This window comes from Engystomops pustulosus, chromosome 8, assembly GCF_040894005.1.
Source record: "Engystomops pustulosus chromosome 8, aEngPut4.maternal, whole genome shotgun sequence".
Classification (NCBI taxonomy): domain Eukaryota; kingdom Metazoa; phylum Chordata; class Amphibia; order Anura; family Leptodactylidae; genus Engystomops; species Engystomops pustulosus.
This window is the reverse complement of record NC_092418.1, coordinates 45,828,513-45,960,465: the sequence shown is the minus strand read 5'-3', so window position 1 is coordinate 45,960,465 and position 131,953 is coordinate 45,828,513. Positions and strand designations below refer to the sequence as shown.

Below are 131,953 nucleotides of genomic sequence, written 5' to 3'. Positions count from 1 at the left end.
ACACATAGAAAGAGAGATGAGACAGATCGGAGATGACACGATGAGGTCTATTAGATGCATATTACACATGACTTTCTCCCCTCTAGTATCACAGCCATTACATACTGTCAGCTCTACAATATACCTTCCTACCTCCCTCCCTCTGCCCTGGATAAATAACTTATCTGCCTGTAGCTTGCAGCTTAACTCTCCTCACGCTGTGTTGCTTGCCGGCAGGAAGTCAGTGTCTGTGTCAGTGTGTGAGAGCTCCATCCTGGAATGCAGGGGAGGGACCCCTGCAGAGAGCAGAGGAAGAGAGAAGCTCCGTAAGGCCTCAGCCATGATGGCTGCCAACGGCAAAGCCAGAAGATACAGGGTCGGAAACCAGGGGCAGCTAAAATTGTGTACACCAGGACTGATAGAGACAGGTTGGAAATATATCTGTGAAATGGTGTATTTCTGTTTATAACATTGAATTACAGAATGTGTTACAGGCGGTCCCCTACTTAAGGACACCCGACTTACAGACAACCCATAGTTACAGACGGACCCCTCTGCCCACTGTGATCTCTGGTGAAGCTCTCTAAATGCTTTACCATAGTTCCAGACTGCAGTGATCAGCTGTAAGGTGTCTGTAATGCAGCTTTATTGATAATTCTTGGTCCAATTACAGCAAAAATTTTGAAACTCCAATTGTCACTGGGGCAAAAGAAAAAAATTTGTCTAGAACTTCAATTATAAAATATACAGTTTCGACTTACATACAAATTCAACTTAAGAACAAACCTTCAGACCCTATCTTGTATGTAACCCGGGGACTGCCTGTATTTTGTTATCCTGAGTAAATTTAAGAAACTTGTCTTTGTGGGAATACCCCCTTAAATTAGGTACTTGTAACTTGAAGCTTCTTATTTTTATTAAGGTTAAGGGTATTTTGATATACTTTTATGATATTTCCCTCATAGGTTTTTTCCCTTTCCTTATAAATCCTAAAAATAGCACTGGCAATTTATGTAAAAGGGGTTTAGAAAACTTTAGCAGGATGCATCTAAAAAGGTACAGTATTTTTGGCAAAAATGTCATTTTACGAATCTGTATCCTAGTTATCCAGGTGCTTTGGATATTTTTGTCTCATCCGTTGAAAGGCAGTCATCTTATATCCAACAGGTGGTGCTATAACATTATAACATTCTTAAACATAAGAAGAGATATAGTCTGTACACAGGAAAATGCTCTTCAATCTAGTGATGGGCACATGCCCCCTCAATCAGTGGCCATTTTTAAATGCATTGCCAAAGCTTCTGCACTGACAGCAAGGGAGACTGTTATAGTGGGGGCTATGAATATGTCACAGATCAATGGTCACTCAATGGCTAGTAAATGCAACAAGTATACCGTACATTTATTTTTCAATCAGGTTTTAGGAGAGCAGGAGGAAAAGACCGTTTTCGTATTCTAGTGTTTAACTGGGCTTTATTGTGGTTTTGGCATGTACCCCTGTGTGTCTGTATTGTGTTGCTATATCTGTACCTAGTTCTGTTTGATCAGACAGGTGTGTCTATACAAGATAAGAGCTTCATGTCCAAAATTCAGGAAGTAATTAGGTATAAACCAGATAAGACTCGGCTACCACATCTGCCTTTCCGTAAATTAAGATTACACTTTTGACTGTCCTATGATTGCAACTGGTTTACCATGCATTTAGATTAAAATATTAAACATATATATTTTTCATGGCTTAGTGTGTTAATTATTGAGAAAGTGACAAAAACAAAAGGGCAATAAGTAAAATCCATTCTGAATCCCTTTAAGGCCTCTTCCACATGGATGTATGCTCGCCCACCCGTAACCTGGGCGCTGCTCACCTCTCTCTATAGCAATACATGGTGCACGGCTCTATCTTTTTCCTGTCCATGGTAATGTATGGTGGCACCCGTGTGTGGTCCCCGTAGCGCAACCAGGCGCCATAAGCGTCTAAGGGGACATTTATTCAACCCAACAACGTCCATGTGAAAGGGGCTTAAAGGCTTCCACACATAATGCACTAATTCAGTCCAAGGACGTGTATTTTCCTCAACAGTGCAGGAGCCCAGCTGTATGTGACAGTCACGCCGCCAACAGCGTTCCCAGCTCTTCAACCCTTTAAGCGCTGCATTCAAACATGACTGTGGCATGATTCTGTCAGAGACCGGATCTGTCAGTGTGCTTTTTAGCCTATGCATTTGCCACCCAGGTGACTGTGGCTTCTGGTGAACATCTCCACACTCCGACCCTAAAACTAGGGCCGGATTAATGTTAGTGGGCGCCCCATTGAATATAGTCTAGACAGGGAACAGCAATCTCTATTTACTGCTCCCCAGCAATAATTATATACAGCTCCCCGAAATCACAATATACACCCGCAGGTGGCACCGTGACGTCGCAGCGCTGTGACGTCACATGCCGCGCCGCCAGTAGCAGGCGCACCACCATCTTTGTATACCTCCAATGATTGTCTATGGCAGAGCAGGGAACTTATAGTTTCCTTACTCTGCCAAAGACTGAAGTCGGGGGAACGTCTGCAAGACACGACCTGTGGAGCCCGGACCCAAATACACTGGGCGACCGCCCAAATCGCCCACATTTGGTGGGGTCCCTTTAAGGGCAAAGTGGTGGGGGCCCTGGGGTGCATGCCCTGGGCACCCCCCTATACTCAGGCCCTGCCTTAAACAATCAGTCAATACAATGTCTCCTAGATAACAATTAAGCAACTAAGTGCTCCACTATGTGCCCCCTGCATATGCACATAATACACTGTGACCCAACATTATTCTATAATACATAGTACCATATAATTTATCCCTCATTAAACCAGTAGCCTCAGCATACTACCCTATTATATAGGCAGCTCATGCCCTCAGTATATAGCCAGCAAATATATATCCAGCCAGCCCCCCCCCCTGTAGTATAAAGACAGCCTGCCCCCTCTGTTGTATATAGCCAGTGTGTCCCCCCTGTAGTATATAGCCATGCAAAAAAAATGTAATCATACTTACCTACCTGTGCTCCCTGAAACTATATGGTCCAGTCTGCATCCTCTCACTGTATGACCCAGGTAGTGCCGGCACCTTAGCAATGATGACGGCAGATGATGCCCCAGGATAGGAGTCGAGGGTAGCTTTACAGGCTCTGACCTACCACTTGTCCCAGCCCTGACAACAGAACAAGGTAGATCAAAACTAAACACCCTCCAAGCGTCCATAGCTACAATAAGGATAACCGGTTCATTCAGAAATAATGGGGTCTAAAAGTCACGATAACAAAACACAGTAGTAAATGGTGATTGAAACCTGTCTTGATCCAGTCCCAGAGGGTTGGTGAATGGGAAGACATCCTGAATCTAGCCACTGTCTCCCCAGCACAATGAAGAGCTACAGGGAAGGCTCACTCTGCGGTGGAATAGGAGGAGACATACTTTGGGGTTAACTTGGACTGCTTCACACATTTTGTCAAAGATTAACTGTTAGATCTGCACATATAATCCCTTATTGATAAGATAGGGCCATAGTAGGTGGAGAAAGGTGCCAGAGGTCTCAGATTAGGCCACAAGTCTGGAAAACCAGGGCAAGACTTACCCTGGCTGTAGTCAAGAATGCCAAATGGGGTACATATGTGACATACAACCCCCCAGACAAGGGGATGCTAGTTTAGATATAACAATTATATGCTCCTAATCTGTGAGTGGGCCCACCTCACTCCATCCGTAGGGCTTTCAGGAGAAGGGATGGGAAAGCAGTTATCTACAAGTTGCCTCTTGTAAATCTTCAGCATTGTGAAGCTGAAGATATGGAAGGTGTACAAACTTGGATAAAGCATAGGTACCATTTAGCTGTTTGAAAGAGCGGAGTACGCTCCCTTGCAAATGTCTCCAATGAAGAATACAACTTTGGCCCACCAATTATTGCCAGCCTTGACAGGAAGGGCAAGTAGATCAATAGAAAGTATATTTGATTTGGTGATTAGCTTGGTGCCTTCAGCATATAGGCTAACAGTCTTCACCACCTTGATCCCTTGAACTCCGGGGGGGCATCTGAGTTTCTCTGCCAATGGTTACACAATTAAGACATCTTACCTGTTTACCTATTATAAAATATCTCCTCCAAAGTCATGTCAAATTTAGAGGCTATAGAGGGAGTGTCACTTCTGACACCCATATCTTTCATATCCCATTAGGCTTGTAGTTCTGGGAGCTACAAAACTGGGGATGCAGGCAGTCGAAATCATATTTAAAAATGCATGTTCTGCTGTAACTTACAGAACCACAAGCCTGATATGATCAGAAAGATGAGATTCTCATCTTCAGTACGACACTTAGGTACTACAGTCTCTAAACTTCACTCATTTCAGACAAAATATGACTCTTCTCTGCTTATTTGCACATGACTTTGGGGATTTCATATAAAAAAGGGAATTCTAGAAAGGGCTTTTCATACCTCACCTTAGAGGGCTAGTAGTTTTATAGGGTTGTCAGGTTCCCTTGAAGCAATTCTATTGAATTCTATATCATAGAAAGTGGTTAGAAATACTGTTCTAATAAAATTGGCAAAAACAATTGCTGTTCAGAGAATAACCCAATGTTTGAATCAAAGTTTTGTGTTAAAAATCATATTATTTTTTGTATTCAATTTGATCATGGTAATTTCTATTTTTATAAATAAAATACTATAGACCAGTGGTGGCAAACCTATGGTACAGGTGCCAGAGGTGACACCCAGAGCCCTCTCTGTGGGCACCCAGGCCTTCACCCAGCACAAAGTTCACCATTCAGTACTCAAGACCTCCTCCTGCAGTCACATGCAGCCCAGGAAGTGCAGGAGGAGCAAGGAGGTGCTGACAGAGCTGGATTATCATTGTAGCCCCTTCTCCAGACCTGTGATTCATCCTGTTAAGGGGACCTTAGAGGGAAACTACAATAATAATCCAAATTTCTCCTTCTTTGTACTGTATTAGTGCCCTCAGGACACCAATACTTTTGAATGAACAGATCCCGGCACTCGCAGATTCTGATGCTTAAATTTTAATTATGAGGAAAGACATACATCAATGCAGGAACAGTAGTGGGAACGCGTTTTCGGCTCCTACTATGAGCCTTTATCAACCATGAACAGACAATAAACACATTTGAATACAAAGTGATTCCTCATATGTCCTGCCCACTGACGTCACATCCTTCCGGAATCCCGTGGTCCGAGGTGTGACGTAGTGACATCAGGTATCATTTTGGTTACGTTTCTAGGAGAAAATATAAGACAAAAATAAAGTTAATACTGATAAACAAACAGTAGTATAAATTATAACATGCTGGAAAGATCATAATCTCGGTTTAACCCCTTCGGTTCGAGTGTACCGAGTACATGTATCCAATATGCCTCTCGGCGTCGGAGAAGCATTTTGACATTGCCACCTCTCCTTGGAACTTCAACCTGTTCCAAAACTTGAAATTTAAGTTGGGAAATGGTATGTTTCCTTTGGAGAAAATGGTGAGGGATCGGTAATAGCTCATTTTTACATCTAATAGTAGATTTGTGTTTGTTGATGCGTGTTTTAACCGGTTGCATTGTTTCTCCAATGTACAAGTAACCACAAGGACACTTAATAGAATAGACAACATTTTGTGAATTACAAGTATAGTAACCTTGAATTTTAAACGCTTGTCCAGTGTGGGGGTGGTGAATAACGTCACCCTTCAGTACATTGGAGCATTCGGAGCAGGTTAGACATGGGAATGTGCCTTTTTTTTGTGTAGCTAAAAAGGTTTGTCGTGTCAGCTTTCTGTTGCCCCCCATGTCTGCACGTATCAATCTATTGTGTAGAGATGGTGCCTTTTTATTACTGATCAATGGTGGATTGTTGAATTCCGGTATGTCAGGATAAGCTGTCCTGAGAATATGCCAGTGTTTTCTGACAATGGTATCGATCTTAGTGTTAAAAGGGTGATATTGGTGGCTGAAAACAATCCTTTTGTCATTATTGGTCCGGGATGTAGTGGTGCCACTAGTGGCTGCATCACGTGTTTCTTTCAGTAAATAGGACGGATAACCTCTATAACGGAATCTGAGTTCCATTTCGTCTAGTCTATTTACTTTCATAGTTTCATCAGAGACAATCCTACACACTCGTTGAAATTGTGATTTCGGTACAGATTTTTTGGTTGAGTATGGATGATTGCTTCTATAGTGCAAAACACTATTCCTATCTGTACTCTTTCTAAATAAATCTGTACCCAATGTACCGTCTGGATTTTTGAAAACCATTGTGTCGAGAAAATTGATCTCTTCATTGCTACTCGACATGGTAAATTGCAATTCATCACGAATTGAGTTGAGGTGCAACAGGAACTGGACCAGTGTCTCATGTGGCCCCGCCCATACGCAAAAGACATCATCAATGTCATCATCCATCAACATCATCCATCAAGACATCATCATCAAGACATCATCCATCAACCGCCTCGGCTACCACCAGTGACTCTACCGCCTCCTCCACCACCGCTGACCAGATCTCAGGTACTGTACCTAGCCTGATTATTAATATTTCTTCAAAAAATTTAGACTCAGCCCAAATGAGTCTTTTACAAAAGGGGCTGTCTTTCAGCCCAGTTGGACAATATGATTCTTTTAATATGGATCTGGATTTACAAAAATTGTTTAGAAATGTCAGGCTCAAAGCCTATTTTGCTAACCAGGATAATGCATTAACTTGTGATAATATATCCACTACGGGTTTATTAAAATTGGATGATCTAGGTCTTAAGAATAAGAACTCCTTTAATGCTCCTAAACGATTCCATCCTGTAGAAACATTTGTAGATGTTGTTAAACGTGATACTACAGCTTTGACACAACATCTTAAGTTGGGTGATTTTACTGTGTCCAATAACCTCACCGGTGATGAATATAAAGCCCTTAGGTCACTGTGGTCAGACAATGATATCATTCTAAAACCGGCGGATAAAGGCGGTTCCATCGTGGTCATGGACCGAGAAGCCTATACTAAAGAAATATATCGTCAATTGTCTGACCGAGAGACCTATGAGAAGCTTACTTCCAATCCAACCTCCAGAATTAAGAATAGGCTAATGACCTTGGTGGATTTAGGTGTACAAAAGGGATTGATTGATAACAAACTAGCCAAATTTCTGATCAATCATGATCCAGTGGTACCTGTACTGTATATTCTACCTAAAGTGCACAAGACCTTGGTCAACCCGCCCGGAAGACCCATTGTGGCTTCAAACAATTCTATTCTCACACCCCCGTCTAAGGTATTAGAAAAGATACTTACTCCTTATGTGAAACAGAGTACCTCTTTCATACTGGATACCTCCTCATTCCTGAACACCATTAAAGAACTAGACAATATCACTCCGTCTGACCTATTGGTTACGATTGACGTAGTGAGTTTATATACCTCAATCAAACATACACTGGGAAGTGAGGCAGTCGAAAGAACATTATGCAATGATTCATCCATTTCAGTCGAATTGAGACAGTTTTTACTTGAAATGTTGGACATCGTGCTGTCGGAAAATTATTTCCTGATACAGGATGACTACTACTTGCAAAAGAGGGGAACGGCCATGGGATCGAATGTGGCCCCGCCCTACGCAAATTGCTATATGATAGCATTTGAAGAGGATCATGTATATAACAATGTTCTTTTTATCCAATACGCCAAACTTTGGCGTCGTTTCATTGATGATGTCTTTTGCGTATGGGCGGGGCCACATGAGACACTGGTCCAGTTCCTGTTGCACCTCAACTCAATTCGTGATGAATTGCAATTTACCATGTCGAGTAGCAATGAAGAGATCAATTTTCTCGACACAATGGTTTTCAAAAATCCAGACGGTACATTGGGTACAGATTTATTTAGAAAGAGTACAGATAGGAATAGTGTTTTGCACTATAGAAGCAATCATCCATACTCAACCAAAAAATCTGTACCGAAATCACAATTTCAACGAGTGTGTAGGATTGTCTCTGATGAAACTATGAAAGTAAATAGACTAGACGAAATGGAACTCAGATTCCGTGATAGAGGTTATCCGTCCTATTTACTGAAAGAAACACGTGATGCAGCCACTAGTGGCACCACTACATCCCGGACCAATAATGACAAAAGGATTGTTTTCAGCCACCAATATCACCCTTTTAACACTAAGATCGATACAATTGTCAGAAAACACTGGCATATTCTCAGGACAGCTTATCCTGACATACCGGAATTCAACAATCCACCATTGATCAGTAATAAAAAGGCACCATCTCTACACAATAGATTGATACGTGCAGACATGGGGGGCAACAGAAAGCTGACACGACAAACCTTTTTAGCTACACAAAAAAGAGGCACATTCCCATGTCTAACCTGCTCCGAATGCTCCAATGTACTGAAGGGTGACGTTATTCACCACCCCCACACTGGACAAGCGTTTAAAATTCAAGGTTACTATACTTGTAATTCACAAAATGTTGTCTATTCTATTAAGTGTCCTTGTGGTTACTTGTACATTGGAGAAACAATGCAACCGGTTAAAACACGCATCAACAAACACAAATCTACTATTAGATGTAAAAATTAGCTATTACCGATCCCTCACCATTTTCTCCAAAGGAAACATACCATTTCCCAACTTAAATTTCAAGTTTTGGAACAGGTTGAAGTTCCAAGGAGAGGTGGCAATGTCAAAATGCTTCTCCGACGCCGAGAGGCATATTGGATACATGTACTCGGTACACTCGAACCGAAGGGGTTAAACCGAGATTATGATCTTTCCAGCATGTTATAATTTATACTACTGTTTGTTTATCAGTATTAACTTTATTTTTGTCTTATATTTTCTCCTAGAAACGTAACCAAAATGATACCTGATGTCACTACGTCACACCTCGGACCACGGGATTCCGGAAGGATGTGACGTCAGTGGGCAGGACATATGAGGAATCACTTTGTATTTAAATGTGTCAGTGTTTATTGTCTGTTCATGGTTGATAAAGGCTCATAGTAGGAGCCGAAAACGCGTTCCCACTACTGTTCCTGCATTGATGTATATCTTTCCTCATAATTAAAATTTAAGCATCAGAATCTGCGAGTGCCGGGATCTGTTCATTCATATTTACTTGGCTTTGTCCGCACCCGGAGCACCGCTCACCCCCGGACGTGCATTCCATCTACTTACCTTGACCAATACTTTTGAAATCTGTGAGTTACTTTAAATTGGCATTGGGCACTTTGTGAAAAATATGCGCCTTTTGCTTGTCGTTTCGGCACTCAGTCCCTTAAAGGTTCGCCATCACTGCTATAGACTATAGATAACATGGACTCTAACATTGAAAATTGTTCATATAGCCCCCCATATTATTCAGTTATCTCCCTCCATATCATTAATTTAGACCCATATAATTCAGTTATACTCCCTCCATATCATTCACTTAGCCCCCTCCATGCCCCCATATCTATCATTAAGTTAACCCCAAATCAATCAATTATCCCCTTCTATATTATTCAGTTAGCCCCATACAATTCAACTATCCCCCTCCATATCATCCAGTTAGCCTACCCATATCATTCCGTTAGCCCCCCATATTTTTCTGTCATCTCCCTCCATATCATTCAGTTAGCCCCCCCCCCCCCCCAATATCATTCAGTTAGCCCCTTATAATTCAGTTATTCTCCTCCATATCATTCGGTTAACCCCCATATCATTCACTTAGCCCCCTCAAAATTATCCTTATCATTCAGTTAGCTCCAAATCATTCAATTATCCCCTCCATATAATTCAGTTATCCCCCTCCATATGATTCACTTAGCCCCCCATATCAATGACAGGAAGTGGGAAGGAGAGGAGACTGACACAGTAACACATAGGCTGCAGCTGCATCCCCTCCTCCCCCAGGACCCACCACATCACCTGCTGGGAGCCAGGTAATGTGAAATAGTTATGTAAAGTACTGAAATGATTCAGAATGCTGGCAAACACATTTTTAAAATCAGCATAGCACAGGCTATTGGATCCTGTCACCAGATAAAATCGCATTCCTGGTGACATATTTCTTTAAGTGAGGCTTTTTCCCCTTTACTGTGCAACTTTGAGAATATACAGTATATTGCCTACTACTATATAGCAAGTGTAACACATTTGGCGGAGACCACACCACATTTACAGATTTTTTTTTTCTCCAGTTTTAAAAAAGCAAAAAGACGCCCTGTATGATGAATGAGATATAAGGAACAGTATCACTACAATGATTTGAAATCCACAGCGTCCACGTAGAAGGTGTTTTATGAAGTGTATGAATATTATCAGACCATTATAAGCTCCAGGCGCATTGGTATTTAGCTTGTTTTTTAGCTGTAAAAGCATAGGAGCTCCTGCTGATAAAAGCGTAGCTCATTGCCTAGTGACAGATAAGATGTGTGCCCTGTGCAAGGGTCCAATACTGTGCACAGAGACTAAACTCTGTATTTGACATCTCTAGGATGTTGTTTTTGTTTCTGTTTCTCCTGCATCTGTGTAAATGTTTCGCTCTGTTAAGATCCAGTTCACTTTTTGCTGTACCAAGGTGTCAATTACATATCTGTCCTGTGCCCTGACCAGTTAGCTGGATGTTCGCAAAAACTGACTTGGGCTCCATGCACACAAGCAGATTTGTGCCATGAGCCGCAGGCTGGCTGGGGAAGGAGAGCGTTACTGCTACGTAGCCTTCCCCTATCCATAGGGAGCTACGTGGCTGCACCACAAATCAGGGCAGGAAAAGGGCCTGTCTTATCCTTTGAGGTGTGGCTACCAGTGGCCTATGGTGGCCTTGATCTAACTTCCATTTTTGAGGCTAATATCTAAATGGAGAGATTCACATGTATTATGTGACATTTTATAGTAGTGTTGTAGGCACATCATTTCATTATAATTTGGGTAGTGGGATTTCCAATTTTCAGTATATTGTATGGCAGTATAATCTTCCACTGCAGTACACATATTATTTAGTACATCATGGAGCTATTACTTATATACTTTATAAGACTTTATGTATTATATTTTATCAGACAATATTTAAATGTTATCACTGCTAAGAAAATATGTAGCCTTTATTTGTTACTTTGATAATAAAATTTATTTATATAGCACCTTCATATTCCGCACTGCTTTACAAATCACGGGGAACACATACAAATTAAATAAGAAAACGCAGTGTAAAAACAGAGTCGTATGGAAACAATAGGAGTAAGGACCCTGCTCACAAGATCTTACAGTCTGAGGGAGAAGGGGGTGGCCTTGCCTAAAGAGATGGGTTTTAAAGAGGACCTGTCACCCCCGAAAAATACCCCCACCAAATATGTTCCCCCTAATCCTGTCCCCAGCCCCTTTATATTTATTCAATTTGTATTACAATTTGTGCGTGCAAACATAGTTTTAATCGATCCGACCTCTTACCAAATAAGAGGTCGGATCATCGTACAGATGCCCCTGGCAGTCGGCCGTATTCATGAGGGGGCCGGCCGACACACCCCATCCACGCCCCTGTCAGTCAGGGACATGTAAGAATCGCCCTCAGCAGCGCCGAACATTAAACCGGCACTGTGAATAAGCCCCTCTGCAGCCGCTGTCAGCAGTACTTTGAGAATTGTACTATACTATGCATATTTTAATAGGTTTTCCAGAAGTTACTATTGATAACTATTAATTATCTATTCAATAAGATAATTTAAGTGTTGGAGGATAACACCTGACCCCACACTGATAAGCTTTGCCATGCCATAAAAGCAACTCCAATTATAGGGAAGCACCTTGCGTTGAGTGCATTACATTATAGTTTTGCTTATTACACTGTTAAGGATCTATTGTGTGCTACTCTTTCTCAATCAATGGTCATTTACACAAAATAGAGAAGAATCTGTTTAAAGAGAAGAAACTATTTCTCTTTAAAAACAATTCCCAGAACCATAACAAGCTTATAAAAAAAGTTCTGCTCTCTACTTCTCTCACTCAGGGTGAGAGAAAAACTTACTATCTAGCTCCAGCAGCCTCTGCCTGTGCCTGTTTCATTCTGTTCCTGGTTACTACCATTCCCTCTAGACTTCTATTTAATGTGATACCTCTGAGCTTTAATGTTTCCTTTTTCAGGAGGACGGACTTAACAGAGGTTTTAGAGTGAATGTTAATTTAGAAGATGGGAAGAGTCTGATAAATTAACAATGAAGAATGTTTTGTTGCTAAATTATGTAATCTCTGATATCCAGCACTAATTATTAATGCAGATTTTGTAGAAAAGTTAGCGAACATTTAAGTTATATGAGTCTGATTTAATTGAGGATGGTGGGTGTAAATATGATATCTACACAACTTATATTTGGTAGAAGACTTCCCTTTTTATTTGGTAGCTCTTACATTCACATTCAATTCCGGGCAGATGTATCCTCACGTGTGGCTGCATTGGAAGCAGCTGCTTGGTAAACTTTAGTCCACGTTTTTGCATCTTATCAGTGTTGTGCACAAATACAGCTTGATACTGCTGCTCTTATCATTACTTCTGCTTTGTTGTGCCAAATAAGCAGGCATATTACTAAGCATTTAGTTGAATATTCTATGTAATTTTATGGAAATGTTACATTTTGATGTGATATGACTGGTATGGAAATGTACATTTATTGTACACGCTGCTTCATGAATTGTGATAGTTTGCATAACTCTTACCGCTTTGTCGTGGCGGAGACAGGGCTATTCCTCTGTCAGTTGTGAATGGCTGAGATGGAAATAACACTTAAAAAAGGCATAGTTGCACAACTTATAACTACCCCTATAATATGGAAACATGCATCTACATTATGATTGAATGAGACCACTCTGTCCATTGCATATAGGCTACAGAAGTTAATACGGACAGACAGGGACCTCGGTAGGTCAAAAGATCTTGCACCCGGGCACCATGTTTCCCGGTCAATGGTACAGTTTTACAGCTTCTTGGCCACCATTCCTTTCGGATGCAGATAGGTTTGAGCACAATGGAGGAATAGAGAGCCATCTGTTCCCTGTTTCACTATGTAGCCTCCGTTTCTATATTAAGCCGCTCCGAGGCTTGCTTGATGCAGAGGTACCAATCAGCTCAAGATGGAGGACAGCAAGAAGCTTGCTCAGAGGTGAATATTCATTTTTTGTTGCTTTTTTCTACTATACAGTGAAGCTTTTATTATCAACCCCTTCATGAATAAGCCATTTTTAGGGCTTTAGGACCAAGCCTGATTTTTTCAATTTGCCCTGTGTCATTATAGGAGGTTAAACATTTGTAATGCTTTCAAAATACCCTGGATATGTTACATTGTTTTCTCCTCACACATTGCACTTCAAATTAGTAGAAAAAAATTGATATCTTTTGTGTTTAGTTATGAAAAAAATAAGAACTTGACAAAAATTATTCATTTTCAAAGTTCAAAATGTTTTGCTTTTCAGGCAGATAATTGGAGCACCAAAGTCATTTAATAACTAACATTTCCCAAACCCCGCATTGTATGAAAAACCAACTTTAAAAATTGTGTTAACCCTTTAGATGTTTCATAGGGGTTAAAACAAAATTAAGGTGTAATTTTTTTAGACAATACATAATTTTGGCCAAAAATGTATTAAATGACCAAAAACTCCACAGAGTTTCCCCCAATTGTTTTGGTAAACTGCTGTATGGGCAAATGGCCGGGCATAGAATAGAAGGAGTGCCATTCAGAGCAGATTTGTATTGTCAGATTTTACAGGCTATAAAATATTTTTGTAATTTGGACATATGGGGGATTATTTTTTTGTGGATGAGATCTAGATTTCAGGTACATCATTTCGGGGGATTCAATAGCTAATAATGAGATTTTATTACCGTATATATACTTGAATATAAGCCGAGTTTTTCAGCACAAAAAATGCGCTAAAAACCCCTAACTTGGCTTGTTCTCGAGTCAAGAAAAAAACAAAAAACAAAAGTCTTAAGCCCCCCGGCAGGTCCTCTTCTATCCATCGATGCTCCAGCATCGGCTCCATGACCCTGCGCGGTCCGTCGCAGGCATCATGACGTCAGGCACACTCTGACATTCTAGTATGTGCGCAGACATCGGCACACACTATGATGTCAGCGAGCGGCTGACATCATGGTGCCTGCAACTGACCATGCGAGGACACAGAGCCGATGCTGGAGCATCGATGGATAGAAGAGGACCTGCCGGGGAACGTCGGAAGGTGAATACACTTTTGGTTTTATTCCCACAGTTATTATATTGGCTGCAGGCTATAAACTGGATGGCCAGGGGCTGCAGGCTATAAACTGGGGGGCAGAGGCTAGTGGCTATATACTGAAGGGACAGGGTCTGCAGCCTATATACTGGGGGGCAGGGGCTGGCAGACTATATACTACAGGGGCTTGCAGGCTATATACCACACAGGCTGGCATGCTATATACCACAGGGGCTGGCAGGCTATATACCACAGGGGCTGGCAGGCTATATACTACAGGGGCTGGCAGGCTATATACCACAGGGGCTTGCTGGCTATATACTGGGGAGGCTGTGACCAATGCATTTCCCACCCTCGGCTTATAATCGATTAAAATAATAATGTAATTATTCTATGGGTCATCACGATTACGATGATACACCATTTATGTAGCTTTTTTGCAAAAGAAAGAACTACTGTATATACTCGTGTATAAGCCGAGTTTTTCAGCACAAAAAATTTGCTGAAAAAACTCGCCTCGGCTTATACACGAGTCAATGATAAAAAAAAAATTAATACTCACCCTCCGGTGTCCCCGATGTTAGTCGCGGCTCCCGGTGGCTCCCGATCCCTGTCGCGGCTCCCGGCGGCTCCCCGTGTCTTCTCTTCTGTCTTCTATCTTCTCTAGCCAGCAGAGTCACGTGCATGCGATTGGCCAGCCGTCGCACACTGTGATGCAGCGCTGTCGCCGCTGATGACGGCCTGCATCACAGTGTGCGACGGCCGGCGCCATCTCCCGGCCAGAGAAGAGTGAAGAAGCCGCCGGGAGACGCGATGGTGATCGGAAGCCGCCTGGAGTTGCGACGAACATCGGGGACAACGGAGGGTGAGTATTAAGTTTATTTCTTTATCTGTATACTACTAGGGGCTGCTGTATACTACTGAGGGCAGACTGTATACTGATGGGGGCAGGCTGTATACTACTGGGGACAAGCTGTATACTACTAGGGGCAGGCTGTATACTACTGGGGGCAGGCTGTATACTACTGGGGGCAGGCTGTATACTGATGGTAGCAGGCTGTATACTGATGGGGACAAGCTGTATACTACTGGGGGCAAGCTGTATACTGATGGGGGCAGGCTGTATACTATACTGATGGGGGCAGGCTGTATACTGATGGGGGCAGGCAGTATACTGCAAGGGGGCAGGCTGTATACTGCAAGGGGGCAGGCTGTATACTGATGGGGGCAGGCTGTATACTACTGGGGACAAGCTGTATACTACTGGGGGCAGGCTGTATACTACTTTGGGAAGGCTGTATACTACTGGGGGCAAGCTGTATACTACTGAGGGCAAGCTGTATACTACTGGGGGCAGGCTGTATGTTACATGGGGCTGCTGTATGCTACGTGGGGCTGGCTGTATACTACATGGGGGCTGGTGGGCGGTATACTGCATGGGGGCTGGTTGGCTTTATACTACATGGGGGCTGGTTGGCTGTTTACTACATGGTGGCAGGCTAGCTGTATACTACACAGGGCAAGCTGTATACTACTGGGGGCAGGCTGTATGTTACATGGGGCTGCTGTATGCTACGTGGGGCTGGCTGTTTACTACATGGTGGCTGGCTGGCTGTATACTACACCCTCGTCTTATACTCAAGTGAATAGTTTTTCCCAGTTTTCGGTGGTAAAATTAGGGGTCTCGGCTTATACTTGGGTCGGCTTATACTCGAGTATATACGGTAATTTTGTGAGAAATTTGCTTGTTTTTGCATCACCTTGTATTAATGGGTATAAGGCTAAATTCACACTGCTGTGAGCCCGCCGCACCGTCGGAATTAATAGGAATTAATGGCGCACGGCGCCGTAATACGGGGAGAGATAGGACATGTCCTATCTTTCCCCGGGCTACGGAGCGGTACGGTGCCGCACCATGCTCACCCAGAGCATATTTTTGTTAAGGGAACAAAGCCCCTATCTTAGAATTATAAGTTATATTAACTTATAACTCGGCGCACCGCACTTGGGCTCGGCGCACCATGTGCGCGCCGGTGCGTGTGCTGGATTCTGAAGTGCAGGAGAGCTGGTGACGTCACCGAGCTCTCTGGCACACGCGCGCCTGCGCAACTTCGCACGGCCTGTTTCCCCGTGCTAAGTCGCGCAGGCGTGTGTGTGCCGGAGAGCTCGGTGACGTCACCAGCTCTCCTGCACTTCAGAATCCGGCGCACGCACGGGTACGCGCATGGTGCGCCGAGCCCAAGTGCGGTGCGCCTAGTCATAAGTTAATATAACTTATAATTCTAAGATAGGGGCTTTGTTCCCTTAACAAAAATATGCTCTGGCACCAGCTCACCCTGAGCTGGTGCCATGTATATGTGTATAAACCTACCACTTTTAAGTGGTAGGTTTCCTTTAAAAATTGCATGTGTTTGAAAACACAATGCAAATGCATCATAGGAACACATCTTAAGTGCAAGTGTCCATAAAAGGGGTATTATTGAGAGTGGAGATCACAAATGGATTAAGCAACCATTTAGTGTGCAGCTTCCCCCTTGTGGTGACCAAAATGAGGGGCATTGTTAGAATAAATAGTGCACTATTTGTGTGGTACTAATATTTTCAGGAGAGGCTTCCTGATATTGTACTGTTACAGTATTTGAGGGCACAGAATTTTGGGTAGCCGAAGGATAACTCTCTTAGGAGACAGTGGGAAAGTGAAGAACATAAGATGTCTTTGTGATGCACTCAACAAGGACGATGCATAGCTAGAAGAGGAAACATGATGATGCTAGGCCTAATGGAGAAGATGAGGAATGAAAACAACTAGAATCTGAAGACATGTCAACTGCATTCACTGGATGGAATCGGGGTGTGCAGACTATATGTAGGTCGCCGCTGGCTACTTCAGATTTGGTACATATGCATTGGGGCCCGGACCCCAGATCTTTTATAACCCTGACAACGCCCCTGCGGTCAAAGCTATCGCCACACAGCTCATGGATGGGTCGCTAGCTGATGGAGACCAACAATCAACTACTTCTGAACTGAGCTTGTAAAAAAGCAGGACTTCATGCAGCAATTTTAACACAAAAAGTACAAATCTTAGAATTCAATATCAATGTTGAATAGCCCTAAAAACTAACTTGAGAGGATATAAATCCTGTTCTATTTATGACCTGCTTCCAAAAGTGACTCTCTGTCCTCCTTCTCATACTGTAATAAACCTGATCTACCTCACATACATCAGATAAAACACCATCAAAAGTGGACTCAAACAAAGACTGACCTCTAGATACCTGAGAGGGTGGTAAGTATGTGTCACTGGTGCCCCTGCAACCCATGTTTTGGGTCGCGGGCACACCCGTGTGCCTTCCTGTGTCCCTGGTGCCCGGCTGCAGAGTGGCTCCTCGCTCCAGCGGAAGTCTCCATGCTCCGGCGTGCACGTCCCCCTCTCCTAGGGTGTGCGCGTGCCGCCTTTCAAAGATTTAAAGAGCCAGCATGCTGATGATTGCTGCTGTCCGGCTGCCCTCCTTGTTAAATATCCGGACCCTTCCTGTGTCCCCTGCCGTATTTTGCGCTCTATGCCTAAGAGAAAGCTTCCCTGTGGTTTATCCAGTGTAATTGTTATTTCTGTTGTGACCTTTTGCTTTGCTACTGACTCTGATCCCATTCTGCCTGTCCTGAACTCCTGCCTGTTCCCGACTACGTTTCTGCTCTACGACTCTGTACTTCGCCTTGGCCACCACTGCAAGCAAAGTCTCGCCTGTGGAGTGACCTGGTGGTATCGCTCCCCAGCAAGTCCAACCCACTTTCCGCCAGGCTCTGGTGAAACCTGGGTGCCACTTACCATATTTTTCATATACAAACTCATCACTGCATCATCCATCCACATACACAATCAGCTCTGCTTCATCCATCCACATACACACACAGCTTAGCTATACACATTCAGCTCAGCTACACACACACACACAGAACCACACACACATAGAACCACACACACACAGAACCACACACACACATACTTCCCACATTCCCCTTCTTCTTACCCTGTCCCAGCATGGCAGTATGAGACCTTTGGTGATGTAAGAAGCATGTGATCAGTCACATGATTCTGACATCACTGCAGGTCCTGTACCTGTAGGAGAGAGCAGTAGGAGGCTCCTCTCTGGGAGATCGGGTGCAGCTCTATATTAGGGCATCACCCGATCTCCGATCAGGAGGGTCTGGCAGTGCTGGATCCTCCTGACCTCCGGTCTATAAGACGCAGGGACTTTTTAGAAAGATTTTTTCTTGCTAAAAAGTGTGTCTTATAGTTCAGAAAATACGGTAGATTCCGCTCCCAGGTGTCGGCTTACGTCATTACTTGCAGTGGTACATTGGATCCACGACCCCATGAATCCTGACAGTATGCCTATTTCGTTTTTTTTAAATACCTACTGATGAGAAAATCTTTTCAAAAACTAAATGTTGTTGAATGGATACCAGTATGGTAATGACTAGGTATTGCTAGAGATCTATAATGCAAAATGGAAAGAGAAAATCTAAAAATAGGAACCAGGAGAATAAGGGCACCAATACGCAAGGTGAAAGAAAATGTGTGGGCTTACTGTTGTTAAAGGAAACCTACCACTGCTCGCATGATGAAATCATGCGAGCAGACCACCCTGTAGGCTACTTAATGCTGATGCCGGCACATAGTTTAGTTAGGCTCGGCGAACTTTAGTTTTGCTAAAAAAAACGATTTTCTTACATATGTAAATGAGCCCTCCGGTGCTACCCCTACGTCATCTTCGGCTGGCGATGGCTTCCAATGTTTAATTATTCCTGTCTCCTTCATATTACCCGTCCTCCTTCAGGTGCCGAGAGCCGTGACGTCACCAAGCTCTCGGCACCTATCGCCGGCCGGCTGTGCGAGACTTAGTGCTTGCGCGATAAGTGCCGAGAGCTTGGTGACGTCACGGCTCTCGGCACCTGAAGGAGGACGGGTAATATGAAGGAGGCGGGAATAATTAAACATCGGAAGCCATCGCCAGCCGAAGATGACGTAGGGTAGCACCAGAGGGCTCATGTACATATGTAAGAAAGTCGTTTTTTTAGCAAAACTAAAGTTCGCCGAGCCTAACTACACTATGTGCTGGCATAAGCATTAAGTAGTCTACAGGGTGGTCTGCTCGCATGATTTCATCATGCGAGCAGTGGTAGGTTTCCTTTAATGATATAGTGGTTTGACCACATTTTATCAATGTCTATAGAGCTCTGCGGAGTCCTATAGTAAAAATTTCTTAGCCTTTTTAATATTTCAATATAATGCTTTTAAATACTGCAGTTTATGTCAGACTCTGATCAATGAGACTTCAAGCTACGAACAAAAAGTGATTGATCATTGGTGATCTCAAGAAACAAGCTGTAGTAAAGTAGACTTCTTCTACGTTTGTATTCAACATTTGTGTTCTTTTACTACTATTAAAGATTGAAGTACAGTATGTAACACAGGCAAGTTTCTGTGTGTGTATGTGTGTATATATTTAGTTTCCTGTAGGTTACGGCTCTATGGTTTCCTGTAAGCCTTTCTCATTTCCCTTTTATTGCTCCTCCCTTTAGAAAGATCTGAGTTAATAAACCTCCGAGTCGTGATTGCTGGCTGAGTACTACACATCATCTATCCATGAACAGGTGAAAGAGAAAGCAGGACAGCCACTCTTCAATGTATATTTATCATCACTTTACAGGGCTATAAATGCTGGCTACACACAGTAACTGATCACTGAAGGATCTGCCAAGGAGAAGGTCAGTGAAATTTCACTTTAAAGCTTATTCAGTTAATTTGAGATGAAAAATTATAGTTATTCTGTCCTTCAAGACATTGTATGGTACATGCTTGTTCACGTCATACCAGACATTTGCTTTTTTTAATATACAAATTGTAGATAGATGCACGGTGGCTGAGTGAGTAGCACATCTGCCTTGCAGCACTGGGGTCCTGGGTTCGAATCCCACCCAGGTCAACATCTGCAAAGAGTTTGTATGTTCTCTTCGTGTTTGCGTGGGTTTCCTCCGGGTACTCCGGTTTCCTCCCACACTTCAAAACATACTGTTAGGTTGTTTAGATTGTGAGCCCCATGGGGACAGGGACCAATTTGACATGCCTGTGCAGCGCTGCGTAATCTGTGTGCGCTATATAAATAAAGAATTAAAATTAGATGCAGCATAGGTTGTTCAGTCCAGCCGAGTTAGGCACTTGTGCATTACCTTTAGGATGTCACTGTGTGATGAGGTATTTGTATAACACATGTCGTCTGTGTATAGTAAAGGGTAAAAGGGCTGTGTATATTTGTGGCTTTAGTCTTAGACATGAAATCTAAATTATTTCGAACCTTAGACCTTATAAGTATAGCACTTTGTTCCTGTGTCTTTCTTCAGTAGGCAACATGAGAGTACACAGACATGTAGAATTAAAAGATTAATTTTCTGTGCAAAATCGGGTGGTTTTACTGTATAATACTTTTACAAATAAATGTCAAGATTTCAGAAGGAAACTAACCATGTCCAAAAAAATGCAGGGTGCTAGGATACTTTGTTGGTTTATAAGTAAAATAAATATGACTAGTTTTAGCATTATTCAGAAAAAAACATACTGTATTCCAATTTCTATAGCAGATTATGTTGTACTTTCAGTGTTTTTTTTTTCTTTTTCACAGCATAAAATAGAGACTTTCTGGTTTCCAAGAGGCTCATCGCCTTTTGCAACTCCTGGTGTAGAGAAGGATTTTGGACCACCAGGTCCTTTTGCATCAGCAGTTTAGTATCCTAAGTCTCTCTGTCATCTGGTAGGAGATAATTCACCCCAGGATCCTATTCACCTATTTCCTAATCGAAAGTTTATTACTATCAGAAGATAAAATTCGATAATCTTGTAATCCTCTGAAAGAAAGATAATAATGCAGGACTGAAGGACATAAGATTTAGCTTCATCCTAAATAAAGGATGCAATTGTGTAGTTGGAATGGAAGAACATTAGGGTATATACTTCCTAAAGAATGTTTTATAGATGACTGTTTTTACCTTCATGTTTAAAGAGGCCATGCTACTGCAGTTATGTTTGTGAGAATCCAGATAGAAGCAGTTTTGGAATATAATATAGGCAGTTTGGCCGGTAGTGCGGGGCCCAAGCCTTATAGGGGACCATAGCCATTGAAACCAGCCACCAAATTGTATACTGAGAAGGTCCTTCACCCATGAAATTCTTGTTCCTGCTCTCCATACACATGTACACAAGAGCCATTTCAGGACCTTTGAAGGTCCTCCAAAGGTTCTGAAATCACAGATTTAAAGCAGGCAGAAGGAACACATCCTCCATTCCCCAAGAAGCTTGATTCTATTACCCTATGTAGGAAGTGATTCAAGACTTGTAAGGGCTATAATATTCATACAACCCAGGGCCCATGGCAGTCTTAATCCGCCCCTGGAAAGAAAGTTTTTTTTTACCCCTTAATCTATAGTATATTTAATGGGCTAAACATGTCAATAAAGTTATATCTTAACATATCTCTGTAATTGATACAATTCTTTAGGTATGGTACAACACTAGATTATAAATTGTTTTATTTTGGCAGAGGTTGAAGCCACCATGTTCTCAACAGAGAAGCCCTCTGGATGCCACGCTTAGGCACAAGTGGTCTCAATAATTAGTTAATGTTAATGTTCTTATATGCTTATCATGTATACATTTTCTCTATAATATGAAACAAAAATTAGCACCCAGACTAGTTTTTGATGTATAGCCTTTAAAACACTGCTATATTTTGACTTGTTCTATTCAAATGTCTTGTGACATTGTTCTTCTTTGGTAATGCCACATTTATTTTAAGGAGGTGCAGGAATTAATGCATTTTATATTATTTCAGGTAACATTTATCTTATTTGTGGATTATTGGCTATAGTATTTGTCTGGTTGTAGTAACTTGTAGTAATAAATGTTCATTTAAGTTATTTGTTTCTGCCATTTTGACAAGGTTTCAGCCCATTGGTAATAAAACATATTTTTTCAAGAATCTGTGCGGAACCCATGAAGAATTCACACAAGTTATTTATTTGTTTCTTCACATGTAAAAATCAATAATCAAACAGATGTTGTGGATGCGTTCACATGTTGTAGTTAAAACTGCACCTCATCGTAATCAGTTTTGATGTGGTTTTAGGTGCAGTTTCTTCATTTAATAGGTAAATATATGAACCGAACTGGTAAATCAAATTTATTGAACTGCTTTGCTTTTCCACATCAAATTCACCTGTTCAGACAATGCATTTCACCTAAAACCACTTCCAAACTGATTGAGATGCAGTTCTAACTGTAACGTGCAAACACACCATAAGTTTCTAACTAAAGCCAATGGGATACTTCATTGTAGAATTTTCACAGTAATTTTAATGCAGAAAATGTTCTATAATCCTAATTTAAAATATTAATAGAACTGCATTATTTGGGGATGCGCATATGCAAAACATTTACTGCTGCAGATAGGTATTTTAGGTGTGTAATACAGCATTTGAAAAGTTTTCATGTCATGTAGACGTGGACAGTGTGGAATTTTCTCAGTATTTCCAATTCAGAGAGCGGAATTAGATGTTAAGGTAAAGTTGCCTGTAAATATAAAGTTCACAGTTTCTCCAATGCATTTTATGTGTTAAACCCAGTACTAGGTCAGAACATATTTCTCCTAATGAAACTATATCAAACTGTGTAATCAAATCTGCATATTTGCGTTAAAAATATTAATTATAGGCATCTAAAGTGGACCAGTCAGACATGTTATATTCATTATCCAATGACAATTCTGAAACATATTTTCTTAGAACTCTGTTCTTCTCTACATCAAGACATTTCCGTATCTTGACAAATAGGTGTCACCATTTCAGTTCAATAAATAAGGTGTTTACCTTTACAGTCTGACTGGCAGAATTAATAGAGCTATTCCTCTATGCATAACTTTCTATTAAAAATAACAAAGATAAAATAAAAAAACATTTCAGAATTGTTATAATATTGGAAATATATTTAAAAGCAAATAAAAAAAGACGGACTCCACTTGATGCAGGGACCTTTAATTGTATTGAAGCAGATCCTGAGTAATAGTTGATGTAGTATTTAAAGAACTTAAAGTGTAACTCTTCTTTCATAATGATTTTTACAAAATTGCTATCAAAACAAACAGAACAATACCTGTATTGTGGTGGTCTCCTTTTTAATTCCAGAGTTATGGCATTTTTCAGAAATTTTCTGCAACAACAGTGAATTGTGTGGAGGCTAACCCCCTCCTGTTTTTACGCTAAAGCGGAGTCAATTATAAGCTGCCCTTATTTTTAATTATTTGTGTTCTCTCATGGAGTAACATATAAGCAAATTCTGTGAGATTCCTACAAGTTAATTTACTGAACACTGTGCAGTGTGTGCATCCAGGACTATATAGTGACTAGCCTGACAGATTTCATCTCATAGAGGAGCATGGAATAAGTAGTAGAAACCAGCAGTGAAAATTAAGCATGAAGTGTAATCTGTGCTATGTGATCTCTAATGGTTATCTTTGCTATGAAGATAGTACAGCCGTAAAAAAAATTAATCTACATAGCATCAAATTAGAGTGGTAATTTATAAGTGTTTTTACCATAAACCTACACCAACTGACAAACACAACCTCCTTACTGGTAAACGTTGCATAAATAATGATAGTGGTAATCAGACAATGATAACATTGGGTCTGTGTTGCTGCCCACACGTGTAGTTTAGAGCTAGGTGAATGGGGGACAGCATGTGAACCACTTCCGGCAGCGCCATGTAAAGGGGAGGACCCAGGTCCATTGAAACGCCAGAGCCTGCAAAAATTGGCGCTCCATCATTGGCCCTTCTGCCAAACTTGCTTAGGCTACCACTGTAGTGCTGTTGCCTGCAACATATCCATTGATAAACTTATCTGGACTATGTTGAATATGATGTATTGGATCCCTTACATGGCTAAATGTTTTTAAAGAGATTGTGATTTTGAGAAAATTCCAGGAAAGTAACTCCAGCATCCAGACCAAAAAAGTTATTGTTAAAAGTCCACTTTTTATTGTAAGGAAAAAATTAAATACTGAACGTCACATACGTCTTAACAGTGGACTAGAATTCCTTTCCAGGAATTTTCTTGAGTACCTAAGTCTGGTTCCCACACAGCTCTTCGAGCATCGACCCTACTATGCACTGGTCTTACAGGAGGTGAGCTGTACCCTTCTACATTTCTATGGAGTGATTGTGTCTGTAGGTTGGTGTAGTTTTATGATAAAAACATTATGCGGTAAATGCAGTTGTGATCTGCCAAACACTGGCTATTTCTGAGCTTTGTTTGATTTCAATAATACATGTGTTAAATTATTAGAAAAGGGGTTAAAGAAACCATTTAAACGACAATAATTGTTCAGATTTATCCATCATCTGTATCAGTATCAGCACAGAAAACAGTACTGGAAGAAACAACTAAGAGGAATTGTCAGGCTATGTTACTGCATCCACCTCCAAGTTACTTTAAGAGCTTTAAAAAGTGTAGGCACATTTGTGTTTCGTTTAAGCATTTCTCAGCAGCTGTATATATAAAGATTATTATGTATATAGAATATTGCTTTAGCATTTCAGACCCACAAAAAGAAGCATTGTAGTATCACTTCCCTTTACTAGTGCAGAATACAGCTGACAGCTATTCATATAATAGTCACTTGACTAAAAGAGGAAGAAAAAACAAATCGAGGCAACATCCAAATTAGAAGCAGTGTATGGAAATAATAAGCTGTACGAGAAATGCTGAAATGCAAAAAAATAAATACACGTAGGACCACAAAGTCTGCACTATGTGCAGTTTGCCTGTGTAGCGTGCAGGATTCATGAATTGTGGAGCATGTTCTCTATGTATCTGGCACCCCCTGCTCTGCTCCGACAGAGTGCACCAATTTTTTTTCGGTGCACCTTTAACATACTCCGTGTTCTGTCGGACACTGCATAATAAATGTGGTGGACGGTCCGACTGTGCACCGGATCGCCCCTCTCAGTGCAGAATGTGTCGCATTTATGTTCATGTATATTTCACATATAGAAAGGGGTAAACTGTCTTACACTCTTCTGTGAAATAACATTGATTAACTTTTACCACTTTAAAGGCATGGGATGATATAACAATAGAGGATATGCACTAAGCACCTTAGGAAACGCTAACATTCACCATTTGAAGTATAGAACATTGAATGGGATAATTCACATATGTTTATTAGCATGAGACCTTAGGTGCTACTGATATGTTGTTAAAGAGGTAGCATTGACATGATATGAGGTATTGGGTTCTGTGACTGCAATCTCCATTTTCCGCTTTTCCCCCGATGTTGTGTGTCCCTCCAGTACATTGTATTTGTCCAAACAATCTTTTGTCTTAACATAATAACATAATAAAATTTTGATGCTTTTTGGTCATATTTAGATACTATGGAGCACAACATGCGATGGCGATAAATGTATGTAGACAGCTATAATTTGTCCTCCATGTTGAGGTTTTTCTAATGGTGATGATAAATGTGGCGCACGCCCCCTCTCCCCCTTGATTGACCCATTCAGTGCAGAATTTTGTGTCATGTTGGTTATAGTGCAGCGTTGACACATATGTGTTACAGATACTTTATAAATACATGTGCAAGCAGTTTGAAAAGAACGTGCGAAGTCAGTAAAAAATGGTGCAGGGGCTTTAACAAATGTGACCCAATATTTACACAGAAAAATGGGGAAAACAGGCAAGTTTCTTCTTCTTCTTCAGCTTCTAAGCTTCTTCATCTTCACCGCAGACGGTGGCTTAAAGGAAACCTACCACCACGGATGTAGCTAGGTTTACTAGTGGACAGAAATCTGACCATGGTCACACAGGTGCACAGCTTGCTATAACACACAGCTCTGAATAGTGTCTGTAATATAACAAGTCGTGCAGCTGTCTGACCATGGTCACATTTCTGCCCACTAGTAGTAAACATAGAAGCTTTCCATAGAATGACAACAAGAGTTCTAGAAATTCTTGATGAATTGATACAGAAAGTATATTGGAAAAATGTACAACTTTTTTTTTATCATAAAAACAATAACAATAATTTGCTGAAATGGGAATACCCCTTTTAAACTCCCATCAAGTCATGTGGGTGCTGTTTGCCCACAATGATTACCTTCTGCATCTCAAACTTACTGCAAGGAATATTCAGCCTGTTGCATTATCCTCATTCGTTGAGGCTACCAGTCTGGGGAGCTTCAACATATTGATCCATCTCATATATTTAGGTGAAACCTTTGTGTTGGCATCTAAGAGGAAATGAATTCTTTTTTGGGGACACGATTCTAAATTAGCCAAATGCACTAGAGTTTCAAGGCTCTACGGTGCCAACTTTGTATGAACAACATACAACAATAGAGCAATACGAACACTGTTGTCAATTATAATTTAACCCAAACTAGTTCCTACTAAAAATTATTATCATGTACACCAGGAAGGTATAAAGTATTCTCCTTAAAATGTTGGTAAACATCACAACCTGTAAAAAGTGCAGATTTAAAAAAAAACATACAAAAAGACAATGGCCCAGATACATCATTGTGTCTGCACATGTTTTGTGTCTACGTTTGCACTAAAAAGGTCTTTGGAGCTTGCACATGTATTTATGAAGTGTTTGCGCCACTTTTCTGTCGTGGCTGTACTTTACAAAACTGTGCACCTAAAGGGTCATGGTAGCGCTTAGTCTTAGTTTGTGGCATATTTATTACTGCGGTTTGCCACATTTGTGTTGCAACAGCGTGAAGCAAAGTGCAACAAGAATAAAAAGGTGCAACTGTGTCACATCCTGAAAACTGACCAGATCAACTAAGAGACTGCAGTGCTATTAGATTATCTGGTGCAACCTGCACATAAGTGAGGCAAACTACGCAAAAGCTGCCTGCACCACTTTTTATATATACCGTATATACTCGAGTATAAGCCGACCCAAGTATAAGCCGAGGCCCCTAATTTTACCACAAAAACCTGGTAAAACCTATATTTCTTTTTACTCGAGTATAATCCGAGTTTGGGGTTTCAGCACATTTTTTTGTGCTGAAAAACTAGGCTTATACTCGAGTATATAGCAGTTAGCAGCTAAACATTGTGGAGATCTCAATAATACAGTAAGTTGGAACTGTATATTTTATAATTGTAGCCCCAGCCAGAATTTTTGTGGTCTTTGTGACAATTGGATTTTAAAAATGTTGGGTTTTCATAAGAACCAGGATTAACACTAAAGCTTCATTACAGACGACTTTGGTAACTGTTATAGAGGATCATTGTAGTCTAGGGCTAAAGTACAGTAAATTCCCAAATTCCAGTTTGTAACCCGGAGTCATCTGTAAGTCGGGTGTTCTTAAGTAGGGGACTGCCTATATATAGTAACTTTATATTAAAATAAGCAAAGGCCTTTGTGGAAAATAGAAAGTATGAAATCAGGTGAACATGTGAACCACTATTCATGGACAGTTTAGGGAAGTTGTGAATCGTAAAGTTTTCCAGATAAATCTAGATTGGGACAGATTTATCAAGGCTTGTACGCCAGATTTCAGGTGTACAAGCCCTGATAAAAGTGCCCCAATGTAGATTTATAAGGCCATGATTTGCATGTATGTGAAGGGCAGATGCTGGGCATTCCTGCCTCACACTTCCACACTCACAGCCTCCTGATAAATGTGACTGGTGCCGGGTTTTTGTATGATTCTTTTGAAATCTGCACTTTGTACATGTTGTGGTGTTTACTATATATATATCTTTGTGATGTAAATGTTTATAATTTTTAGTAAGAAACTAGTTTGGGCTACATTATGATCCACAAGAGTGTTCACATAACTCATTGATGAATCATTTATTGGGTTTCAGAGTAGTGTGAGAGGTTAGGGCTGACCTAATGTAAATAGTAAAGTTATATTTTATATGCATAACATGAACTAAGCAGCGGGGATGTGCAAAAAAAAAAATGGCCAAAAAATGATAATCATCAAGTATATTATGACAATACTTCTTACTTTATTTAGATATAGTAGCACTAGCATAAAAACATTTAAAAACAAATGGCCATGTGAGCGATACCCCTGAGGAAGCCCGAGGAGGCGGAACATGTGGGGCACTATCTTCCATCCCCCCACATTTACACAGTGAAATCACTTTCATGTTATTTGGACTATATGCTTGACTGTTTATGGTATAAGATGCATTTTTTCACTTTAAAAAGGCACTTGCCACTTTATCTCTAGATTGACGTGCATTGTTTTAACAACTAGTCCTAGCAGGCTAAGATATCTTTGAATCTATTTACACCAGTGTTGGTCCATACCGGACCGTGTGGGGACTGACAGCATACTGCACATATCAGTCGTATTTATGCACTGAGTTATGGCTCACATGGCCATTTGTTTTTAAATGTTTTTTATGCTAGTGCTACTATATCTAAATAAAGTAAGAAGTATTGTGATAATATACTTGATGATTATAATTTTTTGGCTGTTTTTTTTTTGCACATCCCCGCTGTTTAGTTCATGTTACACATTTGACATTTGGGATGTGAGGCTAGTTAGTCCACACATCAGTATCTACATATTTTATATGCAGAGATGTAATGCATTTAAAATATATTATTCATATTTACATTGGGCCAGCACTGATCACTACATTTTTCTTAAAAAACTTTTATGTGCAAGTACTATAGAGATATTACAACTGCTTATTCACTGGGTGAAGGATAGCCAGTGTTGTGTCTAGTGACGACTTGAGTACATTAACCCTGCCTCACTGCTTGGTTGCGCCAGTGAAAAAATCATTGTAGTGTGAGAGGTTGTTCTTTTTTTTCATGAAGTACTATGTATCCGCTTGTCTCCTGACTCCTGGGGACAAACTGGACGGCCTTCTATTGTCACTCATAATTCCTGAACATCCATGGCAGCATATAGCAATGGATCCTTTTTTTCTTACAAGTACAGCATTGTAAAATAACAGATGTCGAATCCCCCCCCCCCTTTCTGGCGACTTCTTTCCCCAGCAATCTGCCTCCCTGCTACTCCGAAGTGTTTGGTAATTATACCATACTTTAAAACGCCTTCATGAAAGACTCCATGGGAGTAATTTTCAATAAAATCTTTCACATTTTTCTTTTGTGCCAAAAAGAAATAGTTGTTAAGTTGGATCTTAACTCTGGCCTTCCTTTGTCTGAAGCCTTCAACAATATTTGGGTGGTAGTAGATTGCTTCTCCAAAATGGCTTAAACATATTCCCTTGACTGACCTGCAGATAACAATCCTGTCCCTGTCCTTATTGAAACATTTCTTCTTCAGTATAACCAAAGATGAGGGTAGTACAGGAAATGAAATATCATATAGACAGTGGTCTACAAATGCCATAGTGTTGCCTTTCATGGTTGGTACGGCCATTGGTGTCCGCTGTTTCTACTACTGTCGCAACCTGGCCTGATTCCTCTGTTCCCCAATGTCCAGCTGGCTGGCTGGATCCTATGACCGGCAGATGTGTCAAGTCCAGAGATTTAAAGGACTAATGTTCCTTGTTCCTAACATACATCTTGCAATGCACACCACTTATTATAAAAAGACTTCCCTTTATGGGAGGTGCCTGAGCATTTTTTTTGTGTATCCATAGCTCCCAACCAACCCAGATTCGGCGGGACAGTCATGGTTTTTCACCTCTGTCCGCACGTCCTGGGTGGCTGGGAGAATGTTCCTAATCTTCCCTCACTGTCCTGCACAAATGGGGTTTTCCAGGCTCTGTGTCCTGGCCCCAATCATGCCTCTGTGCTGGTCACAATAAATTAGGTAAAGCGCCGACCTGCTAGTTCCACCTCCATCACAGATTGTGTCTAGAGCACAGCCTGGCACCTCCCCTAGAAAGCAGAGCCCTCCCTGTCCTCCCGCTGTTCACCCAGACTGTTTTAGCAATGGAGATCTGGCAAGGCAGAGGATGCTGCCAGATTTTGGGAGCTCCAGTCATTCTCCGGGAATGAATGCAAATAAAATGAGCAGCAGCCCTCAGAGATCCGCTTATCAGCAGAGCTGGTCAGCTGCTGTCTGCACTAAACTTGTTTCCCCTCCATGGAGCAGCAAGCCCTTGACCTCTCCTTGCTCCCTCCTCCTCACTGAACTTCCAGCCGGGAAGGCGGAGGAGATGCAGCAGAGCCGGGAGTGCACAGTGTACAGAGTGCTGACTGCCTAAGGAAGAAAAGAAATGCAGACCCTCCATACATGTTAAGGATGGGAAATCAGGTACTCCTGTGACTGCTGTCTGTATAGGCAAGCAGCAGCTAAATTGTTAAATACTTCACTTCCCATAGAGCCCCCTGCCAAATAGGATTCCCCAATCCCCTCAGTGCCCTGCTATTCTGCTTGGGGTTGTTATCTGTGTAAAAAAAAATGGTCCATCCTAGTGACGGTATTAAATATTCCATACCTTGCCCTGGGAAGCTGAAAAAAATTCCAAATGTGGTCAAATTGACAAACACTTGTGCATCATTTTCTTTTGGGCCCTGTTTTTACGGCTTTCACTGTGCGCTTCTAATTACGCCTCCCCGCATTGATTTTTTTAAAATATTCTTTATTGGGTTTTCTTGTATTTTAAAAACATTTTACATTTCATAATGAAGTGTCATATTCATATTAATATACACATACACACATACATTTCTTTCCATGTTCTCTTCACTTGCAGCACTGTGGGTTGATGTGTGGAAAGCCATTCTGTTAATAATATCTTTTTATCCGCCAGTATCAAAAAATCCACCAACTCCTCTTTCTGTTTATTTGACCTTCCCTCACTATTCTGGAAAATACCTCTTCACACTTTTATCTCCACATGTTTCCCAATATATATTCTATTAACCTCTATAGATTTTTCACTGCTTGACAAAACCAAAGGCAATGTATGAGATCTCATTTTAGCCTCCCACATTTTGGTTATAATCTAAAAATTTACTCTGGAAAGGGTGATTAAAAGCCCCATGTGCCCTTGTTACTTTCCTCCACTGCATTTCTCTCAACATCTCGGATATGGTAGGCTTCTGCGTATCTTTCCATCCCTTTAGCAATCTTCTTTCCTCTTCCTCTTTAGTCATTTAAGTTCTCTTATTTTCCTTCCATTTTTCTGCTATCCTTCCCTCAGAAACATCTTCTTCTTTCTGATTAATGCCCTTCCTAATTCATGCTATGGGCGGGTCCCATTCCTACCGGTTAAAAGTGACACAATCTGTTTTTGACTCCCTATCTGTAGTTCATGCAAAAAATGAGGGTCTCCTAGATTATATTCTATTTTCATCTGGTTAAATGTTTAATCTCCTCTTTTCTTTATCTACTATATTTACTACTTTGAGAATTCCTTTTTCCTCCCATTTTCTTATCCATTTTTTGGGCAGGCCAAATCTTCTTTGAAGTATTTTCCATACTACTCTTGTATCCCTCAATAATATAGAACTTTTCCCTTCCTTACTCAAATTTGCTGTTTTTTCATGCATAACTAGGCTTAACAATATGGAATCTAGTAAACTCTCCTTCGCCTCTCGGTCCACTAATACCTCTTGTCCCTTGACCACTGGTTATGTAGGTGATGTTGTACTACCTCATGTTTGGGAAAGAAAATTTCATGTCCTTATATCAACATGTTTTAATAAGAGAGGAAGATATTGAATAACATACATCAGTCTTGGAAATATCAGATTTTTCCTCCCAAATTATGATAGGGAAAGTTCCGGACAGGTAGGTAGGAAAAGAATTCTGCTGTAGTAAGGGACAGCTAGGAATTTTAAGTAATTGCCATTTTCAAGGCAGTAACTGTGTGTATGTATCACCTTACGTAACTACTGACCACATTTAAACAAGCTGCAAAAAACAATCATCCAGCTAGTATGTGTGAAGAAAGTGTTGGTGATGCATAATATATATATATGAGGAAGTAGATAAGAGAAACAAAAGGCTCAAAAAGATAACATTTGAGATTAGATAGGGCTGGACAAAAAACCCATCTTTCTGTTTTCCATTTTTTTAGTTTTTGATCTTTAATCTGTTTTTCAGTGTCTGGTTGTGCTGAGCTGAGCTAAAATACAAAGCACATCTATTATACAATGTACAGCTTTTTTTACAATACAGATCCCAACAACCAACAGCTTTTGTGCTGAAAAACTTTTTTAAAATGTTTTTTATTCATCTGTACAATGTATATGTACAAAAAAGTCTAAAACCCCCCAAAAGTAATTAAAAAAAACATATATAACCACCTACATACAAATAACATTAAAACCTTTCAAAAGAAAATGAGAACCTAAATACATTTACAAATAATTTCACTTGTTAAATATCCACTCTTTTTATAGAGAATGTGGTCCGTCAGACGCATTTTTGTTGGGTTTCACGACGATTTCCGTTTTGCGCCGAATTGTCCCGGGATTTTGGCGCATGCAATCGGATTTTGGCACATCAACTTGCACGGGACAGAAATCGGGGGGAGGGCCGTCGGACAACCTGACGGATTCGGACAACGCGAAGGATTTAACATTTAGAATTGTGTCGCAAGACACGCACTTACAAGCTCCGGGAAGAAGCAGGTGAACTCCGGCGGACCTCGGCACAGAAGCGACGGATGCAGGAACTCGGGCGCACAAGCTTAGTGAATAGCGGCAGACCCGAATCCTCGTCGGACAATGCACCACGGGATTGCGACAGGACCTGGTAAGTAAATCTGCCCCTGTATCTGACGTATAATTTACAAACTAAAGTTCCTGCTCCAGACAAGGTTGCAAATATTTTTAATTTCTGTGGATATTTATTCATATTTTTTCAACCTAGCCCACCCCCCAAACCTCCTCCAAACTAGCCCCAGCTCACAAAACTATTTCCTACTATATTTCAATGACAAATTTTTCCTCAACTCTAAAATAAGGATTAAACCAACTTTTCCACATATCCATGAAAATCATTAGACCTTTTGGTGTTTAGTTAAGCCATATCGTCCCTTAATTTTGAAGTACATAATTAATCATCCTTTTCCACATATTTATTGATGGGGGTTATTCATCCACCCACTTTTTAACTATACATTTATAGCATATATACAGGCGGTCCCCTACTTAAGAACACTCGACTTACATACGACCCCTAGTTACAAACGGACCTCTGGATATTGGTAATTTATTGTACTTTAGTCCTATGCTACAATAAACAGCTATAATAGTTATCACAGGTGTCTGTAATGAAGCTTTAGTGTTAATATTGATTCTTATGGCAACCCAACATTTTTAAAATCCAATTCTCACAGAGACCAAAAATGTTCTGGCTGGGATTACAATGATAAAATATACAGTTCCGACTTGCATACAAATTCAACTTAAGAACAAACCTACAGACCCTATCTTGTATGTAACCCGGGCACTGCCTGTATTAACTTTTCCCTAATTGCTGCATTTTTATTTCTTGAAAGAAATTTTATGCAATTGCAACACCCCTGCCGATGCAAGGCAGAGGGGTTGTTGCGAATACGTCCCACAATGTAGCTTGCAGCCTGTGTAGGGTCTGATCAACTCCACAGCAGGTCACTACATAACACAGGGGAACACTGCAGCGGTAGAGTCTGCCTGGGAAGGCAGGAGTTAAGTATTAAATGTGATGTAATATGTGTCATTTGTCAAGGCACGTTGCTACTGTTCCTGTCGGTTCCAATAAAGAACTGTAAGTTATTTTTGTTCAACGTCTGCCTCCGTCTGGTCCCTGCTACTACGGCTGTCACCATCACGGGCACCCTATCCACTACACAGGGACTCATACTCCAGACCCCAAAGGGTTGCCCCAGGGAGAACCGCTATAGCAGCCTCTCTCTCATCATTTCTTGCCAACACCACCCCGCTGAAGACCTGCCAGGCTGTAGGACAGCCCTCCGGTTCCCCATACCAAGCACCGTGACACTAGCGTGCCTAGGCCGCAACCGCCAGCCACTCCGGTACTGCGGGCCCCAGCTGTCTCCAGGCCCCAAGAAAAGGCTAGGCCCCGGTGGGGGATTTTGTACAATGTTTATCTCATTCAAAGGGAATCTGTCACCAAAGGCCTTTTTTGAATTTCCCATGTCCCTTTAGACAGTAAACATCATATACCCCAAAAGTTATTAACATTTCTATTACTTTGGTAAAAGATAAATTATATCAAAGTTTACCTGGCTCCCTGCAAACTTGTTTTCTGATTACTGGGGCAGGTGAAAAAATGAGCTGTTGCCCCACCCCTGGAAAACGCTTGTCATCCTTCACTTTCTAAAAAACCCTCCCTTTCACTGCACATGCGCAAATAGCAGTGGAGATGGGCAAACTGTCTCCACTGTATATGTGCATGTCCAGAACAAGGTGCTGACACCACAAGCGCAAGATGTTGTGTTAATGTTAATGTTGCATCCAATAACTGGCCTCGGTGATTACTTTGGATACTCTGGGATGTTATTGAAGCAGACAGTGGTGGTAATCTAGTCGTCATTTACCTACTAATATGCAAATAGATACTGGCACAAATTTAAAAAAATTTCTACATATGTTTGTATGTGTATATTGGATGGGATTTAGACATCGATACTGGTAGTCACTTAATCTAGGACAGCATAGTGTTGACCTATGATGCCCTTTCTGTGTCCTTAAAATCTTCATATTTTAATTTGTTGCAAATTTTAAAATCCATAAAAATGATTGTATGGGCATACAGACATGGGGATTACTTGTGACGCGTTTCAGACTTTCCATAATAATAGTCATTTTTACACCTGGGAAATCACCATGTCTGTATGGCCATACAATCATTTTTATGGATTTTAAAATTTGCAACAAATTAAAATATGAAGATTTTATTTATGCTGGATGGCTTGTATCTGCCATCACTGCAAATTACCCACTGAGATGATGTTTTGCCACAACGCTGGCCATACTGGATGCAATGCAACCATCCAATTACAGCCAAACATAGTGATGATCCCATGACCTGTCCAGGTGCATGTAATAACAATAAGAAATGCATTTTGCAATATTTAAAATACTGGGTATCTGCAGGAATAAGAAGCTTTAATTACTAAATTGTCTTTTCTAGAATAACACAAAATGGATAATGAAAATGACCTCTTAAAAAAAGAGGAAAATGAACTATGGGAGAACATTGAAAGCAATAGGAATATGCTGAGCCGCTACATTAATCCTGCAAAGCTAACACCTTATTTACGACAATGTAAAGTCATTGATGAACAGGATGAGGAAGAAGTTCTCAACTCAGTGCTGCTGTTATCAAGGACCACCCGCTCAGGTAAGCATTTGCTCACAAAATATTATTGTCAATTCTATGTAATTTTAGTTCCACAAAACTTAGAGCTAGATGTATTACTCCAGACAAGACGCTTAAAGGTTATAGTGTGAATTTCATTATTCAAGATTTAAACAGTGTAAAAGTGATACGTAACACAATGGGGAGCATTTATTTTTGGCACCCATTTTTTTCTTAATAAAACATTCATAAAGGGCATTTGGAGATACAATGCACTCTGTGAGTACAGCACATAAATAGTGGTCTTGCAGGACCCCACATAAAGGAGAAAGAAAATGAGAAACAATGTACAATTATACAGTATGCATACTTGGTCTCCTACCCTAGACAAATCAGTTCCACAGTAAAGAAAAAAAAAGAACACGTAGAAACATCCAGTATGTTTATAGTCATACATGTGCAAAGTGCACCTCTGCTCCTTCTTTCTATGAATAAATAACCACTTTTTGAGCGAGACGGTGTTATTCAATGTCTTGATCCAGTCACGGAGAGAGAGACTGTCTTCCTAGCATAGTACAAAGTTTTGGTAATAAAAGCTCGTTCTGCAGTATATTTGAACAAATTGGGGTCTACCAGAAGGAGGCTACCAGAAGGAGTTTAGGGTCATTAGGGACAGCCACTCCCATTTTGAATAACAGAAATTTACAAACCTTTTCCCAGAAACATCTAACCGCATGGTAGAACCATAATAGATGGAAAAAGACTCCCAAGGTCTCAGCAGATTAAGGACAGAGGTCCAGGAACCCAGGTTGAAACATACTAACTCTACTAGTAGTTAGGTATGCATGATGGAGTATATATACTTGGGACATTCTTTCTCCCAGGTTAGGGGATACCAGGTTAGGCAAAGAGAGGGCAAGATCCCAGTCCTGGTATGTCTGGTGACCAAGGTCCCTTACCCACCATACCCTCGCCAGTGCGGGTGTGAGTGGATAGTAACTTTCTGTACAACTGGGATATGAGGGCCCTTCCCGGGGCCTGCAGGAGGATTGGCACCCGATTTTGGCAGTGTTTTGCACTGTGATTATATATTGTGGTGCACAGCCTTATATTTGCCGAATCATAAGATGAGAAATGAGAGTCAGAAATGTCAAACCACATTCATGAAAGGGTTTATAAGTTGGTAGACTTGTTTTTTGTTGCTCTAATTTTGTGCCAACAAAGTGTCGGTAAACGAGAAGTGCATTCAAAAGCTATGCCCTAATTGTGTGAACAAAAAAAAGGGGCATGACTGTCGTAAAAGAAGCATAATAAATATGAGAGGTAACAGAAAAGGTGATGTGGCAGCCAGAAAACTGGTGCAGACCCAATAAATACCGCAGTAGCAGAATGTAGCAGAATGGAGACTGAAATTTGTAGCTCCGAGGACCTATAACCTGTTTCTTGCAATTGTAATAATTGAAGTTATGTTATTAATGTTCTATGTTCAGTATATTTGTAATAAAATGGCTACTGTGGCCAAAATTATCCAACACAGTAAGGCTACATTTACGCGAACGTATGCTGACATGTCCTGTCTTTTCCTGTTGTACGGAGCTGTACGGCGCCGCAGGTGTTCTGCACCGTATTGCTCTGTGCAGTCTTTGCCGTCTATGGGGGACGTATGTACGCCAGCAAGCTTGTGGCCTTACATACGTCCCCCTGACGGTCCTGTGCATGGGGCCTTACTGTGTTGTGTGATGATTGGGGTATGGGGAAGTAGGGAGAAAGGCTGGTGATGAATGACATGGATAATCTTGGCATGGGAACAATTGGCTTAAGTGGTGTAATAGGCTTGACATTGCCAGGGTCATGGTAAGTTATACACCATCTTAATCAGAAACAGTTTATAAAACTAAGTGCTAAATAAAAATGATTCCATGACTTTCATAGAGATAACATAATATGTAAATCTCATGTTTTCAATTGTAGGGCGGCTCCTGGACATTCTTCATACAAAAGGACAAAGAGGTTATATTGTATTCTTGGAAAGTCTTGAATTTTACTACCCAGAACTGTACAAGTTAGTAACTGGAAAAGAACCAACCAGGAGGTTTTCAACAATAGTTGGTGAGAGATACTTGTTATAAGAATCTGTAAATCCAAAGGTGAATGCCATGATAAGTGGTGTTGGCATGTTGGATAGTTGTGGTGTTGATTAGTAGACAAGCAAAACTGCAATATGCATACAGAGTATGCATGTTTCTGTGAGCCAAACCTTTTACTCTCCTATACTCCTAAAATCCTATGTAGGTAAATCTATACAATATTAAAGGAAGCCTACTACCTCCTAACCCACCCACAAGTAGAAATAGCATTGTATTGTGCACATCATAAGTTTTTTTTTATTGATTTACTGTCTGTCACTGAGAAACATGCAATGTATGTCTAAAGTACTTATAAAGTGTCCTAGATGATGCTTTTACTTGTGGTTCAGTTGGGAGGTGGTAAATGTTTTGATAATTCAATTCAAGTTTTAGCTAATTGCAACTCCACAGCCCTGCATGATATAGCTTTAGACCAACAATTATTGCATGTACATGGCCAGACTAACAATATTAGAAATTGGACAGTGACAAGGAAGAGCATATCTCACACACTTCCATTAGTGGTAAACCTCCATGGAACATGAAGTATGAAGTATAGTGTGCGCTTGTTTTGGATTGCACACTAAAGCCTGTGTGCCACTGAATGAGTTGATCACATATATATATACTCTCAGTCTCCAAGTAATTAGTAGCAGGAGTAGTTCTTTAATTTTTCATTGAAAAGCAGTACTTTTTATATAACTAGGGGGTAGGTAGCTTCCTCACCTAGGTACTATACTTAGCTTTCATTGGCTCATTTTAGTTGACAGCTGCCCAATGGCAGGAAAGCATATAGAGTAAATAACAAGTCCTGCATTTACTTTTCATGATGGAACTTATGGAATCTTATGGATATAGGGTATAAGATCTACTTCTTCAAGGTAATGTTGATCCTCTGAGGTTGTATAAAGATTAACTCCTCCCTGAATAACTTTATTAGAAAATCAAGGCTACAAGGCACAAGGTACTACAAGTACAATGATGTTAGATTTTTACAATGATTTAAACACGAAGTCAATGTTAGTCTATGAGAAATCTCTATGTTGTATGTAACATCCATCCATTTCTTTTAGTTGAAGAAGGGCATGAAGCTTTAACACAGTTTCTGATGAACGAAGTCATAAAATTGCAGCAACAGCTAAAGACAAAGGAGGTGCAGAAGTGCGAGCTTGTGGCTAACTCAAGACTTCTGGAGGATGAGAGAAAACAGTTGAAGCTGGTGAACTTAGAACTGATGACATTTCAGGAACGCTACAACAAAATGAAGGAGGAACGAAACAATTGCAATGATGAGTTAATCAAAGTAAAGGACGAGAATTATAATTTGGCTATGAGATTTGCTCAACTTAGTGAAGAAAAGAACATGGCGGTTATGAGAAGCCGTGACTTACAACTTGAGGTAAGTATAATTAGTTCTGTTTGAGTGGCCCAAATACCACACTCCACTCATGGAGAACCTGTTTGATGTCTTCATCAACCAGATAAAACATCTCACATCTGAAAAAGAGGAATAATTCATCCCGATTTCACATAAGCCTGTTACTCAACTTGTAGAATATCCTGAACAGTAACTGTTGCTTGGTACTAGTGGGCAGCTCAAAGAGTCACATCCTGCATTTATACATCGAGACAACCCTATGTTTCCCTGCAGTGTTTTTTTTTTTAGCAGAATTGGCAATCCATGATGTCTTTGTGAACAATCTGTGTATAGCAGAAGTGATACTTCTCATTCTGCTTTATAGTTTACAGAATCAGACACGACAGTTTTGATGACATTCCTTTAAATGCCTTTTTGGTAACCGTGTCCACAACACTACAAATGAAAATTCCATTTTATTGCTGGAAATGTTGTCATCTAAATAGATGCAGTGAGTCCACCTAATGTTGACCTAATCCTTGTGCCCATTGAGTGTTTTACCTTCTTGGTTCAACATTGCAGGAAAAAAATAATTTGGATCTCCAGTTCTACTATACTATGTTATTTGTTGTATCTTTACATTAGTATATATGTACCTAAATAAATTATATAATTTGATGAGAATGGAGAAATCACTCTCTATGTTATTAAATGGTTAATTCTTTATTGCACACTGCTATATTCTTACACCATATTTTCAATTCAATGCAGATAGACCGCCTAAAGCACCATCTGAATAAAGTAGAAGAAGAGTGCAAACTGGAAAGAAATCAATCTCTTAAATTGAAAAATGATATTGAGAATCGTCCTAAAAGGGAACAAATGATGGAACTAGAGCGTGAAAATGAAATGCTGAAGACAAAAATACAAGAGTTTCAGTCATTAATTCAGGTACTACTAAAAACTATTACTAATTCAAGTATAACTAAAACTGAACCCTGTACTCCTGCCCAAAAGTTATAATCTTCTGCACCTCTGTTATACAAGAATTGTTCTCTTTTCTTCTTTTCACTGCTGTATAGGATGGAGGCTGTAGTCTACCTGATTCTGACAAAGCCATAGTTGATATTCTTGAACATGATCGTAAAGAGGCACTAGAAGATCGCCATGAACTAGTAAACAGAATATTTAATCTCCAGGAAGAAATACGGCAAGCTGAAGATTTAAGGGACAAGGTAAAAAGTTTATATTTTTTCCCTAATAATTTTGAACCTTTTTTTCCATTAGAACTGTAGTGAACTTTTTTCATTTATTTTCTTTGAGTCTTTCTTATAGGAAATATACCATTGATTTGATTTGATGCATTATGAACCAAACACATCTTGAGACTGCTGTAGCTATACTGATGCAGGATCTTGTTTAATCCTCGAGTTGAGTGGTTTTTGTTGAAAAAACAATTATGACATTCAGGGCCCTGGGAAAGCTGGATTGCATGCTTCTTGCAATACACAAACACATTACACAAGCTGTCTGCACTGTTCCAGATAGGACTAACCAAACTGAGCTGGATGACTCATACACAGCAGCTGGGGGATGGTGCAGCGATTGATTACTTCTGCTTGTCAGTGATTACATCATTCTCCTGAACAGTGTAAGAAGAGAAGCACTGAGTGATACAGACTCATTACCCTGAATTGTATAATTGTTTTTTTTAGCAAAACCAGTCAGCTCAGGGTTTACACAATATATGATCCTGCATCAGTGTAGCAACACCATTCTCAAGGTATGTTTGCTTCATAATGCATCAAATCAAATGGTAGATTTTGTTTAAAGGACATCTACCAACAGGTTTACTAATGGTAGATGGATGTCCAAACTTGCATGCTTGTCCTTTAGTCTAGGGGATGGTAACATTTTTATTATCTTTAGGAACCTCTGAATTAGTGTAAAAGTGTCTTTATAAATTATGCACATGGGCCGCAGGTGCTTTGGCTACATTGATCGTGACGTTGCACTGTCTGCGAAAGTGATGATTGGGACTAGACAGCAAAGTACACAGCGGGGGGGGGGGGGGGATCCGGTTGCATACATAATCGCTCTGGTGACATAGCCAGAGGACCTGTGGCTCAAATGCATATTTTTAAAAAGACTTTTTTTTACACTAATTAGGACACCCCTGAATATAATAAAGACATTGTTATCTTCTAGAATTAAGGATGAGCATGTAAAAGTTTGTCCTTTAACCACTAATTTTAACCAAGGTCTAATTGTCTAACCAAGCCAGGTGACTTCAGCTCAGGTCAGCACAGTGACTCGGTAGGGCAGCATGGTGGCTCAGTGGTTAGCACTACAGCATGGGTTTCTTCCTAAACTCCAAAACATACTGGCAGGTTGATTAGATTGGTGACGGGGACTGTTTAGGCAAGTTCTGTGCAGCGCTGCGTAACCTGTGAGCACTATATAAATAAAGGTATTATTATTAAATAAAGGAATTATTATTTGTATTCTAGTCAACAGTATCTGCCGGGCCACTATAGAGAATGTGCTGAATATTAAACCCTCATCAATTTCATAGTGATTACATATTCTACGTATTGGTCATCAATATTAACAACAGGGAAGTCCCCTTAAAATCTTTTAAAATATATGTAAATACTGTATATGAACAAAGACTAAAACACTTTCAGAATACGCAGTCTTTGTTCACATCAGTGTAATGGCAGATCCCAACAAATCTTTATGGACTGAGATTTCAGATTATTTTATAGCAAGAATACCTTAACATACTATACCAGTGGTGGGGAACCTATGGTATGGGTGCCAGAGGTGGCACTCAGCGCCCTCTCTATGGGAACCCGCCCCTTCACCCCAGCACAGAGTTAAATTGTTGCATTGGCACTGTGCAAAAAATATGTAGGTTTTGGTTGTAGTTTGGGCACTTGGTGTCTAAAAGGTTTGCCATCACTGTACTATACTGTTCTTGTTGTCAGAAAGTAAGATATTTGATGAGAGCCTTCCATGAAATTGTTACAGTACTTGCCTATTATTGAAACACTATTGAGTGTGTTCCCATGTATTGCATTAAACAAATATCAGAAAAAATAGAAATGATCATTCAGATGTGTAAAGTTTTACATATAGGAAATACACTTTCATGTGCCTATAATCCAGAATGTATATAATGCAATCCAATGTTTATTCTATAGTATTTGGAGGAAAAAGAGGACTTGGAGTTAAAATGTTCTACTCTGGCAAAGGATTGTGAGATGTACAAACACCGCATGAACACCGTCATGGTGCAGTTAGAGGAAGTAGAGAAAGAACGGGATCAGGTAACTAAAGTATCAATCTGTGTATATTTCAACCTTTAAAAAGTTAGGTTTTCTCCACAATCCTAGGTATATAAAATACAAGTTTCCACTATGGTAGGGCGTCTACCATTGCCAAAGTTTTCTCTACTTGCTAACGAAGTTTCCTTAAGCCTTATTGTCTGAGAGTTATACATCCTGCATCATTCAGTAGATGCCCAGTCTAAATAATTCTATATGTATTTTACTGCATGTCATACAGTAAATATAAATTATTTCTGAATGTTTATAAAAATACATCCTTAATCACATTGTATATATAAATTATAATTATAATATGTTCTTTTTTTTATCTTCATAATAGGCATATCGTGCACGGGATGAAGCCCAGACACAGTGCTCTCAGTGCCTTATAGACAAAGACAAGTACAGAAAGCAGATCCGAGAGCTAGAAGAGAAGAATGATGAACTTAGGATTGAAATGGTCAGAAAAGAGGCAAAAATTGTGAATCTGGAATGTAAACTGAGAAGACTACTAAAGGATGGTGTTGCTTTGGATCAGGTAAATGATTTCTTTTAGGAGGAAGAAGCAAAACATAGAAGAAACTCAGTATTAACAGTTTACTGACAACCCTCATACATGGAATTCTGTGTGTGCGTGTGTGTGGAATGGGTACATAAATTACACTTAGTTGAAAAGTTCCCTGTAAAGGACAATGAGGCACATTTACTAAGAACAGTGTAAATTGCACTACGTGCAGTTTCCCTGTGAAGTGTGCAGGGGGCGCCAGATTTAGGATTTCTGGCACACGTTCTTCATGAATCTGGTGCCCCCTACACTGCTCCAACAGAGTGCACCAATTTTTGTTGAGTGCACCTTTAACATGGGGTGCGACACAATTCAGTCGAAATTTGCTTGCCAAATCTGGTGCACAGTCTGATTTAGCATTGGAACATTTTTCAGTGAAGAAATTTGTGTTGCATGAAAAATAGTGCAGCTGAGCCACAGAATGGTTGCATGCAACCCAAATGTGGCGCATGCACTTCTTTAATACCCGTACAAGCAGTTTGCACCTTAAAGACTGTGCAAAGTCCACCAGAAAACTGGTGCAGGGCCCTTAGTAAATGTGCCCCAATATGTAGTGTATAGATGTGGCCAGGGGCTTAACTACAGTGGTAGTTGTTATTGGACCCACAGTGTCCGCACTCTTCAAGCTGACACACTAAAGAGTGGAGGATGGATAATGCTGCCTATTATACACTATAATATGCATATAGCATATATATGATGTATATATGCTGTATATGTATTTGTATCTGTGATGTGTATATGCTGTATGCGTATACAGTGTATGGTGTGTGTATATACTGTATTATGCTGTATGTGTGTATATATGCTGTACGTTTGTTTATGGCACTTTATGTGTGTGTATATGCTCTATATGTATGCACACAAGTATATAAATGTGTGATTGTAACTCGCGTGTGAGAGTAGACAAATATATATATTTTGAAAGTGGGAAGGGTTTCACCATTCAGAAGCCTTTTATGGGGCCATGCCTCTCCTAGTTATGCCCCTGGATGTGGCTCCAATATATGAATAGCATTTTTGCCTGAGATGCTGCTGGAGGACTTCTTTACATCACAGTGCAGTTACATCCAATGATGTCTACTATGGTGGTGGAATGGGGTAAAATCTCCAGTAAGGAGCAGGTGTCTGTAACATGCAAGTATGTGCTGTGAGAATACTCTATCCCTCCTTCATTACTTGTCTATCTTCTGACCCACTGCTATTTTCGGCATTAAAATGAATGGCATGACTGGCAGCCTGTGTCATCGATCTATTCCACCTGAAGAGACTAAGATTGAATTGCCATTCAAGAAAGGAATTCAATGATTTTTTTTTTTGTTGTATAGCACTTATTTTTTATTTTACAGAGTTTGCCCAGAAATCTGCATATAGTCATGCCCCCAAACTCAAAGACAAATGGTCAAGATGCAGAAGACTCTTCAGATTCGATGGGATCTCCAGATGATAAATATTTCTTCAGTGATGAGCCAAAGAAAAAGAGAAGGATGAACATAAAGGGTATACCAGAGGTGTGTTTCTAAACCTTATATAGTCATACAAGAACAGGCTATTTTGTCAGGTAATGTATTAGGATGAAGATCAGTGTGGTGTCATACCCTTTGTATTGGCCATGCAAAGTAACTGAAGTTCAGTTGCATTAAAGTGTTTAGTCGTATTGAAGTGAATTGGAGATAGATTTAGATGGTTGCGTAGCAGGGGAGGGGGGAGGGTGTGTGACTGAGCGACTGAAGATGCACGGATCTCACTTTCCAAATTTTATTTTGTTTTCTGTTTGGGGGGGGGGATGGGCTAATTTTTTAGGGATAGATTAGAAAATAGTAAATAATCATTGTATTATCAAGGACCTGAATACTGGAAAGTGTTTAAGAAAGTTTTAAATGTAAGTAAAAGAGAGATGTAAGATTAATTTGGTTGAATTCTAATTTTGGAAACAAGAGTTTGTATTTGAAATCTATGATATATTGTTGTATAATTGAAATTTAAAATAAAATAATAAAAACTTCTTAACCCGTTCTTGCTCTGCGCAGTACATGTATGGCACAGAGGTGTGGGTGCTGTATGAAGAGGGCTCACGGGCTAAGCCCTCTTCATACAGAGGTGGAGATTGCTGCATATTGCAGCAAACACCCACTGCTAATACCCGCTATGAGACTGTGGCTCATTGTAATGAATACTGTGTAAAACTCCATATTTAAAACGCTATAAACTGCAATACAGTAGTAGAACTGATATAAAATGTAATAAACAGAAAAAAAATCACAAACATGTTCGGTATCATCACATCTCAAAATCCCTTATCTATCAAAATATAAAAACTGTTATTGCTGGTGGTGAACCCCATAACAGAAAATAACGGCCAAATGTCCAAAATGCTAATTTTACACCATTTTACACCACATAAAAAATGTAATAAAAATTGACCAAAAGGCTGCACAGTCCTCAAAATTGTAGCAATGAAAACGTCAACTCATTTTGCAAAAAATGACACCTAACAACATAGTATGAAAAAGTTATTAGCTTCAGAAGTTGTCTTTTTTTTCTTACACATTTGTTCAATTTTTGAAAATGTATTAAAACACAATAAAACCTATATAAATTTGGTATCACCGTGTTCGTACCGAACCAAAGAATAAAGCTGTGGTGTTATTGGGAGTGCACAGTGAAAGTTGTAAAAACTGAGCCCACAAGAAAGTGACCCCAATACGTTTTTTTCCAGCTTCCCCACATTTGGAATTTTTTTCCTGCTTCCCAGTACTCTCCATGGAATAATAAATAACATCACAGAAAAGTAAAATTTTTTATGCACAAAATAAGCCCTCACGTAGCTCTGTACACGGAAAAATGAAAAAGTTATGGATATCTGTAGGTGGAGAGCAAGAAATGAAAAAAAAAAACCCTGCATCCATAAGGGGTTAAAGAAAAAGAACGGGAAATAGCTGCAGTGATCAGACACAGCCACAGAAAGTGTATGGTGTCGCACTTTGGAGCTTTCCGTCCTGAAACTGTATTAGCCTTCAGAGAGCCACAAATCTGATATTGATGAATTATCCTTAGGACAGGTGACACAGTGGGCAGTATTCAGGCCTGTACTACATCCAACAAATATCAAGTAGGTAACTGGTAGGTTGCTTGATATTATTAATACTTGAAACAGGCTTTGAGCATATAATGACAGTGTGTAACTCAATGAAAGTGAGCACTATATGGATTCTATCTAATATAGAACTTTATCAGACAAGATCATATGTCATCTTCCTAGTCTGCTTGACATAAACTTAGAACGAATGGCTGCAAAGTATCTCAAAGGCCTTCGTCTGATAGTATATGACTTTAGACATGTTCAACCTGTATAATGGGACTTTTCTGACATAAAAGATGAATGTGTTCACAAAATGAGATGTGAACGTAGCCTACCAGGACACAAAGTAAGCAGCTTATGATAACCACTGATTGACCTTGACAATAGACAAATGCTTAAGGGAACCCGTCATGAGCAAATGGCCTAATACACCACTAGCAGTATGTTAACAAGCAACTAAACAGCTTCTAGATAATGTTTCTTTCATGTCTACTGTGGTGGCATTATTCAGAAAATCAACTTTGAAGAGAGATGTAAATTGTTTTTTTGAAGTCAAGGAGGCGTAGATTTTAACACTGAAGTCAGGCTTTCCCTGCCTTGAAACACCCCCTTCACTATAATTAATTGTCTTGCATCGAGGGACATCATTGATTAGATCTCCTGATGTCCAGCACATAATGTAAATACCATGGGAGGAGGTGTTCAGAGGCAGTGAGAGCTTGACTTCCATGTTTAACTCTCCGCCTCCCAGACTTTATACATCTAACTTGCATCCCACTTCAAAGTGGTTTTTTAGATGATGCCAGAAAGATGGACAATGAAAGAAACATGATGTGGAAGCTGTTCAACTGCTTGACAACATATTGGTAGTCGTTTATTAGGTCAGTTTCTGATTACAAGTTCCCTTTAAAGAAAATCACCAAGTATGTAAAAGTAAAAAAGCACTGAAAATACTCACCTACACTCCTCCACATCTTGATCCCAGTGCTTATCTTCTCTAATTTTGACACCCCGGGATCAGCTAAAAAAGAGATTTATAAAAAGCTAGCTGGAACGCAGGGATGAGATGTCCGGCGCTGCAGGCTGCTAATTATGCATGCTCCCTTGATGACATTAGAGGGTGGCATATACTGTATCATACAGCACACATCTCATCCCGCGCACCGGCCTGCTTTTTATAAGTGTCTTTTGTAAGTTATTCCAGCATGTCAAGACTAGAGAAGACAGCCAGCAGGATAAAGATGAAGAGGAGCGTAGGTGAGTATTTTAAGTATTTTTTTTACATTTACATACTTGTTAATTTCCTTTAAACATGGATTAAGTTCAATTAGAGACATCTATTTCACAATGTGCAAAATATTGCTCATCATCAGTGTTCTTGAGGGTTGTTGGATAACCTGTAGACAATTATTTTTATGTACATGTTTTCACAAATAAAATATATTTTTTAACATATTGGCACCAAAAAGTCTTCAATTTCTTCATCTGGAGATACATAGAGCTCAGCTGTATAGAAATGAATAGAGTTTAATTGCAATCACACACATTACCCATTGTCATGAGAGGAGCTGTTTTTGGAGAAAAGCAGCCAGGTTTTTCAACCCCCAACAACCTCTTTAAGTACATTATGCTGCATTGGTCACTTTATTATATATGATGGGCAACATCATATATGTACAACACTAATGTCTATCTCACACTACTAATATTTATTTCACTTTGGTTCACAGATATTAAGGGCAAAGTCTCCAATTTCCAGTAAGCTGAATGAATTTCAAGGTTAGAGATGTATTCAGAATTTTTATCTAATTGGATATAGTATATGGAAGTGAGAACTCCTTGACAATTGCAATTCATCCCGGTAGTAAGCAAATTTATGGTTAAAATTTTTATTTACATTCTCAAGCTCTTTCCTGTCCCTTGGATATATGCCACAGCCAATCAGTGCTTTGCATGTCTTCAAGCTATCCAGTCCGCTGGCTTTAGCTGGGTGGTCTGGTTCAGAGAGTAGAGGGCTGCTTATATTGGCACAACCTACTTTTAAGGTACTTTTTGAAAGGCCTATGCACTATTCAGTGCTGCAAAGGGTTTCAAAAATATTCATATTCTCTGAACTGTACCTCACTTCTAAGTGATACAGCCACAAACTTGTAGGTATTTTATTGATATTTTATGTTATAAACCAACAAAGTATCAAGTGTAGAGTCAATACAGCTCTTTAACAGCTTTGGATATCTAAAGGCTCGGAGTGGCTGGCTAGTGCGGCATTGGGCAAGCTGTGGTGACGGTGCTTGGTATGGGGACCAGAGGGCTGACCTACAGCCTGGCAGGTCTCCAGGAGGTGGTGTCTGCAAGAAATATGGAGGGAGAGGCTGATGCAATGGTTTCTCCCTGGGTCAACCCCTGAGGTGTCTGTAGGATGAATCCCTGGGTGATGGATGGGGAAGCCCATGTTGGTAAGCAGCCATATCAAGGGATCACACGGAGGCAACCTTGTGCACATCACCTTACAGTTCTTTATTCAACAGCAGACAACGGCCAAGCAATTAACAGCAGTTTCACAAGCTGGAAGAGTCATGGAGAGCCGATCCACAGGAAGGTTTACTACAGCCCGGTAGTAGGTTCAGGCTAGGCTGGTACAGATGAAGCTGAGTCCAGGTGGTGGATCTCAGTTCTGGGCTTAAGTCTCAGGACTTGCCCTGGGTGCTAGGTGATGACCTGAGACACCTGCAGTTCCTGGAAGCAGGAGAGTGGCTGTGGCAGACAGACCATGAGGTCTGGTTCTGACTGTAGACTCTTATGCTCTGACTAAACCTGACTGACTGCACCATGTGCTTCTGCCCAGCAGGGGTTTATATACTCCCTGGTCAGGTGGTAGCACCTCTCCAATAACCGTCTATCTTGTTTTACAAGAACATAATTGGACAGTAACATCTCATAGTTTAACTCTTGCCTTACCAGGCAGTGGCTACTGCTGCAATTATGAAGCTCTCCAATACCTAGAGACCTCCTAGAGAGGTGATCAGTCTCCCTAACAGCTCCTGACATGGGGAGGGTGCTATTCACAACTACCACCTTGCCCATGCATTGTCAGGAGTGTTGCACTTGCAAAGTAGAAAACATTGGTGAAAAGAAATTCAAAAGTTAAGCCATGATTATTCTGAGTCTATTGCACACACATAAAAATGCTTTGATTTACACCAGTTGTTTTCCATTTCTTTAATAGGATGGATGTAAAATCTAAAAAAGTAGAGCCTAGTTTCTATAGTAGTTCCATGGTACAACTCCCATCAGACAAAACTTCTGAACTGAACAGGGACTGATGCAGTCATGGTTCACTATGGTACCAGACCATATCATGTTTCAAGTTTCCGCCAATCTAAAAAAAAAATGGTGAATTCAAGCAATGTCACAATCGTCTCATACGTAAACAAGACAAGGTTGCGGAGTAGATATATAAATTTACATACAGTAAATATATATACCATATCTCATGCTGCTGAAATTTTTAGTAAAATACAAGACCCCATAATAGGGCAAACAATACAAACATTAGGTCGAAGGACCAAGTGGGATAGGGAAGGTGATTTGTCTATTTTTCACACTCATGTTTGCTGTTCCCCTTGAACACTTCCTGCCACAATTCAAAAAGGTTTGTTTCTATTATTTTATCTTCAACAAAATTGATTATCCAAAGTCAACAACCTCGAACTCAAAATACAGACAAAAGTGTCAACAGGCTGCTATACATTATTTATAATGGTTACTTTAATATTAGAATATGCTAATTCAGTTATCAACTCTCACATCAAAATGTAATAGGTAACATTCAACACAACCATCATTAAACATAAATATTACTGTAATAATTAGTTAAGGCCATGACTTTCAATGATTCTGTAATATATACTATGTTATTTACTAAAATTAGTAATCCATAATCAATAATAAATTTAACAAAATCCTTGACTTAATTTATATGCTATAGATTTCTTCTTCTTCATGTTGCCCTATTTTTGTTATCTGCGTGGCTTTGTTTTGTAAAATACAGTGTTTTATGCCTAATTGAGTATTTTACATCATATTCTGCAGATGATCCTGATAACCGGACAGACTTCAATAACGGTCATACAAATATGGCTTTCCATAGATCTGGTTCATTCAGCAACACCCCCATGAATTGTTCGAATATTCCAAAGGTATAACAATAGATGTGGTTATAGAATATTCTTTTTAATATTTTTGTTATGTTCCTTCTGTATTTACTCATGCGTATAAAAAAGGACAATGAATTATTACAATGTAAGCTTTATACTGAGGTGCTAAAGCATGCATGCATTTTAGAAAATTTTACATCATGAAAAAATTGCTGGTGGTCCTGTGTTCAGGATGTGGAAAAGTTGCATTATGAACAATAGAAACCTGTCATGGCCATGAAAACTGTTTTTTGCTTCCCACTAGAGAGTGCACTATACACTGAGCAGATGCATTAGAGGCTATGGGGGGTGGGGGCAAATGAAACTCTATGGCATCCATTGTCGGCCTATGCTGAGCATGCAATGTTGGCCTTTCCTTGGTGAATAAAATATAGACAATTATGTAACTCAGGAGATGTGTAGAAATGGCACCAACAAATCATTGTCGGCAGCAGATGTTAGCTCTTCTTGCTTTCATGAGGGAGAAAGTGAATCAGACATATGAATCCTCCATTGTAAGGATACTTTGGGGATGTATCCTTACAATGGAGGGCTAAAAATGTGTTGTGAATGTAGCCTAATGTGTACTTTTTTGATCCAAGCCTACAATAAAATATAAAGAAATGTTCTGTTTAGAGAATAGTCCCTAATTTATTACCTAAAATTGCCAATTACCCCAATTATACAATATTTTATAGTGAGGCTGGCATTTCTATGGCAGGCCCTGTCAGGAATAGTGCACCAGCATGGAGCTTCCCACTTGGCGTGGAAGGTAGTGTAAGGGTCAAAAAAGTCTCAATTCCTGTCTGTGCACCAGTAATAAAAGTCTTGATAAACTCAAGAAAGTATTGTTTCTTACTAAAAATAGAAACCCAAATATTTGCAGAATGAAAAAAATATCAGCACTCCACACAAAAAGCAAACCAAAATACTTAAGCAAATTAAAATAGAATAGTCGAAATCTTAAGTGTATGTATCGTTTTTGTGCAGTTCCCTTTGAAAAACCGTAGTTTCAGTATCATTTCTACAACGCCAGAACCCCCTGGAAATGACTCTATTGTAAGAAGAAGCAAGGAAGATGTACCTGCGTACTGGTGAGGAGATCAGTCATGTGATCAGACAAAAATAAAATGTATGTCAGTCATATACAGAAAAATATAAACTGCTCTATATCTTCTTAAACCCTTACAGTCCTGTTGATGAAGACAATGATAGCATAGAACTTGATGGTAAGTTAGATCCACGCTATTCTGCTGTAGATTGAAAGGAGGCTTAGTGTTTCTCAATATCTGTAAGTATTATTGAGCTGTATTTATACGAGATCGCCATAGAGTATAAGCGGTATTCTATAAGACATAAAAGTTCCAAATAAGATGTAATGTCTGAGGACAGATCTTACCAGTTGCATGTAGAAAAAATACGGTCTTTAAAGGACACCTGTCATCAGGTCTCTATCACTAGTCCTGTCACCACTACCTGTTGGAGCAGCTCACAAGGATCCCATCACAGCATTTATCTTGTGAATTCATACATTAATCATCCTAAAATCATCTTTTCTTTATTATGTAAATGAGACTTGGCAAATGGATAGAGAAAGTAATGTCACCCCTGTTCCCCCTCCCCTCTCCTCCCCCTGCTCATGTCTGTGTGTAATGTATAGTAAAGCATGGCTAGTGTCTGTGTTTACCTGTTGACATGCTGTGTCCTCCCATACACATGTGTGAGACGCAGAAATCAGCTACACACATACCTGACATGTTCTGCTATACACACATGAGAGGCACAGACATCAGCTACGCACATACCTGACCTGCTTTGTTCTGCTTTGCACATTTGAGAGGCACAGACATCAGCTACATGTGTCTGACATGTTCTGCCATACACATGGCTGCATCCTGTAGCAGTTGTATCTCATACACACAGGCTGCAGGGGGTGTGGCAGCCAGAACCAGGAAGTATAGAGGCAGTCAGCACCAGGGGTATCACATCTTTATACAGGCTGTCAGTCAAGCACTGGAGGTGTGGCTGTACCTCCCACTCATAAATAAGCTGGACAGCTGAATATGATGATTCTTAGACAATAAGGGACAATGAAGGGATGCTTTTTAATGGCATATTTAGTTTTGGGAGTTAATTTGCCTGACAGGTTCTCTTTAATTAACCCCTTCACATTCTGCGATGGATATATCCAACGCAGAGCTATGAAGGGTGTATGAAGAGGGCTCAAGGGCTGAGCCCTCTTCATACAGAGATGGGCTAAGCTGCATATTGCAGCAAAGACCCATCGCTATAACCCTCGGTCAATGCTTGCCCCGATCGCGGGTGTTAACTTCTTCTCTGCCGCCGGCAAAGTTGCCAGTGGCACTTAAAATCAGTTGTGTTTGGTTGCCATGACAGCCTCGGGTCTTTGTCAGACCCGAGGCTACATGGTTTCTGCAGATTCGTTACAATGAGCCAGTGGCTCATTGTAATGAATCATATGCAAAAACGTCATATACTGCAATACAGTACAATCTGGCCATCTAGGGTTAATGTACCCTAGAGGTTCTAAGAATCAGTGAAAAATAAAATTTAAAAAAGTTTAAAAAATGTAAAAAATTTATAAAATATTAAAAATTCAAATCACCCTCCTTTCCCTAGAACTGATATAAAACATAATAAACAGTAAAAATCACAAACACATTAGGTATCGCCGCGTCCCAAAATGCCTGTTCAAAATATAAAATCGGTTATTGCCGGTGGTGACCTTCAAAACGGGAAATGGCGCCCAAATGTCTGAAACGCGACTTTTACACCTTTTTACATGACATAAAAAATTTAATAAAAAGTGATGAAAATGTTGCACAATTCTCAAAATGGTAGCAATGAAAACATCGGCTCATTTCACAAAAAATGACACATCACACAGCTCCTTACACCAAAGTATGAAAAAGTTGTTAGCGTCAGAAGATGGCAACATTTTTATTTCTTTTTCGTACACATTTAATTCATTTTTGAAAATGTATTGAAACACAATAAATCCTATATAAATTTAGTATCACCTTGATTGTACCGAACCAAAGAATAGAGTAGAGGAGCGCAGAGTGAAAGTCGTAAAAACTCATCCCACAAGAACGTGACGTGCGTTTTTTTCCAACTTTTCCACATTTGGAATTTTTTTCCTGCTTCCCAGTACACGGCATGGAATAATAAATAACATCATGGGAAATTAAAATTTGTTACACACAAAATAAGCCCTCACACAGCTCTGTACACTTATAAATTAAAAAGTTATGGATTTTTGAAGGTGGAGAACGAGAAATGAGCGAAAAAGCCCTGCATGCTTAAGGGGTTTAAGGGCATCTACCACCAGGATGAAAGACTGTATGCCAATGAACCTGAGGTGCTCCAGGCTCCATTAACACCTATGGAACCTGGTGCCCTGCAGGCTCATTTGCATTCAGACCTTCATCCTGATGGTAGATGCCCTTTAAGGTCACAGTCCATCTGCTCCTTCACAGCCTCCAAGGTATCATTTACACTAAGCTGCTACCTCATTCCTAGTCGCAGATCTAAAGGGGGGGAGGAGTAGAAACAAGCAGAACGAGTGCTCACCGTTCCGAGCTGTGGCTATATCTTTGGTCGTAAGAAAGGCCATGCGACTCTAATTTCTATGTAGAAAGGAGGGGTGAGCAGCGCCTCCATGCCATATGTTTGTGTGAATGTAGCCTTTGTTTGTTTTGTTCAATGTCTGCACTAAGACCTAAGGAGGGAGTGTCTTCTAGTTGTCCTGGGACATTAGGGCTCAATGAGGCAATAAACAGGTGTTAGTTTTGTGGGTTTACCTTAGGGCTCACTGTTCTGTTTGTCTTCACACTACCCCTTGCAGTACATTAGTGGAATCAGACTGAGAAAAGTTAAGTGTACAGTACCCAAACTTTGATTAGACACTCAAACAAAAAAATCTAAACACAAATAATAAACATAATTAAACTTTGTATTGCTACTGCTTTTATTGTTCTTTCTGATCTGAATCATATAGATTGTGAGACCTCATGGGCAGGCTGCTCCTACCACTTCCTAATCACTTATCTTATCTTGTAATGTAATGTCATGTTTGTGAACCCCTTAATGATTGTACAGAACCCTGAAATGAATGGTGCTCTATAAATAAATGATAAAAATCTGAATATATACTATATATACATACATACTCATTATTGGTTGCTAACTATTGTGTTTCTGTGCACTCATTCAGATGAATTCTCCTGTGGACCTCCATCTATTCATTCATCATCTTCTTCACACCAGTCAGAAAGTCTGGACATGTATGACCTTGAGCAAGTTAATTCTATTTTTAGAAAGTTATCTTTGGAAAGGTAATTCCAGAGCCTATAGATATGTGTTATGCATGTCCTGGATGCTGCACATTCTGCATCATATTGTTTCACCAGTGTTTGCTTTCCTCTGCGCACTTGTCATAGTGCAATTGTTGTAGCTTTTAACTTTACGTATTGTAATTTTATTATTTATGCTAATATGCTAATAATATATATCTAATGACTTCTTTCGCATTTAACCACTGAGAATAATGATTGGTTGTAGTGGTCATTGGATCCTCACTTATGTCAGGCTATCTATCCAACAGCTGATGCTAGGCCAAAACAGAGTGATAAAACACACCCGCGATCCCAAGCACATTCCAAAATCTCCACCAGGGTTGACGCCATGCAGCAGGATACTGGAACCCGGAATGGCCAGATGTAGGCCGCAGGAGTAGTAATCTAGTTCCTTGGTTCTGTTGTAGGTCTCATCTACACCTGTCTGCGCCAGCAAGGAGAAGCAAGAAGAGGGGGAGGCCTCAGTAAAAGTTTCCCCTTGGGATACTCCTAGTTTATGTGACTAATCCCCGGCAGATGTTATGAGTGAGGCCCCTGATGGTAGCAGCAGGCCAGGGAGACACAGTAGAACAAATTCTTATAACAACTAAAGGTTCCTTTATTGGCAGGCATAGAACAGCAGCAAATAGCAGGATGGCAGTAAACGCCTTCATTTGGAGGGTTAGCAGGGCGGCTGTAGATTGGCTGGCTGTGGCGACAGTGAATGCTGTGAGGTTGCAGGAACATCAGCATGGAACAGTGGTCACCTTCGCTGGGACTATCTCAGATGGAGCAAGGTCAGCTCTAAAAGACTAGGACAAAAGTGAGATCAGAGTCCAAAGACCCAAAAGCCCAGACAGAGTCTAATTTTATAATCTCTTTTTGGAATAATTGTGACTTTTCAAAAAAATTGCAATTCATAAATCCTGCTTTCCAAAATCATGATGCAACTATTTTTTTCAACTGTAAATATTTATTGATTTGATAACATATAAAAGATGTAATTATGTACACATATGGGAACATCATAGATAATAAAATAAAGGAATGAAAGGAGTACAACACGCAATAGTCGCTTAGTCTCGTTACCAGAAGCATTTCAAAAAAGTGTTCCAAAAACAAAAGAAAACAAATGAAAGTTTATATAAACCATCAAGTAACTGTCAGGATAAGGAAGAAAACAAGAGCAAAATGAAATAATTGAATAATAAATACAATAACTTAAGCAAAATGTAATACAGTAGAAACAATATACTGTACAGTAAGGCAAAATAATCAAACAAAAGACGTCGACAAGGGCTTACACAGAAGGGTTGGGTAACCGATAAGAGGAAGGAGGAAATCTTATCATAGTATCATAGTTTATACGGTTGAAAAAACGACACATGCCCATCAAGTTCAACCAAGGAAGTGAAGGGATTGGATGAGGAAGAGATTTATGGGAAACAATTCTATATAACATAACCATCAATGTTATTTAGGTTTAAAAAGGCATCTAGACCCTTCTAGAAGCTCTCTGCTGTACCAGCACCTGAGGCAGGCTATTCCACAGATTGACAGTTCTCATAGTAAAAAAAATCTAGTTGTTTTAATCTTTCCTCATAACTGAGAAACTACATACCCCTTATCATTTTTGTGGCTCTTCGTTGAACCCTCTCCAGCTCCAGGGCATCCTTTTTATGGACCGGAGACCAGAACTGGACAGCATATTCCAGGTAGGGCCGGACCAATGATTTGTACAGTGGTAATATTACATCCCCATGGCGAGAGTCCATATCACATGACAAGATCTTGCTGGAATTAGGGATTTAGAGGCAGCTGATTGACATTGCATGCTGTTATTTAATTTATGATCTACTAGTACCCCCCGGTCCTACTCAACAAGGGACTCTCCCAGATTTACTCCCCCAAGGACATATTTTGCCTTTGGATTATCAGCCGCCAAAAAGATCCTAGAAACTCAATAATAAATCTCCCCCTATGAGTTACTGATTTTTGAGGTGTAAATTCACACATGGCTTTTCCATTTCAACTTTTTTGTTATTAATTGGATTGGCCACTTATAGAAAACTTTAACGGGGTTGGTATAAGACCCTAATGAGGTCACCCATATTACTTACCCTGATAAAGGTTCCAATGCACAGCATCACCTGACCATGGGAAACAGAGCTAAGAACGTCCTGTGATGTCCCATGTCTTGCTCATTTCTTGCTCTATTATTGTTTGCACCTCCCCTCCATCCAATGCTTCTTAAGGTTTTATAATTACCTTGTTAAAGTTTTCTTAATTACATAAAGACAAACGTAGTGAGATCACTTCTGAGTTGATGTAGTGCTTAAGGCCTTGTAAGTTGCATATTTATTTATTATATACTGTTATGTAAAACATACAGATCAAATAGGGAAACATTTCTTTTTGCCAGAATTGTATAATATAGTTGATACTATAACATACATAAAGAAAAGCGTTGCCTCGCGGTGCTGTTAGAAAATTGCTCACCTATTTTGGCTAGTTAAATTAGCTAGGTATACAAAGAAGGGGAAACCTTTGTATTTGTTGCAGCCTCCCTTGCTTGGGCAAGGTGAAGTTGTCCAAAAGATACAATGTATAATGGCGGAGAAATAAAGAGGGATAGTGTTCCCCTACATGGTCTGGGTCATCAGTGGTTCAAATTGATCAAAGCGAGGATCCAAATCGGTGATGTAAACGGACATTTATTAATAAAATGGTGACGCATTTTGATTCTTCAGGCAGGTTCTGGTGATGATGGAGCAAAGGTCCTCACTTTGATCAATTTGAACCACTGTTGACCCAGACGTGTAGTGCACCATTAACCCTTTAATATAAAGCACTTTTTATGTTTGACGTTTATAGTAGGACTATTTCTGTTGTTGCAGACCTTTTCGCCCATCTGTAACTTTAACTGGACGGATCAGGACCATGAATCAACCCGTGAACTATACAATAGTGAATGGAGATAATCTTATGACAGAAATCTCATTGATTGGTGGTAATGAAAGGGGCATTTTTATCAATTCAGTGAAGCCAGGATCCGAAGCAGAAAAGGCACATCTAAAGAAGGGACAGCAGCTTATAATGGTGAGCTTAGCATTTATTATACTACAACTTTTAAAAGGTTTGAAGGCTATCCAGTGCTGTTCATATAAACATTGGCTCCAACATCAGATCAAAATTTGGGGTTTATTGCAATATTCTATTAGCTTTTACTTCTGTACCTATTTTGTAATAAAGTAATGTCTATAAAGTTGTAAAATATAAATATTTGAATGCAAAACATCATAGACTGAAAGCAGGAAGAGGAATGAACATCAGCAGCATCCAGGGAAAGCCAGACGTGGATGCAATATGTTACATCCGTCCCCCATGGCCCTTGCTATAAGCGTATATGACGCTCAGCAGGAGGTAGCAGCATGGAAAGATAGAGTGACATATACTGGTCAGATAAAGGCAAAAAGGATTCCTCTGTCTGCAAACGAGACATTGGGGCACATTTACTAAGGTTTGCGCTACTCACTTTTGTCGGACTGTGAGCCGTTTTGGGGGATTACATGGCTTGGGCAGGTATTTAACAGGTGTCTGCGCTGGGATTGTGGAGCTCACAATCGTTTTTTGGCGCAGCTGCATTCCGACTGATTCGGACTGAGCGACACATGCAGGATATCAGACGCATGATCGTAGTGAATCGCGGAAGAGTGCATAATCATCTGACAATGCACTTTCTGTTAACTTCAGCGGATGGCCAAATAAATGTGCCCCATTGTTTTGTTTTCTGGTATATGTTTTCCGGCACAGTATTTCTGCAGTATTCGTTGATCGTAATGAAGAAAACAACATTTCAATGTAGCAAAAAGAAAATAAAACCTTCCATCACAGGTTGTTTGAAACATGCATCAGAACACACTAACGTTACATCAAATAACTCATAATAAAAACTCATTTGTACTACTTATTGGAGAGAAGTTCCCAGATGTAAAAAAAAGGGGGAAGTGTGAAATTTTCCGAGAAATTAAATTCATATCTGATTAAACTATCAAATTATCTTTATTTTTGCAGCTTGATGGATACATTAAAGGAAGAAAACAATCTTTTCTGATGGATGTGAGTACAAAAGAAGAAGCTCACTGGGCAATGCAGAGGTGTAAAGGACCTATTACTGTGCACTATAAATTAAATGAAGAAGGTAGAGAGAATTCAAGATATTTTTTTCCCATTTCTGAAGCTTCTTAGACTTTTACGTTTGTTTTTTTTATGTAGGACATAAACAGGCATTTATAAAGTGGCTTTTATGGACCTTTATCCGACTGTTTATTCTTGTACTTGGTTTTGCAGGTTATAGCAAACTGGTTAAAGATCTTGAAGAAGGAAAAATTCGTTCTGGAGACTCATTTTATATCCGTTTGAATCTAAACATTTCTAACCATTTGGACAGCTGCACAATGTCTGTACAATGTGATGAGATTGTCCATGTCCTTGATACTATGCATCAAGGAAGATATGAGTGGTTATGTGCCAGGATGGATCCATTTACTGACAGAAACCTGGAATTTGGAACTATTCCTAGCTACAGCAGGTGTGAGATTTATCATAATATTCCTATCTGTGACTTTTTACTTACTTTAAGAGGATTTGAAAGATATGGTTGCTTTTCATCCTCCATCGATCGCCTCCCACTATTTTTTTTCACTCTATGCCTGTTATGTTTTGTTGTTGGTCTGATGACAGAACGGTTCTATAAGATCTACAAACTATTGCCTAGTGACAGCACTGATCCACCACTCCGGCTATGGCTTCATCTAAATATAGTATTCATTTATTGCTCCACATGCTATACCTATGGGTTTATGGTTTTGCATCCTTTCTTATGTCACAGGTTATTACTGTCTTATTGTATTAGTATCTGGTATCTAGGGGGCATACAGACATCCTGTTGTAATCCCCTTTACTGTTCTGTAAGTTGGGTGGGAGAAAATAGCTTAATGCAGTCACCTCAAGAATTTTACATCTCTCGTGACCCACACTGTATTCCACTGTCACTGCCTGTACACCTTTAAAAAAAAAGCTACCGGTAATACAGTTTTGTTATAATTTATATAAACAAATATGGTTTCTTTCTTCCAAAAATTATCACCTGTCTACAAGTTTTGTGCAATAAATGTTCCTCATTTATTGTAGTGGAGCTCTACCGCAACATCGGCCATATTTTTCTAAAGCTAAACAACCACTTTAGAGGATCCAGATCAAACAGCAATATGCAGAAATATGTTTAAGTGAATTGAAAAACATATCAGTTCCCCCGCAGGTCTACTGGTACTGGAGTACTGCAGTTTAGTGGTTCTGCTGTGTAGCCACACACAGAGGACAGGTCACTGGCCAGTGACCTGCTTGGAGGTCTCCCCTGAGGGGTTGAGGGTTGTAAATGACCTCATACACATTACACATTACATGCAGCGATATGTTTGAGTTAAAGAGGACCTTTCACCACCCCCAATATGATAAAGTGTCAGAGAATATTATCATACTCCCCCCCCCCCCCCAACTGTACTGTAGCTCCTCCTCTCTGACGATACAGCAGATTGAATAGTCAGACATCGGGGCTCATATCTCAGGAACGAAGGGGGCCAGGAGGAAAATTCAAAGTGCCCCGGGAATCAGTGTGTCAGTCCCTACATGATGGTATGTTCACTTTATGATATTTGGGGTGGTGAAAGGTCCTCTTTAAATCTGCTTCTGTTATGAAGCGAAAAATCAACACATACATTAAGCAAAAGGGAATGGTACATTTTTCGGAAATAATAGTGATGTTCTGTTCCTTTGTTTCACTATACATGTTCTCTCCTTTTTAAATACTATACATTATTCCACACGGAATAATGTGGAAACTAATGGAAAATGAGTACATTTCTGATATGTACAGAAAATACAATACAAGATGACATTTGTGAGAATTTTAAATCTCTATGGCCCTGTAGGTTCATTAAGGCATTGTCTGTAAAAAAAACTGTATCAATATAATAATATATGATACAATTGTTATACAGTAAACTCTACAGACACAACAGCTCATAGAGGGCTCCTACTGTACCTTCCTTATATCATAGTGTGTATTGTGTTTTATAATATTCGGTCACTAGTTTTTGTTATAAGCAATTTCCCCTTTTATCAGGGCCCAACAATTATATTTGGTAAAGCTTCAAAAATTATTACAAAGGAATAAGGATGAAACTGAAGGTTCAAGTAACACCTTGCGACCTATGAAGGTAAAGGAATCTGTATTGTGTTTGCTGTCTCATCATATTTGCAATTTACATTCTGGGGATATATCCGGGTAAAATGCAGAACATGAAGCTCAGATGTATGCAATTAAATACAGTGCAGTGATGATCATAGGCTTATATTTGCAAACATGTATCAATTGTGGTATAATGATTTGTTTGATGCCATTTTTCTTCTCTATAGTAACCCAAAAAAATGCTTAACTACAACAGGAATTCTGGTAGTGGTAGGCACGCGACAGTGGTCAGGATGGCAACCACTAGCCATATATCACATGGATTAACTATATTCAGCCTGGACCCCCCTCAGCCTGGACCCCCCTCAGCCCCCATTGATTAACTATAGGCAGCTAGGACCCCCCTCAGCCCCCATGGATTAACTACATGCAGCCTGGACCCCCTCAGCCCCCATTGATTAACTATAGGCAGCCTGGACCCCCCTCAGCCCCTATAGATTAACTACATGCAGCCTGGACCCCCCCCCCCCCCTCAGCCCCCATGGATAAAATATATACAGCCTGGGCCCCCTTCATCCTCAATGGATTAACTATATGCTGCTTTTTGGTTTTGCTTTGGGCCCCGGCATTTGCCCAGGTATGCCGAGTGCTAGGGCTGACCTTGCTTATGGGCCACCCAAGGATCCTAGACTCTCACTTTAGTTATGTCTCCTTACCTCTTTCCATGTCAGTGGCTTGAGATTGGAAATTCTTATTATGTGGAAAAATAGAAATATTATTGATGAATTAATGAGATTTTTGGAAGTCCCATTCATACTTATGCCCATGAAGAGCCAAACAGTTTAGGTTATTGTTACATGAAAGAGAATAAACTTCTTTCTACAGCTGTGGCTGAAAGCACATGTGTTTTCTGCCGTAATCTGTTCTATCATAGAACAGGGAGGGGAGGGAGTTATGGTTACAATCCAAACGTTACATATATATTAATAGTATAAATATGCCTTATCCCCTCTGTTATTGCTTCCTATTAACATTCATTTCCTAAATACCCCAGAATGCCCTTCAACCTGAAGAGTATTCACAGAGTGATTCAAAGACCAGTCCTCGGCTTTCAAGAGCAAGCTTTCTTTTTGGGCAAATTTTTCAGGTAATCTCTTTGCTGTAACTAAAGGGAACCTGTCACTTTAACTAACCCAAACTAACTTAACATATCTTTGAAAACTGCTATTATACAGCAGTATAGCTATCCCTATGTTGTTATTCCCCATGCCTGAAAAATGTCACAGTCTGTTTGTAAAGATGACTCAACATCTATGCAAATAACCTCATGTGAGTCCGATCATCATCTTTACTTTGAGCCTATTCATGTCCTTCCTGAAGGAATGGGTAAACTGATTTATCTTCAGCCAGTCTCATGCAGCCAGTTTCTCCCTCAGCCCCCTCATTCACCCTTCCCTGTGGAATTCTATTTAGCAAGCATTTCCCTCATTCCTGAATGATGTAGCAGTGTCGAGTTCACTGGGCTGAAGAGAAAGCAGTTCCCTTGTCAGTCAGGTAGTTGGAGATGAGGAGTTAGAAGAACATGAATGTACATAGATGGTGGGGGAGATTTATCATAAGTGTCTTAGAGCAGAACTGCTCTAGTTACCCATGGCAACCAATCAGAGCTCAGCTTTCATTTTGCCATAGCTGTTTATAAAATTAAAGCTGGGGCAACTAGAACAGTTTTACCTCAGAAACTTGATGATAACACTCCCCCACCGGGTGAGTCAACTTTAAAAACGAACTGTGGAAATTTTAAAGGCATGGTAAATAACAAAACAGGGATAGTTGTACTGCTCAATAATAGCAGTTTTAAAAGTTAGGTTTAGTTAGTGTGGGTTAGTTTAACAGGTTCCCTTTAATAATAATTTGCTATTGTTAATCATCACAAGTCATACATGTACAACGTTTGGATCACAGAAGTTTTTGGCTTGTTTACTTATGGTGAATAGATATGCAATGTGCATCAACTTTTATTGTTAGGAAGTATGTGAGTCAGAAGTATTAACTGCAAACAAAATCTTTAATGTATTTCTTAAGATTTAATCAGTAGTGGATTAAAGATCGTCTGCAGCTTGAAAAACATGGCTGCTTTCCTCCAAAAACCGTTCTTCTCCTGACCATGGGTAGTGAGTGGTATTGCAACTAAGCTCCATACACTTTTATATAGCTGAGGTGCAATATCAGCACATACCATGGTTAGGTGGGGTTCTGTTTTTGGAAGAAAGCAGACATGGACAACCCCTTTAAGGCTACCATTACAGGTCCCTAATGGTCTAAAGATTGAAGTTTGTAGAATATAGACACAGCCCACTTTCCCTGTCTCCCAAATATATAATTACCAGACCGTCTTGAAAAAGGAACAAAAAAGAACAATATTAATAATAATTGATAAAATTGCCTAACCCAGTTGTGTGTACGCACCGCCATATTAGCTTAGGTCAGTGATGGCGATCCTTTTAGCGGCTGAGTGCCCAAACTTCAACCCAAAACCCCCTTATTTATCGTGAGGTGCCAACCAAAAATTAAAGCAGTAACTTATTGCTCCCCGTTCAACAACTTTTAATCATATTGGCCTCCTGAGGAAAGCAACACAGTAGAAAGATGGAAAATTTTCATCATTTTAGCTTCTTTCCAGTGTCCCTCTGTACAGAGAAAATCGTGGGGCCAGCAGGAGGTCCTCAAAAGATAATTCGGCCCTGTCTACTCATTCTACCTCTTCCTACAGTCCCAAGTAGCGAAGTAAGTATCAAAATATGACCGAAAGCAGCATCTTTTAAGTTGCTTGGAACTGCAGGAAGATTCTTTGAGTCCTGTCTGGTGTGCTGGGGCGATGGCCCGAGTGCCCACAGAAAGGGCTCTGAGTGCCACCTCTGGCACCCGTGCCATAGGTTCGCCACCACTGGCTTAGGTCATTGCTCCCTGTGATGTCATCGGGGAGAGACTATCTGCTACCATGACAGCCTCTGATCTTTATAAGACCTGAAGCTGCGTAATTTATTAAGACCTGTTACAATATTCATCTTTTATACAGATGATGTATAAAATCCACATATACTGCATACTATATGCAGTATACTGTAGTATACTACTATACTATAAATCAGACAAGCTATGGTTAAAGTACCCTAGTCGATCTGAAAAATAATGATAAAAAAAATTAAAGTTAAAAAAAAAAAGGTTCAAATCACCCCCCTTTCCCTAGAACTAATATAAAAATAAATAGATAGAATCATAAAAATGTTAAGTATCGGAATGTCCCAAAATGTCTGATCTATCAAAATGTAATAGTTATTCCTGGCATTGAACCCCGAAATGAAAAATGGAGCAAAAAAAAAAAAAGTCACCTCACAGAGCTCCGTACACCGGAGTATGCAAAAGTTATTAGTGGCAGAAGATGCCGAAACAAAGAAGTTTTTTTAATGTATTAAAACACAATAAAACCTTTATAAATTTGGTAATTTGAGGCACATGGTGAAAGCTGTAAAAACCCAAGCCCACAAACAAATGCAGCATGGAATATCAAATACCATTAGTTTGAAGTACTATATGTTACACAGAAAACAAGCACTCGCACAAGAAAAATAAAAAAAATATGGATTTTTGAAGGTGGGGAGTGAAAAATGGAAACACAAAAACAAAAAAAGTTGTTAAGGGGTTAATATACCATTTAAGAACTTGCTTGATAATTTAATTTATATACGCTCCCTTCCCCCTCCCCCGCTTATTTAAATTATTTACATGCAGTAGCCTGTGTGCTTGTGCCGAAGTCTCATCTCCTCCACACTGATCCAGCTCCCTCCCCACTTCCTGTCCTATGCATTGAGCAGTATGGTTGTGAGGGAGACGGATGTGTGGGGAGACTGAGACATAAACACACTTGCAGCTTCCCCACCCCTGGGACTCACCACATGCTGCAGGAATGTGAGAAATGCATTTATATTTCTGATATGTCAAAACTGATGCTAGACTTAGTTTAAAGCTTATGGGTTTCTATGAATGTTTCTGAATCCTTTATTTACAGCGTAATTGTTTGATTTTTAGTTTGTCAAAGGCTACGAGAATAAATACAAAAGGATGAATAGCAATGAACGTGTGCGCTTGGTGTCATCCAATCCAGCCTCTATTGAAAGTGTAAAACACTTCTTAGAAAAGCAAGATGGTAAGACTTCTTTCATTATATCACAATATAAATGACATTACCTTCACTGGTTTATTGGTTGCTACATAAATTATCAAGTCTTCATGTATTGGCACAGTACAATTCAGGATTCAGACCATCAAGACTCGAGGGGAACTTGTCAGCAGAAAGTGACCTAATAAACCAGGACTAGTATGTTGTCAGATTAAAACTTTCCGCATGAGTGTCATGGCCCATGAAATGTAAATTGGTTAAATAAAATCAAGTTTACGCCCCCCCCCCAAAGCTGTTATTGACATCATGCACCAGACATCAGGGGAGCCAGTCAGTGATGTCCCTAGACACAGGAACATGAATTACGGTGAAGGGGGCATTGTGAGGAGCGGAGAACTTGATTTCAGAGCCCAACTCTCCTTCTCCGTGACTTTATACAATTATAGATTTTCTGGATGCTGCCACCACACTAGGCCATGAAAGAAACATTAATTGGAAGGTCTTGGGCTACTTGATAACATACTGGTAGTGGTTTTATTAGATTTATTTTATACACATATACCATTTACCAGAGGAGTAACTTGAATCTCCTAGGCTACAAGGCGAAACCACCATAGTCCAAAGGAATTAAAATGTTGCTAAGCACAAAGGTCTTTGAGACCCCTCAGGCACCAGGGCCAAGTACAACTGCTAAATCTGCACCTCCCTTTAACAATAGTTCTGGGCTAACATAAAGTCTGTCTATAACTGCATTATTCATTCTCCTTTAGACAGACTAAAGGGGGTCATACACACTCAAAACATGTCAACCGAAATTCTTCCTGACTCTTTCATACATACATATACATGATTTGTTAATCCAAGCCTGCACTTTTTCTTTTTTACTGGCAGCAGCTCAGCTCAAAATCATTAGGACACTATGAAACACACATGATATATGCCTGTTTAGATGCTATGTGGGATGCATTATGCCTTCTCAAACAGTTTTTTGGCTTCTCCACTTTGGGCTTGTCAGGGAGCGGAGCAAAGAAGGCAGGTGAATGCCTGCCAAGCAAAAAACTCTGCCAGATCTACAGATCGGAAATAGCGGATTTTACACCCACATTAAGGCTGCATGCACACTGCCGTGAGCAGCGTGGCAGCGTGGGGAGAGGAGGAGGATGTGAGCGCAGCTCACCCCAGCCCCTCTCCATAGCGATGTATGGCCGCGGCGCCGTAATACGGGAAAAGATAGGACATGTCCTATCTTTTCCCGGGCTACGGAGCGGTACGGTGCCGCACGTGTGCTGCACCGTACCGCTCCCGTAGGGCGCCGCGAGCCCATAGTAGTGTATGGGGGACGTATATCGGCCGCATATACGTCGGCCGTATATAAGTCCTCCATACTGTAGTGTGAATGTAGCCTTACTAAGAGGACAGAGCCTCTGAGTAAATATGGACGCACAACCTCCAGTGGGGGAAATTTTAAGACTCTCTCTAATAATTGTCTCATTTGTAAAATCCCATTAGACTTGGAACAAGATAATGACATTACAAAAAGCCTGAACCTGGTACCTTACAGTTCTGTTCATAAAGTCCATGTGGAGAAGAGGAGACCGATTCTGTTTGCTCCTAACACACTGGCCAAAACTATTATTCAAAGACTGCTAAATTCTATCGGTGCTTTAGAGTTCAATATATGTAAGCCAGGTAAGTACACACATTATTTATTTATATATATCTATCCAGCTAAATCTTACTTAAAGAGGGCCTGTCACCTGTAAAAACGGCACTAGGACTTGCTTACGTGCTACAACAGATGCTGCAGTGTTACACTGCTACCATTATCGGAAACCTCTGATAATGCTAGCAAACACTGCCGTGCTGTACAATAGCAAACGCAAGACCTCGCTGTAAGTGGTCAGGCGTGTTCATGAGGGGGTGGTCCAAGGCAATGCTTCATCCCTGGACCGCCCCTCCAACTCCATAGGGCGGCCATGACTGACGAGCTTCATGCGCCAGTCACTGCCCCTATTCTCTCCCCCTCATGAATACGCCAAACCGCTCACAACACGGTCCGGCGGTTTCTATTGTACTACACTGCAGTTTTTGCTAGCGTTATTGGAGGTTTCCGATAATGCTAGCAGTGTAACACGGCTAGGACTGTTGTAGCACAAAAAAGTTTTACTAGTACTAGATATATCTAAGGTTTGGGCATACAATATGAGGCAGTAGGGGTTCAATGTACAAATCGTATGCTGCTGTGAAACAATATATCCCTGCCATGCCTATAGCTCTGTAAATATACATGGCACCTTATGTCCGACGATAATGCATTGTGCCACAATTGTGCCAAGATCATGCGCCCAATATCCTGCAGGTGTCGCTTCCCCGCTCAGGTCCGCCAGAATTCACCTTCTTCTTCCTGGTGCATGTAAGTGCTTGCAACACAATTTGAATGTTAAATCCTGTGCTCAGTCCAAATCAGTCGGATCGTCCAAAGGCCCCCCCCCCCCAGATTTCCGTCACATGAATGGCAAAATCTGTTCGTGCGACACAATCCCCAGTTAAATATCTGTCCCAGCGGCGCAAATCCCAAAAACGTTGGAAAATCCACCAAAAGTGCGATCCACGGACCCTTAGTAAATAAGCCCCAATGGGTCAATGGAATGTCATAGCTGGTAGGATAGGTATGTCACAAAAATATTTAATAGTCACTGAGATACCAACATTTGTCTTTTATTAACAGAATGTGGAACCAAAGACATTTTTCTGAAGAAGCAGAAAACTGAAACAATTCTCTACTCAAGAGAAAAGAACCCAAACTCATACGAGTGGATTACTCCGGCGAATATTGAGTCTGTTATTGCAAAGGTATGCTAAAATATATAAAGGAAAAAGAATTTCAGAGGGTTAAATAAAAAAGAAATTCAAAGACAGCACTGCGTCTAAGCTGATACAGAGGGGTGCAGCACCCACAGGTTCAGTTCTCTTGTTGGTATATAAAGAGAAAGACAGGCAGAGCTCCAAATGTCATTGTAAAGTTGAGGTGAAGTGTACAGGCGGTCCCCTACTTAAGAACACTCGACTTACATACGACCACTAGTTACAAACGGACCTCTGGATATTGGTAATTTATTGTACATTAGTCTTAGGCTACAATAAGCAGCTGTAACAGTTATCACAGGTGTCTGTAATAAAGCTTTATTGTTAATCTTGACTCTTATGACAACCCAACATTTTTAAAATCCAATTGTCACAGTGACCAAAAAAGTTCTGCCTGTTATTACAATGATAAAATATGCAGTTCCGACTTACATACAAATTCAACTTAAGAACAAACCTTGTATGTAACCCGGGGACTGCCTGTATTTCAAGTACAGCAATGTTTCCGTGTATTACACCTTTGTCAAGCAGCTGTATAAATGTATGTAAAATTAAGCTAATTGTCCTCTAGCCTTCTATTCCTATCTCAGATATGGCGGTAAAGAAGATCCAAAATTTTGGATGCTACTTACAAGCTAATAGGAAACCACTTCCAAAATATTCCTTCATATTTGATTAGAATGGATTGGCTAAAGCAGACAAACTTCTGTTTTTACGTAGTGTACATAGCTTCCCGGCGCCTCAGTCAGCGACTGTACATGACAGGGTGAGGCTGTTATTAAAAAGGCTGCATGTGGATGGCATATTACAAGGGGCATGTGGCTGGCATATTACAGGGGGCATGTGGCTGGCATATTACAGGGGGCATGTGGCTGGCATATTACAGGGGGCATGTGGCTGGCATATTACAGGGGGCATGTGGCTGGCATATTACAGGGGGCATGTGGCTGGCATATTACAGGGGGCATGTGGCTGGCATATTACAGGGGGCATGTGGCTGGCATATTACAGGGGGCATGTGGCTGGCATATTACAGGGGGCATGTGGCTGGAATATTACAGGAGGCATGTGGCTGGCATATTACAGGGGGCATGTGGCTGGCATATTACAGGGGGCATGTGGTTGGCATATTACAGGGGGCATGTGGCTGGCATATTACAGGGGGCATGTGGCTGGCATATTACAGGGGGCATGTAGCTGGCTTATAACAGGGGGCATGTGGCTGGCGTACAACAGGAGGCATGTGGCTGGCTTATCACAGGGGGCATGTGGCTGGCTTATTACAGGGGGCATGTGGCTGGCTTATTACAGGGGGCATGTGGCTGGCTTATTACAGGGGGCATGTGGCTGGCATATTACAGGGGGCATGTGGCTGGCATATTACAGGGGGCATGTGGCTGGCATATTACAGGGGGCATGTGGCTGGAATATTACAGGAGGCATGTGGCTGGCATATTACAGGGGGCATGTGGCTGGCATATTACAGGGGGCATGTGGCTGGCATATTACAGGGGGCATGTGGATGGCATATTACAAGGGGCATGTGGCTGGCATATTACAGGGGGCATGTGGCTGGCATATTACAGGGGGCATGTGGCTGGCATATTACAGGGGGCATGTGGCTGGCATATTACAGGGGGCATGTGGCTGGCATATTACAGGGGGCATGTGGCTGGCATATTACAGGGGGCATGTGGCTGGCATATTACAGGGGGCATGTGGCTGGAATATTACAGGAGGCATGTGGCTGGCATATTACAGGGGGCATGTGGCTGGCATATTACAGGGGGCATGTGGTTGGCATATTACAGGGGGCATGTGGCTGGCATATTACAGGGGGCATGTGGCTGGCATATTACAGGGGGCATGTAGCTGGCTTATAACAGGGGGCATGTGGCTGGCGTACAACAGGAGGCATGTGGCTGGCTTATCACAGGGGGCATGTGGCTGGCGTACAACAGGAGGCATGTGGCTGGCTTATTACAGGGGGCATGTGGCTGGCTTATTACAGGGGGCATGTGGCTGGCATATTACAGGGGGCATGTGGCTGGCATATTACAGGGGGCATGTGGCTGGCTTATTACAGGGGGCATGTGGCTGGCTTATTACAGGGGGCATGTGGCTGGCTTATAACAGGGGGCATGTGGCTGGCCTATTACAGGGGGGATGTGGCTGGCTTATTACAGGGGGCATGTGGCTGGTATATTACAGGGGGCATGTGGCTGGCATATTACAGGGGGCATGTGGCTGGCATATTACAGGGGGCATGTGGCTGGCTGATTACAGGGGGCATGTGGCTGGCTTATTACAGGGGGCATGTGGCTGGCATATTACAGGGGGCATGTGGCTGGCTTATTACAGGGGGCATGTGGCTGGCTTATTACAGGGGGCATGTGGCTGGCTTATTACAGGGGGGATGTGGCTGGCTTATTACAGGGGGCATGTGGCTGGCATATTACAGGGGGCATGTAGCTGGCATATTACAGGGGGCATGTGGCTGGCATATTACAGGGGGCATGTGGCTGGCATATTACAGGGGGCATGTGGCTGGCTTATTACAGGGGGCATGTGGCTGGCTTATAACAGGGGGCATGTGGCTGGCATATTACAGGGGGCATGTGGCTGGCATATTACAGGGGGCATGTGGCTGGCATATTACAGGGGGCATGTGGCTGGCATATTACAGGGGGCATGTGGCTGGCTTATTACAGGGGGCATGTGGCTGGCTTATAACAGGGGGCATGTGGCTGGCTTATTACAGGGGGGATGTGGCTGGCTTATTACAGGGGGCATGTGGCTGGCATATTACAAGAGGCATGTGGCTGGCTTATCACGGGGGGCATGTGGCTGGCTTATAACAGGGGACATGTGGCTGGCTTATTACAGGGGGCATGTGGCTGGCTTATTACAGGGGGCATGTGGCTGGCTTATAACAGGGGGCATGTGGCTGGCACATTACAGGGGGCATGTGGCTGGCTTATAACAGGGGGCATGTGGCTGGCTTATTACAGGGGGCATGTGGCTGGCATATTACAAGAGGCATGTGGCTGGCTTATCACGGGGGGCATGTGGCTGGCTTATAACAGGGGACATGTGGCTGGCTTATTACAGGGGGCATGTGGCTGGCTTATTACAGGGGGCATGTGGCTGGCTTATAACAGGGGGCATGTGGCTGGCACATTACAGGGGGCATGTGGCTGGCTTATAACAGGGGGCATGTGGCTGGCTTATTACAGGGGGCATGTGGCTGGCATATTACAGGGGGCATGTGGCTGGCAATATTACAGGTGGCATGTTCCAGCAACTATGTAGCGACTCCTGTAGCCCTCTCTATGCCTAGCAAGCAGCGATGTAGAGTAGCGCATGTGCAGATGAATGCAGCCTTCTCCGCGTGCCACAGCATGCTGACCGCGAAAGGGCGAGAATACCTCATGCAGTCAGTGAGAGTTGCTAAAAGCGGGCAGATCATCAATTGATGACATCTGCGGGGGTGGCACGGCAGGGGGTGCCGATATGCCGGGTGATGGGTGTTTTTAGAAATGTAAAAATGACACATGGAGGAGCGGTTTCTCAAGGGTAGGGGGTAAACCGCTCCTCTATAGCCAGTCCCAGGGGATGAACGGACTAGTCACTGACTAGACAAATGGTTTTACTGAAAAAAGATCTGTTACATATTAACTTACAATGCCATGTGAGCAGTGACTAGTCCATTCGTCCCCTGGGAGTGGCTATACAGGAGTGGTTTACTTCCCACCGTGGAAAAACCACTCCTCTGTAGCCACACCCAGGGGACAAATGGATTAGTTGCTGCTCATATGGCATTGTAAATGGGTCTCTTGGTGACAGGTTCCCTTTAATGTCTGCAGAAATAAAATAAAAACTTAGTCTAAAGGTTGCCTTAAAAATGTGTATTTACCCCTCACATGGCTTAATCATTACTACTTTGGTTGCTGTCATTATTATTTTCTTTTATAGAATGCATACTGTTTGCTTGATATTGGATTGCAGTGGACGAAAGACTTAATCAAAGCGAAATTGTACCCAATTATTCTTCTGATCAAAATGCCGGAGAAGAACATGAAAAAGTTCAGGTATTAAAAGACTTTGTTTATTTCTTCTATACTGTGGATATTATAGTGGGTACCTGGTATAGTATGTGGATACTTGGGGTTAATTTTTCCTGCTTCATTATAAAAAAACAAAAAAAAATCTAGACAGGAATGGATCCATCATGATCCATGATGGACAATCGTGAATTCTGATGGTTTATGACTAGGCTGGACAAAAAGTATTGCATACATTTACATGACTTTATGATCACAAGTGGTAATGTGGAAATATTTTTATTCTACCGCTTCGTCTTTAACATTCAACACTGTATCTATGTAAGATCTGGTTTTTCATAAAACCAGGTTTATGCTGTTCATGTAGAACAATTATTATAATTGGAAAATGTCAAAATTGATATCAGTAAGCTGTAAAATCTGAACATTATGCTCATCTACCACAGAAGGCTGTTGTCAAAGCAAGAAAATGAAGAAGAGTTCCTACGTACATGTCGTCAGAAAGAGAAGGAGTTGGAGTCCCTTCCTTGTCTCTATGTGACCATAGAGGCCGATGGGTGGAATACCATTGATGATTTAATTCGCGTTATCAAGGAAAGAATTGCTGAAGAGCAAAGGAAGACAATTTGGATAGAAGATCCTCTATTAAAGGAGAATAATTTCCTTTAATATAAAGATAAATAACTGATAATGTATATCCATGACTTCACCCCAGATGTGAAAACTTTCAAAAGACAAAACTTCCAAAGTTCTTTTGGTCCACAACATAGGTAATGCCAGGCACTACAATGTCACTGAAAAGCAAATGAATGTCTATATGTAATTCAGGTATTACCCATCTGTGACTGATCAGTGGCTCTGACACTGTGCTCATGGGGAATAGCAATCAGGATGAACAATACTATACCTCCTGCCTGAACTGATGAATGTAGCATGAAAGCATGGAAGAACCTAGAGCAGGATTATGAGAAGAAGGCTTCTACCTACAGACATCTTGTATCCCTATAGCCCCTTATAAATGTATAGGCATTTTAAAATGTTCAATCTTCTTTTCTTTTTTACATTTGTATACCTCAATGAGGTATCGGTTGTATATTTGGGGTATATGTAAGTTATGGTCTAAATTATTATATGCACAGGCATCTGCTAATGAATACAAAGGTATAGCACTTGGCGTCTAGGAGCTAAGACTAACCTTTCTTTACACAATAATAAATGACGGAGTGCAAATTTTGTACATTTGTATATCTGATACCGTTCTAGAATGTATATTGTTGTCTAAAAAATATGCATTTTAAGATATAGATGTATATAGGAAAATGATAAAATGTTGCAGAAAGTTTTTTTTTATGTAATAGAAAAGAAACAATATGACATGACGCAGAGTAACCAATATGGAGTTTGGTTGCTTATGTGAACCTGAAAATGAATTCACAATGCATCTTTTAACTAAACTGCTCAGGTAGAATTGGCCTGTTGCGGACTGGGTACATAGGATACCTCATTGAGTGCAATAGTGAAGGTTGGAAATATTTGTACCTTAATAAACAATAACAACCACCAATGCATTTTTATGGTTGAATATTTAAGAAACAGCCATCTCTTTCATCTTGAGTTGCAGACAACAGACTTTTTTATGTGCACAAATAATAATGATGTCCACATTATCCGTTATCCGTGTTACACTGTAAAACTCCTCAATGGAACGTTCTTTACATCTCCAGCTCGACCATAAGTGTTGGCAGGTAAGTGATATCTGTGTTCGCACTCCTATGACTGATGACACTTCAGGCCCAGCAGGGATTTTTAAAAACTGACCAGAGAGAAGCAATATGGTAATGCAAAGCCAAAAAAAAGTATGAACCTTTTATTTATTTATTTTTTATCTTCCCCCTGCTCTACCCTCTTTATTAAGGAAAAGATTTCCCATGCCATTTATCTTTACAGCTTTCTCAGGACTTAGAATTTTGATCTACATAAATATAAATGCATTATCGTTTTTTTAATGATTCATATATGTATCACAAATATGAAATAGGTACAGCCCATTGGATTTCACTAAAAGTGTTTTCCTGGCCATAAATATAAATTGCCTACCCAAAATGAAATCAGTGTGACACCTTCTTCAATGGAACCCATCCATTGTGAAATAGCTTTGCAGACTCACTGACGTAAATGGGAGCTGTTCTAGTTCAGGTCTGAATGGCCAACACACAATGGATGCTACCTGCCTCTGTCTACCTTGGACTAAAGTAGAATGTATGTAGAATGGCAAAGTATGTAAAGTAATAGGTTTACTTCACTGTTAGGTCACCTGTACACAAACATGTTCGGTTCATGGAAAGGGGACCGTATTGTGGTGGGATTCAATGGACCAAGCACAGTGCAGTGCAGAGGAGTCTTTGTATCATAGTGAAATATGTAGCAAGGAGTCCCTGCCGGCAGAACACAGCGCTGTGCTGTTACAGTCTTAGCATTGCTGAGCACTCCTTACATCATCATAATTCAATATGATTCAAGGACTCCAATTCCCTGCTCATTCCATGGGATCCCATTTCCATGTGTGCAGGTGCCTTAGAGATAACCATGAATCTATGAGGAGAATAAGGAACATTCAATACTGATGCACTTTCTTATAGCATCTGTTACAATTAACATGCATAAATGCAAGGTCCTTTCCAACATGGTTCCATCCGGTAGTAGAAAAAGAAGCCAAGCCATTTGTACATATGTATAACAGAGTGCAGTGAGACAGCGTCGGCCAACTGTGCATTCAGAAAACCTGATGTTAGATGATTCATCTAAGGCCACATATCACCATTCTGCATGTATACCATACATTTTTAACAAATCTGCCAGTAACTGATGTGTGTAATACAACAAGTTTGAAGTGCTAATTTATTGAATTATTTTCCTGTCTGTTTATATAAGAACCTGCCCCTGACAATTGTGGAAGCAACTTAATGTTGTTACCAAGTAAAAAAAGTTGTGGCTTTTCAAGTCTAATGTCAGAGTTCCTTTAAGGCAGTGGTGGTGAACATATGGCACGGGTACCAGAGGTGGTACATCTCCCCAACACAGAGTTCACTAAATAGGACAGGAGGGGATCTAGAATAATGATCCAAATTTCCGCCCTAACTTTCAATGGTATTGGTGTCCGGAGGATGAAGATATTGTTGGAAGTTGTTGGAAGAGTAGGGAACAATAAGTTACTGTATAAATCATCATGTTGGCACTTTATGATACATTAGTGGGTTTTAAGTTGCAATTTGGGCATTCTGTCTCTAAAAGGTTTGCCATCACTGCTTTAGGGTATGCTCCTGAGCCTGAAAAGCTGTAGCAGGGAAGGGGGGTGAGTGTTGGATGTCAACTGTCAGGACACCCCATGACTTGCATCAGTTTTTATCTCTTCCTGGCTTTAGGCATTTCTGAGGCATTCTTCTCTGTGTGCTTTTTCACACCTGTTTACAAAATTGGAGCGCTTGTCCTATTTTTTTTTATGACAATAGAAGTTTATGGATCCGCAAAAAAAATTCAGAATTTGTGTGCAGTCAGTTTTCTTTTCACTGTTGCTGGAAATGCAGGTGTTTTGTCTTCTAATCATTGTATACAGGGCCGACGCTGTTAAGCAGCAATTCGTATCCGGCAGGATGCTGGGCTGCATCTCTGCACTTTGCAGCTGCAGGCAGGACGGAAGCGCTAGACTTGAGCGGAGGACTAAGACTCACATTTACTAGTCCATGGGGGGGTTAGGGGGATTCGTATAATGCATTGGGGGGTGAGGAGGGGCTGGATCTAATTAATCGATGGGGGTTAGGAGACTGTATATAATTAATCTCCACCGCTACATGAATTTACTGCAAAGGGGCCCAGTGAGGCTCTATCGCCCAAGGGCCTACTGATTTCTTCTCAGACTCATAGGCTTCTTTTGTCAGTAAAAAATATGCCATCCATCAGTCGAAAAGCACATAGAAGAATGCTTCAGTATAGAATCAGTGAAAATCAGTGAAAATCACTGAAGCCAGGAAGAGAAAAAAAAGCATATGTGTGATTAAGCCTTTAAGCCAGGGGGTCGGGAACGTCTGGCTCGCGAGCCAGATGTGGCTCTTTCGAAGACCGCATCTGGCTTGCAGACAGGGTGGGCGATTCAGGACAGGTGCAATAGATATGCAGAGCGACGCAGGTGGCGGCTGATGACATCTTGGCGCCTGTGTCTCTGCGCTGAGCCGCAAGAAGACGGAGCCGTGAGAAGGCGGGAGCCGTGAGAACATGGAGCTGGGAGAAGACGTGGTGTGGGAGCAGAACTGCATGTAAGTATAAGTTCTATTATTTTTTTTGGCAATGTATGTATTAAACCGGGGAAGGGGTGGCCTGTGGGATCTGGATACTTTTTTTTTTTTTTTTCCTACTGGGGGATCTGTATCCTTTTTCTTACTGGGAGGACTAGGGGATCTGGATACTCAATGTACTGGGGAATCGGAGTACTCTTTATACTGGGAGGACTGGGGGATCTGGATACTCTTTATACTGGATACTCTTTATACTGGGAGGACTGGGGAATCGGAGTACTCTTTATACAGGGAGGACTGGGGGATCTGGATACTCTTTATACTGGGAGGACTGGGGGATCTGGATACTCTTTATACTGGATACTCTTTATACTGGGAGGACTGGGGAATCGGAGTACTCTTTTTACTGGGAGGACTGGGGGATCTGGATACTCTTTATACTGGGAGAATTGGGGATCTGTATACTCTTTATACTGGATACTCTTTATAGTGGGAGGATTGGGGTATCTGGATACTCTTTATACTGGGAGGACTTTGGGATCTGGATACTCTTTATACTGGATACTCTTTATGCTGGGAGGAGTGGGGGATCTGGGCACTCTATACTGGATACTCTTTATAGTGGGAGGATTGGGGTATCTGGATACTCTTTATAGTGGGAGGCTCTGTATATAGTTATGATTGATGGGGAATTCTATATAGTTGTACATAATATAAACTGGCAGGTGGCTCTAATAGGCTGTAAATAAATTAACTGTGAGGGGGGCTTCTGAATATAATAAAACCAGGGTGGGGGTATTTATATATGGGCCAAAATTTATCAAGCAGGCCTGCTCTTTTTATCAGCGTCTTTTTATCAATAGGAGCTCAGCGGAGGCAAAATTTCCCAATGTAATAGGTATGGGAATGGGGACACCACCTATAGTTGCTGAATGGGGAACCTACTGGTTGTACTGGGTAGCCATACAGCTAACACCATATCCACCCAGTGGGCCATGCTGGGGTGTAGAGAGTGACCCTAACAGCTGAACACGGCCAGTGCCAACATCAGACAAATTCGAGCCTAAAAGAACACAGCTCTTCTAGAGGTCTACTGAAGCTCTGTAGCACAAGGACCCAAAGAAACCTGGAGCCGGCCCTCCTTACAGACAAATCCACAAATCTAAATCTAAGAAATAATGGGGGTCATTTACTAAGGGCCCGAATCGCTTACAACGCTGAGAGATAGGGACGCATGGGAGGAGCCGTCCACATCGTGGACCGGAAGCTCCCTGTGTGCGGCTTCCGTGCCCCTGTAAACAAACAGGGGCACGGATCGAAGGGACCGCGGCGCAGGACAACGGTGGCGCCGGAGGTGGTAAGTCCATGTTTATTATGTTTAACTAGCCCTCCCCAGCCCGGACATAAAAAAAATTTAAACCCGGATAACCCCTTTAATGTTATTATTTGCATGATGAAAAATTATACATTTTTCCAATATACTTTCTATATCAATTTCTAGATCTCTGCTTGCTGTAATTCTATACAAAAGCTTCTATGATTACTTCCAGTGGACAGAAATCTGACCATGGTCACACAGGTGCGCGGCTCGTTATATCACAGAGAGTAATCACAGCTGTGTGATATAACTAGCCGTGCACCTGTGTGACCATGGTCAGATTTCTGTCCACATAGAGGCGTTCTATAGAATGACAGCAAGCAGAGATCTAGAAATCCATGAGGAATTGATACAGAAAGTATATTGGAAAAAGTTATAACTTTTCATTATAGAAAGAATGGCATTTATTTGCTGAAATGGGAATACCTATTTTCACAGCAAATGACTCTGCTCAACATCTTGATATTCAGCAGCTAGCAGGCTTCACATCTAATCTTCTGCAGACATTCAAAGCACGCTTTGGAGAATTTCGTGAGCATACTCGTCCTTTTAAGTTCATCACCCATCCACAGGAGTGTGCACTGGACAGCGCTGACCTGCGTTACATCCCCGGTGTCTCTGTCAGAGATTCTGAACTACAAGTTGCTGACCTGAAGGCCTCAGACATGTGGGTGAATAAGTTTAATTCAATTGATGAAGATTTGGAAAAAATTGCAAGACAGCAAGCAGAGTTAGCGAGCAAACACAAGTGGAGAGAAATGAAACAACTTCAACATTCGGACCAGGGAATTACCATTGTTTTGGTCCAGTTGTGGCTTAGTACAGCAGGGGGGATAGTCCTTACTGTACTAATGACTGCTGTAGCGATTGTTCTGTCAGTGGCCCTTTAAACATATTGTACGCCTCTAAGAATTATATTTTAAAATATGTGGCGCTTATGGCTCTTCCAGCCAAAAAGGTTCCTGACCCCTGCTTTAAGCCATGATTATCCTGTGCTGAATGGTGGGTGGTAGGACTTAAAGGGATTGTCCACTTTCAGGAAATAATTGATATTGATTGTGTAATGAAAAGTTATGCAATTTTCCAATATACTTTCTGTATCAATTCGTAATGGTTTTCTAGATCTCTGCTTGCTGTCCTTCTATAGAAAGTGTCTATGTTTATTTCCAGTGGATAGAAATCTGTACATGGTCATGTGATGGACATGCAGGGGCACAAGCCGTTATTATCACAGAGCCGTGTGATACTAATGGGTCCTTCACTTGTGTGACATCACATGACAATCCAGTGGAAATAAACATAGATAATTACAAATTTTTTAAATAGGAACCGTAAATCTGTAGAAATAATTAACATGCTGCAGACTCTGACCCTCCAGTATATGGACTGGATTTGTGTAAACCCTGTTCAGTACTCTCCTATAGGATACAGTGAAGGAAATCATTATTTGATCCCTGGCTGAATTTGTAAGTTTGCCCCCTGACAAAGAGATGAACAGTCTATATATTTTTTACAGTTAGGTTAATTTCCCCCAATGTTTCCACCTCTATGCTTGACAGTGGACCCAGTGTTCTTTGGGTCATAGGCAGCATTGCTCTTCCTGCGAGTTCCGGTGAGTTGAGTTAATGCCAAACAGTTCAAATTTTTGACTCATCTGACCACAGAATCTTCTCCCAATCACTCACAGAATTATCCAGGTGTTCATTGGCAAACTACAGAGGGGCAGCACATGTGCCTTCTTGAGCAGGGAGACCTTGAGGGCACTGTAGGATTTTAAACCATTAAAGTGTAATGTGTTACCAATAGTTTTCCTAGTGACTGTCATCTCAGCTGCATTGAGATCATTAACAAGTTCTCACCATGTAAGGGGGGTTTCACATTGGGGTTTTTTTCACATCAGTTTGGCTTATGGACACACATAGATTGGTTTTCTCTTTTTGGCTTCAGTGATTTTTCACTGGTACCCGACCCATTCTTTTTCAATTGTTCACACTTCATTTTTTCGCACTGATTCAATGTTGTCTTTGAACACAAAAAGAGCAGGTTCTAACTGTGAAAAAGGCCATTGAAAAGAATGGTTCAGTGAGGCATCAGTGAAAAATCAATCTGTATGTGTCCATAAACCAAAATGGGTTCAGTGAAAAATCACTGATGTGAAAACAACGTAAATGTGAAACCACCCTTAGGGTGAAGACACACGTGGCGGTTTTAGGCCGTTTTGGGGCCGTTTTTCATTTTTTAAAAACGCGTGCGTTTTTGACAGGTTTGACCAATTATCTTAATTCAAACTGCTCAAAAACGCATGTGTTTTTTACAATCTGAAAACGCACTAACTAAAAACGGCCTAAAAACGCCACGTGTGTCTTCACCCTTAGGCTGATCTTTTGCCTTTCTCATGATCCAGGAAACCCCGTGAGGTGAGATTTTGCATGGTGCCCCAGATCAATGTTGATTGACAGTCATTTTGTATTTCTTCCATTTTCATACTATTGCACCATCAGTTGTCTCCTCCTCATCTGTCTTACTTCTGGTTTTGAAGCCCATTCCAGCCTTGTGCAGGTCTATGATCTTGACCGTGACATCCTTAGAAAGCTCTCTGGTCTTGCCCAAGTTCTAGAGGTTAGGGCTGTTTCACACAACATGCGCAGCCCGTGTAAGGCTGGGTTCACATCACTTTTTTTGTATACGCTAAGCGTACACGCCAGGAAAGCACCCAATGTATAGCTTAGCCTATACATTGACAAATAGTTTCAAACTAAGGCAAAGTTGTTCGTTCTGTCTGTACACTAAACGTTCTGTCTGCCAAAAAAAGGCAGGATGGAAAGAGGTAGCAAGCTATATCGTATAATCCTGTAGCCTCCGCCTGAGAGACATACTGTATGTGCTCAGCGGAGGCAATAAAAGGCTATGGGGAGTGGATGCATTGTATTGCATCCCTCCCCACAGTCCCCAAGAGCATACATAGTGATGTCACTGTCCGTCACAAAATGGAGCTTAAATTGTTTGATTTTATGATTCACAAAATTTTATGGCCTCTCTAAAGTAGGTGGAGTTATCACCAAGATAGCCGCCACTGCAAACTACAAGTCCCATGATCCTTTATTTCCCAGTAACTCCTCCTCCCTCTTATGCTCTGCTCCCAGTGATGATGTAACAGACTGTACTGCTCTGTTACCATAGTAATGATGTGTAACTGCCATCAGTGCATACTGGATGCACTGCAACCAACTCACTACAGCCAAACATAGTGGTGATCACATGACTGGCCCAGGCTGGTGAGGGACATGTAATCAGTGTCCATCTTCTGTGCTGTGTCTGCTCCGCACAGAGAAAATGGACTGATTAGTGGGCCAGAAGCATTTTAATTCTTCATTACTGTGTATGTCAACAGCATTTTTCTGCTAGGGGGAGCAAAATTTTAAATAACAACTAATTACATATTAGCTTATATTTTAATGAACCATTTGTCCTGTTTTATTGTACAGGACATTATGGACATGACGATACTTTATATGTGGGGTTTTTATGGGGATTTTCAATAGTTTTATATGAAAGTGTTAATGACTTAAAAAAAAAAAAACCTAAATCCCTATTACTTATATTTTGATTTAAAACCATTTTTGTTTAAAGGAAACCTACCACTAGTGGCAGGTATAAGAAGGAAATACCGAGCACCAGCTCAGGGTGAGCTGGTGCTGGAGCTTATTTTTGTGAGTGTTTTAAACCGCTGTATCGCGGTTTAAAACACTTTTTAAACTTCATAGCCGAAGCTGCTTCGACGCAGGGAGGTACGTGCTCAACTCTCCTTCACTTCCTATGTAGCCGCGCACACGGTCGCGCACATGGTAAGCGCCGAGTGCGTACCTCACTGCGCCGAAGCAGCTTCGGCCATAAAGTTTAAAAAGTGTTTTAAACCGCGATACTACGGTTTAAAACACTAACAAAAATAAGCTCCGGCACCAGCTCACCCTGAGCTGGTGCTCGGTATTGCCTTCTTATACCTGCCACTTCAAGTGGTAGGCTTCCTTTAACTTGTCCCTGTATGCGAAATGAACAAGCAATCGTTTGATTTTATTTTACAATATAATGTTGAAATCAAAGGAAATCTACCACTATAAATCACTAATAGTGAGCTAAACATACCCACCTAACGTCCTCTTCATCTTCATCTCGGCACTTATCTTCTTAAAGCTTGACACGCCTGGATCACCTAAAAAAAGCATCTCGAGGTTCGGGGACATGATGTCCGTTGCTCCGGGCTGCTAATTATTCTTGCCTGCTGCCTGACGTCACCCCCCATTCCCAAAATGGGAAATGGAGGTGGTCGAGATGTGTTAATAATTGACAGCCCGAAGAGCCAGACATCACGTCCTCGCTCTCCGGCATCCTTTTTATAAGTCTTTTTGTCAGCTGAACCCAGCGTGTCGAGCTTGAAGAAGACCAGCGTCGGGATCAAGATGAAGAGGACGTTAGGCGAGTCATTCTGTCCTATTAGGTGACAAAATTTGAGTTGGCAAAAGGTTATCCCAAATCACTTTCTTAGTTCAGATACTGTGACATGACAGAATGCGGCTACATCTCGTCACCAATAAATTAGGGTGATATACTTCTCTCTGTGTGAATCAATAATGGCATTTTATTGTATTTCTTTAGATTATATATACATCATTAGAACAGGCACATAGGGTAGAAAGTGGTGATATAATAAGAATGGCCCAAAAAAAAATCAATCTATCTTTAGTACTGGGATAAGTTCTTTCAGGGCTTTTGAAGTTGAAGAGCTACAAGACACAGCTCATAGTAAGTCCTGATGATATCACTCCTATGCACTCCTGGTCCTCTCAGTGATCACTTCAGGCAGAGACTTTTTAGCATAAAATGTCTGCTTATACACCAAAGAAGAGGCAACTGCCACAGTGTCCATGGAATGTGTCCTCAGGATTTGTTCTGCACGGCTGCTGGATCTTCTACCTTCTGAGCTGTTAGTTTCTGAACAAGTTCCTCTACACATATTTTAAACACAGGAGTGGGGTCCTGGAACAGATGACAAACAATAGAAATGTATTATGTATTATCAGAATGACTGCACCCCTGTACACAAAGCCAGGTCCATACAGATATGATTGATCAAGCCAGCCCAGTTCTTCCTCCCCAGAGTCCTGAACCCCATTAAACATATTTCGAATGAACCTGAGAAAAAAATGCGAGCCAGATCCTTTTGACAAAATATTCAGACTCCAAACATTTTTTTTCAAAAGAGGGACTAAGGGCCCATTCCCATGACTGTGAATAACATTGGTATCCCAGCTGTTTTTTTTTTTTTTTTAACGGATAACACATTGCAATACTTTTTAAAGGTGTTTGCCCGTGAAAGAAAGTTCTCAAATCTTATTCCCTTAGTAATGCTAAGATGATAACTTTTAACCCATTACTTTGCAATTTTCCTCCGTTTTATTGCTGCTTTTGCTCCCATCACTGCATTACTGCTCAATGTAAGATTAGCGGATATTTCCTAATTCCTCTGTGCTACGCTAGTGCACGGGATGCTGTAATCTCTGCCTCCTGCCCGTCCCCCTGCAGTACAGGAGATACTCGTGCATGTCATAGGAATCTGATCAGACAGAAAGATCTTTTTTGCACTTTTCAGGCGCATCTTTGAGTTTGCTTTTTTGTGCAACTTTTTTCTTTTATGCCACTGTCTAGCATAGTTCCCCATTTAGCTTGTCTGCACTCCTGCGCCACATGTATATTGCATGGCCAATGTTTCAGGATGAAAAATCCACTAAGTTATATCTGAGAAGAAACAAAGCAGTAAAAAAAAAAAAAAAAAAAAAAAAAAAGAAGGAAGGACAGCCACATAAAGCCGGCCTTAAAGGGGTTGGCCACTTTAAGCTATGTTGTTTTGTAATGTGTACCCTCCATCAGCATCCATTTTATGGACAGGAATGTCCATAAATTACAAAAAAAAAAAAAAAAAGTAAAGTGGCCAACCCCTTTAAGATACAAGAGTGCAACTGACTGCATCCAAGTCCCATCCGTGAAAATAATAATGGTTATTAGGATATTAGAGAGCCAGGAAATTCACAGAAAAATCAATTCATTTTTTTCAAGGACAGAAAAATTTAAATTTAAAAAACCTGACGGCTCATGAGCATTTAGCCTAACTCCATATTCATTTCTATGGAGCTCGCATGTCATTAGAGGCCCTTCACATGGCCAATACTTTGATCAAATAGCGTACTTGTACACTTCTTACAGATTTCCAAAAATATACCTTTTTTTCTAAAAGTCTTTGCTTTTCTACAGCTTCTTCTAAGGTTAAACCAACCCATTCAGCTTCCTCCAAAGGGATTTCAAATTCCTGAAAAAAACAAAAACAAAATTATGGAAAAGCATTAAAAACACATGAACCCAATTGTGTATTTAAAAAGAATATTAAATGGAGAAAAGTCTCTGGCGGGCACAGCCCCAACGATACCGCCGACAGCCCAAAGCGTGGCCCGACTCTCCAGGGGCAGGGGTGATCACGGCAGGACTTTCCAGCGGTGCTCAATCAATGTATATAAGAAGATGACGGCACTCACCGGTTCCAAAAGCATGAAAAGCGTCCTTTATTGGTGGGGAAGCATGCAGGGGGGTAAACAGACAGGTCCTGGCAACGGTGCCGTTTCACGCACTGTGGCGCTTTCTGAAGCCGATCAGGCTTGATTGTCATAAATCAACTGTGGCGCTTTCTCAAGCCGATCAGGCTTGAGAAAGCGCCACAGTGCGTGAAACGGCCCCGTTGCCGGAACCTGTCTGTTTACCCCCCTGCATGCTTCCCCACCAATAAAGGACGCTTTTCATGCTTTTGGAAACGGTGAGTGCCGTCATCTCTTTCTATGTTTATGTATTTAAAAAGAGACGCAAACTCGTCCAGTGGACATCAGTGCAAGTATGGGCACCACCCCTGCGCCAATGTGCTTAGAAAATGGCACAGTCCAGTTGATTTATGACAATCACTGCTTCCATTTTTTGGCTGTACCTTTAAAAATAACATCTGGTATGTATGCAGGGGGGGGATGCCCATTCCCCCCTCTTCTCCTGGGATGATACTGCACATAGCATGAACAATGCATCCAAGGGCAGCTATGACAGTACAGGATCAGACAGTCACACTGACAGCTCGAGTGCCATGGGGACGGAGGAGCTTGTTCCTGACTGCTGAAAAAGGGCCACATGAGCAGAGATCGGAGTTCCGGTCAGAGATCAGGCCAGAGGTCATAGATGCTTAGGCAGGTGCCATCACAACCTCTGGTGGACACAAGGATCAGTCCCATTATAGGAAATGTACCTTGTACTTGTTGTAAATCTGCTCTCTCTTTTCAGGATCATTTGGGTAAAGATCTGCATCTTTCTTCGCCAGATGCATTAGCATAGCCCTTTTCAGTTCCATTCCCAGCTTTGAACACAGGTCCCTCTGCGGGGTCTAGAATACATGAATATTAGTGCTGATAATAGTTACATATTATGCACAAAGGCCTCAGTCCATAAGATGATAACTGGCATAAACCCCATAGTGGTTTCTTCTTTTACTATCCCACAATGTAGGTTACAATCCTTCATTAAAAATATTTGACAACTTACCTTAAGGATATAAAAATCAAAACCATAAGCAGCATCTATAAGATCCAGAGTCCTCATGGTAACAGCGATGGGAAATGTGGTGTCTAGAATCTCGCTGTACAGCTGTCGGGAGAATAGCTGGGGCCTCCACAGTTTCCTTACCCTTGAAGTAAGCTATGGATGCAATAGAAGGAAAGGCAAACATTACAGGTGTGTTCTGCATCATTGCATCTCTATACAATCTTTAAAATATACTATCTTTAAAGTGTCCGTCTAAAGGGGCTGCATCACCAAGACCACCCTTTCTATAGTGAGAAACAAAAAGACAAGTACAGTAGATCTAGGCCATCAGATGATCTTGCAGGTGGAGCTCCCGGAACCCCAAGTAGCAGCACAATATTATACATGCTCCTGTCTGCCTTACATTATAGATGCTGCAAGGGAGATAAAATATTACACAGCAAACATTACAACGAAGGCTGAGACCACCATAGAAAGACCCACAGAGAGGGGTTGTCCTGGTGTAGGCAAAGATCCTTCACTAGACATACTAGGGTCATGCCTACCAAGTGTTCCAGAAATGCATACTGGTTATACCTTATCATTATTTGCATATCGAAAGCCAGAAATCCAGCCCTCTCCACCCCAGAGTCCTTCATCAGCCTCGGGAGGAAAGTAGGGCAGCACCGGGACATCCTGAACACGTTCCCGCTGTCCTGTCTTTGGGTTTAGTCTGTACTTCAATCCATGTGGTCGCCAATGTACTGGAGTGGGCTTCTCTGTATCATTCAGAGACTTCAGATAATGCGCGGGCAGGCGGGTATAGATACCTTCCTTCAGTTTCAGTGATTTCCAGATAGCAGGTGGGTACTTGTGAAGAGGCATCACTGGTGGAACAGGAAAAAAAAGACAATACTATATATTTAGAAACTAGAATCAAGTTTATGTGTGATATGTATGTAGGAAATAACTCACACAACTGAAGTGTACCTACAATGAAAATTATATATACAGACCGTCCCCTACTTAAGGACACCCGACTTACAGACTACCTCTAGTTAAAGACGGACCCCTCTGCCCCCTGGTGAAGCTCTCTGGATGTTACTATAGTCCCAGGCTGCAATGATCAGCTGTAAGGTGTCTGTAATGAAGCTTTATTGATAATCCTTGGTCCCATTACAGCAAAATTTTTTGCAACTCCAATTGTCACTGCTGCCTGAACCCAATCAGAAATCTTTGGTGGGAGCTGAAACTCAATGTTGCCCAGTGGCAGCCATGAAACCTGACGGATCAGGAGAAGATCTCTATGGAGCACTGGGCCAAAATCCCTGCTACAGTGTGTGAAAACCTGCTCAAGAAATACAGGAAACGTCTGACCTTTACAATTTGTTTCGGCACCACATATTACGTTCTGTTTTTCTATGTGATCAAATACTTATTTCATGCAATAAAAGTTTCTGTCTCTCCCAGTTGAAGTGACCTACAATAGAAATTACAGACCTCTCCATTCTTTGTAGGTGGGAAAACTTGCAAAATCAGCCTGGAATCAAATACGGTTCTTATTTCCCCCACTGTGCATTTATATGTACACATCCCTGGGAGAGCTGATCTGCCAGTGATAGCTCTATAGGCATCTCACAACCATTCCTCGGTACTGACAGACACCACTGACATCTGGATCAGAGAAATGGCTGATGAAACCCATTGATTTTTTATTGTGTGCGCACACAAACACAGCACAGCCGCTGAGGAGATATGCCTGATCACATTGCTGTCAACATTGCGCAATGTGTTAACGCCACTTTCTTCTCCTACGCCCGCTCCCACCACCCCTTCTTTGCTGTAGTCTCACACAGTGGGAGCCGGAGGTGCTCCTGTATAGTGTAACAGCCTATGAATCTGCAGCACAGAGGGGTTTTGGTAACAACCCCCAGAGCCCCTCTACCTCATTACCATAGAGTTGATTTTAGAAGGAAGGAGACCATGGATAATAAATATAAGAAGATGACCTCAGTCACGGTGCCTGGATCTGTAAGTGACCCTGGTTTATCATCATGGATTTTCAAGGTAATTTTCCAGTCCATTTCACATAAATGAAACCACAGATTTCCTAGATCAGGTGGGAGGGAAGTGGGTTTGTACAAAAAATTGTGAGACCCTGGCAGGGTCTATGTCTAGAACGTTGTTAAAAGTCACAAAAGCTCCAATGTGACAATTTAATAGCAAAAACCTGGTGTAGATATTAGGATAAATGTGGGAGCAGTATAGAAAGAGAGCGGCACTCACAGAGTAGACACTACACACGGGAGGTCTGTGTGGATTCTTCCCTGGAGACTCGGTGAGTGTCGGTCTATATCTATATTGCTGGATATCTATGTCGCTCGGAGATTGTCTCCTGTTCCTCAGTGCTGCTCCTTATGTTGGTTTGTACTCTGGCTGTGCCAATGTGTTCTATCTGTTGACTTTTCAGCATTTAGGATTAATGTGCCCCAGTGAGTGATGGAGATAACTGTGCTATGGAGGTGCAGGAAACTATGGTCTTCCTGAGGCTCCTCTCACTAGTGAGTGATGGAGATAACTGAGCGCTGTGCTATGAAGGTGCAGGAAACTATGCTCGTCCTGAGGCTCCTCTCACTAGTGAGTGATGGAGATAACTGAGCGCTGTGCTATGGAGGAGCAGGAAACTATGGTCTTCCTGAGGCTTCTCTCACTAGTGAGTGATGGAGATAACTGAGCGCTGTGCTATGGAGGTGCAGGAAACTATGCTCGTCCTGAGGCTCCTACCACTAGTGAGTGATGGAGATAACTGAGCGCTGTGCTATGGAGGTGCAGGTAACTATGGTCTTCCTGAGGCTCCTCTCACTAGTGAGTGATGGAGATAACTGAGCGCTGTGCTATGGAGGTGCAGGAAACTATGCTCGTCCTGAGGCTCCTCTCACTAGTGAGTGATGGAGATAACTGAGCGCTGTGCTATGGAGGAGCAGGAAACTATGGTCTTCCTGAGGCTTCTCTCACTAGTGAGTGATGGAGATAACTGAGCGCTGTGCTATGGAGGTGCAGGAAACTATGCTCGTCCTGAGGCTCCTACCACTAGTGAGTGATGGAGATAACTGAGCGCTGTGCTATGGAGGTGCAGGAAACTATGGTCTTCCTGAGGCTTCTCTCACTAGTGAGTGATGGAGATAACTGAGCGCTGTGCTATGGAGGTGCAGGAAACTATGGTCTTCCTGAGGCTCCTCTCACTAGTGAGTGATGGAGATAACTGAGCGCTGTGCTATGGAGGTGCAGGAAACTATGGTCTTCCTGAGGCTCCTCTCACTAGTGAGTGATGGAGATAACTGAGCGCTGTGCTATGGAGGTGCAGGAAACTATGGTCGTCCTGAGGCTCCTCTCACTAGTGAGTGATGGAGATAACTGAGCGCTGTGCTATTGAGGTGCAGGAAACTATGGTCTTCCTGAGGCTCCTCTCACTAGTGAGTGATGGAGATAACGGAACGCTTTGCTATGGAGGTGCAGGAAACTATGCTCGTCCTGAGGCTCCTACCACTAGTGAGTGATGGAGATAACTGAGCGCTGTGCTATGGAGGTGCAGGAAACTATGGTCTTCCTGAGGCTCCTCTCACTAGTGAGTGATGGAGATAACTGAGCGCTGTGCTATGGAGGTGCAGGAAACTATGCTCGTCCTGAGGCTCCTCTCACTAGTGAGTGATGGAGATAACTGAGCGCTGTGCTATGGAGGAGCAGGAAACTATGGTCTTCCTGAGGCTTCTCTCACTAGTGAGTGATGGAGATAACTGAGCGCTGTGCTATGGAGGTGCAGGAAACTATGCTCGTCCTGAGGCTCCTACCACTAGTGAGTGATGGAGATAACTGAGCGCTGTGCTATGGAGGTGCAGGAAACTATGGTCTTCCTGAGGCTTCTCTCACTAGTGAGTGATGGAGATAACTGAGCGCTGTGCTATGGAGGTGCAGGAAACTATGGTCTTCCTGAGGCTCCTCTCACTAGTGAGTGATGGAGATAACTGAGCGCTGTGCTATGGAGGTGCAGGAAACTATGGTCTTCCTGAGGCTCCTCTCACTAGTGAGTGATGGAGATAACTGAGCGCTGTGCTATGGAGGTGCAGGAAACTATGGTCGTCCTGAGGCTCCTCTCACTAGTGAGTGATGGAGATAACTGAGCGCTGTGCTATTGAGGTGCAGGAAACTATGGTCTTCCTGAGGCTCCTCTCACTAGTGAGTGATGGAGATAACGGAACGCTTTGCTATGGAGGTCCAGGAAACTGCTGGTCCTGAGGCTCCTCTCACTAGTGAGAACAGGACCCTTCTTCCTGTGATCGTGGGGGTCCCACTGCTGGGATGTGGCTTGTTCTTCATTATGATACTGCAGACCAATCCACAGGCGCCAGGAGGTAATTGGTTGGGGGTCCAGGTTGCAGACCCCTCCCCCCACCCCCACTAATCAAGGGTGTCAGTGCCAATACTTATAATATACAGGGGACACGGCTTCTCCCAGTGTATAGCCGGGGTGATGCTCCTCTAGGATCACTGCAGAAGCCACATGACATAAAACGCATGATCTGTGTGAATATGGCCTTATTCTGTGTGACTGGAGGGGGCACTGACTCAGGTGCTCTATAATGCTGAGCTGCACATGGGGTGACTGCACATATACACCGTCACACAGCGACATACACAGCGCCCCTGCACCGGGCACAAGCACGGCTACCGCCTGTGACACAGAGCACACGGGGCACCGATATTATCGCGATATCTGCCGTACACACAGTAACTATCACATACCTGACCGTCGCTCTGGTAATGACAGCACAAGGACACCCGGGAGGAGGCACGTGACTCACAGCCGCCGCTTTCCGCTTCTGTCGCAATGTTATGACTTTAACCAGAGCGTTCCTGAAATCACGTGGTTTCCCCAATACGGTGACTTCTAGCGACCTCTACTGCCGGAGGGAGGTGTAGTCATCAGTATTGGAGCAATACAAAGATCTATGGCCGGAAAAGTGTCTCCATTCCAAACAAGCGCTTTATTTACTTATTTAAATACATGTTTGCATTAAAGTCTTATCCCCTCAAACCCACAGCCACTTTCAGTTTTCATTATTTACGAACTTCCCCCAAAAGAAGCAAATTTTCCCAACCCCCGCAGATAGGTCACATGCAGCCTGCCAATCCATGACTTGTGCTCTGCGCCCTCCTGACAATCAGGGCTGATTCACACGTGGCTTTTGTTGCGTTTTTAAACACGAACATGAAACGTGTGTTTCATTTAACCCCTTATCACCGACACTAGTTTTCAGCTCAAAGACCAGACTTGATTTTTCAAATCTGACATGTCTCACGATAATTGGTTATAACTTCGGAACGCTTTAACATATCCTGGTGATTTTGAGACTGTTTTCTCGTGACACATTGTACTTCATGTTAGTTACAAAATTTAAGTGATAAGTTTTGCGTTTAGTTCTGACAAAAACTTAAAATTTGGCAAAAGTTTGTAAAAATTCTTCATTTTCCAAGTTTGAAATGTTCTGCTTTCCAGACAGGAAGTAAAACTACCCAAAAAGCTTGATAATTAACATTTCCGGGATGTCTGCTTTATATTGGGATGATATTTTATGCATCCTCTCACTTTTCTAGGATGTTATGAGGTGCAGAACTTTAGGTGCGATTTTTCTCATTTTCATGAAAATTGCCAAAACTCACATTTTAAGGGGCAACTCGGCTTTCAAGTGACTTTGAGAGGCCTAAATAATAGTAAAACCCCATAAATTACCCCACTATAGAAACGTGACCCCTCAACGTATGTAAAACAACTTCTATTAAGTCTATTAACCCTTTAAGTGTTTCAAATGGGTTAAAACAATATGGACCTGCGAAACTTTCGAATTTTTTTGGAAAATACATTCATTTAGGCCAAAACTGACAGTTTCAGAATAAATTAAATGATGAAACGCACTGCAACATTTGATGCCCAATTCCTCCCGAGTTTAATGATACCACATATGTGGTGGTAAACATCTGTACGGGCGCACGGCCGGGCATAGAATGAATGGAGGCGCCCTACACAGCAGATTTGTATTGTCACATTATACAAGGTATAAATTTGCATTTTTTTGGTAATGCGAACATATGAGGGCTTATTTTTTATGGGATGAGATACAATGTATAGATAATTCATTGTGGGGGTCTAAAGCTTATTCATGAGATTTTATTAACTATTTCAAGGGGGTCACAAACAAAATCATCAATTTTTATTTGGGATTTTTAGCATTTTTTCCCCCACTCACCTTATGTATTTTATCTTTATTCCCTGGTTCACTACGATTGCGGTGATTTATATAATTTTTCTCATCTTTGCTCAATTTTCCTGAGCAAAACCAATATTGGAGAAAATCGCAACTTTTTAGGGCCATAACTTCTGTATTTTTCTGTTGTCAGATCTGATTGAGGGCTTATTTTTTGCGAAAACAGTTGTTCTTTTCAGTCGTATCATATTAGGGAACAAAACTTTTTTTGATCACTTTTTAGAACATTTTTAGTGTTTAGTGTTTGATGAAAAATTGTATATTACGGGAAGTTTTTCGAGTTTTTTTTTTACGTAGTTCACCGAGCGGTTTCAATATTGATTTAGATTTATTGTACAGATTAATACGGACGCGGTGATACCAAATATGTACTTGTTTTAGTGTTTTATATACTTTATTTGCATTTTATGTGTAACTGGGGAGATTATGGGACTCTTATTTTATTTAATTATATTCTAAAATGACTAAATCTTTTTTTTTAAACTTTTTTACATTTTCTACTTCTTGGCTTGTTCAAGCCCTTACACTGCAATACACTTGTATTGCAGTGTATAGTGTAAGTAACTGAGCATGCTGAGCATGCTCAGTTACAAACAGTCGGGTCCTGCCAGGAGGCGGCACCCGGCACAGAGAGGAGCCGACAGCCTCGGGTCACTCGTCGGAACCCGGGGCTGAGGCAGGAGGGATTGGATCCCCCCCGGTAAGCACACTGGGGGGTCCGATCCACGGGGGACACACTTGCACGCCGCGGTCATGCTTGACCGCGCCGTGTAAGGGGTTAAACACCCGGGATCTGAGTTTTTCCGATCCCGGGTGTTAGTGTTGGGTCTGGGCTGTGATATCACAGCCCGACACCGGCACTTGCAGGACCTGATGTCCCGAAATCTTCTTCTGACGCGCCGCCGTAGAAAGGCGTACACGTCAGAAGTACCGGCGGTCATTAAGGGGTTAAACCACATTTGCTTTTTGGCCAAACTCCCTTATACTTGCATTTTGGATGCGTTTAAAAACACCACAAGCACCACAAGACTATCGGCGAGTGCAGCTGAGAAATCTTGACTGCCCCCAGGTCCTCTACTATCCCTGATACTGCTTGTATGTGTCAGGGTCAGGAGCCAGAGCAGAGTGCCCGCATTATGTAGTAAGGTATCCAGTGTTATCATCTTCTTTGAGGCTTCCAGTATTATTTGTCCACTCTGGGGGTCTCCAGTGCTATTATTATCTGCTCTGAATGCAGTATTTGGTTTTCTGGGGTGAATTTAATGCTGTACTACTGCATTTATAATTGGAGGAGGACATTTTGTGCTGTACTGTCGTTGGGTGGTGGTTTGTGGTGCAGCCCCTTATAGTTGAGCAGTATGACAATATGGCCCTTGGAACAATAAATGGAGTCGGTCCATTATATCACGACTGTCTCCACAGCCCTGCATACCTCAGCCGGTAATTACAAAGTTCCTGTATAAAATCTGCTGTCAGTGACCTGTTTATACATGGGGCACATTTATCAGGGCCTGTATAATTCAGACTGCGTAGCTCCCACCCATCCCAGATTCGGTGGGACAGTCCCTTTTTTTTTAGGCACTGTCCCGCTGTCCCAGGGTGGTTGGGAGAATGTCCTGCCTGACACACTAGAGCTGCAGAGCTCAGACCAGGAGGGATAGCACTCCATTTCTGCTCTACATCAGAGATGTGTAGAGGTAGCTCCTCCCCCAACCCTTCACCGAGTTCTCAAAGCGAGGGAGAAGAGGAATGATAAGTAACAGCGCAGAGTTAATGAGATCCATGAAATGACACACTCAGCTCTGCTCCCTCACCTAATCAATAAAACACACACCATAAGCTCTGCTATAAAGACCTTATCTGTCTGAACAGGGAGCGTATTACTCCCTGCTCTGGCACGGCACACTGGCAAAGGGGCTCGGAGCTCCCCGGCAGCTAGCTAACAGCAGCAGACGAGACCGGAGCCATGCATCTGGCTCGTGCTCTACTCTAGGGGCCCACAGCTGTCATGGACCCTTTGACACTTCCTGAAACCACGATCGTTAGACCCCTCAATACAAGACACGCGGATCCCATTCTTCCCATCTTTGCATTTATTAAAATGGATATTTGAAGACATTTGTCCATGGTGGAGAGTTTTTAGGCCCCTTTCCCTGTATCTCAGTATTATGCTATGCTATATATGCTGCTTTACAAATAAGGCAAGGCAATAGTTAATGTTAGCAATCATTTATTTGACACGGCAGGCATACAGCATCAGGCACACTGCAAAATAGTAAGACATTTCATTTATATTTACATGTTCAGCTCTGACCCTCAAGTAACCTCTGTTCTGCTTTCCTCCTTAACCTTCATAAACTTAACCAAAAAAATGTTAAAAACAATTGAGGATCAGAGTGCAAACACTGATATACAGTATTAAATCAAAGGCACATCAAGCATTGTAATCATTTCTTAATAAATTATTTCTATACCGTAGATTTGTAGATTTTCAAGTAAAGTGCATCACATTAAAGGACATCTACCACCAGGATAAGGATTGTAAGCCAAGCACACTGACATACTGGTGTGCCCCCCTCTGGAAGGATCCGCTCTAGTTTAAGCTTCTTTTACCCTTGTTTTAACAAAAAATAGGCTTTACAAATTATGCAAATTAACCACAGGGGTTTCAGGCTTCATAGAGGTTTATTAAACCTGGAGCCCCTCAGGCTCTTTTGCATAATATTTCAAGCCATTTTTGTAAAAACAAGGGCATAAGAAGCGAAAAGAAGAGTGGATCCTGTCGGAGCAGACACAAACCTGCATGTCAGTGTGCTTGGTTTACAATCCTTTATCCTGGTGGAAGATGTCCTTTAAATCTTATTAAATAAAAAATAACTTAGGTTTGTTAAAGAGGATCCGTCATCATGTGAGCCATGTTGGTTTCAGTAAAAAATTGTTTTAATTAACTAGGCCCGTGGAAATGTAAAATCCATTTTACAATGTATTCATACATTTTTAGAGGAATCACAAAGGAACAGCAAAATGCAAAGTTCAAAAAAGCAATGACCAAAAATGGATTTAATGGAAATTTTTTTTTTTTACTAAACTATACATGTCAGGAGAGATGACTGGTCCTCTTTAAGTAAATGAGAAAGCTAGTATATATGCATTGTAAAATCTCCTTAAATTATTTTAAAGAAATCAAATACGAAGTTATCTTGTATAATAATTATGTAGCTTAAAGGGGTAGTCACAAGTTTGATAGTTATCAAATATCAACAGGATAGGGCAGTGATGGTGAACCTTTTACAGACCGAGTGCCCAAGCTACAACTAAAATCCACTAATTTACCATGAAGTGCCAACATGGCATTTTAAGCAGTAACTTATTGCTACCTGTTCTCCACATCTTTTAATTGTATAAGCCTCTGAGGCCACCAATACAGTTGAAAGAAGAAAGTCTAATTCAGACTATAACTGTAGCTTCTCTCCAGGGTCTCTCTGTACAGGAAGAATGAATGGTCCAACAGGATGACTTTCAAAGATAATGCAGCCCTGTCCACACCTTCTCACTTTTCCTGCACTTCCAAACTAAGTCAATGAAGTGTCGCTTTAAAATAGTGCCGAGAGCAGCTTCTCTTAAGATTTTGTGGATTTGTTTCTGTCTGGTGAACTCTGTCCTGGGGCGATGGCCTGAGTGCCCACAGAAATGGTTCTGAGTGCCACCTCTGGCACCTGTGCCAGAGGTTTGCCACCACTGGTATAGGGGATAACAAATAAGTGAGGCTTGGCCACTGGGACCCTCACCAATTTTATAAAGATGTGCCTTTTCCTTTTAAATGATGGATCAAGCAGGTCGAGTAAATGTCCTGATAGTCCATTCTATGTCGATAGGAGTGTCAAAAGTGCTGAGCACATCGCTCATCGATCTATGACACTCTTATGGACCATAACTGACAGTGCTAGGGATACCCAAGAGCTGATGGATCCTGTTCTCATGACCCCCCCAACGATCAACCTGTTAAACCTTTCTTTGGATAGAGAATAACAACCAAACTTGGGACAACTCCTTTCACAAAGTATTTAAAAAGGAAAAAAAAAAAGTAGAAACCCGTATGTGCAACATTACTGTATAGCTGGTAATAAATGTATTTAGTGATGCCTGCCTTCTGAAGCTAATAATTTACAAATGATACAGTAGCGCAGACATGTCCAACACAATAGAAACACCAATTTGGAATAAGTGAATCCTATTCATGTTTATGGTTCAAGTTCATATCTGTAAACCTGGCTCTAAGCTTCAGAGCTGCCCATCATGGCATCTACATTGTCTTCGTTATACATTTATCATAGAGAAGAACAACAGAAGCCAAAGAAAATAGCCATGGAAGAGCAGCTCCATTCCCCGTCTAGTGTCTGATCCTACCAGCCACCGCAAACAGTTTCTACTTTATCTTGTAATCTGACACGGAATCTGACTATCACATGAACGTATGATTTCTTCAGTCCTGCATTTCTGTGCTGCATTAATCCGTATATACATGATGCATTTAATCCGTATGTGCACGTTTGTAACTGTATCTGTACTTTATCAATATAAAATACAACTGGCTGCCAAATGATGGCTGCCTGATAGTGGGGGTTGCATTCTGTCAGCCATCCATGTTTGCCTTCATCCTATATTTTTATAGTATGTAGGGAGAATGCAAGGTGCATAACACCAACCAACTTAAAAGTAATGTTGGTCTTTAAACAACATGTGGTTTTCTAGGTCCACTTTAGTCAAAGTAAAAGGTACCATTCTAAAAAATCCATTTGCCTTTTCTTAGCAATTTTAAATAATTACCGGTACTCATTGTGTATTTGTTATTAAAGGGAACCTGTTGTGAGTATTTAGCCCTGCAAGTTGTTATGCAGGACAGGATCAGTCATTTCCTTCTACATCCTGGGAGATTTAGCACAATGGGGCACATTTACTTACCCGGCCCATTCGCGATCCAGCGGCGCGTTCTCTGCACAGGATTCGGGTCCGGCTGGGATTTAAGATGGTAGTTCCTCCGCCGTCCACCAGGTGGCGCTGCAGCGCCGAAAATAATCTTAACGCCCCGGAATGCACCATCCCATAGAAGGTGAAGGTGAGCGCTCCCCAAGCGACACATTTTCGGTTTTTAAATGCGGCGGTTTTTCCGAATACGTCGGGTTTTCGTTCGGCCACGCCCCCCCGATTTCTGTCGCGCGCATGCCGGCCCCGATGCGCCACAATCCGATCACGTGCGCCAAAAACCCGGGGCAATTCATGTACAAGCGGCGCAAATCGGAAATATTCGGGTAACACGTCGGGAAAACGCGAATCGGGCCCTTAGTAAATGACCCCCAATGTGTATAAAAGTACTTTACAAATGCAACGACTCTAAGAAGTCACAGGGGCAGAGAAGTCCCCTGGACCAACTAATCCCCCATAGGACATCATCCACCATGAACTTGTAATAATGATCACCCACGCCAGGTGGGGACACCCTAAAGTGATTTTGACGTCAATGACTCCTTAGAAACGTTTTAATGTAATGTTGAATCTTCTACAATATAGAAAGACTTCACTGTGATCAGTCACTGTCTGGATTAACAGGTTGGTGGTGTTTGTGGGCCTAAATCCTCATGACAGGTTCCCTTTAACGAATTTACGGTGTTACATATTTGAAGTCCATCCTTACCGACATCATTTAGTTATAATTTCATAAAATAAAAATTGCTAAAAATGTTAACTCTAACCATGGGTAAAATCATTAGCTTTCCCTTTCTGACAGATTGTTGTATAGCTGCGGATATACATGCTTAGAGATACATTGATAGCTTGGTGGACCTCTTTCACTGGATACAACATGAAACACATTTTCTAGGGTCAGCAATTACAACTATAAGCAAGTCATTGGTTTAGAGTATAGTTTGATAGAGACAGTGGAATTTGACATTGAAGCAAACACTAGAACAACTTTGCAGCTTGTAGATACATTGAGATCACTGACAATCTTACTGTACCATAATTACTGAATCTGTAAAGAAAATGTATATAAGTTAGTAGAGCTAAGTCTGAAGGAGGACCCCAAGGGCCTTGTACCACAAAATGAAATGAAAGCTCAATAAAAACAATGTGTCTTCTTAGAACTGGAAAGTGTTCTTATATTTGATATTAAGAAGGTGATCCAAGTCCTCAAGGACTAAAGTGCTAGTGACTGGAGTATCTCATTCTGAAAAAATCATCTCTTATCCCGTCAGTGTTGACCTCTTCAGTGCCAAACCATATGATTTTTGCAGTGCTGATATCTTCCTTCAATTTCCGCTTAGAAACTGTCAAAGTTCCAGGATCCTCCGTTGTGTTGGGGCCAGTCATCAGCACGTAACAAGCATGCCGGCTGCGCTCAAACAGGGCAGCTACAAAACATAAGAGAATATGAGGTGGTTACAAAGCTGAATGACAGGTTTCCATCAGGAATGACCTGATGACAGGTTTCCAAAATACTTTAATTCCTTCACTACTGTCATACACGTCCTATCTGCATATGTTCGGTGCAGAAAGGACTTTTATAAACGTCAGTGACCAACTTCAAACACCTATATCTCCTGATCCATGATACCTGGAAACAATTCTGGGTCATATTAAACAGGATAATCTTGCCTTTAAAGTTTTCAGTACATTTTCATATTAGATTTTTATGTATAGATTTTATGTACCGTACCATTTCAGGTTCTTATTGTGGATATCTCTGTTAAGCATCTATACGCAATAATAAAGGGGAGACTCTCCAGAATTGTTTATCTAGATGGCATGGTTCAGGAGATTAAGGCATTTGAGGTGTGCCCGCTCCAGCCGGTCAGCTGAAGGCAGATTGTAGAAGTCGCTGACATTAGTAGTCAATTATTGCCACTTTTTTTTTAAAGAAAATATACCATTTGATTTCATGCATTATGAACTCAGCTCAGGGATTAAACAAGATATGCTTCTGCATCAGTGCAGCTACAGCAGTCTCAAGGTATCATTGGTTCATAATGCATGAAATCAAAAGTTAATTTCATTTAATTATTAATGCAGTTAATAAAACTATCCTATCAAGTTAGTCTCACATGTCATGAAAAAAAACCAAAGTAAAATAGTTGTAATGGATAAAGCATTTGCAGAGATATCTTCATTTAAAGAAGGACATAGGAGATCAAAAATTGACATTCAGACACCAATGACCATCGGTCACTAATGGGTTAATCTATATTATATCCATACAACAGGAATAAGAAACTACAATTGTCTAAAAAGGCAGTTGGGTATAATATGATGTAAATGCATTTATCAATTTTCCATCAATTGTTATCAAGAATGCCCAGCAGATTCTCAGTAGGAGGGGGGGAGGGGGGGGGAATCTTCCAAAATCCTGAAAGAGTCAGCAGTTCTCCCAGACATCCCTTGTACCTCAAGCCATTCTCTCACATCCCACCACTCCCTATCGCAGTATTAAAAGTTGTTGAAGACAACATGGATATGAACGATTCATGATAATATTCTAGTTTTGGATAAGCCATTTGTTAACTTTTCTTGCTGTTAAAGGGGATTGTCCAGATGTTGAAAAACATGGCTGCTTTCTACACCTGACCATGAGTAGTGCACTGTAGTGCAGCAGAGCAGCAATACGGATCAGGTGTGGAGCTGTTTTTGGAAGAAAGCAGCCATGTTTTTTTAACCCAAGAATCCAACTATAGAAGCACCTTCAAACACAAAAATTCTTTCTAAAGTCTGTACAGTGTATAGTGCCTGTTCTCCAGGACACAGCTAAATGCTCCTTGTTAACATGCCATCCAGGATAGACTTCAGCAGATGAGTAATAGTTACTTTTTATTGCCCATTTGGATGTGCACGTACCAGTAAACGTGATTATATTTTCAGTATGGTTGTTCAGTTGGAGAAGCGCATTTGGATGTGATGGGTGAAACATGAACAAGTTTTCTTCAAACTCCTACAAGACATAGGAATATTAATTATAGGTAATAAGCAGCAAAGATGTCACAGGTCTACAAGAATATATCAATGACATGCACAGCCTCACTACTAATGCAAGTAAATGTTTTTTTGTTTTATGACAACCTTGGAATAATCTCTGTGCCAAAGCATACCTGCCAAGTCACTGGGGAGGCCCCTAAAATGTCCCAGCAAACTGCTCAAGCATTGAGCACACTCATCATCATTTTTAGGTGACAATGGAACTTTACATGCTGGTTTCATCCCAAAAAGAGAAACACAACAAAGAAATGGGGAGAGGCTTTTTATCCCAAACAGGCGTGGATTTAAACACACATCCCATATTCACCTGTGATTGAAGGGAAGGCATTTCCAAGGCAGGTACCTTAATATAACAAAGTAGACTTATCTTTCTCTAGCTACACTTTCAAATGTCCCAGCTCCTGTCTATGAAAGGACACTGCCAGCTTGGCTGGTCCCCTTTATCGGACCGGAATAAGGAGCAAGACGTTTATCCTTTTTATCTTTTCTTGCTCCTGCCCAAACCCCCAGTTGTTTTTCCAAATTTCATGGAAAACCCTCTGCAAAATGCATGCAAAATACTGTATGGCTAAACCTGAAAATCCTGGCTTTCACTATTCTTCCCGTTTCCCCCAGAGCCACTGTAGACTAGTTTTGTGTAGAGGAGCACAGACTGACTTACGCTGTTGAAATCTGAATAGTTTGCTCCCCAGAACAGAAATGTAGAGCGATGATCTCCTGTATTTAGCATGGTAGGGTTTTGTCTGGCATTTCCCAAATCCAGTTCATATTCCCACTGGAAAGCACCACTGTTGCTGTCTACAATGATGACCTGAACACAAGATTATATTGAAAAAGAAGAGACAAGGATGACAAATATCAACAAGACACTATATAGGCTGCTAAAAGCATAAGGCTAAAATAGAATAACCACACTGTATACAGTACATAAAAATGCATTCACAATGCATTCAAGGCTCCATTAAAACAATACACTTATGGCAGGGCCGCTTTTTAATAATATATATATTAGAAGTCTGGGCTTCAAGTCAAGATCAATGATGTTATGACTGAGATAGAGGTTAAAGAAAAGAAAATGGAATATTGAAACGAAAAAGCCTTAAAACAGCAACAGAGGTAAACAAAGGACAAAACATTCTACATTTGGGAATAGCAATTAAAATATATATATATTAACCATAATAAAGTGAGAAGAAAAAAAAAAAAAAAAAATATATAATGAATGTAGTAGTTGGTATTTGCAAAATGGCTACAACTCACCTTCTTTTTGTTCACTCCAGTCTCAAGCTCCATCATTATAGACAAGACATCTCTTTTGAAAAAACCCAGAACTGGTTTACTAAAAATTAAGTAAGAGTAGAGGTGTAACATACAATATGTTGGTTTCTTGCATCTTATGCGCAGGTTAACCATGGATTTTCTTGCAGATTCTCAAGGGATTTCTCATCTCCCAATTCATGTAAAATTTTCGCATGGAAAGACTTTGCATGAAGAACATAGAGTCTATGAAATACTACACACTACAACACTACATCATTCAGTTCAGGAATAAAAAGTGATCTGCATTAAAAGTGCCACCACGTGCTTAAAGTGTAACCGTCATTCTGTGCAAAAAAAAAAAAAAAAAAAATTAAAATAACATAACTCTGCTACAGATGCGGGACCTGTCTCTTGTCACCTCATCACAAGCACCTGCTGCTGACCAATGAGACCATATCCATCTATCAATATATCTATGTATCTATCTTTCTACATTTGTACCTACCTATCCAAGTAAAGCTCCAGCACAGCACATGAGGGGGCAGCTTGAAGACTTAGAGAGTCTCTCCTGCCATTTCCTGCTGTGGAGTGTGAGGTGATGGGGGAGGAGGGATTGTGATCGCTCTGCATCTTGTGTCTGTGTGGATTATTTGTTTATATACAAGTGTAGGGAAAGCTGAGGGAGAGATAAGTGTAGTTGTTTGGTTACTTAGGGCTTCTCAATACACATGACTGACTACTGGAGCAGTGAGACATGGGGTAAATCAGCTGAGAGCAGAGAGAGGACAGGTGGGTGTGTCTCTCCCTCTGTAGTCAGCTCCTCAGTGAAGACCAAATGTGCCTAGTAACAGCCATATGAGAGATCACTGCGGAATACAAGAGGAAGGAGCAAGATTCGGGTAACTAATCCAATTGCAAAAGGGCTTAAAATAACCTGCCCTACAACATATCAAAAGTTTTTGGAAATGACACTTTAAGAAATAGGCACTTTTATGACTGAACCACAAAGGAAGCATTTGTAGGAATAGGTCTTGGCTTAAAGGAAATCTACCACCATAATCTAGCATGATACACCAGGGGCATTTGCCGTGACTGTGGTAATCTTCCTATTTGTGTTATCCATGGCCTCCTTCCTTCCAAAATCAACTTTAATAATTAGGGTAAAGAGCCAGAAGGGCTCTGGGGGTTGGGGCCTTACCAGAGCCCCTAAATTCTGCAGATGTACAAGCTGTTACAGTATGTAAGCTGCACCCCCTCTACAACAAGCAGAGGGAGGGTTAAAGTGCTAAGGAACAGAGGGGGAGGGGAGATAACAAAACAGCCAATGAAACTGCAGCACAAAGGGGCTCTGGTAACACCTACCAGAGCCATTCAGGCTCAAAAAGTACAATTTTAAAAAGTTGATTTTAGAAGGAATGAGGCCATGGCAAACAAATATAAGAAGATTACCACAGTCACGGTGTCTCTCTCTCTCTCATGTATATATATGCAAATGGCCCTGGTTTAGTATGCCCGATTTTGATAGTAAATTTCCTTTGTGCCAATGAGCAAAGATTTTTTTCTGTTGTAAACTGTGACAATAAATAGTTTGACTAGGAAATCATTTTGTCAGATTAACTCTAATGCATCCGACACTATAAAACTTCTAAACACATCATCTTACATTTATAGGATCATATAAGCCAGTAATAGATAGTATGTGTGAATATTATATATATACACATTATATATATATACACACACATTATATATATATATATATAATATATATATTACACATACACACACACACACACACTAGGAAAGAGTCCAAGCAGCACAAACCATAGGTTCAAGATGATGGGTGCAGGTTTTATCAAGACCGGGCCATAGGTCCTCCAAAAATAGCAAGACAAAAAAAAAAAACAGCGCTCCAGCAGGCGGTAGTAAAAGAAGTGGGTCCCTTTATTCCATCAGATGCAACGTTTTGGCCCTGTGAGAGCCTTTCTCAAGCAGTGTACAAGTGATATATGGGGGCCATTTATACAAACATAGAAGGGTCACATGACCTTAGAAGACACACCCATTAAACAATATACATAAAGTGTATCATAAAATAGTGCATAAAAATACATTATATATCCAGTGAGCACAAGGAATCCATGACACAATAATCAAGCCTTACCTTAAAATACTGGTGGTATTTACAGACCACAATGTTTGAAATTTTTGACCATCCAGCAATTCTGAAACTTCAGATCTCACCACTAAAATGTTATTATAATATCTTTCAGGGACATTTAATATGTAGAGAATTTTACCAGAACTAAAATATAAACAGAAAAAGAAGATGTATAAAAGATAAAATTGAATCTAATGAAAAAAGCAAGTATTAAACAGTGTCAGGATTGAGGCAGAGGTCGCATTAACGCCTCACGAAGAGTCATAGATGTATGTTCGGGTGCCATTACTCCCCAGAATAATTGGCTAATGTAAAGGTACACTTGGCAATTATGCCCTGTAGCCACGGCCTGAGTGTTCCGCCGTGCACAGCAATTGTGTAAAGGAGGAAAACAACATTTCTGTCATATGCTCTCAACTATGTGATCATCTCCCTGTGTCCACACAACTTCATACTCATAGCTGCATCCTGCAAATGAAGGAGCTGGGATGACATCATCATCAGACGATGTGTCACACAGTGTGGGAGGAGCCAGACTCTGGACTGTGGGCGGGGAAGTCTGCCTGTGCCGACACTGTAGGAGCAAATGCCAAAGAGCCAAGTGTTCCGCCTTATGCCTCTACTATGGTAGAGAGTAGTGGTTGGCCTGTGTGCTCGTCTCATACTCGTGCTACTATTTTGTGTGTATGATAGTCATGTAGCAGAGCGGTGTGTGCCTCACGCATGTAATGTGTGTATAATAGTCATGTAGCAGAGCTGTGTGTGTCTCATGCATTACAATAGTCATGTAGCAGGCCTGTGTGTGCCTCATGCGTGTAATGTGTGTATAATAGTCATGTAGTAGAGCTGTGTGTGTCTCATGCATTACAATAGTCATGTAGCAGGCCTGTGTGTGCCTCATGCGTGTAATGTGTGTATAATAGTCATGTAGTAGAGCTGTGTGTGTCTCATGCATTACAATAGTCATGTAGCAGGCCTGTGTGTGCCTCATGCGTGTAATGTGTGTATAATAGTCATGTAGTAGAGCTGTGTGTGTCTCATGCATTACAATAGTCATGTAGCAGGCCTGTGTGTGCCTCATGCGTGTAATGTGTGTATAATAGTCATGTAGCAGAGCTGTGTGTGTCTCATGCATTACAATAGTCATGTAGCAGGCCTGTGTGTGCCTCATGCGTGTAATGTGTGTATAATAGTCATGTAGTAGAGCTGTGTGTGTCTCATGCATTACAATAGTCATGTAGCAGGCCTGTGTGTGCCTCATGCGTGTAATGTGTGTATAATAGTCATGTAGTAGAGCTGTGTGTGTCTCATGCATTACAATAGTCATGTAGCAGGCCTGTGTGTGCCTCATGCGTGTAATGTGTGTATAATAGTCATGTAGTAGAGCTGTGTGTGTCTCATGCATTACAATAGTCATGTAGCAGGCCTGTGTGTGCCTCATGCGTGTAATGTGTGTATAATAGTCATGTAGTAGAGCTGTGTGTGTCTCATGCATTACAATAGTCATGTAGCAGGCCTGTGTGTGCCTCATGCGTGTAATGTGTGTATAATAGTCATGTAGTAGAGCTGTGTGTGTCTCATGCATTACAATAGTCATGTAGCAGGCTTGTGTGTGCCTCATGCATGTAATGTGTGTATAAAAGTCAAGTAGCAGAGCCTCATGCACAAGATTTTGTACTCCTTGTCGGCTAAAAATAATCCTCCAAAATGCCAAGATGAGTATTTTTACTCTGCCTTGGAAAACGTAGTGCGACCTCTGGATGGGGGACTGTCTAAAAAAATTGTTATCCTGTCTTTTAGGTTTCCTTCAGAGCCATAGAAGTTATGGTCATGTCAAATAAGAGGTCCTATACAGAGAATATTTATTACATACCCTACCCTGAAAACTATCCTGCTAAAGAAAGAAAACTACATCAGGATAGTTGATATTAGGAGGTATAATGAAAACCAAATGTCAATGCAATAACATCATGTAACATAATGACACACCTAAAAGTAATTATACACCAAATTTATAGATATAGGTCCAAATTCTATGCCTAAGCCATATTTAAAGAGTGCATAAAATGTCAACAATCTTTGGATAAATTAGAAGTACAGTTTGTATACATGAACACCAACACTCTATTTCTGACCGTTATAAGCTCTAATACAAGTTCTAACTTTCCATCTCGAATTCTCAGTCGACTTCTGATCATAAGGGACATTACAGAGATTGACTTGCATTCATATAAATAAAGCACATGGGGTGAGATAGAAACCTTTTATTTAGTTAAGGAGGCGTTTATATTATCCTGTAATGCAAAAACTTTCCATACATGCGATTGTACTATTGATTTATGTATAGTCTGCTGAAACATGTATGACCATCTCAACTCTTCCTTTAGACTTTGCTTTGTTAATGTACATTAAAACAATGCCAGCTATGCTAAAATACAATTATTACTAAAAATATACCTGGAAGAAGCTGTTACTGGAATAAATCCTGCAGAAATATTTCTTTGTGCCTCCCAGTCGGAGTCTTGCACTGAGGGTAAAGATTTTGCTTCAGGTCCTGCAGTTTGGGAACACAAGTCACTGACGGAATATGCAGCAATGGAGGAGCCTGTTGAAGAAGAGTAATGTGTGTTACCTGCTCAGTCCTACCATGTTATATTCTATTTTTTATTATGGCAATACTTTATGTCAATTAATAACAAAGTTATACACTTCACTGGATGTTAATCATGTAGGGGAGATCATTTTGACCATATGCAGGGCTGTATATAGAAGGGAAAGGTTTTTTTTTACCTTTGTAAAACAAGACATACTGAGCCATTGACTTTGTCACATGTGTGTAATAACCACTTGGTTGTTCAGTACCAATTGTATGCGTCTGTCCGATACGGTCTCCTTTTTTCCCTGAAAATATAGCACTCTGCAACTAAGGAAGCAAAACACAGAAAGACTGAATGCAGTTTCTAGAAAATTGAAAAAACACAGTGAGAACTGCTATAGACTGTGGGAAATGAGAGCAATGGGGCTTCTTTACTAAGGGTCTGCGGCCGCACTTTCGTCAGTTTTTACAACGTTTTTGGGACAGGTATTTAACAGGTAAATGTGTCGCACGTGATTGGATTGTGGCGCTGGCTTTCATGCAACATAAATCGGGGGGGGGGGGGGGAAATCAGACAATCCGACTTAGGCTACATGCACACATGTCCTATCTTTTCCCGGGCTACGGAGCGGTGCCGCACGTGTGCAGCACCGCACCGCTCCCGTACAGGGCGTGAGCACATAGAAGTGTATGGGGGAGGTATATAGGCCGTACATACGTTGGCCGTATATACGTTCCCCATACATGTGTGTGAATGCAGCCTTATTCGGACTGAGCGCAGGATTTAAACGTTCAAATTGTGTCGCAAGATCAGGCACTTACATGCACCGGGAAGAAGAAGGTGAACTCTAGCGGACCTGAGCGGAGAAGCGACACATGCAGGATATCAGGCGCACGATCTTAGTGCATCGTGGCAGAGTGCATGATCGTCGGACAATGCACTTTCGTGAACTCCGCAGGACCAGGCAAGTAAATCTGCCCCAATGAGTTATTGCTTTGAATAAAGTACACAAAATCTTACCTTATTTTCCACATAAAGAAAAACCATAAGATCTTCTACGCCATCCTTATCCACATCTGAAATTTTCAGCACTGGCTTTATAACAATGGAATCAGCTGCAAATCCGAGTGGCTTCTCCCACACAGTATGTCCTATAATACAAGGAGAGATATAGGATTGTATGAAATTAAATTGACTAGATAATATAGGAAAATTGTTAGGAAATGTAATAAAATTATATTTGGTTATTTAGTACTGGACCATGATTAACTTACTTTAAAGAGTTCTTATAGGCATTTGCCACTAATAGGAAAGTTTGCCATAGGTAGTATGCCCATATTTCAATTGGTAGACTTTCTAATGTGTCTGTAGAAGGCGCAGATTACGTGACGCAGGTCACTGGATTACCTCCTCATGTCCTAACGACGTCTGGTGGATCGGGGGAGCACTTTACTGTATCCACATCCCCTTTGTGACAACCACTCCCAGGACAGTAGTTGGAGGGGTGCGCAGCTGGCTTTGGGACACCCCTTCGACCAATGACTCATGGTATTCACTGCTGAGGTGTGCATACAGTAAAAAGCTCCCCCCCCATGTCATCGGATGTCTTCAATCACATGACCGGCAGCTGCTATGAACAGAACAGTAGAGGTAACTAGGGTAACTAACTTACATTGGCAAACTTTCTTATTAGTGCACCTTTAAGTGATCTTCTAGAACATTGCTTTAATTGTTGATTCTTATTATTGTCATATTTATATCATATTAAATATATTGAGAAATATGGCTAGACAGAAAAGAGTTGACGATCTTATTCATCAGATAGGTTCAGGGTTGGGTGTTGTATTCCAGTTTATATCTATTCATTTCAATGGAGATGAAGAACAATATCACATACAGCCCATGTGAATGCAATCATGTAAAATTCCTTCACTCCAATCTGCAGATCTATGCCCTACTTAACTATTTCCTTAGCAGCCAGGGTGTGAATCAAATTCCTCACTTAAACAGCAGACTACACTGCATAGTGATGAATTAAAGAGATTAGTTTGCCACATTGTTCGCTCAAGTCTCTTGAATTGTTGGGAGCTGTAATGATCAGCTCCATGAAAAAAAAGGTTTTAAAAAAAAAGTATGAATTATTGATATGGGCATTCAGACAGCAGAAAATCTTAGTCTTGAAAGGGTTAACAATCCTGGTCCAGCAGTTGTCAGCCTGGTCGTATCCCAATATCTAAGTGATGTCTGGGCTATCAATATTAGTACAGACATCTACAAGTTAAAATCTGTAGGAAGATGACCCTGAGGGCGCTCTGCCCTAGAAGAATCTGGCAGAGATCCCAGATCACAAACCTCCACCAAGGCGAATTCCTAAAGAGGTTTGCTACAACTGGTCATTTTAATGTGTTCCCAAAATTCACTATAAAACCTAGATTTTTAAATACAGTAGATATTTAATTGCACATAACAAATCTTACCTGTTTTAGAATCGACTGCTACTACAAATCCAGGTTTCCTTATAACCAGACATCCAACACTATCCACACCACCAAGGTTATGGAAACTGCACTCCACTAACTGCACATCTCCATCAGAAACAGGTCTAACCCACAGGGTACTTCCATTTGTCCCGGACAGGGCAGATAAGAAGAAGCATGGGGACTGGAAGCCTGGAAACAATGAAGATAATACGTTATCTGTTATTGCTGAGAGAAGATGTAGTCTGGTACCTATTTCTGCAGCCACCACTAGAGGGAGTGTGGGAGGTTACTGCATACAGTTATGGGTCTGAGGCTCTTTATATATTCCCATGCACTTGCAAAGATCCCAGTGTAAGGCCCCTTGAAATCAAACATTTGGGATCCGTTACTACGGCCACATCACAGCCCATCAGACATATTTAGGACCCAATCACGGTTCAGTGAGCACACACCACACTGATCTGGCCGAAAAACGTAGGATGTGTCCTGTATTGTTCTATTTTTATGGCCGTTGGTGAACATCACACACACACGAGTCGTTATCATAGCCTTCTTTTCCCTAATTGTGTATTCTTCAAATCATTTGTTCTCTGTAAACGCTCTGTAAAATGCTCTCTGCCCAACCCTTGAGCTAAACATACACAGCTTTGTCTGAATTTACACCATATTGCACTGACATATCCCACTGTATGCTTATACAGTGGGATAGGTCTCCCGGTGCCTCCTTCTTTCCCGGTATAAGGAATGGACATAGGAGTAATTGTTAATCTTTATTAACAAGGTCTTAATGGCCCAGCGTGTTTGGGGGTGAGGTACCCCTTTCTCAATTGAAAAAGAGTGAAAAAAACGAATATAATCGGTGCACCAAGGAAAATCACTAAAATTGATCAATCCCACAATTTAAGTGATTATGCTTGGTATAATAATATATAGTTTTATTTCAGTCTTTTTGACTTAAGGGGTGCCTCACTCCGAAACGCGTTGAGACGTTTACACCTTAGTAATAAAGATTTAGAATTACGTCTATGTCCATTCCTTATACCTGAGTGCGTCATTACATTAGACATTTAACCAATAGTCCACTTTTACAGACGATGACATCACTAGGGTTCTCCAGTCTTCTGAACGACGTATATACTGAGCATATATATTGGGAGCTTCCAAAGAATATACTCAATGTATACATAACACTAAAGGTGAACTTAGGCTAACAGTGTAAAAAGTCCAAACAAACATTCATACCCCGCTTGCATCTGAAGAGATTATGCTTCCATTTATAGCATGTGCACAAGAAGCTGGTTGATGCTAATCCAAGACATAGAAAAAATGTTGCAGGAGCTTTGGCACTTCCATACAACATCAAAACTTTGTTTTCATAGTAGTTTAACTGTTGTACAGATGTCATGGTCACACTGGACTAGACCTACACATTTTGAACAGGTTGGTTCTCATTTATGGACACCATGGTAATAACAACAAGCGGGTTTGAAACGCATAGGCCTAGTCCAGTGTGACCAAGACGTCTGTACAGCTTTTTAAACTACTATGAAAACAAAGTTTTGATGTTTTATGGAAGTACTGCAGCTCCTGCAACATTTATTCCAACACCATGAAAGCACTTCACCTGCACAGGTGAATGACTGTGTGATTACTTAGATGTTTGTTTTTGCAAATATTATTGTACTTGAATTGTAATAAAACAAAGCTGCTGGGCCTCAATGCAAATCTGAACCAGTTTCTCCAGCTATAATATATCATTTATGGACTGGTCTTTTTGTAGTAAAGGAGTGTATGAAAATGTAGAACACAGTGCTCTGCTATCTCCAACACTCCCATTCACCGGAGATAGCCATGTGCTGCGCTTGGAAATTCCTGACACTCTATACTAGAATGGATACTCTATACTACTGAATGGAGAAAATGCTGCTCCAACCAGTAATGAGTACGAGACCCCTGTTCTCAATTTATGAAAATGCAAAGGGAAATGTAATTGTTTTTCTACAGACAGTGGCTAGAAAATAGTAAAAGACCTGTGTACATCATGCCCTGTATTTTGCATCAGTATTGTTTTTGCCAATAATGGTACATCTTTTCACAACCACTCTCGATTTTGGCTTACAAATACTGATCTAAGAGCAGCTGATTCTTCATGTACAACATCACTAAATGCTGTAGCCAGAGGTAAGATAAGTTGTCTTTCTCCATAATGATAGAGAAAAAAAAGAAAAAAAGAAAAATTTTCAAGCACTTTAGAAAAATATATTTCTCTATGTGATTTCAATGCCCTACCCCCCCCCCCTCCCTTAAAAGAAAATAATGATACAAAAAAAAAAATTAATAAGAAGCTAAAAGGAGATCAAATCCTGTTAGAGGGGGCACACACAAGTGTGTCAGTTTGTTTGGTTTACAATTCTTTATCCTGATGGTAAATGTCCCTAAAGGTAGAAATAGCCTGACAGGCTCTGCAAACCTCAACTAGTTGCAGGATGTGGCTTCCTTGTCAGCGTTCAGAGGCTGCACTACTAAGGTGGAAGGACTTACACTGCACCAGCAGCTTTTACATGTGAACCAGAAGCAGAATTACTTACCATCATCCACACAGGATACATTTAATGTGCTGGAATTGTCACTTTTAAAAATGAAGAGAACATCTTGTACGTTATCTGTGTTCACATCTTCTGTGGCCAGAAAAGGATAACCAACTGCTCCCCAAGAAAACAAGAGGAAGATAAGTCCATTACATTGACATCAATATATCCTCTGTAACACTTAGTTAACTTTGGCATGTCTTCTACCTTTAGCACTACCTTATCCACTACTTGTTTCTAGTTTCCCGTTTTACAACTACAACAGCTCGTGCGTGCAATATAAGTAGAAGTGAATTAATGTATATAAGGGAGCGTATATAGCTCACTGGTTCTGTAAACCAAGAAAACCTTTGGATGGCAGGAACATTGGGAGAGGATGTAAAATATACAAGTATGGCTCCCTTTTCTGGAGTCTTGCTGGGATGGAAGAGAAAGGAGAACGCTGAGAATACCAGTGACATCAGCATTCTCGCTTCTGTGACCGCTGCATCAACTTATCAAGTCACCAGAGCAGCATTACCTGAGAGGCAGAGAGAACTTAGTACCCCCAGTTGCGATAACGCATTGTCATGACTTTTAAAAGCACAATATAAGCACAGTGTGAGTACCCCATAGGAATGTGCCATGTACCATGAGAGGTAAATAATTAGCCTTTGAGGTTGTGACCTGCTGCAGGAAATTAATGACTTAATTGTGGATATTTTTGTAACAGATTGTCAGGATAAATAATGCAGCAAAAGTACAAAAAAAGCACTGTCTAAATATAATATATATATCTGTAACACAATCAAACATTTTACTATGAAAACTCACTGAAAATCATGATAAAACATCTCCTGTCAAATGCATAGTTGGCTGCAAGGTGTCTAGGGATGACTAATAGCTGTTTTGGGGAAGTGTATGGACATTGGTGACCGTGAGGTCATCCAATTATGTGGTAATAATCCATCAATAGTTGATCGGTTTAGCGCCACAGCACTGATCAGCTATTCTGCTGTGTGTGAGGCCGGCCACTTTCAATAGATGGCACCAGCCGCCAACTGCCTGTGTTTACAAGGCGCCAAATAGCTTATTAGCATGAAAGACAGAGTGGCAGCTGCCCACAAAACAGCTTGACACAATCCAACATAAAATGTTGTTGATACATTTAAATGTATGCTGCAAATAGTGACATTTTTGTTTTCTGTAACTTACCAGAGTTGTTATAATGTACGCTCCACGTTCTTTGAGACAATGGTCTAACTGGGCAAGGAATGATGAATGAAAAGGCAAACACTGCGGTTAAGCACAGAAACAATGCGCCAAAAAACATGGCAGTGCGAAGCTTTGACAGACGTGAAAGTCTGCTCGCCTTCTTAATGCACACATCCTTGTCTGCACCGGTGTCATTATTGTTCTCTAATGCCTTTCCTTCATTATTTTTCAGAGGCTGGTCTTCTTCATCCGTATCCTTGTTGTTCATGATAGCAGCACAAGAGACACGTGTCTTCTGGAAAGAGAAAGTAGATTGATTATTAGTACACCATTTAGCAGAAAGCAGGAACCACTGTCTCTCTACTGACAACACAGTCTACAGTGGCTCTGACAGCAGCACACGGGCAGAGTAAATGTGGGCCCAAACAGCAAGAATGACAAAAAATGTAAGACATTTTGAATGATGGAACTTCTTTAAATCATACCTCTGTGTTAGTAGCAGCAGGACTATAAAGAATATGGATTTACAAACCAGAATTGTAGCACTGTAGTTTGAGTGTCCTAAAACTGCTGTGCCCCGGAGCTACTCCACAGCCCTTCCCTCTAAACCAGATACCTCCAAAATAATATCTGTATTTTTAATTTCCTGTGCAGACGGCATGGAAATTTTAAATTTCTTTATATTTTCTGCTACAGATCTGCATCTATTACATGCGGATTTTCTTGAAGATCTGGAATGGAGTTTCATGAGTAGAGACCTTTATATGCAAAAAGCAAGACGTTGTCAGTGCACATATGTAGTGCGCTCAGTTGTCTGTATGGTTGAGGTTTGAGAATGAAGATTATTATATAATTAAGAATACATGTATTTTTTTTTACTATAATCTTTATTAAGAATTATGGGGACTGTGATGGGTATAAAATGATTCATAGGCTGATGAGGTAGAATCCCCACATAGAACAATCTTGGCTTCCTTGTTATAATCAACCAAAAGTGCTGAACCGGGTACATTTTGAGGGTGGGGGGCAATAAAGCAAATACTCTGCTTTTTTTAATTCTTGGCGGGGGTTTTAAGAGTATCAATATAATACCTGTATCCACTAGAGGTCTAAGAAGTTGCAGGTGCTTGAGCAAGGAGCCGGAGGAGCAAGGTGATAGAAAGCGAGAACTGCAAACTCCCATAGCAATAAAAAGAGCACTTTGATTGAATTCAAAAGTGTGGGTTTTGTCTTGGTAGGAGCAATAAGGTTTAAGGTATTTGCGATAGTTGTAAGGCCGCGGTCACACGTACCGCTAGACGTCCCTTCATAACGCGACGCTAGCGCACAGGGGGAGGTCCTCGGCCCGAATGCACATGCGTTAACAGGGAAACGCATGCGATTGATAAGCCGATCGCATGCGTTTCCCTGTTAACGCATGTGCGTTCGGGCCGAGGACCTCCCCCTGTGCCCTAGCGTTGCGTTATGAACGGACGTCTAGCGGTACGTGTGACCGCGGCCTAACAGCCATGCCCAGAAACAACAGTAAATAGGAGTATCCTTGAAAAGACAGCTCTGGAGCCAACCTGGCAGCTTGCGATAATTGTCACAAGTGTGCGGATAGTGTAGCTTCTAGACTTTTAGGTGGGAGGTTGCAGACTGAAGACAACCACTGATTCAGAAAGCCAACAGATTATCTCTATTAACTCTATTTCCCCGAACACCCTGCTATATAATGTTTTTATATCCTTCATATTCTTTGCCATCTATTTGTAAGACTTTAGAACCGTGGTAGAATTGTCCATACATTCCTCAAATACTGATGTTTGGTGCCCTGTTTAGCAGATTTCAACATTAAGTATGTTGGTTAAGTCGGCTGAGAGCTTAGCCAGGTCTTGTTGGAGGAGACCCTGGGTTTGGGGGAAGGAGGGCGACCTGCTTAGGAATGGATTACTTATATGAGGGTTGAACGGGCTGAGGAAGACCAGGAAAGTCCAAGCAATTGTCAACAGAGGAGTATGATCATATGTCGAGAAGAGTTGATATAAGCAGGGCTGGGGAGTCAAGAATCGTAGAGTCATGATAAAATGGACCAACTTTGACATCACAAATATTTAATATATATTATACAGCATGACATGGATGTAGCGGGGTTGTGCGTGTACATTATACAGCATGACATGGATGTAGTGGGGTTGTGCATGTATACCACACAGTACGACATGGATGTAGTGAGATGTTTATATCAGGGCTGTATTAGCCACAGTCTGGGACCATATGAACACTTCGAGCGTCAGTTTAGGGACCCAAACGTGATCTTACACGCAAAAATGGCCCCATTGGCTTTAATATGAGCACTATATTTCTCATATTGTTTAGAACATAACGATAAAAATAGAACAGGTCCTTTTTTTTAGTTTCTTGTGTTATGATCTCTACATAGAAGTCTATGGGGGAGATTTATCAGAAGTGTCTGAGGTAAAACTTTTCTAGTTGCTCATGGAAACCAATCAGAGCTCAGCAATTTTTATGGGAAAATGAAAGCGGAGTTCTCATTGGCTTCCATGGGCAATTAGCACAGTTCTGCTCTCAGACAGTTGTGATAATTCTCCTCCTGTCTCCATAGAAACCTTCCTTTTTTTAACCGACACAGCTCACTTACAGTGGACATGGGGGACATATGGAGTCCGCAAAAACTAGATTGAAACATGCATACGGTTGTGTTCATGTTAAAATGCTTTAAAAAAAAAAAACGGATGACAAAGAAACAGAAATAAACTGAATATAATTGACAAGTGTCCTTTAATAGCTGACTTTGTGTCCTATCATCTCTCTCATATATATTAGAATAACTGTATATATCTTAAAAAAAAAACGATTTAATAACTGATTGGAAGGACTGACAATTTTGGAATCTCTCCAGTTTAAACGGTAGTGTGCTGCGTCACTTTCCGCCTTGTCTAGGTGATAACACGGAGTCCTGTAGAAGTATAACGCTGCTCTAGAAGAAGTGCAGCTCTCGGTGGCCTCACATACCCCAGTGCACCCGGTAACAAGACGTTACTAAGTCATATTACATCCTGGGGGGTCTCTACTACCACGCTAGTGCTATAGAAGCCCATCTTATTTCCTGTCACCCCCCAGCACCCCTGTGCAGCCTCACTCACCCTTCCCCGTAGAAAGTTCTCTCTGCGCTTTCCCACACACAGCGGAACTAAAGCTCAATTTATGTGTTGCTGCACGGACGCACAAGGGAGAGGAAACCTCTACTTCCGGCCTTTGCGGTTTCCCACAATCCTCTGCTGAGGGTCGCCTGACTGGTTTGTGGGAGGATAGTCGTCAGCGGGAGGAGAGAGACGTGTGCCCGGGCAGGCAGCTGCAAACATGTCGGCTCAGGCCCAAATGAGAGCCCTGCTGGACCAGCTTATGGGCACGGCGCGGGATGGTGAGTGCGGCGGCCTAGGCCTCCGAGGTGGCGGGGGGTGGGGATAGCTGGAGCACCGTGATTGTACTGAGGCCTGCATACCGCACCTGGCGCTGCAGGCCCAGGGATAGACATGTACACAAGTAGCATCTGCCCCCGTGATCACTCGTACGGGGCACCCCATAGCTACGAAGTCCGCCATAGGACTGCGCCATCTGCTGGCCGGTGCCTGACTACACGTGGACCTGAGAAGCCTCCAGCCGCTCTATTGTGAGGAAGCGTGAGGGACACAGATGTAGCAGAGCTGAGGGTGTGCTGAGGCATTTCCACTCCTCTCATTACAATAGTCATTTTAGTGCATGATCTTCAGGTTTTCTAGCATCTTGTATGTCTGATCATAGCCTGACCCACTATCCCGCTCACCTAGTAGATTAGATTTCATCACACATCTGCATTATGGTGGTCATTGAGGATCCAGATGCTGCTGCTGTGTATTATGGGTCTCATCTCATTGTGTTGGCAACATAAGAGCTTTCCTTTAGATTTTTCAACCCCAAAAGTCTAACAGATGCCACAAACTATAAAAGGGGTAATGTGATGTTCCTTTTTCAATTCCTTTTTTAAATTTTACTAACTGCTATCATTTGGAATAGTGCAGTATGTGCCATACCCTGGGTTCATTTAACTACCCAAAGCATATGGTATCTCCTCACTGCAGATATGACCATGCAATGTGTAGCCAGTCCTTTTCTGTACTACTGCACATCATGGTACAAAGTTAAAATACATGTATTGTGCATCTTTGAACTTTATACTGAAAAAAAGTTTTCAGAGTTTGTTATGGGCCACTGACTTTCAAGGGTTAAGAGTACAAGGGTGGTGAGATAATAGATGAGAGAATCTGCTCTAATCTGTTTTCCTAGGGGAAAATATATAAATTTTTTGTTCAGAAAACCCATGTAAGAAATTTCTGGAATAAAAATGTGAACATTTTATTTTTTAGTAGGTCATTAATATAAGTGAGCATGTTATCTGGGATACCCATGATCAGATGGGCTTAAAGGAAACCTACCATGAGGAACTTGCCATCAGAAGTAGATCTGCTGCTAGGTGTCTCTGCCCTAATCTGTAATTTAATAATCCTGGAAAATACCATCAGATTGGTTATGGTTCATCTGTTAGGGTATCTCCTATCCTGTGGATGGAGGATAACATGCTTACTTGCTTAACCCACATTTAAGGGATTTACCAGAAAAGTAGGATCAAAATCGGTGATGATCAAATATGTTGGCTGGTTTTTGTCTTGCAGGTGATGAGACCCGGCAGCGAGTAAAGTATACAGATGATCGTGTCTGTAAAAGTCATCTCTTGGATTGCTGTCCTCATGATATTCTAGCTGGAACGGTGAATAATAATCCATGCTTTTTATTATTGAATTTCAATTACTTTCCTATTTGGTTTAACCGCTTGTGTTACGTTAGACTTCATTCAGACCGCAGTATTCTGATCAGTATTTTTAAGCAGGTGGAGACTAGAGCCAGAATGTTGGCCGGGTCAGACCTAGTATAAACAGCACTGACCTGGTGGAGCTCACGTCTGGATCTACTAAGAGGCTGGAGCCTCTAAGAAGGTCCAGAACGCTGGGGGGAATATTAAGTGTGGCCATTCTTAATACATTCTCCCCATTGTCTGAGAACTTGTAAATCCTTTTTATTGATCTGAGTTCATATTACTAAAACATTGTGCTAAAATCATTTCCCTATTGTTTTCTTTCCACCAGAGGATGGATTTGGGTGAGTGCACCAAGATTCATGACTTGGCACTGAGGGCCGATTATGAAATTGCAAGTAAAGAAAAAGATCTGTTCTTTGAGCTTGATGTAAGTTGTTTTTGTTTCTTTCTATGTGTTGTACTGAACTTTGTGGATGCCTATAAAATCACTGATATAAAGAAGTGACTAAATGCCTGTCTTGCTGTTGATTTCATTTTCACGTAAGTTCCTATGGGGGACAGTGGGGGGTCTGCGGGGTTGGACAAGGATTTTCTTCATATGATTGCAGTTATTCTACTGTTGGTTCATTATTTTCTTGTGTTCAGGTGTATATTATGCTACAGTATCTTGTGTTTATTTGTTTTGTTTTAGTTTTCTCTTTTGTGAGCATAGCAAAACTTGGGGGGGTGGGTGATCTAAAAAAAATGGATTTCATGGAGGACATGCTTCCATCAGGGAAGAGGCTGGATGGAGCAGAAAAATTAAATCTCAGATCACTGCTTCAATGCTTCACCATTCTGGTCTGATTGTATCAATATAGCATAATAATGAAAGAAAAAAAACACAATTATTTATTACAAGGATGGCACTTTCCCCATTCTGGCAGAAACCTGTCTGTACAAACAGGTTTTTAAACTTGCAAAGAGTTATAGCAGTGCTGGGTAACGGTGGGGCAAAAGGGGTTTAGTCTGAATATACAGGTCCCTACTACAGAATAAAACCCATTCCTTTGCATTAACAGAATTGTAGCACAGAATTGGCCAAAAAGAAACATAGCCTTCCTCGGTGAGTGCCGTTGGTTTCTCCACAATGAGCAGAGCTGACTTTTTAGTCATTTAGTCTGGTGGATGCCATGTGTATTCATCCGTAATCCATCTCTCTTCCCTTTATTTTCCTTGTGCTGCTCCTAATTTTTGTTTACATATTCAGCTGATCTGAAGGCAATTTTGATAACTTATAATCTTTCAGGCAGGGTTCTTTCTCTGTTGTGCCATGTTTGTAACAATGTTAACATGTTATTGTTTAACTCCCTTTTTGTATTATTTTGTACAGTGCTGCAGAAGATGTTATCTGAGCCGTGTGCAGTGTATCCAGCAGCAGGCTGGTTAAGTGTATTTGTTGGGGGGATAAAGTGTTGGGGCTTAGATGATAGGAAAAAGACTGTATTACTGCCTACATACCTCTTGATATAAAACAGTTGTTCATTACTTTACCATACTTTATGTCCTAAGTTCTAGTTATGTGCACTGTATACATTTCTTTTGCATGGAAATTGGTGAATGACGCTGTACATTATAAGCAGTAGTACTCCGCAGTCACTAAATAGAACACCTCTAAAGGCCAATAGCGGATGTATAAAGGAGCTCATTAGTGTAAAGTAAAAACTTGGGAGTCACAGTTGTCTGTGTGTTGAAGATTTAGTTGAAGGATGAAACTTATTGTATATTTTGATATTTTAGGCTATGGAACATTTGGAGTCGTTCATTGCCGAGTGTGATAGAAGAACTGAACTCGCAAAGAAACGTCTTGCTGAAACTCAGGAGGAAATTAGTGCAGAAGTTGCTGTAAAGGTATTTATATCCTATGATAAGAATTTAAATGTTTTTTTTTTTCTGATATTAATGCTGTATCCTGAGATTAGCCCATCAGCATTAAATCTGTTGGGTGTGCCTTGTGTAGATAGCATTTTACAGTAGCTAGTGAAGCGTGAAATAACACACAGAGAAGAGTTGGTAGCACAGCTCTGTTGTGAGTAGTGGCTGAGCCAAGTTACTGCAGCTTAAAGTACATCTGTCAACAGGTCTGTCACTAGTCCTGTCACCACTACCTGTTGGAGCAGCTCACAAGGATCCATCCCAGCCTTTACCTAGTCTATTCACACATGAATCATTGGAAAATCATCTTTATTATGTAAATGAGAAAAGCATTGCTAGTGTGTGTGCTTTATCTGCTGACATACTGTGTTCTGCTATACAAATGTGAGAGACGCGAACATTAGTTACACACATACCTGACATGTTCTGCTATACACATGGCTGCATCCTTTAGCAGTTGTATTTCTCATATACACATATAGGCTGCTGGGGCGGCCAGCACCAGGAAGCACATGGAGGAGCCATTACACCATTATACATCACACCATTATACAGGCTGTCAGTCTGGACAGCTGAATATGATAATGATTCATTGGACATCTCTCAGGTCACTTGCATACAGCTTTAGTACATGATTGCTTACAGCCATATAGAGGGACAATGAAGAGATAAAGGCAATGCTTTCTAATTGCGGTTTATGAAAATATATTTAGTTTTGGGGTTTAATTTGCCTGATGGGTTCTCTTTAAAGGGGGTTTTCCACAAAGATCAGATTCTTAGGATAGCACAATAACATTTTATAATTCATTGTAGAGACTTATTCTCCTAGCTACAGATAGATAAGGTCTTTATCTAGTGGAGGGGGAGAGAGACATATAGCCGAGCTGAGCTAAGAGTTTCATTATGCTTTATATGCATTTCATAGATCTCTTATCTCTGATGTGTCAACTCTTTTTCTGTGTCAGATACTACTAGAATGTTCAGAAGCTAAATAAAAGTGTAGATAAACCCTGAACCCTGATAATCTAAGCACATTGTCACCACACAGCATCTCGTAGTATGAGGGATCATGAAGAGAGCTTAGAGAGTCTTACCCCACATCTTACACTGACCATCACGGACTGATAGGAGCTAAAACAGCAATAAGACTAAGTAAAATTGTAATCTCAAGGGGGGGGGGGATAAAAATGATCTTTATTGTGTAAACATCACTAGGGGATTAAAATTTTATAACTTTATTTCATGGGCAAAACCCTTTAACTCCCATTCAACTGAACCTAAAATAGCTTGAAATGATCACCGCACTCTATTTTTAAGGCAGAAAAAGTTCACGAGTTGAATGAAGAAATTGGAAAATTGCTGGCAAAAGCTGAACAACTAGGAGCTGAAGGGAATGTTGAAGAATCACAAAGAATTCTTATGGAGATGGAGAGAGTAAAGGCCCGAAAACGAGAGGCTGAGGTGGGTACTATTTATTTATTTATTTTTTCCCCCTTCTCAGTATTTTCTAACACAGTACATGACTTGCATGATGAACATACACTGTGATACTTAGAAATACTTGTTGATTTTCAATAATATTTACTTATAACTAGACAATTTAAACCTATATCTGATGTGATATTGTTATACTTAAATAAAATTAATCAAATCAATGTGGTGACTCCAGTGCCCTTGTTCTTTGTCCCATATTTCCCCCATTTAAAATGTTTTGGATGAGGAGTCCTAAAGTTACATTAAATCATTATAGGGATTGCCAGAGGGCTGGGGGTCCATAGCTCCACTTGTGGTGTTTGGCATCTTTTCCTAAGCTATCTCCTAGTGCAGTGGTGGCGAACCTATGGCACGGGTGCCAGATGCGGCACTCAGAGCCCTTTCTGTGGGCGCCTGGGCCATCTATCCAGCACACCAGACAGGACTCAAAGAATCTTCCTGCAGTTCCAAGCAACTTAAAAGATGCTGCTTTCCGTCATATATGAAAGTGATACTTACTTTGCTACTTGGGAATGTAGGAAGAGGGAGAATGAGTAGACAGGGCTGAATTATCTTTGGATGAACTTCTGCTGTCCCCACAATTCTCTGTGTACAGAGGGACACTGGAAAGAAGCTAAGATGATGCAAATTTTCCATGTTGTCCTCAGGAGGCCAATATGATTGAACATTTTTGAGGAACAGTAAGCAATAAGATACTGCTTTAATTTTTGGTTGGCACCTCGTGATAAATAAGGGGGTTTTGGCTTGCAGTTTGAGCACTCTGCCGCTAAAAGGTTCGCCATCACTGTCCTAGTGCATCTGTTCTCTCTATTTTCGGGGGCTCTGTAGATTTTCACTTCATACTACCCACCTCACTAAATCCCATAGTTTTATAGCAGCTAAACAATGTCACTATATTTTATATTTCTGCATTCATATTTCCAATACAACTAACACACCTTACCCTATGTATGGACAAAACAGTTTCCTTGATGCTTGGCCTTTTTTGCTATACAGAAATAATAGCAAGTTAATTGGATGTTGAGTGGATGGGTTAGCTGAGGACAGCCCCAGTTGTGGTACATCTGCTTTAGTAGTTTTATTACTGGTGAAGCTTCTTTTTGATCTACCCTTTTAACATAAAGGTTTTTTATTTTTAATTGTGTGATTTAACATTGATGGTTTTCTAAACTTGCCTATTCTTCTCAGGATGAATACCGCAATTCAATGCCTGCATCCAGCTTCCAGCAGCAGAAACTGCGTGTTTGTGAAGTGTGCTCTGCATACCTTGGATTACATGACAATGATCGTCGACTTGCAGATCATTTTGGAGGGAAGTTGCATCTAGGATTTATACTCATCCGAGAGAAACTTGAGCAAATGAGAGTAAGTGTTTGCCTATATCTGACTGTTAAAGGGGTATTCTTAGAATATGAACGTCTGATACAAAAACCCATAATACTATAATTAAATGAATACAACAAAACTCAATGTCATTGATCACAAAACTGCTTAAATAGTTTGCTTTTATGATTCGCAAAATGTTATGGGCTTTCTAAAATAGGCCGTTATCTCTAAGATGGCCAGAACCTTTTCTGCTAAGGGGAACACAATTTTAAATTGCTAATTACATATTAGTTTATATTGTAATGACCCATTTGAGTATGAATTGTGCTTATTCCAGCAATACCCCTTTAAGTGTGTTCATCATTTGTTGAGAAATTCGTATAACATTTGTATGTTTTGTGGATGTATCTAACGGTATAACTTGTTTGGACATTAAATCTGATGCTTCATTGGATTCTCATGGACACTGCACTTATAGGGATTACAATGATTTTTCTAGTACACTGGCTTTCACATTGAAAGATGTAATCATTTGGTGATAATTGGTGATTTCTTTTTCTAAAGTAGCTCAAGGTTTTTATTGAAAATTATAAAAAGCTCTAAAACCAAAACCCGCACAAATTGCGGCACTCAGTTTTTGTAATATGCCACCACATCATGAGATGTGGATAGATTTTTTTTTTTTTTTTTTTTTTTTTTTTTTATGTAATAGATTCTAAGAATAAAGATGACCAACTCACAGTAGTGGGAATTCCAAGCAGATAAAAGCGTTATGGAATTTGGCGCTATATAAATATTTTATTTCCTTTTATGGTTTTTCGACCTCGCTCCATCTTAGTGATTGGGATAAGTGAAGGTGGCACAATCAATTCTGTGGATTATCAGTCCCAGATCAATATTTTATGGCATAACCAACTTAACTCTTGTATTATTACTCCGATTTAGAAAACCGTCGCTAGCAAGCAGGAAAAACGAAATCAGGAGCGTTTGCGGAGGCGAGAGGAGCGAGACCGGGAAGAGCGAGCAGGGAAGCGGTAGGTGTATATAGAACAACTAACTGGAATATCAAAATGTATCTTTTACCAAAAGCTATCGAGAAGCTTATATAGATATTTTTAAAACCAAGAATGTAAAATATATTAGTAATTTGTGTCCATATCACCACTGGGAAACAAAGAGAAACAGTGACTTTTTGCTGTGTTCTGAGGTTTCCCAAAAACTTCAGGGTTCCTCGGAAACCTGACTGTAGAAAACTTGTGTATATACAGTTATGTTTTGAAGGGTTTAAATTAAGATTGTGTTTTAATTTTAGTTCGCGTTCCAGAGAGAGGAGGAGACGAAGATCACGATCATCTTCTCGTGACAAACGAAGATCGAGGTCAAGGGACCGCCACAGGCATCATCGTAGTCGCTCAGGGAGTCGTAACAAAAGTCACCACGGCAGTTCACGTGATAGGGAGCGTTCAAGAAAGTAACTACTTTGAAGCAGATAAAACAAGGTATTGATGTGTGTTTGTGCATGTGTCTGTGTTTGCTTTGGAATAAGCCTTATATTCCCATCATAACAATTTAATGAGTTGAATAAGTTGAAAATTTAATAGGCTTTACCAAAATATGTAGAGACTGGGTTCATCTACAGTTCCAGAGTGTGCATGTACTTCTGTAAAACTCTCAGCTCTGTCTCCCTTCACCTTTTCCATTCTGCCTCCGACTGACAGACCGGAGGGGAACACCCTTTCACTGGTTATATCTTATAGAAGCACAGTTCTGGTGTCATTTTAAAGAGGAGAATCTCAGGATTTTGTTTTCAGGGTTTCACTGAAACTAAGTTATCCACTGTTAAAAGTTGTAGTAAAGATGCCGTTTTTATATAAAACTCTCCTTCTAAAACCGCATAAGCAATCCATGAAGGAGTGACAGAATGAGGTGAACACTTATGGCAGTTGTGAAATGGTTAATGTTCATTTTTCTTATATTTTAGGTCTGCTGGAATTATAAATCCACCATGTTTCAGTCCTGAAGTCTGATTTTGCATATGGGGAACTTGCAGTACTTCAAATAACATTCTTTGTGTTGTATTTTTAAGTAACCGAGCAATGTTCTATAAATGATAATAAAGCTTTTTTCTTACTGAAAACTCACATTTGATAAACTTAATTTTTTAATTTTTTTTTCAAAATAGCAAAGTTACTCTATTCAATTCTGCTTGCCCTCGATTTTGACAGCAGTTGGACGATGATTAAAATACTTGTTTAGTGTACAGAGTTTGTTCATCGTGATTGTGTTTTATTTTAGGAGAGAGGTGAGAACATAAAATACCAAAAAATTGCTTTGTGAAGATAAACCTTATATCTTGCCACTTCCATGTATACGAGATGTAACGGTACCAGGTTCATGTGTTAGTATATTCTAGGAAAAAAAAACCCTATCCACTATACGTTGGTGTTACAGCTCTACCTTGCAGATGTTAGTATGGATTTGAAAAAAGTTGTATAGGACGTGTAGCATCTTCTTACATACTTTTTCACTTTTTGTTTATACCTTTGAAGGCGTAATGAGCAAATAGATTGTGTTTGCTGAAGCTACATGATATGGATCAAACCTGTTTGTATACTCTGTGGTTAAAGCTATGTAGATTCAACTGTTTGGCTTGGCAAATAAAAAAAAACAAGAAAAGAAAAATGTTTTTTTATTTTGATTTAATCTGAATCTTTATTGCCACCTGGATGTAGAGCCACTGTATGTACATGTTTAGGAACAATTTGTATATACCCTCTTTCCCTGAAAATAAGATAGTGTCTTATATTCATTTTTGCTCCTAAAAGGCACTAGGTCTTATTTTCGGGGGATGTCTTATTTTTCCATGAAGAAGAATTTACATTTAACAAAAAAATCAACAAAAAACAACTTCTCTAACATCCTTATGACTCCCCAAACTCTGAATGTCATGCTGTATTTCTTGTGACTCCATTTCTATTAGAATCATTGGCCCCCAATCTCTCATGTATAGTAAAAGCGCTTCCCATAAATGACCCTTCTTATCCTGGTAGCTGCTGGGATCACATTTGCAGCACAACAACCAGTGATTTACTTCCATGAATTCTTCCTTCTGCAGCATAGCATATAAGTGATATACAAATATTAATGTATGGCGTGGGGAGGAGCTGCTGCAATGACTGCCACTAGGTTTTATTTTCAGGGGAGGCCTTATATTTCTTAGCCGGAGCAAAATTGTACTAGGTCGTATATTTGGGGTGATTTCTGATTTTAAGGGGAAACCGGGTACTAATAAACTCCATGTGGGAGATGTATCACAAGCGTCTGAGAGAAAACCTGTGCAAGTTGCTCATGGAAACCAATCGGGTTTCCCTTTTCTAACTGCAGTTTGTAAAATCAAAGCTGAGCTCTGATTGGTTGCTACAATCAACTAGCTATTCAACTGGAGATAGTGGAAAATCCCAACAAAAGGGCATAAACAGAAATGTAATGGTAATATCCCAGAGTGATAACTCCATTATTTTGCACCAATGTGGAGGTGTTTACTTAGGAAAGGTAGGATTTTCTGGTAAGCCCAGTTACTTCTCACTGTATGACCACAGTAAATGGCTTAACTGCAGTACTGAGGAACCATGACCTGGATACCTGATCTTAATGAACATGTGAAGGGATGTGTTGCTCTGGCAGGGTTACTACCACATACATAGAACTCAGTATTGATTCAGGCACACTCGCTTAGAGCTTATCAACGTATGCAGAATCTTTATTGCAATAAAATACTACACGTGTTATGTTATGGCTTAAGTCAGTAACGCATGTACCGCTGAAGAAAGAGACGACTATGCCGTATGCGCTTGAGAACTGCGCTCTTCTCAAGTACAGGTGTGTAATAACTTTGACAAGCTTTACATGTGTGTGCCTGGATCAATACGGAGTTAAGTGGATTCCAACAGATAAGAACAAAGTGCTTGGCATGTAATAGTGCAGCAGACAAAGGAAAAAGATGGGGTTATCTTTTGCAGAAAAAGAACTGAGGTCTTAAAAACAAATATTTATCAACTTTTTTAATTTGGTTAAAGCCAAAGCGGTGTGTGGATCAGAAAGGTAGAGTAAGGATGGAGGTTGAGGTTGTCAATGACTTATAGGAAACCTCATTCCACAAGGGGGCGCTGACGACACACTTTTCCTGCAATTCCTTTCCCTAAATAGATATAAATAAATGTATAGATACATACACACAGAGTTATATAACCACTCACAAGACTACTAGATTTGTACAATCAGTGCTTTATTGACAGTTGTTCATGTGGCAGCAATAATTGTCTGTTCAGATGTTTATTATGTGGTACATAAGAGTTAAAAGTAGGCTTGGCTCATAGCAGCCACAAGAACAGAACCAAATTTCTCCCAGACAGCCTGTACTTGAGGGGTGAGAGCAGTTCCCAATTTCATAGCTAAGACCAGGACCAGAATTTTAGCCATATGCTGTAGATAAATAATAAGACATTACAATCACCTACTGTTGTGCTTAAATTTTGGAATGTAGCTGTAAGTTAAGTGGCACCACCCAGTTCTGCTTTTATTTAGCACATTACTAAAATTATTTATTGTGCTACATTTAGCAACCAAAAAGAATCATAAATCTACTTGAATTTACTGTTCTTTTTTCAATTGTAGAATTATATCAATTCAAACATTGATGCCTCCTTCATTGGTTTCCCACAAACGTATCTCAATATTACACCCATATATATATATATCAGTTATTATAAAAACACATCTGTGTATCATATATCAAATTGTATCATTTACTCTGACCTTGAAGTTCCCAGGATCCACCAGGAGCTTCTGTGCATGGATTTTGCTGAGGTTAGCCAGGCAATGTTTCACTTCATCTAGGTGCTGGATGGCATTGCCAATAGCTTTGAGCACCAGCCTCCCATCAGCCTTCACCTTGGGATTGCCAGCGATGATGGTGAAACTGGATGGGTGATCCAAGAAGCTAAAGTATCTCTGCGTCCAGGGGTACACGATGAGTAGCCTAAAATATCACATATATTAAATAACATGAAAGCAACAAACATTCTGTTTCTACATTGAATAAAGATATTTTTTCATACACAACTAAATTGCAGCAAGAGGAAGTGTTTTTAGAGCTTAAAGTTATAACAATATTAGAGGACATCTTGTGGTGTACTTACCTGGTCAGGGCTTCTTGGCCATCAGCATCAATATCCACCTTTGCCCAGGTAGAGGTAAGGATGGCCTTCTCTTCAGATGTCCAGTGGACCATGGTGGCTATTAATGTAGGTAGCTGCTGAGGCTTTACAGTCAGATATTAGATGCTTCTATGCTTTATGAATTCTTACCCTGATTTCTAAAGAATTTTATAGTCATACCCCGTCTTAATTTTGCTGAGTCATAATTATTTTTCTCAACCTCTGATGAGACGTAAGCATTTTATTTTACAAAATCGAGATATGTAGAGACTTTGTGTGGATCAGAGGATGTGTTGTAGTTTTATGTAACTGAGCAATAAATGATATCAAAGCTTTCTAATTACTGAAAACTTTGTTATTCAATTCTGCTTGCCTTCAATTATTTTTTTTTACTAAATTTTTTAAACTGGAGTCCAAATTACGGATGCACTTAAAATGGGAATCCCTTGACATGTCTCACCCACAAGCATAGTCTAATATCGACCATAATGGCCCCCACATAATATAGTTATTGTTACCCTTGCTGTGGCCAATCCCCCTATGGATCCATATAATACCCCCTAATGCAACACACAAAACCCCTCCTGTCCTCCATCCTTATCTGGTGAAGTTATCCAAAAGGTCCTATGGTTAGATTCCCTTTTTTTGAATACATGTAGTGTATAATAATATAATAATAATTCTTTATTTAGCGTACACAGCTTACGCAGCACTGCACAAAGCATGACAAATCAGTCCCCGTCCCCATGGGGCTCACAATCTAAACAAGCCCCTGTCCTCCAGCTTCCTCCTACTTTAACCTCCTGTCCCCTATCTTCCTCTTCTTCTAGCCCCCTGTCCTCCAGCCTCCTCATACTGTGGCCCCCTGTTCTCCAACCCCATCATACTTTGGCCCCCTGTCTTCCAACCTCCTCTTCCTGTGGCCTCCGACCTCCTAGAACTGTGGCCTCCTGTCATCCAGCCTCTTCTTCCTGTGGTCTTCCTGTGGCCTCCTACCTGTGACCCCCAGTACTCCTGCCTCTGCATACTGTGGCCCCCTGTCCTCCAGCCTATGGATACTGTGGCCTCCTGTCCTCCAACCTCCTCTTCCTGTGGCCTCCTGTCCTACATCCTCCTCGAACTGTGGCCTCCTGTCCTTCAGCCTCCTCTTCCTGTGACCCCCTGTCCTTCAGCCTCCTCTTCCTGTGACCCCCTGTCCTTCAGCCTTCTCTTCCTGTGACCCCCTGTCCTCTGGCCTCTGCATACTGTGGCCCCTGTCCAACCAGCATCTCTTGTCTTGCAGCCTCCTCCTGTGGCCCCCTGCCCTCAAGCCGCCTCCTGTGACCCCCTGTGCTCCAGCTTCCTCTTGTTACCCCCTCTGCTCCAGCCTCCTGTGGCCCCTTATTACCCTCACACATAAGGAGAACAGAACATCTTTCAAGAAAGAGAAAGAATGAAGGAGAATTAAATCTATCATCTTGCATCATATTTTGCAGTGGTCACCAAAGCAATGCTCTTTAGCTTAAGGGTTAATTGCCATGTTCCTACAGGTCCGCTACACCAAATGAGCGGGAGATTCTAGGGCCTTCTGTAGCCGAGCTCCTCCTGACAATTCTCAAAGTTTCAAATATTCTACTTTTTTAGACATCATAAATACTATTTTTCTTTGTATTTCTATAATTTGTTTTACGTTTCCTTTTTTTAATGGATGTTAGTTTTAGTAGAAGGTTCTCAGATTTTCAAGAGATTTGAAAAACGCTAACTTTTTGGTGACCAATTTCATTTAGAAGTGCCCTATAAAGGCTTAGCCATCCAAAAGTTTTTTTAGATGGACCTCTTTTAATTGGGTTAACTCAGCTAAATACTAACAACAAAAATGTTTAAAATGCCAGTTTAACCCTTTATATATAACTCAAAAAAGGATTTTAAAAATGATCAGGAGGTGGGAATTAGCTGCTGAGAGTGTACTTTTTGAATGTGTTCTGGCGGTTTCCCTTATCACATTATCACATTATTTTTATTATCCCTTCCTTCTAATAACGTAGGGATGGGTTGAGGTTTTTGGGAGATCAATGTAACACGCTTGGTAGAGCACTACCTATATGGATATCTTAGTCCTTTGGACCCTGATTGACAGACACCATTGACTATTGTTATATCTCAGTCCTATAGATTGGCTCTCTTTACACCAGTCAGATAATGGGCTTGTTAGCCCCTGATTTCCTATGCCCCTTGCTCCTCATACATCACATCCCATACATAAGTAGCAGTACGCTGGCTAACTTAGCTCCATTCATCTGCTGCTAACTAGCTCTCCTCCTTCTCTCTCATGCATCACAATCCATTCACCAACAATGATTTTCTGGCTATCTTAGCCCTATTGGCTCAACAACTATCCCTCACTGCCTGTGTTAAAACCTAATGTTGCCCCCCCCCCCCCCCCCGACATGTTTCGCCACCTAACGTGGCATCATCAGGGATTTGGGACAAAGACCGCAGTCGGACTCCGATCACAGGCTTTTAAAGCCTCTGTTGTGACATCACAGTAAGGGTGTGTATGTTTCCTCCAATCAGATTCTCCTAACAGATAACTCCCCTTATTCCAGATTGGTTCTAATGCGTCCAACCTCAACCACAATTGGTCTACGGCGCCTGCGCTGACACATAGGCATATTGCTGATGTGGCGCAAGCGCCAACACTTGAAGTTATATTCCAGTGTGCTCAGCCTCTTAGTATACTATGCGCATGCGCCACAATGTGTTTCTGGCCCATGCTTAGGCATATTGCAGTGTGCCACTTTTTATGGCGCATGCGCCGACATTTGGGAATGGTAACGATGGATGTGATGGATGGATGTAATATCATTGCGTCCATATTTAGTATTGTTCTGCGTTGGCCTATAGCAGTGGTGGCAAACCTATGGCACTGGTGCCAGAGGTGGCACTCTGAGCCCTCTCTGTTGGCACCCAGGCCATCACTCTAGAATAAAGTTCACCAGACAGAACTCAAAGAATCTGCCTGCAGAATCTTCCTACAATGATAGATGAATTTGCCCTCCTCCTTTCAACTGTGTTGGTGTCCTTGGGAGGCTGAAGGATTGAAAGTTGTCAATGAACAAGGAGAAATAAATTACTACTTAAATTGCTGCGCTGGCACTTTGCAGTAAATAAGTGGCTTTTGGTTGAAGCACTGAGGCTCTAAAAGGTTCGCCATCACTGGCCTATAGCATGTATTTCAGAATCATTTGTATCAGATTTTGGCATGCAATAGAATTTTCTCAATTGTGACATCCATTGGTATTCCTAGTGTTTAAGTCTCATGAGTTGGTAATTTCATATTCGTCTTGGGAATCGGCGATGTTTCCATGTATTTTTTAGATCATACAGTTGGAGGATTAGGGAAATGGGGCAATCTATATATTTAGATATATGTTTAGATGTCCATATGCGGGTATATGGCTCTTTTCCATATTGGGTTAAACTTTTGTTATCCCTATAGGATAGCTCATTCTTAATGTTATCTCTATCCCTACTGTCCCCTATATATTCCCATATGTATAAATATATGTATGTTCATGATAGAGCATATGAGTCACATCCATATTAGTTTGCGGCCGCATGTACGTCCCCGCAGACGGCCATGTGAATAAGCCCTTAGTTGTCGATGCACCTGTGATAAGGGAAACCGCCAGGAATGAGCACATTCAAAAAGTACACTCTCAGCATATAATTCCCACCTGATAATTTTAAAATCCTTTTTTGAGTTATATATATAACTGCTATATGTTTGTTTGTTTTTTTTAAAATTTTGAATAAAGGTTACATTTTGTTAGCACAAAAGGGTTAAACTGTCCTTGCGGCATTTTTGCTGTTACTATAAAGGCTTATGTACTGTAAACCCCCACAAGTAACACCATTTCATGAATTTATCTCAAACTATTCAAATTCACTTTGAATCCTGTAAAGCCTTTAATTCTTTCTCAGGAATCAAACAAAAATGAGTTGGAAATTTTTACATTTCAACTTTTATATAAAGTCATTTAGCCCTAAAATTTACACATTCAGAAGGTATTAGAGTTAAATATACAAACCCCAAATTTTTGCCCTGTTTCTTCCGAGTACGGCAATACCTGACATGTGGAAGTCAACTGCCGTTTTGCCGCACAGCGATGTCCAGAACAGAGTTAGTACTATTTTGTGATAAAATTGTGTAAAAATTGATATTTTTTTAATCAAATATGCCATTTTAATTGCAAATATATTGTGCCCAACTCATACCACTTTAGACAAACACCCCAAAAATCATTCTGCGGGTTGTCCCGAGTACGGCAATACCCCATATGTGCCAGTAATAAATAGGCTGAACACACAGCAGGGCTGAGAAGGGATAGAGAAAATTCATCTGCAGTTATGGTGAGCATTTTAACCCCCAACATGCTGCCCAAAATGCAATGCTAAGTAAATGGTGCAGAGTAAAAATTGCAATTTTTTCTCAAATATGGCATTTTTTTATCATGAAGAATTTTTAGTTGCCCTTAGGGACCAATACAGTAGAAACCCATGAGAACTGACCCTATTTGAAAACTACACCCCTCTATGAATTAATCTAGGTGTGTAGTGAGCATTTTAACCCCACATGTAGACACCAAGGATAATGCATAATGTATAGTGCATTGTACAAAATATCCATAATGTCATATTGTGCCCAGCTGATGCCACTGGGGGCAAACACCCTGAAAATCATGATGTGGGTTCTCCCAGGTACAGCTATACCCCATTGTTCAGGGAACAATTATATATGCAGGGACTGTGATAAATCCTGAAACAATCTTTCATACAATGGTGTAACAAGACTCTACTGGGCCCTGGTGCAAACTTTGGATCCGGGCCCCCATACAAACTGTCCCTGTCTCGCACATTACACTTGAGAATACACATTTATGCTACACAAAATTATACTCATAGAACCATAATCCTTATACACCTTATATGTAGTGTCCAGCTGCCTCCCTTATTAATATACCTTCCAGCAAGTCTTTTTAAAGAAATGTTCACAGCAGCCCTTTAATGAAATGTCAGCAGAGACCACCTTAATGATATGCTCACAGCACCCCCCTAATGAAATGTCAGCAGAGACCCTTTTAATTATATGCTCACAGCACCCCCTTAATGGATTGTCAGCAGAGACCCCCTTAATGAATTACTCCAGATGTGCATGAAATGCATTTTAAAACGCAATTCAATTGCATCTCGCCCACTGCAGTGAGTGAAAAGACACTAAGAGGGTAAAACACTTTTATCAAGATAACTTTTTACCATATTAATTCCCAATCCCATTTGATCGC

The 131,953-nt window shown here is 40.9% G+C and overlaps 5 protein-coding genes across 6 annotated transcripts; 2 read left to right on the top strand and 3 right to left on the bottom strand.

Moving 5' to 3' along the window:
- The first annotated feature begins 19,839 nt into the window (after nucleotides 1-19,839).
- On the top strand, nucleotides 19,840-73,483 carry CARD11 (caspase recruitment domain family member 11). Of its 2 annotated transcripts, none has more exons than XM_072120819.1 (24): nucleotides 19,840-19,999; nucleotides 35,388-35,597; nucleotides 37,527-37,664; nucleotides 38,755-39,080; nucleotides 39,810-39,989; nucleotides 40,121-40,273; nucleotides 42,245-42,370; nucleotides 42,711-42,908; nucleotides 44,285-44,446; nucleotides 47,748-47,796; nucleotides 50,110-50,216; nucleotides 51,204-51,307; nucleotides 51,405-51,442; nucleotides 54,451-54,571; nucleotides 57,469-57,670; nucleotides 58,646-58,772; nucleotides 58,922-59,162; nucleotides 60,756-60,849; nucleotides 61,876-61,968; nucleotides 64,908-65,025; nucleotides 66,508-66,687; nucleotides 67,727-67,851; nucleotides 71,839-71,954; nucleotides 72,374-73,483. In XM_072120819.1, the coding sequence occupies exons 2-24, from the start codon at nucleotides 35,399-35,401 to the stop codon at nucleotides 72,594-72,596; spliced, it is 3,420 nt and encodes a 1,139-aa protein (XP_071976920.1). In that variant the 5' UTR covers nucleotides 19,840-19,999; nucleotides 35,388-35,398; the 3' UTR covers nucleotides 72,597-73,483. The 2 variants fall into 2 exon arrangements, with proteins under 2 accessions (XP_071976920.1, XP_071976921.1); XM_072120820.1 differs by lacking the exon at nucleotides 19,840-19,999 and adding an exon at nucleotides 30,309-30,551.
- Nucleotides 73,484-82,210: 8,727 nt separating this feature from the next.
- On the bottom strand, nucleotides 82,211-90,158 carry MRPL28 (mitochondrial ribosomal protein L28). Its single transcript, XM_072120818.1, has 6 exons — nucleotides 90,000-90,158; nucleotides 85,797-86,086; nucleotides 85,221-85,373; nucleotides 84,928-85,062; nucleotides 83,869-83,955; nucleotides 82,211-82,628 (listed from the first exon to the last, which is right to left on the bottom strand). Exons 2-6 carry the CDS (start codon nucleotides 86,082-86,084, stop codon nucleotides 82,530-82,532), a joined length of 762 nt encoding a protein of 253 aa, XP_071976919.1. The 5' UTR covers nucleotides 86,085-86,086; nucleotides 90,000-90,158; the 3' UTR covers nucleotides 82,211-82,529.
- Nucleotides 90,159-93,732: 3,574 nt separating this feature from the next.
- On the bottom strand, nucleotides 93,733-115,101 carry FAM234A (family with sequence similarity 234 member A). The gene is made up of 12 exons (XM_072120814.1): nucleotides 114,971-115,101; nucleotides 111,825-112,119; nucleotides 110,631-110,744; nucleotides 108,040-108,231; nucleotides 106,583-106,713; nucleotides 105,756-105,888; nucleotides 105,423-105,570; nucleotides 102,969-103,109; nucleotides 100,805-100,883; nucleotides 100,206-100,355; nucleotides 99,407-99,500; nucleotides 93,733-97,929 (listed from the first exon to the last, which is right to left on the bottom strand). Exons 2-12 carry the CDS (start codon nucleotides 112,090-112,092, stop codon nucleotides 97,724-97,726), a joined length of 1,656 nt encoding a protein of 551 aa, XP_071976915.1. The 5' UTR covers nucleotides 112,093-112,119; nucleotides 114,971-115,101; the 3' UTR covers nucleotides 93,733-97,723.
- A 9-nt stretch (nucleotides 115,102-115,110) lies between these two features.
- Nucleotides 115,111-123,554, top strand: LUC7L (LUC7 like). Its single transcript, XM_072120816.1, has 9 exons — nucleotides 115,111-115,248; nucleotides 116,537-116,631; nucleotides 117,008-117,106; nucleotides 118,459-118,569; nucleotides 119,911-120,054; nucleotides 121,276-121,452; nucleotides 122,359-122,447; nucleotides 122,726-122,912; nucleotides 123,395-123,554. Exons 1-8 carry the CDS (start codon nucleotides 115,188-115,190, stop codon nucleotides 122,886-122,888), a joined length of 939 nt encoding a protein of 312 aa, XP_071976917.1. The 5' UTR covers nucleotides 115,111-115,187; the 3' UTR covers nucleotides 122,889-122,912; nucleotides 123,395-123,554.
- Nucleotides 123,555-125,681: 2,127 nt separating this feature from the next.
- On the bottom strand, nucleotides 125,682-126,785 carry LOC140075217 (hemoglobin subunit beta-2-like). Its single transcript, XM_072120817.1, has 3 exons — nucleotides 126,612-126,785; nucleotides 126,229-126,451; nucleotides 125,682-125,895 (listed from the first exon to the last, which is right to left on the bottom strand). Exons 1-3 carry the CDS (start codon nucleotides 126,701-126,703, stop codon nucleotides 125,767-125,769), a joined length of 444 nt encoding a protein of 147 aa, XP_071976918.1. The 5' UTR covers nucleotides 126,704-126,785; the 3' UTR covers nucleotides 125,682-125,766.
- Between the last annotated feature and the right edge of the window lie 5,168 nt (nucleotides 126,786-131,953).

Bases quoted from the DNA above. Each gene is read 5' to 3' on its own strand.
- LOC140075217 (XM_072120817.1), bottom strand. From the start codon at position 126,703: ATGGTCCACTGGACATCTGAAGAGAAGGCCATCCTTACCTCTACCTGG. The intron at 126,452-126,611 runs GTAAGTACACCA...GTGATATTTTAG, and splicing joins GGCCAAGAAGCCCTGACCAG to GCTACTCATCGTGTACCCCT. The intron at 125,896-126,228 runs GTCAGAGTAAAT...ATTTATCTACAG, and splicing joins TGGATCCTGGGAACTTCAAG to CATATGGCTAAAATTCTGGT.
- MRPL28 (XM_072120818.1), bottom strand. From the start codon at position 86,084: ATGCCTCTTCACAAGTACCCACCTGCTATCTGGAAATCACTGAAACTG. The intron at 85,374-85,796 runs GTATAACCAGTA...TTGCATCCATAG, and splicing joins GATATGCAAATAATGATAAG to CTTACTTCAAGGGTAAGGAA. The intron at 83,956-84,927 runs GTACATTTCCTA...TGTTTTTTTCAG, and splicing joins AGATTTACAACAAGTACAAG to GAATTTGAAATCCCTTTGGA.
- CARD11 (XM_072120819.1), top strand. From the start codon at position 35,399: ATGGATAATGAAAATGACCTCTTAAAAAAAGAGGAAAATGAACTATGG. The intron at 35,598-37,526 runs GTAAGCATTTGC...TTTCAATTGTAG, and splicing joins ATCAAGGACCACCCGCTCAG to GGCGGCTCCTGGACATTCTT. The intron at 44,447-47,747 runs GTGTGTTTCTAA...TTTGGTTCACAG, and splicing joins ACATAAAGGGTATACCAGAG to ATATTAAGGGCAAAGTCTCC.
- LUC7L (XM_072120816.1), top strand. From the start codon at position 115,188: ATGTCGGCTCAGGCCCAAATGAGAGCCCTGCTGGACCAGCTTATGGGC. The intron at 116,632-117,007 runs GTGAATAATAAT...TCTTTCCACCAG, and splicing joins ATGATATTCTAGCTGGAACG to AGGATGGATTTGGGTGAGTG. The intron at 120,055-121,275 runs GTGGGTACTATT...TATTCTTCTCAG, and splicing joins CCCGAAAACGAGAGGCTGAG to GATGAATACCGCAATTCAAT.
- FAM234A (XM_072120814.1), bottom strand. From the start codon at position 112,092: ATGAACAACAAGGATACGGATGAAGAAGACCAGCCTCTGAAAAATAAT. The intron at 105,889-106,582 runs GTAAGATTTTGT...TTGCTTCCTTAG, and splicing joins TTCTTTATGTGGAAAATAAG to TTGCAGAGTGCTATATTTTC. The intron at 100,884-102,968 runs GTAAGGCTTGAT...CTTAATTTTTAG, and splicing joins AATACCACCAGTATTTTAAG to TAAACCAGTTCTGGGTTTTT.